The sequence below is a fragment of the Hipposideros armiger genome, unplaced genomic scaffold (assembly GCF_001890085.2).
Source record: "Hipposideros armiger isolate ML-2016 unplaced genomic scaffold, ASM189008v1 scaffold_477, whole genome shotgun sequence".
In the NCBI taxonomy this organism is placed as follows: Eukaryota; Metazoa; Chordata; class Mammalia; order Chiroptera; family Hipposideridae; genus Hipposideros; species Hipposideros armiger.
The window spans coordinates 454,921-567,897 of record NW_017731827.1 but is presented as its reverse complement, the minus strand read 5'-3'; the positions used below and the strand labels follow the sequence as shown (position 1 = coordinate 567,897).

Here is a 112,977-nt window from a genome sequence, read left to right as displayed (position 1 = left end):
AGAGGGCAGTGTCACTGGCCCTCATATGTGGGATCCGAACCGGGGCCCTCTGGCGTCCCAAGCCAGTTCTTAACCATCGCGCCACTCGGCCGGCCGAAACAGGATTTTTTGATGAGTGTGATTGTGTGCCAGGATCGTGGTCTCGCAGCACCAAAGAATAGAGACACGGACCAGAGAGGTCAAGTTTGCAGCAGAGAACAGTTTCTTAGAGCAGAAAATAACAGCTCTCAAAATGAGAGGGGGTCCCGACTGGAGTGCCTACTAGCTAGAGCAAAGGATTTGATTTTATACCTGGGGAGAAGAGCTGGTTGGCACTTTTGGGCGCTATTCTCAGATTTATTCAGCCTGGAGGGGGGCATTTCTCCAAACAGCCTAGTTGCTTCAGAGCGTAATTAACGTTTCTGTTCTGGCTGGGGCGTGTTGGCTTAAGGCAGGCCTGTGTTTTGAAGATATGCATTTCACCTGGGGATCCCTGAAAAAACGGTTTTCCTCTTCCCCCACCAGAGTTTGTCACTCTGGTGGATCCTGTGATTTAAACCTATCTGTCAGCTAATAAAATGATTTCCCCTGGCGCTGTTTTGGTTTCCGCCCTGATTCCCTCTACCAGGGCAATTTCCCTGACCGCCTATATTTTTCCTATCTCACTGAGACGAGTCTGCCGCTGGTCTTGGCTCTGCTGCCGGCTGTCCGTGGTAAGTGCCCTTCTCTGGCCCCAAACGCCACAGGTCTGGGAACCACAGAGCAGATGGAAGAGGAAATAATTCAGTCGGGGGGCTTCCTAAGAGGGAGTCGGGAAAATGCTGTTTTCTGGGCTTTTCCTGCGCTAACATTTTCTCATTTACACCTCACTGCTCATGGCCCTGCCTTATTTTACAGATAAGGAAACAGGCTCTGATAAGAAATGTCTCGCCTGAGGCAACTCACTCAGGGAGAAGTGGCCCAGGCCAGGCACAGGAAGTAAACCATGCTGAGCCTTGCATTCTGGTGCCACTGTCTCCAGCCCAGATGGGGCACTCCCTAAGGCAGTGGTTCTGAGACATCACAAGAACACCCTGGGGGAACTTGTTTAAAGTGCAGCTGGGGGGCCCCACACCCAGAGGGTCTGAGTCTGTAGGTCTGGGGTGGGGCCCAGGAACCTGCCTTTTTAACAAGCACTGCTAGAGATTCTGACGCATTTGGCCACGGATCACGCTCCAAAACCGCTCCAAAACCGTGCACAATGCCTGTCCTCTGTCACTGGGCCCCTGTCACCCCCACCCCCCATGCCTGACACCCAGAGCATGCAGAATCTGTCCCCATGGCCAACCCAGGGCTGACCGGCCTGTTATTCTGTGCTGGCACAGCTCACTGGGCTGGAAGATCAGAGACCCACATTCTAGATCAGACTCCATGTAAGGCCGGTGCTGTCTGTCATCCTCCACTGCTTCCTGTCAGACAGGAGATGGTGGGCACGATGCTTCCCAAACCCCAGCTTCTCACACATCAGCTCCCTGACGTTTGGTTTACTATTTCACTTCTACTTTACTTTCTTTTTTTTTTAACTTTCCTTATTCTAAATAAATTTATTTAAGAAGGAAATATATCACTCTGGTATAGAGAAAACCTGTATCACTTGACATAAACAGAAGGTGATCATAAAAATAAATGCAATGAAAATAAAACTTTCGTTAGACAGAAGAGGCACAAGGTCAAAAGTCAGGTGAACTAGCAAGCGCTTGAGAGGTGCTGAGGACAGCCAGGCTCCACCCTGAGACCACCTTCACCTTGATGTAGCCCACAGGGTTGAAAAGGGACTGGAAAGGGAATGGCTCAGGCGTCCTGTGAGTCAGCGCCATTTGGGCTCTTCTCCAGGATGCCCCACGCCAGGGGACACAAGGGTGAGGGCCATGGGTCTGCTCTTGGGGAGCACAAGCATGGCTGGGGAAAAGGGCAGTGAAGGAGTTACGGGCCGGGAGCCAGGACACTCCAACACTAGGCCTGCTTCTGTCACTGCTTTGCTCCATGGCCTCAAAAGGGATCAGAATGTGCCAAAAGATGCCATTTTGGCATAAGAATCATTTTGAATTGCCTTCAGCAATTGAGAATTGACAGCTGCAGGAGAGTTCTCTGCCCTCCCTTTATCTGCCCTAAAAGCAGGGCATAAGCTTCCCTTTGAGGAAGGTCTCCCCTCCCCAGTACCAGGGAGGAAGAGCAGCTCTTATCTTCAAAGATAGGGAGTCAACACCAAGATGAGTTTGCATAAACAGACCCTATGAAAATAGCCCTTATCTCTCATTAGTTCCTAGTCATTTCCCCACAATTTATTGTCCCTTGAAGTCCAAACCCTCTTTCCTTTGCCATAAAGGTAGATAAGCTCCTGAGTCTGACCACTTCCTTGAGTTTCACTTCTTTTCTGTGAACTCCTGCTTGTGTAAATGTTAATAAATATCGTGTGCCTTTTCTCCTGTTCATCTGTCTTTTGTTTGTTTAATTCGCAGGCCCCCATTCACTGAAGCTAAAAGGGTAGGGGGAAAGTTTTTCCTCACTAACACTGGCCTGCAATTCCCCCATGGATACCAAAGCAGTCAAGGCGAAGAAGCTCATGTGATATGGAAAAATAAGTAAAACAAGCTGTACAACAGTGTATCCATCTTGACTCTATGGAGAAAAAGGCTGGCAAGAGAAACGCTTTAACATAGTAGCCAACAGTGTGGGCTCACGGTCCCATACACAAGGGTTGCCAACCCTGTGGTCTCCTGACTCCTGGGTATGGGATCCTGGGGACAAGTGATCGAACCTCGCTAAGCCTCAGTTTCTTTACCTCTAGCATGGGGATTATAATAATGTCTTCACCAGGTACTGTGAGGGATGCATGACAGACCTCTGCAAAGCACTTACCACCCTGTCCAGCATGTAGAGACCAGCCTGTGGAACACAGAGCAGCTGTCGTTGGGATCGTTGTGGTTGTTGAATGAATGTTGGCAGCACTGGCTGTACCGTCATTATGTTAATATCCTCTTCCTTCTCCATAGGGCTGTCGTCACCGCACCAGCTGCTTAGCGCTCTATGATATGATCAAGCCGGCCAGCGCGGAGTGGTCCTCCTCAGCTACCTCACCTGTGGCTGTCCCTGTGGCTTGGAGGGCCAAGGGCAGCCTGTGGATGCCACCAACAGGTTACTCGCCCCTCCCAGGACAGCAGGCAGCCTAGCCAAGATCTGACCTGAAACCTTGCTGAGCATCATCTTAAGCAAGGGGACAGCCATGTTGATCCGGCACACTTTTCCAGGACAAAGAGGATGGGGTCTGGGACTCACAGCCTTTTGCCCTGCTTATGAGCTGTGGTTCCTGGGGCAAGTCCTTGACCTCTCTGGGCCTCAGTCTCTTCAAGCACAGGATGGGGAGTTCATAGTACTTCCCTCGTGGGTTTAATATGAGGATTCAGTGGTACCGTAGTGAAGCACACTCAGGACACCGTCCACGCTGGGATCTGCTCCATTGTGTCAGGCCCCAGGCCAGGCAGTGGGGGTCATAAAGAAATTCCAGTCCCAGCCTTCAACTCCAGTTTTCTTCGTGGGAGGTCCCCATTCCCATGAGGAACTCTACTGCAGCTCGGGCTGGGGAGACTGCCCCAAAATTTCAGGGTCTGAGAACCTGGTTCAAGTCCTGGCAACACACTTGGGTGTGACCTTCAACAAGACACTTTTGGGTCTCTCAGTTTCCCACTCCGTAAAATGGGATGTTTTCAGTCTCTGTTGGATTATGGATTTGAAAACACTTTGAAAAGCATAACATATTTAAAGGTCCGGGTGTTCTACATAGGAAGGAAGTCTGCAAGCTGAAATGCGTTAGAGCTTTGGGTGTTCAATATGATAGCACAACTGTCTCTAGATAAAGAGAAGCTTAGAGACGATAATAACAGGTTCAAGGTTTACAACCAACAACTTTATTTGAAACCTGAGTAATCTCAGCGTCCGGCAGCTGGCTCGCTGTGATTTTTAGAAAAGCAATCATGCGACATTCCAGATTTATTAAGTCAGCTGTTTAGAATTGATGACTCACAGTGTTAGACATGGCAACCAAACAATTTTAGATTCCCTGAATCAGGGGTTCTCAGACTTAATAAAGGACATATTTGCCAGAATCTATGATTCTGGAGTTGATGGATTGGTGAGTTTGAGATGTGACTCTTTCTATACTATTTCTCTCACTTTCTCCCCAGCTCCTTGCTGGAACAGGAATGGGACAGCTGAAGTATACTGGGAAGGTCAGTGCAGAGGCATCAACACAATGGCCAGGAATCTTCCAGAATCTTCCAGAAAAGGGTAAGGTCAAGGGTAAACTAGAGCCGGACAGTAGCTCAAGCAGTAAACGCAGATTCTAACCAGGAATGATTACGATAGAAGAAGAGAGACCTCATATAGAACGGGGCTCAATTCCAAATACAGGAGGGACAAGGAGAGGGCTGGGGGTCGGTAGATGGAAAATTACTGAGAGGGAACATCAGGGGTCAGAGGGGATTCTGGCTAAACCGACTCCACAGGATTCCTGCTGAAGGCAGGCCAGACACCACCTGGGGATGGTGGGGGATGAAGAATTTGATCAGATATCCAGGGTGGGGGTTCTGGCTCAACCTACTTGACAGGATTCTTGCTCTTGAAGACGAGGCCTAGTCAGAAAAATGCCCTCAAAGGAGCCTGACTAAAGTTTGGTCAAGGAGAGTCTTTGTCAGTCCTTCTTCTTGTTCAAGGAAAGAAGAGACATTCCTTCCTCTGAATAATACGAGTCCATTTCTCATCTGGTCGTCTTTTGTTCATTAAAAATCAGCTAACCCACCTCTTGAGACTTGGTTGTAGAGGATATTTGCTAGGTGTGAGCCAGCCGTCATTTTAGTGGGGAAATTTCTATGAAAATAAAAGAAAAACAGAGATGAGTCGTTGGGAACCCGGTTTCTGAGTCGACAAGATTTCTAGATGATGGGCTGCCAGCATCTTTAGAAGCTGGATGAGAAGGACAGCAGTGGCCATCTAACACATTTCCTGGTTTGCAGTTTGAATGTCTTTGGTGATGGCCTCAGGTGTTCCAGAGAACTTTCTGAGTGGCCCACACAACAGGCATGAAGGATGCCCATACATGATGCTTTGTGGTGATTTCCATGAAGTTCACATCAAGTCATCCAGCTTCTGTGTGCTGGGCTTCGGGAAGAGGGCAGTTTTCGTTCTCAGTGATGCCATATCAGGAAGTTGGGAGACTACCTGGGGACTTTAACTTGGAGAATGGTAGCCAAATAATGGAGGACCCACAAGGGTGTACTATAGTTTTCCATTGAAACACAAAATGCTCTTTATATTCACCCCCTTTTTTGATCCAAGATAACCAAAGGAAGGTTATTCCTGTTTACAAAATAAGTCTGATCTCATTGGATTATTTACATGAGGGCAGCAAGAATGGTAATAGAGGGGTGGCCGCATGGCTCAGTTGGTGAGAGCTCGTGCTCTGAACAACAAGGTTGCCGGTTCAACTCCCGCATGGGATGGTGGGCTGCGCCCTCCGCAACTAGATTGAAAATGGCTACTGGACTTGGAGCTGAGCTGCACCCTCCACAACTGGATTGAAACAACGGCTTGACTTGGAGCTGATAGGTCCTGGAAAAAAAACACACTGTTACCCAATATAAATTTTTTAAAAAAAGAAAGAAAATGATTATTTAAAAAAGAAGAAGAAGAATGGTAATTGACCAAATAGGCCCTATTGAGTTTGCGTTGCTGGGGCCTTTCATAAGGAATCTCAGACTAGACTTTTAAAGCCTCTCGAAGCTAAGAAGCCAAGCCAGGAACTCACTACCAGACTTTGCCTTCAGTACCTATAGATTTGGGCAAATTCCTCTCTTCTCAAGGTCCCCAGGATATCCTGTTTTCTGGGCCTGCTAGGAAGTAACCTTCCCTATCCACCTATTAGGCTGGGAGCCCGGTTAGCCAGGTGCCAGACTAATTTGTCTGTTAACTATTTTTACAGTCCATACATGTTAGGCAAGTATTACAAAAGCACACACACACACACACACACACACACACACACACACACACACACACCCCAAACCTAAAAACAGCTAAACACATGGCATTTTTGCTTTACCGCTGTGCTTAATATACATGAAATAATGGATATTAAGCTAGCTATTTTTATGGCATTTTGTACAATTGTTTTTAGTTTGAATTTATGATTTTATAATCTTGAATATCTAGTAAATATAATATTAGCTTTTTGGACTTATAACACAAAAAATTAAAATATAGGCTCATTTATATTTAATGCTGATGATTCGAAAGACATAGCTGTTTTTCTTAAACCAAAAATATTTAATGAATCGTATTTACCAAAGATTGACTCAACTCACATGAACTCAAAAACATTTGGGTTATTTTCCATCTTTCTGGGAGTTTTAGGAATATTTAATTTATGTAAGTGCTCATTTATATCTAAGCCAATCTGAATAGAAGTCCTTTAAGGGATTTTATAAATGAATTTGGTAATAATACCACCCAGAAGTAGAAAATTTCACACATACATAACCGTACAGATACATGCAAATAGATTTCTAAATTTGCAGCTTTCATTCTAAAATTTCTGCCTTGAGTCAGGCAAGCACAGCAATGCACTCCCCGCTTTGCTCCATGTTTATATTTTTTATCCGAATGTTTGTGGCAGGTGGGACGAGTTGAGGTTACTTATTCAACATGAGAGCTAAAGCTTTGTACAATATTTGTGGAGGCGATTTTTAAGATTTTCATTTGCCCCAATCTGTAACTTTAAGGAAGGTGGGTGAGAGATGAGAGGACATCAGGTAGCTGCCTGGATGTCTCCAAAGTCCATCTGAGTGGGCAAAATGTCTGTCTGTTTCCAATGAGCCTTTTTCCTTTTCATCCTCAGTTGCTTGGGTGAGGGGGGGTGTCCCTGAAGCCCTTGAGAGCCCCCAGCAGGGCATGGGGCTGGATATTCAAGTGACGGAAGGGCTGGAGTAGAAGGGAAAAGGCTTGGCAGGAATGGACAGAGGGATGGAGGAGGTAGGGACTTGAAGAGGGTCCTGTCAAAGTATTCAAGGGAACTGAAAGAAGGACAGAGGTGGTAAGAGGGGACGATGGGAACGGAGAGATCTTAGAGGAGCAAGTTTGGTGAGATCTCAAGTTTCCCAAAGAAGCCCCTGAAGTTCCATAGCACCCCTAGTAAAATTATGCCACCAGGAAAGGAAGCAGACAGGGTTGGCGGAGCATATAAACAGCAGAGATTCGAGAAGGGAATTTCCAGTCAACTGAGAAGCTCCTGTATTATATTTTTAAGTTCTTTAAATTTTTGTTTTTTAATTTTATTGGGGAACAGTGTGTTATTCCCAGGACCCATCAGCTCCAAGTCAAGTTGTTGGACTTCAGTCTTAGTAGTGGGGGGCGCAGCTCAGCTCCAAGTCCAGTTGCAGCCCACCATCCTATGTGGGAGTTGAACTGGCAACCTTGTTGTTCAGAGCACGCGCTCTAACCAACTGAGCCACCAGGCTGCCCACCAGCAGCTCAGCTCAAGTCATTGTCTTCAAACTAATTGTGGAGGGCGCAGCTCAGTGGCCCAGGTGGGGATCGAACTAGCAACTTTGGTGTTATGAGCGCTGCACTGTAACCAACTGAGCTAACCGGCCAGCCCAAAGACATGCTTAATTAAAAGAGAAAGCTACAAAGTGTACATATGTTAGGTAGATGAGGATGGTGACATATAATTTTGTATTTATTGGGAGGACATGCCTCTTACACACCTCCTCCTGGGGGCACCATCCCGAATTTAGAAATGTGTAACATGAGGACCAGGACCACAGGTTGTCCCAGTCTCCGTGGATGTCACTGGGCTGTACCGGTGGGTATATGTAAGTATATCCAGTAAGCTTTGCTCACCTTTGGGGACACAGCCTCCCAGTGTCCCCACATCTGACCTCTGCCTGCATTGCCCACGGAGCTTATTTACAAAGGCAGTTTTTTTGGTCCCGGCCCAGAAGCTCTGATTTGGATTGGGGATTTGTATGTTTAACAACAGGAAGTCCTGAAGCAGCCCATCTACCTGTCCGTCCCTAGGGCAGCCTTAGAATGCATCAGGCTCCACCTGTGCAGAGCTCTCCCTCCCCACTGGGACTAAATTCCTAACCCTCTCTGTCCCGAAGGGTAATGAGCACGACTGGGAAGCTGCCGTCTCTGAGCTACAGTCACAGGTCTCCTGTATTGGCAACAGGGCCGGGTCTGCTCTTCAAGGCCTGAGATGTGTGATCGGATCCTTTATGCCCAGTGCACAGGCCCTTTGCTGGCTCTGGTGGAGATGGAGTAGAACAGCCCACAACAGGCCCCACAAGAGTCTGTAAGGAGGGGGCCCGGCCCGCAGTGTCAGTCCAACACCTTCCTGTTTGGACAGTAGCCTCCTGGTTCAACTCAAAACTCCTTCATCAGACTTTTCATCCACATCACATTGTGGAGTGCTTATCTGGTATATGTCTGTCTCCTTCCCTAGGCGGAGCTTCTTCAGAGAGGAATTCACACTTTGTTCTTATTGTTGTTTGATCTCTGCGTCCCCAGTGCCTCGCCAGGCCTGGCACAAGCAAGTGCTTCATAAACATGTGTTGAAGGACAAATGGTGGGTGTTTGAGTGGACATATGGCTGGTACTCTCCGAGAGCCCAGAATAGCAATGATGACCTCTGCTGGGGAAAATGTCACCTGGGACACATGCCACCTGGAGGTAGCATTTGACTGGGGACTTGGCAGATGGGAGGGATTTAGCAGGTGGGGTAGATGGACCAGTGTTCCAGGCTCAGGGCACAGCACAGACAAAGGCCTCTGGACCGGTGACAGGGCCTACTTGCTTCAGCCCAGTTTAGGTCTCCTCACAGGTGCTGCTTCACCCACGACTGCTGATCCGCCCTCCTGAAAGCTCGCCAGTGCTCCCCAAATGGGACCGCTACAACCGCAGCGTCACTCACGGCCACATCCAGCATGGTAAGTGCTTCATGGGGTAGCCTAGGAAGACAAGTAGAGGAGGGGCCACCTTCTGCCCCGGACACTGACCTCGGCCCTCAGGGCTTGTGTTCAGGGCCAACCAGTTGGAATCAAAGCCCTTGGGCTTTTGTTATCGAGTATCTGCTGTATGCCACGCACGCAGTGGGTAATTTGTGTGCATCGTATCATCAAATATTCCCAGCAACCTAGCGAGGAAGGTGTTATTAGCCCATTTGACAGCTGAGAAAACTGAGGCTTAGAGAATTGAAATCACAGGCCTGACATTCCATGGCAAGGAAACACGCAGAGTCGCAGTATGAGCCCCCATCTGACCCCAAAGCCCTTAAATGCTAGCTCCCCATAATTAGACTCAGTGGCTTGGATCTCTGTTTCCCGCTGAGGAACCAGACATCTGTGTTGATGCTGAGCTCCTGTGCTTGGAAGTTACTGAACATTTAGGAACAGACGCCGTCCCAGGTGCAGAGAGTCGTGGCCTGAAGCCCAGTTATGATCTAATGCTTGAAAAGAAAGGTGAGGGGGTCAGGAGCAGCCAGCCCCAGGGCAGCCTTTGGAGGTTTGTGTAATGAAGGCTAAGACACAGACGCCACTGAGACGCCCGCAACTTCAGAGCCAAGCGGGCCCTGAAAGTTCCTGTGAACAAGGGTTTCTCAAGGTTTTTCTTTTTAAGAAATTTAATTGGGGAACAGTGTGTTTTTCCAGGACCCATCAGCTACCAGTCAAGTAGTTGTCTTCAATCTAGTTGTGGAGGGTGCAGCTCCTTGGCCCATGTGGGAATCGAACCGACAACCTTGGTTTTATGAACCTGCGCTGTAACCACCTGAGCTAACCGGCTGCCCTTTCTCAAGTTCTTTTGATGGCAACCCACAGAATGTCATAAGATTTACACCTGGACCCAGTCAACCCACACACACCCACTGTAAAAACAATTCGCTGAAGCAGCACTTTACTACTTGTGACATATCAAACACATGCATGCACATACACATATAACATACACACATATGCATAAGCACACACACACATGTGTGCACATATCAGATGCAACCCTCTCAACAGATGTCATGACCCATTAATGGACCAGGGCTACAGTTAAAATGATCTATCAAACTGGCTCTTGTAAAATGGGAAGGGTCGGGGTCTGCCCAAGGTCACCCAGGACATGTGCAAAGTCGGGACTAGAACCTGGTGTCTAGTTCCCAACACTTCTAGTTACCCCACATTTGGACAAATAGAATGTTAACCCAACTGAGCGTACAGGAGGTAGTTGGATGGTTTGGGTACAAAATCTCTACAGCCAGACAGGGTCTGGTTCCATGCTTCTTGCAGGGCTTAGGAGGCACCTGAAACATTGCAGGGTCTCGGAGTCACCACCATGGCTACTGGTTTCCACTGAGCCGGTGGGAGTCTCGGTGGCCAGGCTCCCTCCAAACCTGGTTTTCTGTATTGAGTTCCTAATTCTGACTCCCGGCTGTGGTTTCCGAGAGGACCCAGACGTGTTCTCTGGGTGTCTGTGATCTAAGGCAGCACTGATGGAAGCAGGTGAGGCTGCAGTGTGCAGGAGTGGGGGGGGGGGCGGAGTCTGACTCAGTGGGCATTTATGGAGTGCTCCCTCTGTGCCAGGCCCTGTGCCAAGCAAGGAAGGAGTGCTGGGAGCAGTGAGGCATAGGCCCTGGCCCCAGTGAGCCCAAGCCCTGGGGTAACACAGTCCTGGGTCTAAATCTCCACTCTGTCATTCTCTGGCTAAAGGTTACATGCTCAACCTCCATTTACTCACCTATTAAATGGGATAATTATGCTTACCTGATGGGTTGTTGAAGGGATTAAATGAGATCACCTGTTGGAAAGTCCCTGGCACATGGTAGGCAATCAGTAAGGGCTAGCTTTTATTATTATTACTAGACAAGAAAAAAAAAACGCAATTTACAGGTAAAGGTAGGGGATGAACATTCTAGAGGGAAGAAACAGCTCGAGCAGAAGCAGAGCAGAAAGCATGGGGCAAAAACTGGGAGATCAAACTGGAAAGGCTGTACAGCCGCCACAGGGGAGACCTTCAATGTCAGGCTGAAGAACTTGGCAATGGAGAGCCACTGAAGGCCTTTGAGGAAGGAAGTGATGCTATCAGAGAGCGTGAAAGAAAAGGCGGATAGAGGGCCCTTGACTGATGGTAGCAAACCCCTGCCAGGGGTTCACTTATTGCATAGTAGTGAGTTTTCTGAATTCATCAGGAAAGAGGATTCTGTCACCATCCTGGGAGGCTCCTCGGAGGTGGCAGGATGTTTGAGGTTCCCACCTGGGTGGCGTGTGGGTGGGGTGGGTTTCTATGGCCAACCAAAAGGTGAGTGCTCCAGTCTCCTCCCCATGCTGGTACAGGTCCCAGGAGCAAGTGTCGGAAGGAGATTACCAAGTGTGACCAGAGTTGTCCTTGTGTCTGCAGTAGCATCCGGACGCACACAGCAGCTGGACCCTCATTATCGGGAACAAGCCATGCAGGAAGCCCATACTCCCTTCTGGACATCAGAGCACTGCAATTTCTCCCCCGGGACCCTGAAGACACTGCCCAACATGGGAGAATAATGGAATGCCCATCCCCTCACCCAGTGCAAGTCCAGACTAGGGAGACTTCAGTGACTAGTAAGGCAAAGGGTGAGCCACCGGTTGTCCAGACTGCCCCACCAGAGAGGTCAAAAGCCCATGACCACTGTACTGTCTGCCCAGCTCCTCAGTTCCTATTCCCACACTGGTCTGTGAACTCCTTGAGGGCAGGGACTGTTCATTCATTCATTCATTCAATCCCTCATTCACTCAACAAACACTTGTGGAGCACCTGCTATGTGGCAAGCATGCTATTGGGCACTGGGAAGACTGCAGTACAAACCAGAGCTTGATCGGAGCAGCGGAACTACCATGGGATACCTACATATAAAATAAGGGATTTTTTAACAGAGATTTGACTTTCCATGATTGTGGGAGCCAGCCAGTAAAACAGTCTGTGAGAGGCCATTTATTTTTGTGCTGATGCTGCGGCTGCTGCCCGAGGTCTTAGGGCCCAAGTCGCAGGGCAAACAAACTGCAAGGATGCGTGGAACCCAAGAGGAGGGCCTGGAACGCCCTCCAGCATCTCACCACCTCCAGGTCTCCAACAAGAGAAGCTAAGGAAGCCACCTGGCAGGGTCAGTTTCAAGCGCCAGTGAAGGGCCTGTATTTATAAGGCCACCTGCCTGTTGATTGTCATTGTATCTGTGTTATCTGCCTACTTTTATATAAAGCCCTCCCCAGGGAGGCATTTATGGTCTGAACTGTACATTTCAGTATCTCTCTTGGAAGGGGGGCCATGCAATTTTGAGAGAGACGACCTTTCTGATGATTCTCTTGCCAGCCAAGAGATAGTCAAATAAAACAGGGAGACTGCCTCTTCCCAAGTTTCAGCTATCACTTGGCTTTCATCATTTCCCCAGAGCTGTTCACTGCAGTGAGCGGGGGTCCAGGGTAGCAGGCATGGAGGACCTGAGCGGGGTCCCCTCCACTGCGGAGGAAGCTCAGAGCCCCGGCCAGACTACGCACCCAAGGACCTACTGGAATCCTAGGACGCAGTTAGAGCAGAGAAGAAACGGAACTTGCTCTCGGGTGGAGTCCAGGGGGTTCTCCTGAGAACCCCCAATGTGGATGAGCCCCAGGTTCCATTTTCTCTCTCTAGGGACTGGAGTTGAAGACAGTGGGAAAGTGGCCAGAGCCCAGAGTTTAGAACCAGCCTCTGAGTTCCAATCCTACGTCTGCTGTCGACATGCTGTGTGACTTTGGGAAAGTCTCCTAACCTCTCTAGGCCTCAGTGTCATGGTAGGTAAATGAAGGTTCTCCATGGACCCTTCCAGCTCAAACCCATGTCAGCCTGTAGTGCTGCTTCCACAACCTCACAGCATCCCTCGTCCGCAAAGCCTGTCTGCACCTCTCTGAATACTGGGTCTCCCAGCTGGGATGACCCAGCAAGAAGGATCTGCCCACAGCCCCTTCTGCAGAACTTACCAGCAAGGTACCACCCTGCTTGCCACCTGACCCTGAAGGGAAGGGAGAACTCTGAGCCGGGTCTCTTCTCCATCATCCAGAATATTGAAATAAGAGAAATGGCATTACGAGTGAAGTGCTCCATTTCCTCCACAGACCTGTTTAAAAATGGATTTGGGAAGTGGCTTTGGTTCAAATTATTTCATGAGCAAATTGGACATTTGAGCCCCACTCTGTGTTATATTGTCAAATATAGACACAAGACCATAGCAAACTTTTCTAAAAAACACCAGTACATTCAAGGTCATCTCATAAAATTAAATTTTATTTTGAAAATGTTCAACTTTGGAGGTTTTTAAATATAGATTCCATTTATCATGTGGTTATTTTGGGGCCTGTCAGGGTAAGGAAGCCAAAAGTCCTTTCTCGGACAGGACGCCCCTTTCTTTTGGAGTATGTCCTTTCTTCCTGCCATCTTGGTGTTAGAATACCCTTTCTTTTATGAATTGCTAGGTGAGTTGGGGTTTTTAATATCCTTACTTGGTAAAAATAAACCCCGTACTTGAAACCTATTAAAAGAAATGTCCTGCTCTGTGAAATCCCAGCATCTCAGCATCCCTGTGTCAGCCCCAAGGTGGCTTCGGGTTTCCCGATTTACATTGCAAGAAACATTACATTTTATTTATTTTTTTTTAAAGATTTTTATTGGGGAATTGGGGGGAAGGGAACAGTGCTAGGGAATCGGGGGAAGGGGAACAGACAAGTTGCTGTCGTTTTGTTCTCCAGTCTAGTTGTGGAGGACGCCCAAGTTGGCACCATCATTGCGCTCTTCCCAGGTGAGGCAGATCAGTCGCCGGCTTCTGGACGGCCACTCACTGTGGCTGCTGGCCGCTCACGCTGGCTGCTGGCTACACACGGTAGCCCACGGCAACCCACTGCAGCAGGGGCTGCAGCCTACGCCATCGCTGGCGATTCACGGCAGCCCAGCTCCAGGTCGAGCTGTTGTTCAGCATCTTAGCTGTAGAGGGCAGTGTCACCAGCCCTCATATATGGGATCCGAACCGGGGCCCTCTGGCGTCCCAAGTCAGTTCTTAACCATTGCGCCATTCGGCCGGCCCTACATTTTATTTTTTAGAGAGACTGAAAGTCAGAGAGGTTCAGAAGTGGGCTGGGGCCACCCAGCTGGAATAGCCAAGCTGGGATTTGAACGTGACCTTCTCTGGCCTGGAAGCCCAAGCTGGCATAATTGTCAATCATCTTCTCTCCATTCCCTCAAGGAAGAATGAAACCCAGTGCTTGGCTTGAGAGGACCCCCAGGTTTAAGGAGATGAGCCCCCAAAAAGTCTTGATGCTCATATCAGAAAGCCATCTATTTACTAATCTGTATCTCTATCTCTGAGAGAACGTGGTTACGGTTGGGTTTAATGCCCCAGTGGCGGAGAAAGAAGCACAGGCAATCCCCTATAGCATGTGTTTTATTAGTCCTGAGAAGGAATTTTATTTAATATCTACAGGTGAGATTTATGGAGTCAATTTTGCTTCTCCTTGTGTAAAATGCTCTAGAGCAGCGGTTCTCAACCTTTCACAGGGGTCGCCTAAGACCATCGGAAAACACATATTTTCGATGGTCTTAGGAACCGAGACACCGCTCCTCTATCCATCTTCAGGGCCACATGCAGATGCACCCACATACGAGTACCCGGCAACCCCTGTGAAAGGGTCATTCGACCCCCAAAGGGGTCGCAACCCACAGGTTGAGAACCGCTGCTCTAGAGGGTGGTAGTGCTCATCACACTGCAGAAGCTGAAAAGTAAATACACCCCAGGAAAGTCTTCCTCCTGGAGAAAGGGCGCTGTCTTCAGAGGCGAGAACGGCCAGCCTGGAATTAAGAGTGAGCTCTGGGCACCAGAAGGACCGACCTCACAAGTAGAGGCCAGGGACCCTGATCTTGCCAAGTCCTAGGACCAGAGTCACTCTCTTGGGAATCTCTGGAGGGTCAAGTTGGTGAGCTTCATGTTGTAGGAGAAGGGAGCAAAAGGCATGGTCTGGGAGGAGCTCCGTGAGGGCAACTACATGCAGAACATGTTGGGAAAGTATTTATAACCAGGATTGTAGGTCCTTAGGTTTCTCTTCAAGCAGTAGGCAAGCTTCCGGTCACAGGTGCAGAGCTGCACCTGGCAGGAGGACCCGGGCTCTGCAAACAGGACGCCAAATGCAGAATGAGGAAGGGAAGATACATTCTACTGACACTGACCCCCAGGCTGCTTCCATCACGACCTGCTTCCAGGCTGAGCAGTCTCCCAGCCGGCTTCCTGCTCTGGGGAAGCTCTCAGTCTGATGAGGGAGGCGCAGCGTCTACACTGGGGGAGTGTATAATCTGATAGAAGAGGCACAGCTGCTGCCCAGGGTGAGGATTCAGCCCAGCAGACACAGCCGCTGCCCTCAGGGAGTGCCCAGTCTGATGGTGGAGACAGGCCCTGCTCTGGAGGAACTCCAGTTCCCATAGAGGAGACTCCACACCCAGACTCAGCTTTCAGTTCAGATGCACGTGACCTTGCATCCCAACTCCAGCTGTGTATACTGGCAAACCTCTGAGTTTCGGTTTCCTCATCTGTAAAATGGGGAAGACTAAACCTACCCAGAGGGTATTTTTTTGGAGGAAGCAAAAGGAAGTATGCACAGCATTTGTCACCTAGTGAACACTGATGCTGAGATGTTCCGGCCCTTCCTCTGGAGGTCGGATGCAGCTGCCATATTCCTGCCCCTCCGGCCCCTAGCTCTTTGCCCCAGGATATAGGCTGGCTGACCTCTAGGGGCAGCTGAACTCAGAGCCAGCTGAAACCCAGGCTCTCCCAGTGGCCTGAATGGGAAGCTGCAGTCTTACCACAGATGACCAGGCCCCGTGAGAATCTGTATATGTATGGCTGTGTCCGGATACGGCAGCCTTTCTCCTCCAGCCGCCCATAGCAGTGGTCATGCACAAAACAGCACCTGTCAATGCAAGACACTTAGATCCCGAGTGGAAGGGGCACGTCACCTAAGCAGAGGCCACATTGGTGGGTGTGGTCTGGCAGAGAAAGAATCTAATAAAATGGCTGAGTGCTTCCCTGCTCTCCCTCTAGGGCTGCCTGCCACTGGCTAGCAGTTCGCTGACCTTTCTCCTCTTGGGCTCAAGGTGAGACTACATTTCCCAGCCTCCCTTGCAGGGGTGTGTGGTCACACGACTAGATTCCAATCACCGGGGGAGTGGGCAGGAGGGATGTACACCACTTCCAGACCTACCCAGAAAAACCTCACACGTTATCCTCCACTTTCTTTCTCAATCTCCCAGCTGGATGAATAGAATCTAGCCAAGGACTCTGAGGCCATAGGGGATGGTAGAGCCACAAGATGGAAGGAACATGGGTCCCAGGATCAACATGTTTGATTGAACTGTTATATGAGCAAAAAAAAAGTAAACGTGCAGTATATTAGGGGTGGCAGATGGCATTTAATTTTTTTTTTCTGATAAACAGAAAACTTGTGAAGGTTGTACATAGTGTTCCCATTTACCCCACACCCACTTTCCCCATTATTAATGTCTTATATTATTAATATGATAACATGTTACAAGTAACAAACCAATATTGATTGATATATTGTTATCTAAATAATTTTTAACTAATTAACTAAATAATAATATATCATGATTGATTCATTCATTGTAGAAAGTGCATAGCTTATTCAGATTTCCTTAGTTTTTACCTAGTGTCCTCTTTCTAGTCCAGGGTTCCATCCAGGACACCCCATTACACTGAATCGTCATATCTTTTTAGGCTTTTCTTGGCTGTGGCAGCTTCTTGTTTTTGATGACCTTGACAATTTTGAGAAGTACTGGTCAAGTATTTTAAAGGGTGACCTACTATTGGGATTTCCCTGATGTTTTTTTCATGATAAGACTGGAGTTATGTGTTTATTTTTTTGGTCAAATTGTTCCAGCTTTGGCCAGTGGGCCTGCACTCTTTGACTTATCCCTATCAATGTGGGTTCTTTTTTGTTTCGTTTTGTATTGTTTTGTTTTGTTTGAGCACGTCCTTACTTTTCGGCATTTTAAGAAGCTCCAGGCTCATCTCGTATATTTCCTGCCCTAGTCCTAGCATCAGCCAATTTCCTCAAGAAGACTTGGTTTCTTTTACTGGGGAATGGTATTAGAAACCAGATCTGGGCACTAGCTGTTGTTCATTGCCACTGGGGTGTTGTTTCTTTGAGGTCCTCTCAGCTGACAGAGCAAAATATACATGTCTATATTAACCGGTGTACACACACATATATGTATACACATTTCTATATGTAACCATCTGCATCTATATTCAGCTAAACAGGAGTTCATGCTGAAGTTTCCAACTCTAATCCATCACCACATAGATCATTCTCTCTTCTTGCTTGTCTGTGAATTCCCACTCCAGCCGCGAGAAACTTGGCTCCCACCACCTGCCACCCATTCTCTCAATAGTCCCATTCCATCACGCGTGTCTAGCAGTATCAGAATTGTTAACCCAGCAGGTTGCATTTTTCCAAAGAACAATCTCTCCCCATCTCACATGTTCTGGAACTTGACACTTCCCAATCAAGGTGTGGAAACTAGGTCCCCTCCTTCTGAAAGCCATTGTGATTGCCTCAACCAACAGTGTGCTGGAAGGACCACCATGAAATTTCTGAGGCTAGATCGCAAAAATGCCATACTCTTTGGTCTTGCGGTCTCGTGACACTCACGCTTGGAACCCAAGAGTCATCGTGCTTAGAGGACATGCAAACAACCTTGGAGAGGGCTGAGTGAGAGGAACTGAGGCGCCCAGCCCTCAGCCTCACCTGAGCTCCCAGCCAGCAGACAGCGACAGCTTGCCAGCCACTGGAGTGAGCCTTCTGGGTAATGAACCCTCCAGCCTCAGTCAAGCTGCCCGTGCTGAAGCCGGTGGAGCAGAGACAAGCCATCCCACCAAGCCCTGCCCAAGTGGCAGATTCTTAGCAAAATAAACGGTCCTTGTTGCTTGAGGTCACTACATTTTGGGACGATACGTTATGTGACAGTGGATCATCTGATACATTATGCCGCTGAGATTTGGGGAGTTACTAGGTGTATCTTGGGCAAATCAATTAACCTCTCTGGGACTTTTCTTATGTGTAAAACGGTGTTTTAATTCTCATCTGCCAGAATTGACATGGAATTAAATGAGATAATGTGGGTGCAGAGCTTGGAGTGTAAAGGGCAGTTGTGATAATCAACTCACCAATCTGTACCATCCTTGGGGGTCCCTTGACCGCCCCAACCACAATAACAGCCGTAGAAGCTATAGTCCGTCAAGGCGTTCTTTCCCGTCACCTTCTCAATCATTGACTTCAGGTCGAGCAAGCTTCCTGGCACAGCAGGCACACCTGAAAGGCAGCCCACGTCCCCAGATGAGACCCAGGCTTAGCTTCTGCAGGCCCGATTTCCCAGCATGCTCCTGCCCTTTCTCCCACCCTGGGGCTTGGAGAGACCCAGGTGTCTCCTTTTCATCCTCCCCCTTCATGGGAAAGGGACAAGGAAGGTAAGGGCAAGCACAATAGCAACGTGGTTAAAAGTTTGGACTTGGAGCCTAAATTCAAATCCTGACTCTGCCACTAATTCATAGCATGATGTTCAAGAGGTCACTTATCTCTCAGAGCCTCGGTTTCCTCATCTGGAAGTGGGGGCCTAAAAGCAATGCCTGCCTCTTGGAGTTGTCATGAGGGAGGGTTAAACTAAGATAAAGGATGTAAATTATGAGCACAGTGGCAGACATATAGTAAGTGACCAAGAAACATTAGGTATAGTTAAGATGGTGTCTGTATGAAGCAGGCAGAACGGCTCTTCCTAGCTTTCCTTACAAAGCACCCTCTTCCCCCCTCCCCCCACCCTCCAACTAACACCACGGACCTTTAGACCTTTAGAGGTCACGGGAGCCAGCTCCCTCACCTTACAGATTGGGAAACTGAGGCTTGGAGGGGAAAGGCGCCTTGTCCAGGGCTTCACAGTGAGCGGGGCCTTCTCCCTGCACCGGGCTTCCCGCTCCTCCAGGGACCTCACAAGGCACCAAAGAGCAGGTTAGCCTGTCAGGAGCCTAAAGTTGGGGTCCCTAGACCCCCATGCTGTGCAGTTACCTCCAGCTGGAAGGTGGCAGCAGGTGGGATGTGCAGAAAACTTGGACAGGCCTGAGCAGAGAGTGACCCAGGAATCACGGAATGGGACATTTATATAAGGGGCTTGTTTTTCATTTTTTGCTTTGGCTTTATTCTATTTTGTTTTACATCAAACAAAAAAATCTGTCTCCTGTGTATAGCCCACACGTCCTTTCCATAGCACGACCTCTACACGTCACCTCCTAGAATCCTGCCACAGCCCTGCCAGATGGCTAAATATTCTCCTATGTCACCGATGAGGAAACAGAGGCTGGGAGAGGCGAAGGCTCTTGGTGATGTCAACACAGTAAGTGCAGAGCCCAGATTCAAACTTAAGCCTCCTTTCCACTACCCTACTGGTCCTAGGGGGTAGAAGGTCACAAGTTCAAAGGTTGTGGGGCCAGCACTTACTACAAGCCAGGAACCAAGCCAGTGTGAGGAGGCCCTTCATCTCTGGGGTTCTGGAAAAGAAAACACATCCCATCACATCCCTATCAGAAGATGCCCCCATGGCGCGCCCCTGGCTTCTCACAAGGCTCCATCCTCTCATGTTGGGCAATAAACGGGCAACCCCAGCAGGAAAAGATGAGGTCAAACAAAGAGTTGATTCCAGGGGTCCCTGGGGAAAGAGAGGCATTCGAAGGGCATTGTCCCTAATAGAGACGAGAGAGAGCTGTCCCGCCACAAACGCCCCTGACACAATTGCCCCTTCTGCAGAAAATGGCTCAAAGTAACCAGAGAAATAGGCAGGATTCTTAAATGGTACAACCGAGGGGCAGGAATTGACACAGACTGGATGTGGCCCTTGATAAAAGGACAAAAGGAGAGAGGGGTGCAGGGTTGGGAGGGCAGGAGGGAAACTGATGGTTTTAATTCTCGTATTCCTTTTATCTTAGGGTGCAGAAGGCCTGTTCAAGGATGTCTTCTCTGCTGCTGTTTTGAGGGCAAAAGCCGGTGGAGTCACGCCCCTCTCCCAGCACTCAGGGCAGCCTGGCCTTGAGTAGGTGCTCAGGAAGGAACCATGAGTATATACTTTGTGATGTGGCTTTCAGGGCCTCATTATGGCTTGTGTGGGTTCCAAGGGCTTTTGCTTTCAAAAGTCCCTTCCTCAAAAAAAAAAAATGATTTTCAAATTATATTTTACAACGGCATTGGTATAAAAACAAATACAACCCAGGCTGGATTCATTCTTATAGATTCATTATTATTACATTCATTTTTCTTCTCCAATTTTAAAAGAATTTAAAATGGAAACATTTCCTTGGGCCCAGGCACTATGCCTACAGTAAGGCAACCCTGGGCGTTCCTGACAGCTCTGAAGGGTAGATAGCATTGTTCCCATTTTGCCAGTGAAGAAATGGAGGCTCAGAGAGCTCAAGGCACTTGCCAGAAGTCACACAGCTATTAAGAAGTGGAGGCAGGGCTCAAACCCAGGCCTCGTGTGTCCCTCAGTGTACCACACAGCCTCCCTCTCCAGAGGGATAAGCCCTCCTTTGAGCCATGGAGTTCACGGGGAGGGATTAGCTTCCCTCCCCGTGAATTGCTGGCCTAGAGCTCAAAAAAATCACACGCAGAGGCACAGGGAATTCCATGTGTCTTGGGCCAGTGCCTGATTCTAACTTGGCCTCTCAGAAGGTCCTTTACTGGCAGCTGCCTGCTTCCCTACCCTCTCTGGATCCCCAAATCCTTGTTCACCCACGGCTGCTCAGATGGCCTCTAGTCTGCCAGGATGTCCCCTTCGGCGACCTGCTGTCTCCAATCCCTGAGTTCAGTGGACATTTCTGACCGTGCTGTGCCCTGAGTCCCTGGCCCCTCCCAAGATCTGGCTCCAAACACACCTCCTCAGACTTGCCGGGGCTCCTGGCTACTTGGGATGGGCTCTCCATGCCATCCCTTGTCCAGCAGCTCCTCTCAATGTTCCAAGAACATTCCTGAGGGTTCTGTTCACCCAGGCTCTCCACTCTGAGGGCTCTAAGTAGCCAAGGAAAATGGTCCGAGGCCCTAACCTTCCACACGAATCTTTCTCAGCTGCTTCCTGGCTGTGACAAGAGGGAGACACAGATACCAATACGGGGCGCCTGCGATGTGCCAGGCACTGCCCACGATCGCGTTAAACCTACCAATGACCCTGGCAGGTGGGCATTGTTAAACCTGCTGGCACCATGTCTGTGCCTCCAGCAGTCATTTATTGAAGGAGAGAATAGCAGCTGTTGACCTTACAGATGAGGAAACTGAGGCACAGGAAGTGGACGAGCGTTGCCCAAGGATTTAGCCCAGGACTGGGACTCCACTGTCTCTGAGCAGCCCCTGTGTCTGAGCCAAGTTGCTCCTTTTCTATATCTTATGATGCTTTGACATCCTGGGGGCCGCGCTGAGCTGGGAAAAAACAGCCCCTCCCAGGACCAGCTAGTTCCTAGAGACCGCAAAAGACTCCCCTGGGAGTGTGTCTTTCATATGCAAACCAACCAATCCTACCCGCCCACGCCCAATCGCCTTCCCTATCTAATTCTCCAGCTCCCAGCCGACATTTCCCCTGCAGACCACTAGCTGCTGCCCCCATAGCCCGGAGTCTGCTGAAATGATTCCAGTTAACCAGTCCTACACTATTTACCCTGACCTGCCTTGCCTTTCCCGGCGGGAAAACCCAGCAGAGGCTCTGAGCCACGGTTTCCACTCGTTTCTTCTGCCTCCTGGTCGGTGGGTGCTTCCCCGAAGCCCTGCCTGGTGCGGTGTACTCCCTTCTCTTGGAAACTGAAACTATTTTTTAAATGGCCCGTCTCCTGATCTGTTGGCTTCATCACACCTGAATAAGACCAACATTCCGGTGCATTTTAGAACACCTTGGGACATGGGCTGGGGAAGCCCCTGCAAAGGGGTCTGAAAGAGAACAAAAGAAGTTTCACAGAGGAGGTGGCAGAGGTATTGAAACAGCTGCCCGGGGGGCAGGGAAGACGGGCAGGCCCCCAGGAGAAGGATGTGGGATTGGCTATTTTTATCCAGCAACCACAGAGGGGGATGAATGCGGCTGGAGCAGTGGCTGCGGTAATGAGAGGTGGAGAGAGTGGCGACAGCCTGACAGAAGCATAAAAATGTGGGGTCTGGGGAGTGGTTGGGTCACTGGAGGGACAGGTCCTGCAAGTCCACATGCAGCAGCCCCCTGTGCCCCTAGGACCCCCACCCCCCACGCCTGCCCAGTTCATGTCTCCCAGCTGGAAAGTATCAACAGCACCAAGTCCCACTGTACAGAAGGCAGGATGGAGGCCTCCCCGCAACCTGTGGGAGAAGCAGTGGAGGGGCCAGGGGTCTCCTCTCACAGCCCCTCTCTGTGCCCTGCTCCCCCTTGGGTAAGGCTGCCCCCAGAATGGGATTCCTCACCAGCGAGACCTTGTCTCCGTCGTCGTCAGGTCTGGAGAAGTGGCAGGGGCTGGGCCCGCCTGGTTTTAAGGGCCTCCCTGCCTGCCTCCCACACCCCTGCCAGCTTTCTGGTAACTGTATTGGAAGCCCTATTCCTCCCTCCAAGACCCCAGGGTTTTTTTTCCCCTCTGTGTTCAGAAGCAGCTATTTCCTGAAGCACATCACGGGAGGTTGGGGAGCTTTTAGGAGGATTAATTGAGTGCCACCCACCACCCAGGGTTCTCCACCAGGGACTGAAAACCTGGAATCCCCCTCCTGGGCACAGCCTCCCTCCAGCCCACGCTCCTGCTCGAATTTCATTCTGTCTCAGCGAGGGACAGGCAGGGCACCCCCTCCAGACTCTGCCCCTGCTCCCTTCCTGTTGTTCCCAACCTGCCAATACCAGCTCTCTGTCCTGCTCCCAGCCTGAGACCATTTAGGAGCCTGTGAAAGCCCCACTCTGGAGTCACTTTAAAATGTTGTCGCCAAGCCCTGCTGTCACCTCCTTTTTTGCACGGACTTGCTACCGAATTCCTGTGTTTCTTCCCTCTGGGAAGGAGAAACCACGGGCCTTGCCGTTAGAGAGTTGCAAGTTGGAGTCCCCCCACTCTGTAGCTGTAATAGCTGTGTGACCCCAGGCAAGTCACCACACTTCTCTGTCCTTGTGACATGAGAATAGTGACTCCCCGCCTCCCCAGAAGCTCAGGGCAGAGCATTCACTTTATATAATTATAATAAGGCCAGGTCAGGAGGCGTGCGGCTCTAGAGGCTCTAGACCAGCGGTTCTCAACCTTCCTAACGCCGCGACCCCTTAATACAGTTCCTCATGTTGTGGTGACCCCCAACCATAAAATTCTTTTCGTTGCTACTCTATAACTGTCATTTTGCTACTGTTATGAATGATAATGTAAGTATCCTTTTGTTTTCCGATGGTCTTAGGCGACCCATGTGAAAGGGTCATTCGACCCCCAAAGGGGTCGCGACCCACAGGTTGAGAACCGCTGCTCTAGACCCTCCTCAAGTCCTGGGTTCACATCCTGGCTTCCCCACCACAAGCTATGTCACCTCCGAGTTAATTATAGTTCACCTATCTCAGAGAGTTGTTGTTTAGGATTAAATGATTTAATACATTTCTAACAGAGCAGTGGCAAAATAATGCTAACAAATAAAATAGTGATCTAGCGTGTTCTTACAAGGACACAGGTAGCTGTTCTTACTCTCCACTTTCCACTTCTGTTCATCCCCACCTCCCCACAGACCCCCCCCCCCCAACACACACATTTCTGAGAAGACACAGGTGCGCCCACCCGCCTCTCTCCCCTCTTGGCAGCACCTGAGAAAGCTGCTCCTTCAGCTCTTCATGAGCCCTTCTCTTCCTTGGGTCTCACCACTAGGCACCCCGTGGAGCCCTGTGAATTCAATTTAATACAAGAAGTACTGACTGAGTGTCTGCTACATGCCAGGCAGTGCTGGCGGCCCGCTGTGAAAAGGCCCCCACAAGCTTCCCGTCTGGTTGGGGGAAGCCAACAGGAAAGGCATCAAGTCAATAAATATACATGCCCGGGGCCCGTAACTGCTGAGGGAAACACTCCCCTGTGTTTCCAAGTTTCATTTCTCCTTCTCCACCAGCTCCTCCTCCTGTCTGCGGGCATGCACAAGGCTCGCCTTCCTAAACCAAAGGAAGCCAATAAAAGGGAAAACCTCTGCTGACCTCTCTCCAGCTTTCGTTTTCCTCTAAAAGCCAAATTTCTGGACAGAGAAGCCTCCACTTGCTCATGGTCCACTGCCTTCTAATCCTTGGCTGCCTGGCTTCTGCTGTGTCCCTGAGCCGGTTCTCAGGGGTCCCCCAAGCCTGGTGTTGCCCATGTTTAGGCTTTACCTCCTCAATCACCCTGTCACCATTTCTTCCTTCTTGAAACTCTCTCCCTCTGGCCTATGAGAAGTCTCACTGTCATCTGCCCTCCTGCTGCTCATCCCCCACCTCTTTCAGGCCCCCAAATGCAGATGTTTTCAAGGGACCTGCCCTCAGGAATCTGCCCCTTCCTTCCCCTCCCCCCATCCTTCACTTCTCCTAGGGCAAGCTTAACGGAATTCAAGGATTTGGGTCTTATTTCCATGCACATTCCCAGAGCTAGCCCCGTCGAGCTGTGTCTAGTACTAGCTCTGACTCCACAATAACACTGAGCAAACCAATGATTGAATATATGAATGAGGAGAAAGCACCGTGTCAGGTCAAAGCGCCTGAGCTTCACGTCAGACAGAACTGGATTCAAATCCGGATATCACCTCTGAACACCTGTGTCACCTGGCCTCTTCAGGTCTCAGTTTTATCATCTGTAAGTCAGGACAATAATAGAGCCTGCTTCATTTCATAATTGTGATAATTCAATGAGATGAGGTAGGCAGAAGAACTCAACACAATGCCTGGCCCTACCAGGTACTTGGTGAATCATAATGATTATAAATATTATAATATTGCTGTTATGTCTTTCCACTAAACCGAGAGCTCCATGAGGGGAGACACTGTGTCTGCTTCATTTCTGTACCCCCAGCATTTGGCACATAGTAGGTGCTCAGTTAGATTTGCTGAGTGAATGCATGACCCCTCCAGCTCTAGCTTCATACTCATCCCAATGCCCCAGCGCACACTTCAAATATAATTTGAATTATTATCAAATTTAAATATTAGGCAGGTATTTGAATATCAGGCAGGTCTTCAAATTTTAATGTAATAATATTATATTAATTTAATATTATAATTAAAATTCAAATACCTGCCTGAGATTCTAATTCAGAGTCTTGCAGAAACCCCAGAACTAAATTCCCTGTCTCCCCCATAATCCAGCCTCTCCCAGCTCCCCCCTCTCTGGTAATGGGTCCAGCTATTCACATATCATCAATTAAAACACCCCAACCACTCCCACCCCCAATAGAATGGAAGCTTCTTGAGGGCAGGATTCTTCTCTGATTCATTTTTGACCCTCAACATCTAGAACAACTTTGGACCCAGGAAAAGTCTTCCAGAAATGCCTGTGGAATGAATGAAACATCCCATAAACATGTCTGCTCTCTGGCACTTGCTGTGTCTATCTTGTGTAGGCTCATTCCAGGGCTGAAGCCCCACTGAGGGCAGCCAGAGACACCTGGACCCTCTGTGGCTCAGAGTCAAACTGCTGAAACACCTCAGGACTCATCAAATGGTTTGATATCCCTGCCCCACTCACCTTTTCCCCTCCCCATCACCCAGGAGGCTGGCACATGAACAGGAGGCTCACTGGCAGAAAGCCTGCATTGAGTTCTCCTCCAGGAAGTTTTCTTTGATTCCTCCCTCCTTCCACAGGAAGCTTTCCTGTCTCTGGAATGTTACAGAATTTATCACACATACTGTCTACTCTGGCATTTCCTGGTAGAGGGGATTACAAGGCTGATGGCTCAGGAAGGAGTGAGAAAGGGTCAGTGCTCAGCGAGCATACACTGCCACAGCACAAGGCAAGTTTGACATTCGTGATCTTTAATCCTCACAAACTCGTGTGAGCATTGTGATCCCATTCTGTAAGAAAGGAAACTGAGGGGCAGGTGTTAGGTAGCTTAGCCAAGGTGTTAGTCCACTTAGCCAAGTGGACCCAGAATCTTAAGCCTGAACTATCTATCACCCAAGTTCACGACCTTTCCATTACAGAAAAAGGTGGAGACCCAATAAAGACAAAAGAAGAGAGTGAGATTTTCACAGGACACCTGACCAAAGTGTCACATGATTTCTTTATACGAAATGGAGAAGCGAAAACTGAGTAGCAGTTATTGCTCATAATTCCCAATAATTAATTGGGAATTGCTTGATGAATCAAACTGAATCTTTGGTTATAAACTTTCAGCCCAGGGCTACATGCAGCCCTAGGAAATGTATTGCTTGTCCTCTTATCCTACACACGTCTCAAAAAAAAAAAAAGGAATCAGTTGCTAATATGTAGACATTAGGAGATGTCAGATAGAAATCCAAATTGTTGGCTTCATTTATTTTTTGTTCATTGACCCTTTTTCCCAGTTTTATGGAGATATAATTAACATACAGCACTGTATATGTTTAAGGTATACAGCGTAATGACTTGACTTACATATATTATGAGATGATTACCACAATAAATTTAGTTAACATCCATCATCTCATATACAAGAAAAGAAAAATGTGATTTTCCCTTTGATGAAAACATTTAGGCTCTACTCTCTTAGCAATTGCTTTCAAATAGAGCACGCAACTATATTTCTAACTATAAATCCGGCAGTCCTAGCTCTGGATTCCTACATGGCAACAACTGGCCAGAACTGAGAGCAGCCGCACACATAGACTGAACATGTGATTAACTTTGCCCTGGTCTTCACCATTGTCTTAAGCCCAAACTGCCTCACTGTTGCTCTCTTCCTGGAGGGCTTTCTAGTGGCCTGCCATAGAACCCGGTCTTGAGTCCTATCCTCTCAGTGTTCATCAGGAATGGGACAGTGAGTACCTGAGCACAGAGGTCATCTCTTATGCGAACCTGTGTGTCAAGTGCTGAGCTCAGGGTCTGGGATAGAGTGGTTGTTCAGTAAATACAGTGTAAGCACATCAGGGCACCCATCCCAGGAGAGAGGCCACTGAGGGCTTCCTGGAAGAGGCAGCACCTGTACTGAATCTTTAAGAGAATTGGAGAAATTGGAGCTTTTGTGCCCTGTTGGCGGGAATGTAAAAGGGTATGGCCGCCGGGAAAACAATATGGCGGCTCCTCAAAACCTTAAAAGTAGTATTAGCATATGACTCAGCATTTCCACATCTGGGTATGTGCCCAAAAGAATAGAAAGGAGAGTCTCAAAGAGATATTTGTACACCCATGTTGACAGCAGAATTATTCACAATAGCTAAAGCATGGAAGTAACCCAAGTGTCCATCAATAGGTGAATGGATAAGCAAAATATGCACACACATAAATGTAATATTACTTAGCCTTAAAAAGGAAGGAAATTCTGCAATATACTACAACATGGTTGAAACTTGAGAACACTGCTGTAAATGAAATAAGCTAGTCGCAAAGACAAATACTATATGACTCTACTTACATGAGATGTTTAGAGTTGTCAAAATCATAGAGACAGAAAGTAGAATGGTGGTTACCAGGGGTTGAAGGGAAGGGGAAATGGAAAGTTATTATTTAATAGGTATAGAGTTTCAGTTTTACAAGATGAAGAGTATTGGAGATGGGTGGCGGTGATGGTTGGACAACATTATAAGTATAGTTACAAACACTGAACAGTGCACTGAAAATGGTTAAGATGACACATTTTATTTTTTTAGCTGAGCCATCCTGCCACCTGTTGGCAGCTCAGCTCGGGCCGGGACTCAAACCGCTGTTGCTCAGAGCTCACATTCTTGAGCAAGCTCTTAACCAACTGAGCCACCCGGCCAGCCCAAGATGATACATTTCAGGTTATGTGTTTTTTATCACAATTTTTAAAATTGTATAAAAAAAAGGAAAATTGGAGTTCACAGGACAAGAATGTGAGGAAGGGTATTCCAGGTGGAAGAAGTTTATGCAAGACTCTTTATGCAAGACTCGTAGGCAGGCATTATAATGGCCTATTCAGGGAACTATAACGTGATGAGGTAACGAGGGGCGTTAGGCAGCAGTACTCTAGTAAATATTTGATAACTGGCTCTCCAGGGGGGAAAAAGCCCTGACTTTTAACACATGCTAATTTCTGTATAGTGTAAATATTTCCACCATGGGCAATTTCACTCCACTAACATAATGTCACTGAGTGCAGAGTAGTTGGGCAAGAATGTGCAGAGCACCCCCCACCCCCACCCTGACTGAGGCAGGATGCATGGGAATTAAGAGCCCAGGATCTGGGACCACCACCACTTATTAGCTGTGTGACCTTGGACAAGTTTTTTTTAACTGCTCTGTGCTTCAGTTTACCAACCTGAACAATGGGTTTAATCATTTTACCTGCCCCGTCCCTATGTTCTGAGTTGATACATGGCAGGCGTCTAGAATTGTGTTGGCACACAGTAAGGGCTCAATAAACATTTGCTATTTTTTACTAAGAAGGTGGGAAATGCCCATACTTCACTTCTTAGGAAAGGGAACTTTATGTGTTTAGTAGAAATTAGCAATGGTGAGAAGGACTAGCTGAAGAGATGCAACTGAATAAGTCACAAACAACCTTGGGTGTCAGGCCAAGGAGCTCAGACATGTCTCTGATTCATCCTGGTGGCCCAGAATGACCTCAACCAATAGCAAGATGATGTGAGTTCAGTAAGAAGAGACTGAATACCGTATTTTGCCGTGTATAATGCACACTTTTTGCCCAAATTTGTAAGGGAAAAATAAGGGTGAGCATTATATGCGAGTGGTACTAATTCCGTATTTGTGTAAATGTTTTTAATTCTTTTATTTATGACTTCAAAGTGTAACTCTAGAAATGCAAAATAATACCCTGGAATGGGATCATAGGTTTTGTTGAACTTAAGATGAACTTGCAACGACAAAGAGCTCTTGGCCTTCTAGGATGTGTAAACATTTTAAATTTGTTACCGGTACATAAAATTTCTTATACCTTGTATCTGTTCCTGTGCTCTGTAATTATTCGTTAGGTAAAATTTCTCGTACCATACTATGTCAAAAACTAAACACTAAAAATCCCTTTATTATAATACAGAAAACAAGTACCTAAATGTAAACAGATAGAAATTTGAATTAAAAAATTAAAACGAAACTTTTTTTTCCCCTGAAAGTTTGGGCCAAAGATGTGAGTGCGCATTACACACGGGAACGCATGATACGTGGCAAAATATGGGAGTTCCTACCCTAAGGTCACCCAAACTGAAATGCACAGGAAGACAGCCTGACAATCATATGTGTGATACCCAAGCCTGGAACCAGTCTGATCACAGCAGCAGTGGCCGTCTTGCCAGTGATGGCAGCAGTGAAGGGCCCAAAATTAGGGCTCCTAGAAGACCTTATCTGGAGGGATGTGCCTGGTTCTGAGCCCTCACTCTAAGAAGGTTTCAGGAAAATTGAGGGGTGTCTGGGTCATAGAATGCTTATCAGATGGAGGAAATGGGGTCTGACTGGTGTTTAGAAGGTGGATGGGGGCATCCAGCCTCTTTCTCCAAATTTCTGAAGGGCTGTCAGGGTAAAAGTCATCATAGTTGTCCATGGGACTCCAGAGCCAGCACCAGGCCCACGCCCTCTAAGCAGTCAGATTTTGGCTTGAGCCTAGGAAGCGTTTTCTAGCAACCCAAGTGTCCTGGGGAGAGTAAGCTGTCGTGGAGAGATGAGCTTCCTGTCCCTGGAGGCACTTTTTATTGACCACATTTTAGGACCAGAAATGGAGTGTGGGAGGTGGAGACTGAGGAAGTAGGTGGGTACACGGCCCTGCTTGACTTCTCAGGAAAAGGAGCTTTCCGCAAGTGTTGAGAAACCTGTGTCGAAAGCACATGGAGTCAGCTATGTCAGCAATGAAGCAGTGGGTCCAGTCTGTACGAGTGTTTAACAAATTACATTTAACCAAGATCACAAAAAGAAAAACCGAAACACCAGGAGCCCTTCAGTTGACAGTCTATGGCATGGAGAGAACTGTCAAATATTCTGTGCTCCCTGCCTTCTGGGGCCCCAGCCCCCCAGCCGTGATTCACAGGGGGCCATGTTCAAGGATGTTGTAATGAGCGACATCAATTGAGCAGGATGGGGACTGGATGAGTTCCAGGGCACCCACCAGGCATGACATTCAGCGACAGTGTGTACTGTCATACTCACCTATTCTTGAACACTCCAAGCTTTTCTACTGTGGGCTTTGGCACTTGCCGCTACCGTTGCCTAGAACACTAACACTTAGCATTAGTATCAGCTCCAGGTCACATCTTAAATGCCACCTCTTCCAGGAGGCCTCCCTGGACCCTGGGACAGCTCCTCCTCCTCCAGTTAATCTCACACCACTCTGGTTTTGTTTTCCTTCACAGCACTTACCATCACCGTTAACTCTCATTAATTTATTTCTATACCAGTTTATGACTTATGTCACCTATCCGGTCCACTAGAGGGCAGGAAACGTGTCAACCTTTGTCCATTATATTATCAGTAGCCAGCACAGAGCCCGATACATGTTTGGTAGTTGATACTTGTTTTGGGAGTAAAAGAATGATTGGATGGGTGGACCAATAAGTCGAGAGGGGGCGGCAGCCCTGCTGAGTGTAAGCCATTTTATATGACAGCTTGCTCTGAAGATACACACAGCTAGTCCTGTCTTGGTCTCCCCCAGTTTGCTACTGTTTAATAATAACAAGCTCAAATTCAACTTTCACCAAAACTTTTGCTCACAATGCAAACCCAAACACCTACTTGATCGCAAGTCCCTGTTTTGTTTTATCTTTGAAAAACCAAAGAAACTGTTCACACTCAAGAAACATACCCTGACTAGCCTTTCTTTCTGCCTTTGCTTCTTTCTGTTGTTCCCTCCACCTGGAATGTTCTTTGCTCTCTTTTTAACCTGATAAAAGCCTACTTGTTTTTCTACGCTGTAATGTCGCCTCTTATTTTTGGAGGAGAGAGGAACCATGGAACAGGCAATTGTTCTGAAGGGCAAGATCCAGGTTGGCGCCCAAGATTCTAGGCTCATGGTCCCAGCACTCACGATTCCAGGCCATTCCACTTGTCTCCAATCCCAGTCCAACCCGGCAAACATTTCCCAAGTCATTTCCATGAGCAGAGCTCCAGTGCGGCGCTCAGGAAACGAATGCAAAGCTACGTCCATTAGCTGCTGCACTCAAGAGTTTATAATCTTGTCTGTGAGAATGGGGGGGGGGGTGAAAATAAATAAAGGAAACCTCATTGAAAGTGGAGTCGGGAAGCGCTGAACAGGTCACACCTCATACAGGCACCACTCATTGCAGCCTGTGTAACCAACAGGAAGAAGAAAGACAAGAATTATTTTGACAAGGGAGGACATTAATCCCATGGGGCATTTCACCTTCTGCCTTAATAAAAGGAAGGAAGACCCCCTCCCCGGACCAGTAACAACATGCTAACCACAGCTTGCCCCCAATGAGAAGCCGCCACAACCTCCAACTCTTGTTCTTCTCCAGGGAACTTTCGTTCAAAACAGCCCTCCTTAATTTCCTCCTAAAATGGAATGAAAACAAACACCTCTCCTTTGCTCTCTGGACATGCCTTTGGTTTTGGCATAGCTTGCTTTTTCCGAATTGCAATTCTCAGCTATTCCCAAGTAAACACATTTTACTCGTAAAATAACTGGATATTTTATTTTTAAGGTCAACAGGGGAAATCACAATAGGCCTTTAGAGGGCCTGTGATACCAAAAATAATATTTGAACGCCTTCCTTGGGCCTAAGAGGAGGTGCGACTTCTTTCTCGATGCCTTCCCTGATGCCTGCCAGGCCAAGTTCATGGCATCTTCCTCCGTTTCTGGGTTCATCTTCCTCACCTCTATGACAGCACATACCATGTGCTGCCAAAGTCATGGGTAACCTGATTCCCACACAGTTACATGGCCCCTCATGATCTGGCCCCACTGCCACCCTCTCCAGCCTCGCCTTATATACCACCATGCGCCCTAGTGCATTCCTGGAACATGCCTGATGCAAGCCCTTGCAGTTTCCCAAACACACCAACCTCTCTCTCTCTCTCTCTCTCTCTCTCTCTCTCTCTCTCTCTCTCTCCTCTCCCTCTTTCAATCTCACTCCTTGTCTCCCCTCTGTCCCTTTTCAGGACTTTTTCCCTTGACTTTTTCCTCTTATTCAACTTCTACTCATCTGTCTAGACTTAACATGCTTATCATTCAATAATGACTTAGCAAGCACCTACTATGTGCCAGGCTCTGTTCTGGGGAAACAGCAATGAACAAAACAGATGAGAACTCCATCCTCATGGTCCCCATGGACCTTGTGTTCTGGTGGAAAGAGACAGAAATAGACCAGGAAACAAATAAAAGACACAGTGTGGCAGGTGGTGATAAATGCTATGGAGAAAAATAAAGCAGGACAGAGTGATGGGAGTGTGTGTGTGTGTGTGTGTGTGTGTGTGTTGACAGTGGGAGTGGTCAGTTTCAATTTTTTTGTTTTTAGCTGAGCCATCCTGCCACCTGTTGGCAGCTTAACGGCAGCTCAGCTCGGGCTGGACTCGAACTGCCGTTGCTCAGAGCTCAAACCTTTGAGCGAGCTCTTAACCAACTGAGCCACTCAGCCGGCCCTGGGAGTGGTCAATTTAAACTGAGTGACCAGGAAAGCTCTCACTGTGGGGGTGACGTTTGAGCGAAGCTATGAAGGAGGTGAGGGAGCAGGCTATGGGAACGTCCTGAAGAAGAGTGATCCGGGCCGATGGAAGGCAGAGGAGCACGTGCAAAGGCCTGAAGCAGGAACATGGCTGCGAGTTGGAGAATCATCAAGGAGACCAGGTCTGCCTTTGCCAGAAAGCCCTCTGAATCTACTACCCCCCCCCCCGAAACAGGAGGGGTTCCCCTTCTCTGTGATCTGCCTCATCGTAACATCAATCCTATGGTACTGCAGTATCTACCCCACCAGACTGAGCGACTTGGGGACAGGGACTGTGTCTTTTATTTTATCATCTCCAGTGCCCAGTGTGGGGCTTACTATACATTTACTGACTGCCTCACAGAATCAATGAATGAACAAATTAGGCGATGACTCCATCTCTACCCCTGGCAGCACCTGGTACACTGTATGGCACAGGTTGGGTTTTCGAAAAAACGTTTGTTGAATGACTAATGGAAATAGCTCATGCTTACTGAGCACAGATACCATGCTAAGTTGCTTACGTGCTTATCCCATTTTATGCTGAGGTAGGCCTTGCTCTCATATGCAGTTTGCAGATTAGGACACCGAGGCTCAAAGGAAAAGAAACGGCTCACCCATGTCACACAGCTGTCAAGTGCCCAAGCTCTGAGTTGAACCCAATCAGTTTGATTCCTGAGGCCACATATACTTAGCCAGAAGCCTTTCTGCCTTCCAGAGGGAAATCTAGGGGTGAATGGAGAGGAGGGCTAGGAAGGATGGACAGACAGAGGAAGGCAGGAGAGAGGTCTCCCTGAAAGGACTGGGGATGGCGTTTTCCTCATTCGTGTGTTTCTTTCCACGTGTAACAAAGTGTGTGCACTCAGTGGATGCTCAGAAAACGTTATAGAATGTTAAATAGATACTGACTATTCCTAGTCGCAAAGACGCATATTTTCCTGTGGTTTGAGTTAAAAAGCAATTCCGCCAAGGCCTCAGGTGAACATAAACATAAGTTCTAGCTCTAACCCTCCGCATAATCCTGCCCAGCTCTGCCCCTAATTTTATAGGAGATCTCCCGGGTGGCCTCCACCTTCCCTTCAGGTGTGGGCTTGCCTCCTTAAGAACAACGCAGCTCACAAGGTTTAACGCCTTATGGACAAAGGACCCCAGCAGCCTGAGGGATCTCCTCTGACAGGGTCTGTGCCTTGCCCACCCCTCCCGGGGACCCCTGTTTGCCCTCCAGGCCCCACCTTCTCCATTCTTTCCTGCTCCAGCTGGCTCGTCCTCCCTGGTATATGCAGCCCCCATGCCCGTGACTGACCTCTTTGGCCTGGCATCAGCTCCTGCTCCTGTGGCCTGCTCCCGGGAGTAGCCTCATCAGGCAGAGCCCGGAGCCCCTGGCCCTGCTGACTCCCAGCCTCCAATCCCCACATTGGGGTCCACAGGCTGCAGATCCCAACAGGCTCTTGGGCTGCAGAATATGAAAGCCGTGAATGGGAGCGAGCGGTGAAGACAGGCCTGGAGGTGATGAGACGAAACTTCCGCCTGGACCCAGCCAGGCGTTCCTCTGCCCAGTCCCCAGCTGCCTTCACAAACGCAGGAAGTCCAGCAAAACCGCAGAGACTGGGGCTGGCTCTCCTGCCAAAGGGGCCTGGGCAGTCACCCAGAAAATTCCCGTGGAGGGTGGATTTGAGTCCTGAATTATACAGGTCACAGCCTTATCCGGCCTCATGAAGCCCTTGCTAATCCCCACAGCCTGGAGTAATCACCGTCACCCTGGACTTGAGCGCAGACCTTTCTTAAGGATCTGACAGCCTGCTAAATAACTTGACTCTCTGAGTCCCTGGGGTCCTCAGTCTTGGCTGAGGCAAGAGCATGAACACAGACCCTGGGCATGGGATGCCCAGGAAAAGAGGTGGGGAGAAAGGTGGTCAGAGTGGGGGTTATTGGAGCCGCCGAGGAAACACATATACTCCTGGAAGTGAGTTCTGAGAGTGGGGACCAGTGGCCAGAACGTTGGTGGTATCATTCACGCAAAAATAATTTCCTGAGTATCTACTGTGTACCAGCCGCCAGGTATGGAGATGAATAAGGAGAGGGGCTACGGCGCTCCTTGCTTGCAGTTTAATGGTGGAGACAGCACATGAATGAGCGTGCCGCCAAAACCATTGCAAAAGTGCAGGAGTGGATAAGCCTGGAGCAGCCGCGTGGAGAGGGACCCCCGCCAGCCAGGGCAGGCTGGGGAATAATGATATCAGCAGCTGCAGCAATAATAGTGGTGGGATTATTATGGGTGCTTCCTGTGTACCAGGCACTCTGCTAAGCACAACACATGATTCATCCCATTTAATACAGACATTAACTCTACAGGAAAAAGTGCCCTTCAGACAATGGGGTCCAGGGAGCTGGCCAAGGTCACACAGCTACCTAGAGATTCCCACGAGCTTCAAAGGACTGTTTCTCCAGATGGACAGCTCCTAGTTTGACGGGTCTAATCCTTAATACACTACAGATAGCAGATCTTTCCTTTTTTCCTCATGACCAGAGGGAAGAAAAAAATCATTAAAAATAATCCAGGAATGTGTAAAGTTAAAAGTGAAACTTCCCCATATCCACCCAAGATAACCACTGTTCAGAATAATATTTTTTAATTTTCTTTTTGTTTTTGTCTATATTGGCTTTTGCTTTTATTTCAGTTTGTGGGGGTTTTTTTGTGTGTTTTTTTTTAAGAATTAAAGCCTTATGGAGTAAGTTGAAATTCTTCCTTGCCCCCTCTCCCACCTTATTTTCATCCTTTCTTCTCTGCTCCTTTCTTCTCTGCCCACAGGTAACCACTTCACTCCATCCATGTGGAGACCTATAGATCTGATTTATTCTAAGTTATATATTGAAAAGGGCAATGTTGAATAGTAGAGTATACACATTTTCCCCAAAAATTTTATTTTGAAAAATTAAAAATCTACAGAAAAGTTGCAAGATTCCTGCTATTAACACTCATAACCCCTTCAATTCACCAAGTGTTAACGTTTTGCTACAATTACTTCACTTCACTCTCTCACACACACAGTAGAGAGTAAGTTGCAGACACACCATCCTAAATCATTTAGCATCTGTCATCTAAGGACAGGGCTTTATCTTACATAAAACCCAACACAATCATGACACTCAAGAAATTCAACATTGATGCAATAATACTATTGTCTCGTAGCTATTTAAAATGTCCAATATCCCTGCCGTGAGTCACCGGCGACGGCGTAAGCTGTAGCCCCTGTGGCAGTGGGTTGCCATGGGCTACCGTGTGTAGCCAGCAGCTGGCGTGAGCGGCCAGCAGCCGCAGTGAGTGGACGTCCAGAAGCTGGCGACTGATCTGCCTCACCCGGGAAGAGCGCAATGATGGTGCCATCTTGGGCCAGTGAAGCAACGTCCTCCACAACTAGACTGAAGAACAAAACGACAGCAACTTGTCTGTTCCCCTTCCCCCAATTCCCCAGCACTGTTCCCTTCCCCCCCCAATACCCCAATAAAAAATAAATAAAAATAAAAAAAATAAAATCTTAAAAAAAAATGTCCAATATCCAATTTCCCTTTATTGCCCCAATTGTGTCCTTTATAACCAATTTGGTTGCTTTTTTTCCAATCCAGAATTCAAACATGAATCAGGTGTTGCATTCACTTGCAATCTGTGGACCTTTTGGATTGCCTCCTTAATGAATAGTCTGTAGTACCCGTGCTCACACTATGGCCCTTCGTGTCCTCAGCTCCATCCCTATCGTTTCCCTGCTCAGCTCTACTTGGGAGCAGGGGTGAGGTGAGGGTTGTGCATTCCTCCCCTTATGAGCTGCTTCTAGAAAGCAGGAGACTGACAAGAGAATCTTTTACTATATGTGTTGCACATATATTCTCAAAGCATGCTAATTGCCTTTCACCTTTATGGCATCTTTTACTGTACAAACACTTTTAACTTTTACGACATCTGCTTTCGTGCCTTGTCTGAAAAGTTCCTCGTGACTCTGAGGTCATAAAATGAGTTTTCTGTATTTTCTTTTATTGGCTCTAGGATTTTAGTTTTTACATTCAGAATTTAATCCTTGAATCCATTAGGGGTTTGCTTTTGTGTATTGTATGAAGCAGGAGGGTAATTTTGTGTATCCGTAAGGAATGTCAAGTATTTCAACACCTTTTGTTGAATGGTCCAACCTTTCCCTCTAATGTTAATGGTGCTTCTATCACATAAGTTTCTACCTATTCTTAGGTCTATTTCTGGGCTTTCTGTGTTTGGTTTTGATCTATTTGTCTACACCTGCCCTAATATCACTCCGCCTAATTACTGCGACTTTTAAGTCCTCACATATACTAAAAAAAGTCTCTCTTCTTCCTTCTTTAGAAATGTTTGGTTATTCTTACACTTTTACTCCTCCATATGAATTATAGAATCAATTTTTCTCATTCCATGACAACTCCCATTGGGTTTTTTATTGGAATTCAATTGAATTTTGTAGATTATGTGATGATACTTAGTCGTGCCAACCCTGAACATATCATGGTCTTACTCCCTATTTATTTAGATTTTCTAATAGGTTCTTCAATAACATTTTATGTTTTTTCTTCATAGAAGTTTTCACATATATTAGATTTTTTTCTAAAAATTCTAATTTTTTTTTCTCATTGTAAATGGCATCTTTTTTTCCCCCCATTACATTTTCTAATTGATGGATAATTGGTGAAATGTAGGGATGACTTTAGTTTTTATATAATGTTCTTGTATTTAGCAACTTTGTCAAATTCTATTAGTTTATAATGTTATTATCTCTTGGATTGTTTACAAAAACAATCATGGTGTCTGCAAATGGCAATTTTGTCTTTTTTTTTTCTAAATTTTACACCTATTCATTTTTGTTGTCTTATTCCATTGGCTAAGACTTACAGCAAAATATTAAATTCCAGGAGAGGTGACAGGTATTTCTGTCTTATTTTTTACTTTAACAGATTCATTATTTCCACATCTATTTACTGAGTGCCTATAATAAGACAGGTACTTTACTAAGCATGCAGTAAAACAAAATAGGAGGTTATTTTCATGTCAAATTGTATTTAATTCCTTAAATAAAATTCTGAAAAATTCACAAAATATAAGTATTACTTACAGTTTGAAAGACTTTAGATATTTTCAAAATATCAGTTTTCTGAAGTTATAAAAGCTCCTCTTCTCCTTTATTATGTTAGTTTAATTAAATTATTTGCAATTATTAATTTTATATATAAAATTGTTTTTTATTTCTCAAACAAATAATAATTTGTGATAAAATTGCATCAATAATCCGGTTTGTCTAATCATTAATATCAAAGTCATTTATAAACAAATAACAGTAATAATTGAGAAAAAAACGCTTATATTATTTAGGAATTCTTACCCAGGTAAAAACAAAATGACCATAGCCATATCTTCTTATTAGTAGGGAAATGTGGAAAAATAAGAGCAATTCAATCAAAAGAAAAATAAAGAACCAACATTTTACATATATACCCAAAATGAAAAACTTCTCTGATACATTAAAAAAATCATAATAGGCCAACTGGGATGATTCAATAGCATGTTAGCAGGAGGCTGTGGTGTGGTATGCTGGCAAATGTTTTACAACAACCGTATTTCCCCATGTATAAGACGCTCCCTTGTTTAAAAAATTTGGGGTCTAAAAACTGGGTGCGTCCTATACAGTGGTTGTAGATTTTTTACTTTCATTTCCCACTTTTTTCAAATTTCGCTTTTTCATGATGAATAAAACTTGAGTTCAATAACTTTATGTAATACATTTTTTTTCAAATTTCGGGCCCCAAAATTAAGGTGCGTCTTATACATGGGAGCGTCTTATACATGGGGAAGTACAGTAATTCTTGTGAGAAAAAAAAAAACCTTTGTAGAGTTTTCTCAATTTCCAAAGTGTAAGTACTCCCATTATGGCTGATTTCAAGCTACTAACATGACACTGCTGAACGTGGAAACGGGGAAAGCATTGTTAAGTTGGACTTCATTAAAATTTAAAACTGCTGCTCTGTGAAAGACACAAGCCACAGACTAGGAGCAAATGTCTGCCAAACCCTTATCTGTCAAGGGACTTGTGTTCAGGATATACAAAGAACTCCTAAAACTCAACAGTAAGAAAACAAACAGCCCTATTTTTTAAAAAAAAAAAAAGGCAAAAGATCTGAGCCGACACCTCACCAAAGAAGATATACAAATGGTAAATACACAGTTGAAAAGATGCTCCTCCACATCATATGTCATCAGGGAATTGAAAACAACCATGACACATCCATCAGGACTGCTAAAATCCAAAGAAACTGACAACACCACATGCTGGCAAAGTTGTGGAGCAACAGGAACTTTCATCCTTTGCTGGTGGGAATGCAAAATGGGACAGCCACTTTGGAAGACGATCTGGCAGTTTCTTACAACACTAAATACAGTCTTACCATCCCACCCAGCAATTGCACACCTAGGTGTTTACTCAGTTGAGTTGAAAAGTTACATGGACAGAAAAACCTGCATGTGAATGTTGATAGCAGCTTTATGCACCAAGCACTAGAAGCAACCAATATGTCCTTCAGTAGGTAAATGGATAAACAAACTGTGGTACATCCACACAGTGAGATATCATTCAGTCACAAAAAGACATGGAGGAACCTTAAATGCATACAATGAAGTGAAAGAAACCAATCTGAAAAGTCGGCATATTACATGATTCCAAAGGTATGACATTCTGGAAAAGGCAAAACTATGGAGACAGTAAAAAGATCAGTGGTTGCCAGGAGTTTGGGATAGGCAGAGCAGATGAGTAGATGAAGCTCGGGAAACTTTTAGGGCAGTGAAACTATTCTGTAAGATACAATGACATTATGCATTTGTCAAAAGCCATACACGGTGAGGGGGGGGCAGGGGGGCTAGACAGCTCAATTGGTTAGAGCGTGAGCTCTGAACAACAGGGTTGCCGGTTCAATTCCCACATGGGCCAGTAAGCTGCGCCCTCTGTGGCTAAGATTGTGAACAATGGCTCGACCTGGAGCTGGGCCACCGTGAGCGGCCGGCCGCTGGCCTGAGACCAGCTGCCTCAGCCAGGTAGAGCGCAATGCTCATAATACCAACATGGGCCAGTGAGCTGCCGTCCTCCACAACTAGACTGAGAACAAGGGCTTGACTCAGAGATGGGAGAGGGAGGAGAAAATAATCCATACACAAAGTGTCCATCTTAATATAAACTTCAGTTAATAATAATGTATCAATATTAATTCATTCATTGTAACAAGGGTACCACACTAATGAAAGATGCTAATGGTGGGGAAATTGTGTGGGTGTCCTGGTTGGGAGAACATATATGGGAATTCTGTACTACTCTTCTGTAAATCTCATACTGTTCGAAAAAAGCAAAGTGTATTCATTTAAAAAGAACCATTGTGGCAATAAATGCTTTTACATGATTCCATACCTTCTCGATTACAATGGTAACTTTCTTTGTTCAGAGCCTATTTTATGTTCGACTGGCTTCCATGCTCAAGAACAGTGCTTCTCAAATCTTAACCGTGACTACAAATCACCCTGGGATCTTGTTAAGCTGAAGATTTTAACCCACACATCTGGGGTGAGTCTTGAGATTTTTGCGTTTCTAACAAGTTCCCTGGTAATATTAATGCTGCTGGTATGTGGTCCACACTCAGAGAAGCAGAACTTGCAAACAGACAAACAAGTCTTCGCGGCCACCCTCTGTGATCTGTTTTCTAAGGAGGGAAGAAATATCTGATTTCATGACAATGCTAATCAATATTTTTGGGAGGTTGTTTTTTGTTTTGTTTTGTTTTCAATTCATGTTTTTTTAACCCATGTTTTCACTGCCCTTTCTTTCTGAATCAGATTCATTTTCTACTTCCAAAAAGCATTGGGACTCATTGTTTCAACAAAACAAGTCAGCGGAGACGAACTTCGCGTGTCTCAGTGAAACTCAACAAAAGGTCAGTAACACTTTATGGAAGCCAAAAGCATAACCAAATATTTGTACTTGTACAAGTCAAGTGCATATCATGTTCTAGAGGCGGTGAAGTTCACTGCTGGGGTTGCCCAGACAATGGCTTCTTTGGAGTTAGGAAGGACGTGCTGCTGAACTTGAAAGATACTTTAAGCCAGGTGGCAAACACAGTGAGAGGGAGGTGGTGGATTAAACAAACTTCATGTCCCCGGATAGCCATGGCACAGTGCAAGGACTGGGAGGGGATTGGCGTCCCAGTTCTGCCACGAAGTCTCCTTGCCTCAGCTTCCTCACCTGTCAATGAGATGATTGAGTTCCATCCTCATGAAGGGCCCGTCACATTCTGCGTTCTTTATTTGTAGTCTGGGAGGCACGTGCTTTCCAAATCAGCGCCTTGCTCTTCCTTTTCCAGGGTGGGGCTTTCAAGAGTCCAATTGCATCAGCCACCCCCTGCTCATCCCTCCGTTGGTCCGTTAAGCAATGTTCAGAGGCGGCTCCCTCCTTCCGCTGCCAGCCTTCACACCTCAAAGCTAACGGGAAACCCAGCTCCAGGCCTGTCATCTCCCCAGGGCTGGCTGGAAAACCCAGGATTCTCGGCACACTTAGACTACCTTCTTCCCCTTCACGTCTGACCACAGGTGGCCTTGGGGACATTTGGCTAGAGAAGTCCCTGGCTCGATCCTGGAGCCACACAGGATTTTGCTGCAGTTGAATAGATTCAGAAAGTCAGTAAGGAAATGATGGAATGGGCAGCAGCACGAACCAGGGCATCTTTTTGTTGTGAGGAAATCAAACTCTTGATTTAAACCAACACAAACTCTTCAATAGCCCATGAGTGAGCTTTCCCCTAGCACCTTCCCTGGGCCCTCTCAGCTGCAGGTCCTGAGGCTCTAGAACTTTGGGCCACAGTTCTGTCCAGTGATGAGCCAATCATGACCCAGACAAGCAGTGTACACATCAGTCAGCTCAGAGCCTCCCAAAGGTGGGGCCTAGAATTCATCTTGTTGTCCTTCTACCTGGTGTCTGGGATGGGCCCTCTGCACCCACATATTCACCATTCATTCATTCATTCATTCATTCACTTAGCACACACTTGTGGAGCCCTTCCCTTCCACAGGCCCTGTGCTATATGCTACGGGAAAGAGATACACAGCGGCAACCATCTCACCTTGTCGGTCCAGAGCAAGTCCCCTGTGAGTTTTCAGCTTAGGAGAGGAGGGGGGACTCGACTTGATCCCCCTAATGCTAACAGGTTTTTCTCTGCAGAGGACCACCCTGATCACCGCCTATGTCCTGGCACTCTCCATGTAGGTTGAATTGAAGGGACAAGTTTCTCACACCTTCTTGGAGCATGACACGGGGAGATGTAAGAGTATGAGATGCGGATCCGGAAGGACGTTGGTGTTAAGGGAGAATATAGCTACCATGTCTTCCAGTGCTTTGGCGAAACCTCAGATGCGTGGCCTTCTGGCCAAGCGTCTGCGAGTTCATATTGTTGGAGCAGTCATTGTTTCCCTGGGGGTTGCAGCTTTCTATAAGTTTGCTGTGGCAGAACCAAGGAAGAAGGCATATGCAGATTTCTACAGAACTTACGATTCCATGAAAGATTTTGAGGAGATGAGGAAGGCTGGTATTTTTCAGAGTGCAAAGTGATTTCGGAGTGTAAAGAATTTGAGTTGATTTCCACGGAAGTTTGTCACTGAGCTGTGTTCCTGAACTATGAAACATGGATATTTGGGCTAAGGGATAGTTTCTCTTGGTAAATAAACAATTAAATGTTAAAAAAAAAAAAGAGTATGAGATGCGGAGAGTTTCCTTTCTGATGGAAAGACCATTGCATGTTCTCAAGGGGTTCTCAGTCTGCAAGGAGAGGCAGAGCTCCATGCTTGGAGAGCCCCCTGACTTTGGAGAGCTCCTTGTTTGGTGGACAGATGAGATACACAAATACCAATATCCGAAGACATGCAGCCCTTATTAAAAAAAAAAAAAGCAGTGGGCTGGCTTATCCCCAAGGGAAGGAAGGGGGCGGGGGGCTTATCCTTAGGAGAGGTCCTTTGACGTAAGACGTGTAGAAAGAGGGATTCTTTGGGGTCCTACTTATTTCAAGCATGAAGGAGAAGCCCACATTCATAGCTGTGCTGAGAGATTTATGACATGAGGGCAGCAGACAGGTCAGGGTGGAGCAAATGGGAGAGGGCCATGCTTGGTGCCAGTTTTCTCAAGTGGAAAACAGAATGAAGTACATTCTCTGAAAAAGATGTGTTTATTTGTGTCCCTGGATCAAATCCCAAAGAGAGGTCTGAGCAATGGAGAGATGCAGCCAACCCGGAAGGGAGGTACAGAAGCAGTAAGCTGCATGAGCCATGGAAGGTCATTCAGTCCAGCCCCTGCTACCATGAGAGACTTGCTTTATCCAGCCCCCGAAGGAGCTCCTGGCCTCATCTATAAGGCCATTCCAACACTAGCCTCTGGTTGCCTCTGGGTCTTTAAAAAAAATCCCCAAAATAAGGTTCTCTTCATATCTACCCTAAACCTACCACTATTCTCTCTCTCTCTCTCTCTCTCTCTCTCTCTCTCTCTCTCTCTCTCTCTCTCTCTCCCTCTCTCCCTCTCTCTCATTCTGAATTGATTGACAATAAGGGCTAATCCATAAGATTTCATCTTACACAACATGGCTTCCCAGTGCCACAGGCTGAGCCAAGAAGAAGACCAGAAGACCTGCAGCAATCTGGTGCCTTCTGATCTCTTCACCTCCATTTCACTTTCTGTGCTCCATCCAGCTGGCCTTTTCCCACTTCCTCAAACAGCACACTTCCTCCTGTCCACAGCCATAGAATGCCCCCAACAAACTTCCCCTAGGGTACCACTCAAGGTTGGAAGTCTAGCTTATTTAGAAGAAAAATATTTACAGAAGGGCAATGAATCCTACAGAATCACTGGGAGTGCTGGAAAAGCAGGCTGAGTTTCCAAAAACGACTCCCAGGGCCACATCACAAAGCTGGTCTGCCAAGGGGGCTGCTGTTTCTGCCTCAACAGGAAGCAGCTCATCAAACCACGGAGATCTTATCACAGCTTCCATCACCAGGATCATGCCTCCGCTATGATGCTGTGCCAGCAAATTGATGCCCTACTTCTTGCCCCTTTTCCCATTCACTCAGTGAACTCACACAAGAAATAATAGATAATATGAAGAGGTCAATATTTATTACAGAAATTGAATCAATAATTAAAAACTTTCCAAAATGGAAACCACCAGGCCCAGATGGTTTCACTGGTGAATGCTACCAAATACTTAAGGAAAAAAATTATACCAACCTCTACAATCTCTTCCAGAAAATAAAAACAGAGGGAATACTCCCTAACTCCTTCTATAAGGCCAGCATTACTCTGATACTAAAACTAAAGACATTACAAGAAAGGAAAACTACAGACCAACATCTCTCATGAGCATAGATGCAGAAATCCTCAAAAATATTAGCAAATCACCTCCAATAAGGTGTAAAAAGAACTATACCTCCTAACCAAGTGGAATTTATTCCAGACATGCAAGGTTGATTCAACATTTGAAAGTCAATTAATGTATTCCATCCCATCAACAGGTTAAAGAAGAAAAACCATACAATCATATCAGAAGAAGCATTTGACGAAATTCAACACTCATTCATGATAAAAACTCTCAACAAAATAGGAAGAGAAGAGAATTTCTTCAACGTCTACGAAAAACCTATAGCTAAAAATCATACTTAATAATGAGAAACTAGATGCTTTCCTGCTAATGTCAGAAACAACACAAAAGATGTTCCCTGTCAACACTCTTACTTAGCATCATACCAGAAGTCCTAGCTAATGCAATAAGAAAAGAAAATGAAATACAAGTATACTTATTGGGAAGAAAGAAATAAAACTGTCTTTTTTTTCCCCCACAGATGACATGATTGTCTATATAGAAAATCAACTTAACAACAACATAAACCTGGAACTGATAAGCAATTATAACAATATCGCAGAATACAAGGTTCATATGCAAAAATAAGTTGCTCTCCTATATATTAACAATGAACAATTAGAACTTGTAATTTAAAACAGTATCATTTACATTAGCACCCCAAAATGAAATACTTAAATATAACTCTTACAAAACATACAAAATATGAGGAAAACGATGACACCGATAAAAGAAATCAAAGAGTTAAATGCAGAGATATTCCATGTTCATGGATAAAAAGACTCAATATTAACAAGATGTCAGTTCTTCTCAACATGATCAATAGATTCAATGCAATCTCAACCAAAAGCCCAGCAAGTTATTTTGTGGATATGGACAAACTGGTTCTAAAGTTTATGTGGAGAGGCAAAAAGGTCCAACACAATATTGAACAAGAACAAAGTTGGTGGACACTGCCTGACTTCAAGACTTCCTATAAAGCAACAGCAAGTAAGACAGGGTAGTATTGCCAAAAGAATAGACAAACAGATCAATGGAACAGAATCAAGAGCTCAGAAATGGACCCACACAAATGTAATCAACTCATCTTTTACAAAGGAGAAAGGCAACTCAGTGAAGAGATGATAGTCTTTTCAACAAATGGTGCTGGGACAACTGGCTATCCGCATGCAAAAAAAAGAATGTAGACAGAGACCTTACATGTTTCACAAAAATTAACTCAGGATGAATCATAGACCTAAATCAAAACATGAAAACTATACAACTCTTAAAAGATAACATAGGAAAAAGTCTAGATGACCTTGGGTTTGATGATGACTTTTTAGGTACGTTGGACTTCATTCAAATGAAAAGCTTCTGCTCTGCAAAAGGCACAGTCTAGAGAACGGGGAGGCAGAGCACAGGCTGGGAGGAAAATACAAAAGCTAATACATTTGTGTCTCACAGAGGCATGTGATTGGAATTTTTTGACTTAGAATTAAACACACAAGTAGATATTTGTCATGAATAAGGAAACTCCTGTTAGAGAAAAGAGTTCAACACAGGGAAAGTGGGGTGATTAGAATGAATCTTGTGGTGTTGGATTGGAATTGGAGGCATCAATGTGAGCTCATCGTGTAAGTGCATGTAAGTATGAGTGTGTATGTTTCCTAACTTTGACTGCTGAGAAGGCCCAGAAGTTGTGACATCCCTGTAAGCAGATCTTTGTTTTTAAAGCTGAAGGAGGAGGAGGAGGAGAAGGAGGAGGAGGAGAAGAGAGAAAGAAAGAAAAAAAAAACAGGGTTCCTAGGAGAAATGAATGATTGCAGGGCTTGAAATGGTAAAATACAATATTAGCTTGGAACATCCTGTGATGCCAGAAAATAAGCAAGTGCTAAGGAAAATAATAATAATAATAATAACAACAACAACAGCAATAATAATGGCATGCCAAAAGTACATAGGTGTCAACTTGAAGGTGCTCTCTAGGGCCAAGATGCGACAATTTCAAAAAAAAATGATGGCATTGACTTATATCCTATAGATGAAAATAAATGGGTGCATACTGATATAAATAAATAATTAAATGCATAAATAAATACTTACAAGGAAAAGCTCTTAGCTATAGGAGAATTTAAACTCTTCACATGGAGGGAATGAGGAAAATAATAAAACACCAGTAATAATCGTTGCAGGCAAGAACCATGGATTCATGCTAACAATTAGTGAGTAGACGTATGAGGAGGAATGCCATACTTGAATGGTCTCAAAGTGCCTCCCCGCAAGACACGTACTGATCACAAAAGGAAAAAGAGCAACTTTCCGGTGGAGAAACCTGGTGGGCACCACCTTCATTCCCTGATGGAGGTGAACATCAATAGTAATGAGACCTATCACTATCGTGGACCATTGATAAGTTTCCCTGAGAAGGGCACAGTATCACTTCTGTGATATTCTTGCCAAAAATGCGTAACCTCAATCTGATCATGAGAAAACATCAGACAAACCCCATGGAGGGACATCCTGCAAAACCCTGCACAATGCTCTTCAAAATTTTCAAGGTCACAAAAAGCAAAGACTAAGGAGCTATCACAGATCAGAGGAGGCTAAGGAGACAGGAATATTATCTGCGATGTGGAATCCTGGATGGGACCCTTGACAGGAAGAAAAGACTTCGGCAGGAAAACTGGTGACATCCCCATAAGGGTTGTAGATTGGTTAATAATGTTAATGGATTGCTTTCCATAATTGTACCATGGCAATATGCAGGATGTTAATATTCAGAGAAGCTGGAACTTTCCAGGGTATACAAGAACTCTACCATTGCAACATTTTTGGTAAATGTAAATGTATTTCAAAATAAGATGTTTCCCCAAAAAACAAAAGAGTAATGAGTAAGCTTTCCTCATCCACACAAAAATTTAGGGAACAGAAAGTAGTAGAAAAAATTTCAACAGAATTCCGATATTGAAAATAACCACTGCCAATAGGCTGACTCTTTTAATTATGAATAATTTACAAAAACGTTTCTGAACACTGGCTATGCTCAAAGCACCTTCCTTTCACGCACATCCATTCTATGTAAAGTTGTCACCCATGCTTCACCCCCTGGCACTCTTGTGACCCCTTTTCCATCTCTATTGCATCTTTTCCCATTGCCTTATCACCACTTAACTGTACTATATAATGTACATAGTGTGTCTTTTGTTTACTGTTTGTCTGTCTCCAGTAAAATGAGTAGAGATTTTTGTTTTGTTCACTGATGTACTCCGAATGCTTAAAGTAGTGCTTGGGTGAGGGAGTCTGGACAAGAGGTCAGATCACAAACTTTGAATTCTTGGGGGAAAAAAAAAATCCTGAAAAGATGGGGAAAGGAGAGGCAATGTGTGATACCACCAGAATCCTTGATGCCACCAGGATATGGCAAGGGTGGGGGTAGGGGGTGGGACAGTTTGCCTATTGTAGACAGGATGTGTTCCAAAAGCTGAGATGCTTAACAAAAGGTGAAGTTCTCGCCCATCGGCTCTGAACCTTAATTGAGGCTTAACACTAACGGCTATGAAAGCGAAAATCCCAGATTGCACAGTGAAGGAGACTGATAGGGATTCCTACGGATTGCGTTAGTTTGCTAGAGCTATGTTCCAGGAACAAAGTACCACAAACTGAGGAGCTGAGATAGCACAATGGGTCATCTCGCAGTTCTGGAGGCTGGAAGTCTGAGATCAAGGAGAAGGCAGGGTTGGTTCCTTCCAAGACTGCAAGGGAGGATCTGTTGCTTCTTCTCCAGGAGCTTCTGGTGGCTTCCTGGCAACCTTTAGCATTTCGTGGCTTCTAGAAGCATTGCCCCCAATCTCTGCCTACATCTCCACACAGTGTCCTCCCTGTGTAAACATCCCCTTTCTATCAGGACACCAGTCCTATTGGATTAAGCCCACTCTAATAACCTGACCTTAACTAATCGCATCTTCAAAGGCCCTATTTCCAAACACGGTTCCATTTTGAGGTGCTGGAAGTGAGGACCTCAACATAGGAATTGGATGGCGAAAACAATTCCACCTGTAACACAGGTAAATTGTATCTTCAAGATGAAAGCTGCCTAGAAGGCTCTTCGCATAGATGAGGTTATGCTGTAGTCACAACCGGCCTCGATGATCAGCGGCTTAAAATGACCAAAGTTCCCACTGAGGGTCTGAGGGCCACTCCAGGACAGGTTTCCTCCATGCTGTGACTCAAGGATCCAAGCTGCTTCCCTCTTCTGGTTCTACTAGGAGGGGTGGGAGGGGAAAGGCCAGGAAGCTGCCCCTCATCCTTTCCCTTGTTTCAGCCTAGAAGCGACCTTTAGCACCAATGCTGATGTTTTCTAGCCACCACCAGTTGGAGGGGGGAGCTGCAGACCTGGAGGGGAGCCTGGGGTACACAGAGAACAGATGGAATATGTGTGAGCACCACAGCCTCTGCCACTTGACTTTTTGGGAAACTGGTATCAGGGAGCACTTACGTAAGACCATGGAAGCTAAATTCACAGTATGCACTGGAGGGCAGGATAAAAGATATTTGCTTTAGAAATTAAAGCCGGAGCGTTACTTTGTTCCTGATGGTTGAAGAACAAAGAACAATAAACCCAGGAAGAGTTAATCAGTTACATCTCTGAACAGGTGAGGCCTGGGGATAAGGTGGAGACAGTACTTTAGGGGAAACTCGAGGGCAGTTTCTGGCTTTTTCCAGAACGGGAGGAGAAGGAGGAGAAGAAGAAGAAAAGAGGAGAAGAAGAAAAGGTAGAGGCTCTGGCCCAAGGCAGGGAGATGGGACCACCTGCTCATTGCACCCCTTTCCCTGCTGGGGTCCCTGGGCTTCGGGATACGATTCCTCATCACCCCCCAGAGGCTCATGTAGCACTTTGTAGAGGCTGAGTATGTACTTCCTGTGAATGGATGATTGATTGATTGAATGAATCAATAACAATAAGTGCCCCCCCTTTCCTATTTCCAAATTCCACATTTAGCCAAAGAAAGGAGCGATCCCCACTCAGTCACTGGTCCTGTCGGCAAGGCCGAGGAGTCCACAGCCTGCCCTCTCATGAACATGGTTCCAGGGAGATGACCGGTGCTCACACCCAGAGCTCTTTATGGGAATGTCAGGAGCTCAGTCGGGAATGAGGCCCATGGGAAAGATGAGAAAGTCATCAAAAAATGTTGGCATCAGCTAACGGCACATAAGGTTTTTCCACCCTCAGCTCTGTCCTGCCAGCTAATGAGGGGAGAAAAACGGGGATTGCCCACGGGTATGATCAGGCCAAACTTGGAGTCCACCAACTGGCCGAACTCCCACCCTGTTAGCGTACCTCACCAACTCCCAACCTCCCAGCGGTCGAACCTATTTAAGGGGAGCTGGAGTTCAGAATAAACAAGACAGACACTTGGAGGTATCAAGTCCGGGTTCCTCTAATAGGTAAGCCTCCAGAAATTCATGCCCTGTTAGGAGTATGAGTCCCTGCTCACTGGCGGTCTTTGAGAGTGGCTGTGTTGTGCATGTGTGCGCATGTGTGTTTATATGTGTGTGTATATAGGTATACAGGAACATAAACAGGCACACACATGATTTGGTATGTACAAGAGCATCCGTGTGCACAAGTGTGTTGTGTGGGTCTGTGGGTGTATTGTGTGAAGGGATGTTTGCCCTTGTGGGTGAGCTCAAGCGTGTGTATACGCATGCATGTGTGTGTGAGGATGTACACGTTTGTGCTTGCAAAAAGTGTAAGGGGTTGGAAAGTCTTGCAAAGAGATGCTTTAGTTTCAGAGGAAAATATTGGGGATTGGACTCCATGGATGGAATTCCCAAACTTTGAATCTGGTTGGGAACAAGGAAGGTATGTCTAATGGGGGACACACAACCTATGACCTTGGGAATCTCCCAGGTGGTTGGGGTGACCTGGTTGCAACCTCCAGGAACTCTCATGGAGGAGCATGGAGGTCTCCTTATTGTATCATGTGTGTATTGGGGGGGGGGTCTCAATGGGTCTGAGGCCTGCATGTATGTGAAAATATTCAACAGAGTTGGGAAGGCTCAGGGGGTCCTGGATCTGCACACTCCTTGTGTGTTCTGTGTGTGACGAAGGTAGTCACCTTGGGTCAAGGAGCATGTCGTGTGTTCCCTGGAAGACTCCTTTCTCCAGGGTTGCTGAGTTGCGAGCAGGAGAACAGGGGGCCAGGGCAGAATCTGGGACCACCTGAGAGAGGAGTCTAGGCCAATCCATCTGCATGTCCCCCACACAGAACTGTCGACATGAAGACCCTCCTGCTGTTGGCCATGATCATGGTCTTTGGTGAGAACGAACCCTGACCTCTGGACACAAGGGGGAAGCCCAGGAGGGAAGCACCCTCATTTCTAGTTGCCCTCCCCATTGTGTCAGCCCTGCTCACTGGGGGTGATGGGGAATAGCAGAGAGGGGCAGAGAAAGAGGACATGGCCCCAGGTTCCATCACTGGGTTTCCTTCCAGGTCTGCTGGAAACCCACGGGGATTTGCTGAATTTCGAGAAAATGATCTGGAAGACCACAGGAAAAGAAGCCATGTCTACTTATGCTTTCTACGGTTGCTACTGTGGCTTGGGCGGAAAAGGAACCCCCAAGGATGCGACGGATCGGTGAGGCCACCCCAACCCTCCCCTCCCTCTGCCCATTTGTGGCTTGGGCAGGGCTGGGAGCTGCAAAGGCAGTGCTGATGACTCATTGACACAAAACCCCATGGGGTCCCAGCCAGGAAAGCAGCCAGCATGTGGGAAACTCTGCTCTAGACCAGGGGTGGGCAAACTGCGGCTCACAAGCCACATGCAGCTCTTTGGGTACGTTCCGTCTCAAAAGTTTGCCAACCCCTGGAAGAGCCAATCCTGTCCCTCACAACAATTTAAAAACTATTTGAGAGCCATAAATATATTTTTACATAATCACCATTATGTGAATAATATCCTTTAAAATTTTTATACATGCAACTATGGTAGTTTTATTTTCATTTTCAATTTTACTTCAGAGCCACAGTTGGTGAGCCGCTATTTGCTGACCCCTGGCAGCTTTTCCGTCTCCAAAGTTTGCCGACCCCTGGGTTAGCCTATTCCAAAGTCACTGGGTCTCTGGCCAAGGTCAAGGGGGCGAGACCGTGGGCCACCAGGCTCCCTGGAGCAGCGGGGGGAGGCAGCCCCAATAGCAAGCTCTCGTCACAGGTGCTGCATGGCGCATGACTGTTGCTACAAACAGTTGCAGAACCGTGGGTGTGGCACCAAGTTGCTGGGCTACAAGTTTTCTTACAACAAGGGCCAAATCACCTGTGGTAAGGAAGAGTCCTACATCTCCACCCAGTCTTCTTTGTTTGTTTTACTGAGTGTCCCCTGTGCTGGGCCCTGTGCTGGGCACCAGAGCTAGAGAGAGATACAAAGGGACAGTGTCATAGGAGCTCATAGGTGAGTGACTCGTAAAGAAAATGAAAGTGCAGTACAGGAGATTCCAATAGGAAGTAAGCAACAGGGTGGAGCCCTGAATGCAGCCTGAGGTTCAGGACGGCTCCTGAACACAGGACATTCAAGCTGAATCCTCAAACCTGTGCCGGCATGGGGGGGTGGGGGGTGGGGTTCCAGGCATTCCAGCAAGAGGATTCAGCAGAGGCAAAGGGACCCCGGGAACTGCTATTCTGTGGGGCTGAAGAGAAACGTGAGGAGGAGAGGGAGATGGTGGTGGGAGGTGACAGCCGGAGGGATGGGAAGGGGCTAGAACAGGCCGAGGCCCTCTTGTATTTTGATTTTGGTCCTAAGGCTCTTAAGCAAAGGAGTGATGTGATCAGATTTGGATTTCAGAGGACTCACCCCGGCTGCAAGGCGGGTGGAGACAGATGGAAGGACAGAGCCATGAGATTGCCATAATGCGGACAAGAAGTAGCGAGGACTAGACATATGGCGATGGTGGTCAGGATGGAAGGGGTGGGGAGTAACATAAGATGGACTTGAGGGAGACTCAGATGAGCTCGGTGATTGGCTGGGTAGGGGGCTGGGAGCTGTTGAGTGGGAGTACAACGGTGTGGCTAGAACAACTGGAAGAAGACGTGGAGTTATATTTAGAGCATGTTGAGTTTAAAAGGCTTCCAGAACGCCACGGGAGATGTGCAGCAGGCCGCTGGATGTAGGAGCTCACAGCTGCAGGGAGCGGTCTGGACCGGGAGCACGGATTCAGGAGTCGGCAGCAGAGAGCTCACCCATTTGATGTTTCAAGTTCCAGAAAGAAGACAGAGGAGAATCTGAGAGGGAAGGGGGGAGCTCAGAGAAGGTTGAGGAGTTGTTGGCGAGGAGATGATGAACAGCAGCCAGTTTAACAGAGGAGCCTCCAGGATAAGGGCCAACAAGGCTTCTTGGGTTTAGCGGCAGGAAGGCCATGGAGGACCTCAGTGAGGGCTGTTTTCATGGAGGGTGAGGGCAAAGCCAGGTTAGAGCGGGTTGGGGACCGAGCAGGAAGTGAAGCTGAGACAGCTAAGTGTAGACAACATTCTGGAGAAAGTCTGGCACTGACGGGGAGAAGAGAGCTGGGTGGCCGCGGAAACCATGTGCCCCCAGACAGCAGATCCACAAGTGGCATTTTGAGAAAGCATAGACTCTCGCCCAACAGTCCGAGCCCCTGAAGATCAGAAATGATGTTCCCCTATCATGACCTCTCCGTAAGTCATGTCTCTTTAGCAGATTTTGGGGTGTAAGCAACAAGATACCCAACTGAAAGGGCTTGATAATGGGGAAGTCTGGCTCCCACGTTACAGAAGTTGGGAAGAGGGCAGTGCCAGGACTGAGGTAGCTTCTCAGCTGTGTCCTCAGGGACCCAGCCTTTTGGCTATCTGCTCTGCCATGCTGGCGATGTGATGCCGAGACACACACTGCAGCTCCAAGCATCATGGCCTTACCCTACAAAAGAGGCTTTCCCCATCTACATCTCTCTTTTTGAAGATGGAAATTAATCCTTCCCAAAGCCCCCAGAAGACCTCCCCTTGGGGCTCATTGGCCAGAGCAAGGTCATGTGCTACCCAGAGACCAATCACTGCAAAGGTCAAAGGGATGACCAGGACTGGGTTACACCTATCATGACCCATCCCCAGGCCCTAAGGGGATGGGCTTTGTACCTGGACACATCGGTTAGCAAGAAGAAAGGAACAATGGCTGTCAGGAAGGCCTTTAACAGAGTTGCCTAGTGCTTGGCTGTTCGTGTCCCCATCAGCCTAGGGCAGGGACTCTGTCTCCCCACCGTCAGAAATACTTGGAGCACAAGTGCTTGTCTCAGGCTAGAAGCTTCTGGGGGCCAGGGGCTGTGTCTTCTCCCCCAGGGTTCCCACAGGGAGCCATAAAATATTAACAAACCCCCATTTGGTATTTATTTTCTTGTGATTTCAGCAAAACAGGACTACTGTAGAAGTCAACTGTGTGAATGTGATAAAGTGGCTGCTACCTGTTTTGCGAGAAACCGGAACACCTATAATAAAAAATACCAATTCTACAAAAAATGGCAGTGCGGCAACAGGGCCCTCCAGTGCTGAGGGTCCCCTTACCCTGGATGCCTCACCAGGAGCCCTTTGATCCCCAGATAGAAACTTTCTGTCCAGACTGAGAGGCCCTGAGACATGTATACCTCGCCTCTTATCCCCCTCTTCCTTGGGCAGCAGGAGAATTCCCCCTTTTCACTGTCCTCTAAGCCCTGCTTCCTGCTTAGGTATGGCAGCTACACTCCCCAGGTCTCTTCCCAATAAAGCAATTCTTTGGCAAACTGTGTGTGTGTGACAATTAAGTTCGCGAATTCATCTCAGAAAAAGCGCCACATACCTCATTGCTGAATATCACTATGGTCACCTTCGAAGTACTCCCCTGTGGGAAGCTATGCACCAATGCCAGTGTCTAGACCACTCTTCAAAGACATTTTGGAACTCTTTTTCTGGAATGGCCATCAGAGCTGTCATCGTATTACCCTTGATGTCCTGAATGTCATCAAAATGTCTTTCTTTCAATATTTCCTTTACCTTCGGGTAAAGAAAGAAGTCATTGAGGGCCAGCTCAGGTGAGTAGGGAGAGTGTTCCAATACAGTTACTTGTTCACTGGCTAAAAACTCCCTCACAGACAGTGCCATGTGAGCTGGTGCATTGTTGTGATGCAAGAGCCATGAATTGTTGGTGAAAAGTTCAGGTCGTCTAATTTTTTCACGCAGCCTTTTCAGCACTTTCAAATAGTAAACGTGGTTAACTCTTTGTCCAGTTGGTACAAATTCATAATGAATACTCCCTTTGATATTTAAAAAAAGGTTAGCAACATGGTTGCAACAAGTTTGCCAACTTAATTGTCACGTGTGCACACACTGCCCCAGGCACTGTTAGTGTGAGAACAAACTGGTACAAGGCAATATGGTGTAAGGGGTTAAAAATCCAGATGCTGGAGTCAGACTGGCTGAGTCAGGTCCTCCAATACCACCTCCCTAAGCCTTCGTCCCCTCATCTAAATGGACTTCACTTTGGTACCAACTGCATGAGCTTGTTGGAGAATTAAAAGGGATACCGAATGTAAAGCGCTGGATCTGGCATGTCTGTATGTGTTATTAGTATTACAAGTGAAACCCAGCCACCCACCTCTCCTCTCCTGAGTGAGAGCAGCTCCTGCTAGCCTGTTGGGGGAAAACAGGACAATTGGTCTTGATTTGTTGGGGAGCTGTAGCTCACATAATCTATATAGTACGATGCTCTCCTGTGTTGCCAGCCTGGGGAAGGTGGGTCCATGTGACACTGGCCCCGGATCCTGGGTCCTTATTCCCTCATCCAGAGCCAGCTTCCTGGGCTGCGACCCACGCAGAGTCCCATGGGGTCCCATGTTCAGAAGAGCCTGAACCTAGTTGAGTGTTGTGCCCCAGCCATTTTGAAATTCTTAATAACATAGGGCCCTGCATTTTACTTTGCACTGGGATCCATAAATTATGTGCCTGGGACTGGCCAAGTGGCTCAGTTGGTTAAGAGTTGGCTTGGGAGCGTGAGCTCTGAGCAGCAGGGCCGCCGGTTTGGTTCCCACATGGGCCAGTGACGCTGCGCCCTCTACAGCTAAGATGGTGAACAACAGCTCGATCTGGAGCTGGGCTGCCATGTGTAGCTGGCGACGGGGTAGGTTGCAGTGGGGCTGCAGTGGGCTGCCATGAGCTGCCATGAGCAGCCACCCAATGGCCGGCGACCGACTGCCTCAGCCGGGAAGAGCGCAATGATCATAATACCAACATGGGCCAGTGAAGCGGCGTCCCCCACAACTAGACTGAAGAACGAAAAAGGACAGCAACTTGTCTGTTTCCTTTCCCCAAATCCCCAGTGCGGTTCTCCTCCCCCAATTCCCCAATAAAATCTTAAAAAAAAAAAAAAGTATGCGCCTGGATGCTACTTCCCCTCCTGTCATCCAGGGTTCTGCTGGGCTGTCCACCTGGACTGACTACAGCCTCACTGGTACTTTGATCATCACCATCAGAGCTGCTTGGTGTGGAACTCTGCACAAGGGCACCCTGAGCAGGAGGCCTGAGTGCAAGCCAAGCTTCAGCCCATGCACAGCTCAGCAAGATCTGCCCTGACCCATAGGCAGTGCCTCTCTGTAATTCCTCATCCCAGAAGGGGTGCCTTTTTCTAATTCTGCATAAAGATGCTTCGTTAGCCCTGGTCATGTTCACTGTCACTCATACTAAGAGAAATGCAAGTTAAAATTCCACTGCGATATCATCTTATTTATTAGAATGGATAAAAATCCAAAAGCGGGACAACCCGCCCTATCGGCAAGGCTGCATGGGGGAACTGGGACTCTTGTATGCAGCTAGTGGGAGTGCAAAATGCCCACAGACGGCTCACTGGGAAAATCTACAAAAATGATAAATGCATTTATCTTTTGGTTGAGCAACTCCTCTTCTAGAAATTTACTCTATGAAGGCACGCGCGCGCGCGCGCGCGCACACACACACACACACACACACACATACATACCACATGCACAGTGATGCATGAGACATTTTTTTTATTGCCACATTATTCTGGGTTGGGTTGGAAATAACCCAAGAGTCCAGGTAGAGAAGATGAGTTAAATAAACAATGATACAACCTCAAAGTGGAATGCATCTGTTTGCTGAGGGAAGCTTTCTCTGTTGCAATATAGAAAGTCACCACGATGGCAGCAAGTGAGAAGAAGGCAGTGGAGAGCAGCATAAACGGCATGCTACGTTTACGTAGAAAAGTGCGGAAATATGGATATGTACTTGTTAATTTGCCATAAACCATAAAGAACACACAAGACGTTAATGTAAATGGCTACCTATAGGGATCAGAGCTGGCAGGGAAATGGGGTGGGCACAGATGGGGTGAGAAGGGGACTTCTCAAATATATTATAGTTTTAGCCCTATGAATATATTTCTTATTCAAAAGAAAATTAGCACCATCAAACACACACACATTCCTCTCCCTGAGACAGACGCTAATTCTCAGAGACAATGTAGTCTAACCCAGGGATTGACAAGATGGGGTGAGTCAGATTTGTCCACTGCCTGGTTTTGTATACCTTACAAGGTCAGGATGGTTTTTACATTTTTTTAATGGTTAAAAAAAAATCAAAAGAAGAATAATCTGTGATGCATTAAAATGATATGAAATTTACATTTTAGTGGCAATAAAGTTTTATTGCGACCCAACCATAATCTTTGGTTTCCCTATGGTCTATGGCTGCTGCCATGCCAAGATAGCAGAACTGAATAGTTACAACAGGGAACGTATGACCTTTCACAGGGAAAGTTTGCCGGTCCTTGGTCTAACCCCGCACTTCTCACACGAACCCTGGTGAAGGGACCAGTGCTCTTTGCCCTTGACCTGTCTCGGATCACTACTTTTGTAAAATAAAAGACATACCGAATATGAACCCAAATGTCTTAATTGATTCAGAGAACATAAAAGCACTCCGTCAAATTGCTTGGAAATTTCTAAACACTTACTCTCCGTCTCAATATCAAATGGACTCACCAAATGGACCGGGATCACTGCTCTGGCCCATGGACCCCACTTTGCGAAGCCCTGGTCGAACCCATACTGAGGAAAGACAAATGCCCTTAACTGTTTTACAATTAGCAATATGCTTTTGTCCATCGACTTGGAGTAAGTGTTTCTTATTTACTTGTTTATTAGAATGTAGGTAGAATCTTGTTTCCTTTCCTGCAACCCTTCAGGACACACTGGAGTGAGTAAGGATGGGACTATCTTATTCCTCGACGATCGCTCTCAATTTCCAAGCAGAGGCTCTGAAATGCCCTTTGAAAACGCCATAATTAAAAGCTTGCTCTTTTCTTCTGCCTCAGTCAAGGGGAAGGGAAAAGCAATGGCTTGTTTGCTCTGCTACCTCTCACCCTTCAGTAAAGTCTTTGCACTTCCAAATTGAGGATTCTTCCAAGAATTTTTTTCCATGTAAGTTTTGTGTGCAAAATTTTGGAGGCCTCCTATTTCTGGGCACATTTCTTTTACAACCGCGCATCAAACAACCATTTGAAAGGTTATAATAGTCTAGGTTCCATTTTTTTTCTTCTATACCTTAGAAATAGGTCTCCATTTGCTTCTTTCATCCAGTATTGCTGGTGAGAAGACTGATATTAGTCTCACTCCTAATCTGTGGCTGGTTTTCTTTTTTTTTTATTTTTAAGATTTTTATTGGGGAATTGCGGAAGGGAACAGTGTTGGGGAATTGGGGAATTGGGGAAGGGGAACATTGTGTTTTTCCAGGACCCATAAGCTCCAAGTCCAGCTGTTGTCCTTCAATCTTAGTTGTGGAGGGCGCAAGCTCAGCTCTAAGTCCAGTTACTGCTTTCAATCTAGTTGTGGGGGGCACAGCCCACCATCCTATGCAGGGGTTGAACCGGCAACCTTGTTGCACACTGAGCCATCCAGCCTCCTGTCAGCAGCTCTCGGCTGCTCGGCTCAAGGTGCCATGCTCAATCTTAGTTGCGGGGTGTGCAGCCCACTATCCCATAAGGGGGTCGAACCAGCAACCTTGCTGCTAACAGCATGTGCTCTCACCATCTCAGCGGCAGTTCAGCTCAGGCACAGCTCGCTGGCCCAGGTGGGAATCGAACCGGTGACCCTGTTGCTCAGAGTTCGCACTCTTAACCAACTGAGCCACTCGGCCAGCCCTGTGGATGCTTTTCTGCTTTTCCCTCGGAAGCCTTTAGAATTCCCCTCTTTGTCCTTGAGGTCCTTAGCTTTCACTACAATGCGTCTAGGTTGTCAGTTTTTCTTTATCTGTCCTGTGTTCATCCTTAGGTCCTTTCACCTTTATTTAAACATAAGAATTTTATATTCATTATTTCTTTACTACTTCCCTCGATTTTTCCTCCCACCTCCTGGGACTTGCATTATCTGGATGTTGGCACATTTATCCTCCACACCTCTTAGATGTTCTTTTCTATTTTCCATTTCTATTTCTCAATCTAAGCTTCTAACTCCCTGTGTCAGTCTTCAGCCGGCTATTCCATTTCATTGATTATATTCTTCATCACCAACATTTACACATAAGGTGTTTTTTTTTCATGATTTCTTTTTCTTGGCTTATATTGCTAATATCTTTTCTTATTTACATATGTATGTTTAACGTGCTTATTTAAATTTCTTGTTCACCTATTCTGACAATTCTGTGTTAGATGGTACATGGTGTCAAATCTATTTCCTTTTCTTTAGCAAGTGTAGTTGTGTGACTCCAGGTGAATTCAGAGAGAAGGAAAGGCATACGTCCTAGATTTGATGATTGCCATTGGACGATTGCTGTGGTCAGGATTTCGTCATGAAACACCTGGGAAGTAGCAGATTGGCAGGACGCTGCGTCCTTTATTACATATTGAAAGCGGCCACCCCTGGGATTTTGGGGTGCGGTGGAGGAGGAAGTAGTGAAGGGTGAGATGAAAGAATTAATGGGGGGCTGAGCAGCCTGCATTGTCTTCAACAATTTCTCCTCCCTGCAGGGCTTTTGGACAGGCCTAATATGACCTCCAAAGCTTGAGTATATCCGCTCTGGCTTCTGGGATGAAGAGGTAAAGGGAGAGGAAGAAGAGAATATAAGACACTTCCTCCCAACCTCCAGTCCCTGTGCTTGCCCCAGGGCGCAGCCAGCCCCTTCTGTCCGACAACCACACACAGCAGCCGAGATCAGCTTCATACCTCCTGGCAGGACCCTGCACGGGTTCCTTTGTTAGTTCTTCAAACCCAAGCTTGTCTCCCAGATCTGCAGCTTTGCCAGATTGGTTTTGGCAGAGGGAGCCAGCAGCCCATGCCAGCTTGCAGTCTTGGCAGAAGAAAAAGGGAAATTATACAGTGCCATGTCTCATGTATAATTTAAAAGCACACAAGCAGAGATGCTAAATATTTTCCAACGAACCATATATCTAAATAAACAGATGAAGGATAAATCAATAGTGGAGATGGAGGGTAAAAGGCGGAAAAAAATGAATAAAATAAAACAAAACCAGTGAGTGTCCTGCACAAAGTAATGATAACTGTGTTAGGAGGAGAACCTATGAGGCAATCAGTTAAGCAATTGGTCAGTTATAAATAAATGCATTTATCCTTTGACTCAGCAACCCCACTTCTGGAAACTTACTCTATAAATGCGCACGCGAGCGCGCGCGCGCACACACACACACAGTGATGCATGCGCAGTATGTAGTTGACAGAGTGAGAATTCAAACCCAGGGCTGTCTTGACCCAAAGTCTGTTCTCTCTGTCGCTCATGATGTTAGAAAGCTTGACTGGGCATGAGGGTCGCTGCCAGCTGTCATAGCACCCAGCGAGCCTCTGGGTCCTAGTTCACACCATCTGGCCTGAATGAAATATCATTTCTCAGTGATTGCTACCTCGGGGCTATATTAACGGGGATCACACATGATCCAAACATCATTTTTATTTTGCTTTTGTCCTCAGTTTTAAGATGGAGTTAAACTGGTGCATCCGGCCTGATAGCAAGTAGAATAGGTCAGGTTCATGCTGAGTGGCAGAAAGGTGACTATGAAAAATTTTCTATACATGATGTAATGGGATATTAATTAAGTTTAGCAAAATGAAGGAATGGTAGCCAGGGAGCAACTCAAGACTAGAAACCACACCTGGTTCACCGTTAGCTCAGGGGTCTGACTGAAATGCAGCAAATGCTGAGGGTCCAGGCCACAGATAAGGCTGCAAAAACCTGGGGAGACACATACATGATGCCTAACACAATCTACTCCTGAGCCACATGGGTCCACTCATGCTCTCCCATGATGCCCAGCTTCTACATTACAACATGGGGCCTGTCATCTCGTGATAATAAGATGCCCGCCCTTCCATGCTGAGAGAAAGGTTCAAGGCTAATGGGTCACAGAGTCCTCTTCATGATCTAGTCCAGATCTCGTAAAAGACTTGAATCAAGATGGTTAATGAGGGCCAGCCAAGTGGCTCAGTTGGTTAAGAGTTAGCTTAAGAGCGTGAGCTCTGAGCGACAGGGCTGCCAGTTTGATTCCTACATGGGCCAGTGATGCTGCACCCAAGCTGAGCTGCCAACAGGTGGCAGGATGGCTCAGGTGGTGAGAGCATGTGCTCCTAACAACAAGACTGCCTATTCGATGGTGGGCTATGCCCGCCCGTAACTAAGACTGAACTCAGCACCTTGAACTGAGCTGCCACCTGGATGGCTCAGTGGATAGAGCGTGCACTCTTAGCAACAAGGCTGCCGGGTTCGACTCCCACATAAGATGGTGGCTACGCCCACCCGCAACTAAGATTGTAACATAGCACCTTGAGCTTAGAGGCCACGAGCTGATGACGGGAAGCCAGATGACGACTGGCACCCTCCACAACGAAGACTGAAGAACAACAACTTGGCTGGTCCCCTCCCCCAATTCCCCAATTTAAAAGAAAAAATGATTAATGAAAGAGCCACAGTCCCTGCTATTTCAGCTGCTTCCAAGTTCTTAACTGATATTCATCATCTCCATCCTCTCACACCCATTTCAGATTTCCTTCACTCCCAGCCAAAGCTTGGGCTGATTTCTTGTTTATGTGGCATATGCCACCTTCCCTCAAGGGCGTGAACCTGGGCAAACGACCCACACGTCCTGGAGGTGACTCAGAGCCATTTGGGCAAGGAAACTGCAGAGTTGCAGGCACCCAGATAATGGTCTAAAAGGGGGACCACAGGTTCCCAGCAGGCATGTCCCTTGGTCTTCAGGGTCCTCACCCCAGGGCAGGGCCCTGGAGACCCAGGTCTGAGGATGGTAGTGCTACTCACCTTGGTTCAAGAAACTCTGAGAATGGACTCTTGGAGGAAAGGATTTCTCCCAAGGAAAAGGAAGGCTAACTTTTTAGAACAAAACAGCCTTTTTTTTTTTAAGAAATTTTATTGGGGCACAGTGTGTTTTTTCAGGACCCATCAGCTCCAAGTCAAGTAGTTGTCTTCAATCTATTGGGTTGTCGGAAATGTCATAACATATTTTTTCTGTTTTTCATTGTAAAAATGCGTCTTGACTTTTCCGACAACCCAATAGTTGTGGAGGGCACAGCTCCTTAGCCCACGTGGGAATCGAACTGGCAACCTTGGTGTTATGAGCCTGCGCTCTAACCAACTGAGCTAACTGACCACCCCAAAACAGCCTTCTTGCTAGTCACCTTCCCAAAAGCACATCTTAGTTTAGAATGCCAGTGTTTTTATTTGGCCAGTGAAGTGATGAGGCTTCCACCGGTCTCTGAAGACCTTGAACATCAAATCCAGACCATCTGAGCTTCTTACATTTAGTTCAAACATCGCCCAGAAGACTTTTCAAGGGCAAAGCTACTGATGAATTCCATTCCCTAAAGGAAATAAATCACATCAACCCCTTTCCGCAGCATGAAGGCAATGAAGGCAACCCCTGGATGACCAAGGGGCTTCCCCACTTTGCAACTGGGTCATGGCCTGGGCATCACTTCCATCTGAATGACAGCATGATGGAGAAAGGTGCTCAAAAGCCAGGATAGTGACAAGAGCAAATGTGGTGCATCTCAACCCCTCCCATGTACCAGCACTTACTTCGTGGCAGGTCCCCGACCAAGCATTTCAAATGCATTTTCTCATTCAATTCTTTTAGCAATTCCCATGAGGTAGATAAAACTGATTTTCCCACTCTCCATTCATTCATTCAACAGGACATTTATTGAGCACTTTTAATATTCCAGGCACAGAACCAGGCACGAAGTACCCAGCATATGCCAGACAGACAAGGTCCCTGCCTCCTGGCACTAATAAGCCAATGAAAGGAGGCAGATGCAGCCAATAAACAAATTACCTGGGGAAAAAAGATAGTATTAAGTAATATAAAGAAAATAAAACAGGAGACTAGGAGAGGGTGGGGCCAAGGCAGGGTATGTATTTGAGATGGAGAGGCCAGGAAACTGCTACACAGAAGAATGCATTTGAAGTGATATGAAGGAGTCAGCCCAAAGATGATCAAGAGAAAATCAATTCAGGCAGAGGGAACAGCTAAGGCGAGGGCACAGAGGTGGGGCCAAGCTCGACATATTTGAGGAGAGAAAGAAAAAAAGTATGGTGCACAACAGAAACAGAAAGAACCAAAAGGCAGTGCATTTAGCAAGCAGGATAGTAGAGGACATAAAATGTGCCTAATGTTATCGATGTGTGAAACCTCTTCTCTGGCAGAAAAGCAAGAAAATGAAAAAGAAGAAGAAAAGTCCTAGGTACCTGGAATAAAATATGGAAAGAGATGCACAGCTATCTGGAGGCTTTGGGAAATAATAATAATAATAATAATAATAATAAGCTTGTACCCCTAGATCAAACCATACCTGAAAGCCCCTAGCCTTTTCCTTACACGAGTCAATAGATTTCTTTTATTGTTGAAACTAGTTTGAGTTGGGTTTTCTGCTACTTGCATCCTAATGATTTGCATACATTCTTATGTTTAATATTTTTCAAGTTCCTTAATGAAGTAGCTATATTAACTCCACTGTCTATAGGAGAAACAGAGAATGAAAAGGGTCCAATGATTAACACAAATGTTTACTCAGTTAATAGCAGTTGGGATTCCAACTCAGAGCTCTGAAGACTGGGCGCCTGATTCCTATGCTTTATCAGCTCTAGGAAACCATGGTGACAGGGTTTCCACTAAGCCTGAATCTCAGAATCTTTCCACACCCCAACCAGTCAGGTGGAAGGACAGATGAGAGAGCTAGGAAGTTTACCACCAGCCAGGAAGACAGAGAAGAGAGAATCACTCACGTGTGCTTAAGCTCTTTAGTTTAAACTCTTGGTATTTGATAATTTCTAACATATACCAAGTTAACAAAATCATATAAGGAATTCCTCTGTATTCATCCATCAGCTTGAACGTTTATCAACATTCTGCCTTCTTTTATCACCTATGTCTCCACCCACTCTGTCCCTGCACTCACCTATCATCATCATAACTGTTTACAGTTCTTCCTTGCAGGTAAAATACACCTATGTTGAAATGCACAAATCTTAGCTGGACAACCTTGACAAGTGGCTACACCCACATAACTCACATTCCATCACAACCGAGAACATCTCCTAGGACGTTGCATCACCATTCTGTGAAAACGGCACTCACCAAGGTCCCCACTGGCCTCCAGGTCTCTAACTTCGGTAGACCCTTTTCATCACTATTTTACTGGATCTCTCTGCTAACTTCACTCTTTGAACATCATTCATTATCTCCTGCTTCTTAAAACTTTCTACCTGTTGCTTTCCACAATGCAACTCTCTCTTGTTTTACTCCCACTTTCTGAACTGTTTTGTTTTTTCTTTCTCTGCTCCTTCCTGAGCTCTTATACATCAAACAGGACATTTCTCTCAACTCTCAGTGGATGCCTCTCCAATGTGGGGCCCCAGCTCAGGCCCTCCCCTGAGCTGCAGGTGCACGCCTCCAGCTGTCACCGGACATGTCCCCCTATGTGTCCCACGAGCCTCTTACATTCAACATGCCCCAACCCGAACTCCTTTTCTTCCTGCAGTCCATCTAAGCCAGAGGCACCACCATCTACCCCGTCTCCACCGAACCACCCAAGCTGAAAATGGGCCTATCACCTTAGCCACCCCTCTCACCCTCTTCCATAGCCAGTCAGCCCAGGTACCGCTAGTGCCACCTGCTAAGTCTCTGCCCGGCCCACCCCTTTCCATTCCCATCATCATTGCCCTCTCTCTGCTCACCTTCGTGCCTCCCCTAGATTTTTACATCAGCTTCTTAACCACATGTCCTCCTCCAAGCATCCTCTTACTTCCAGACCTACTTCCAGGTCATCCCTTGCTTAAAACCCTTCAGACACACCTCAGCACCCCCAGGATGAAAGCCAAAACTCTTCCTGGGCCGTGCATGGTCTATGACTGGGCGTCCTCTTCAGCCTCAGGTCTGTCCATGCACCCCCTGCCTCACACTCATCGCTCCAGACAAAAGAATTGTTTTTTCCAACCTCCTTGTCTTTGCTCATGCTGTCACCCCTACCTGGAAACCTCAACCGTCCCCTTCTTCCCCTAGGTTGCTACTATCCATCCTGCAGACTTCATTTTCAGGACCCACCTCCTCATCCTGGAAGCCGTCCTCGATGCTCCCAAACAAGGTGTGAAGATCCTTCTCTCGTCTCTCACAGCACCATGTTCTTTCCCATGTGCACGCAGCACGTTTTAATTTATCTCTGGGTGAGTCTAGAAACCAACACTAGATGGAGCTCCCTGAGGACATGGGCTGAGTCTAATTTACCTCTCCCCGCCCAGTTGTCCACAAAGGAGCAAACACAGTCGGAGCTCAGCCAGTGTGCACCAAATAAACGAAGGGGCTGACTGGACTCTCTTACCGCATATGACAGAGCTTGAATTGTAGCAAAAGTGGCACTTCAGGAGTTGGGGCTGGCACCCATTTGCTTCCAGATGTCCATAGAAACAGTCATGCTTGAAATAGCACCTCTATGAAGAGCTCTGGTTATCGCTGCCTCCGCCGGGGCCAACCCTGCCTCCCCCTGGCTCTCCCCACTTTCTCTCCCCACCCATCCAATCCCTGGCATAGAATCCGTCCTTTTGGAATGGCATAAACCAGCATAGCCCAATGGAACTTTCTGCAATGGTGGCCACATCCTATACCATCCGCTATGGTAGCCACCAGCCACATGTGGCTGTTGAGGTCATGAGAAATGCTACGCGTTCTGATGGGATAAATCTCTCAACAGAATGTTTCTATTCTGTTGCACATCACGTGACAACAGAAGAACGCAGTGGCCCTCACCAGAAAGAGAGGCTGTCACCCTCCTTCCTCAAACTCTCTCCTCCCTTTGGGTCCACACTCTCCTGGGTTTTCCCTCGCCTCTCTGGGCCACCGCTTCTCCATCTCCATTGCAGGCCCCTTGCTTCACTGTGCCAGATCTCCCCCTGGGATTGGCCCTGTGCCCTCTTTCTACGTGGAATGCGGACGCAATGGCTGGCACCGAAGCAATCATATTGAACCATAATTCATACACTTAGAAAGCCACAGCAGCCAGGTAGAGAACACTCAGTCCTTCAGGACTGTGGACTCACTTTTACACTCAAGACTGCCTACTTCCAGACCTCTCTTCTATGACAGAGAAATAAATGTCGGTCTCGGGTAAACCACCGTTATTTTGGGTTCCTATCATTCACAGCTGAACCTAATCCCGATACACTACCCCACACCCAAAGCTGAAAATCCGTTCCACATTTTTTTCCATTTCATGCTCAGCCACATTGCCCAGGCTGCTAGAGATTCAGCAATGAGTTCCAATGACATCAGAAAGATACTCCAATAAACAAACTCCAACAATATAGTGCCCTTCATTTGAATAAGAACCCTTTTCCATTTAAATTCCCAGAGAGAAAGTATTGCTGTCCCTAGGTATCTGTGGGGCTTTGGTTCCAGGACCCCTGAGGATGTCAAAATCCACAATATTCAAGTCCCTTATATAAAATGGAATAGTATTTGCATAGAACCTATGCACATCTTCCCGTGTACTTTAAATCATCTCTAGATTACTCATAATACCTAATACAATGTAAATGCTGTGTAAATAGTTTTTATACTGTATTGTTTTAGGGAACAATGATAAGAAAAAAAGTCTGTACATATTCAGTACAGAAGTAACCATTGTAGGCCTAACCACATAGTACACAGCAGCAACAATGTAATTTTTTTTTCAACTGTTTTTGATCATGGTTTGTTGGATACTCAGGGCTGACTGTAAAGTCTGAAAATTACCCTAATTCATTTGTTCTTAAATGCACTGTTTCCCCCACCCTCATTTTAATGCATCCAGATTTGATAGAATCCAGATGCATCTTAAAATCAATGTCATTTTACAATTGTCTGACAGGTGGCATTCTTGACCTAGTTGCATAAAAACACCTTCCTGACCACTTCAGATAAAACCACAGAAAAACCAGCATTGGGCGGCCGAGTGGCTCGTTGGTTAAGAGTTGGCTTGGGAGCACGAGCAGCAGGGCTACCAGTTCGGTTCCCACATGGGCCAGTGATGCTGCGCCCTCTACAGCTAAGATGTGATGCTGCGCCCTCTACAGCTCAACCTGGAGCTGGGCTGCTGTGAGTGGCCGGTACCAGCATAGGCTGCAGCGGGGCTGCAGTGGGCTGCCGTGGGCTACCGTGAGTGGCCAGCAGCCAGCGTAAGCAGCCGGCAGATGGTGAGAACTGCCGTGAGCCGCTGTGAGCCGCCGTGAGCTGCCGTCCAATGCCTGTGACTGACTGCCTCAGCCGGGAAGAGCACAATGATCATAATACCAACATGGGCCAGTGAAGTGGCATCCTCCACAACTAGACTGAAGAACAAAAAGACAGCAACTTGTCTGTTCCCCTTCCCTGATTCCTCAGTAAAAAAAATCTTTAAAAAAAAAGAAAAGAAAAACCAGCATCAAAGCATATTAGATGAGAGAGAATGTGATTTTACCATGCAGCTAAAATCCAAGGGAATGACGGTTCCAAATTTATCCTGCTCATTCCTCATTGGTTCAGTCTTGGCTAAAGGATTCAAGAGCTCATTTTTTTGTTTGTTTCTAAGCAGTCCTCTAATAGCTCTGCTTTTCTCCTAAGTCAATGGTTTTCCACCCGGAGTGAGCATCAGAATTACCTGGGAGGCTTGTAAAGCCGAGTTCCAGGGCCCCACCCCTAGAGTTTCTGGTTCAGACATTCTGGGGCGGGGCCTGAAAATTGGCCCCTGTTCTAAGGAAATCTCTCCCCTACATTAACCTGCCTGTCTACCTTTATTTTATTTTCCTTCTTCTATTGCTTCCGTTCAGATTAAAAACAAACAAAAAGCCCGAGGCATACTTCTCAAATAATTCTGGCTCCTTTTTTAATTTTCCGAGCAATCTTGATCCCTAGAGACACAGTACTTATTACAAATGAGGACATTTTAACGGCCTTCTTCACCCTCAAGTTGACAACACTTTTATTGCCTCATCTCTATACCTCACTGTAGGTAGATGACATATTACGATTATATTAAGAGTGCCCATTCCTTTTTTGGGTTATTTCTTTTTTCTGTGTTATAAAACCTGTCATCTTTCCATGGGTGAATCCAGTCTTTAGCCATGGTATGACTTGTGTAATTACTAAATTATAAATATAAAAGCTAACTTCGAGGGCAATCGATTGACTACATTGAGTAGGCCATCTAAATTCAAACCTGATCCCTTTACAGGAGGGTTTTGCAACCTCAGCACTCTTGACATTTTGGGGCCAAATCATCCTGTGTTGTGGGGGCTGTCCTGGGCAATGTAGGGTGTTCGGCAGCATCGCTGGCTTGCATCCACTGCGTCCCAGTAGCATCCTCCCAGGTAAGACAACCAAACGCATCTCCAGACATTGCCCTCGACCCTGAGGCCACAGAAACGGACCGTCCATCTGTGTCGACCACATAGGCCTTTAATGCTAACAGCTAAAACCCCTATGTTCTAGAGCAGCGCTTCTCAAAAGATAACATGCCCAAAAGCCAACCGGAAAAATCTTGTTAAAATGCAGATCCTGACTCAGGAAGTCCGTGGTGGGACCTACCTGGGTACTCAAGGTATGGTCCAACCCAGATGGAGTGAGTCAGAATCTGCATTTTAGCAAAATCCCCAGGGGATTCATCTGCATGTTAAAGTTTGAGAGAAGCACTGCCCTGTAAAAACACGCTCAAATTTATTAATAGCTGAAGCTAAAGTCCTGGCCTGCAGACCTGGCTGAAGAAACACAGGATATGCACCCAATCATTGCTCTGCCCCGGGGGACTCGGTTAGGGGAGGCTTTTCCCCCCATAACAGATCCTTCTCCCCTCAGCTGTGCAGGCTGCCTGAAGCTTGCACAGCCCTTGGGCACCTGTTCAAGAACCCTGCTGTCCCCTGCACTGTGGTAAGGTCAGCCCTTTCTAGTTCAAGGTCAAGTTTCACTAGCCTACACCAAGGCCTGCAGGGCCCCTGCTTATGCTAAGCCCCTCCCCCGGAACCTGCCCTGGCTGGCTAATATTGTCGCCTGAAGCTCCGCCCTATATGGAAACAACGGCTTGCCTCAAATGCCACTTGGATTTTGTTTCCCTAGTTAGACTCCTTATCTATTTCTTAAATTCCTAGCTGACATCAGATTTGGGGTTTTTTGGAGGCAGGTTCATTAAATAATATGTGTTCCCTTCCCATATATAAGTAGCTTTTGTAGTGAACTTAATCTCCATCTCTTGTTAGCCCAAGCCCAGAAGAATATCTTATCTCACCTGATTAATTTTGTTTTAACGTTTTGAAACATTTTAAAACAAACACTATAGAATTGTATCTCTACCTCTCCTATGCCACGTATCACTTTCTACTGAGAGTTAATGTTATTTCCACACCTGCTTATCTCCTCTCTTTGGGACCACAAGCTTGGAGGAGAGGCTACAAACCTGATTTGTTTTTACACCAGGACAAAACCCTGCACATAAGAGATGCTCAATAAACATACATTAATGAATGCTAACAGCTGTTTATGCTGTGCCCCTTGGTCCATTATATTATGAATTGAGTAATCCTTCCACTCTTAGGTATGAGCCTAGTTCTGGGGGTTAGCCCGCCCTGATCAGACCCCCTCCCCCATACTGGAACCCTGAAACTGTATCTTGTCGATCTTATGCCATGCTGTCTAATTTACTGGTTGATTTTTCCTTATGTAGTTCACTGCTAGCCTTTGGTTAATATTTGAAGTCACTTATCTTATTTGCTTTCATCTGGTTTTGGATCACCTTTGTTCCTGATCTCAGCAGCTAAGGACTTGATTGACAAATTAATTCAGATCTTGATCTGGAAATGTACTCTGTCTAACATCAAAGTATCACAAGGTGACCCTGGGTAGGAAAAGGCTCGAAGCTGTTTTAACCCCTGGTGAGAAAAAATGAGAGAGATGGATGGGTCTGAGCTCGGCTGTGATAGCTCAGACATGGCATGATCGAACACTGACTAGCCTAGACTTGGGAAATGAGATAACGAAGATGATGGTGACAAGGAGGGGTGGGGAGTCATCAGTATGATTTCTTCCATGACACTCAAGTACAAGAAATGTCACATAGTTTTAACTTTCCAAATTAGATCAGTTTGTCTCATTTAACCCAGGTTGGTGGGCAGTTTAAGTAAGACTGGGGTGAGTCTTTGTCCCCCTCTTGAAGTTGTACAGTAGTCCTGAGGATTTGCACAGCCAGAGCATTTGGGAAAGAGTCTTGGGACACCATGGCTACACTTCCTAGTGGCCACTTGGTGCATTTGAAAGGCTGGGGCTATACTCTCTCTAAGCCACGGTTCAGCCCACGGATCTTTGTTGAGGTTTCTAACCATAGCACCTGGTATTCAGCTTCACCTCCATATGCCACCCAAAGGACCCCATTCAGAGGTCTCCTGAGTACAATTAGGACCAGATTGCGGCCACCCATGGACACCTCCTGGATTAGTCTAATCCATCTCAGTTTCTAATGACAGAACCCAAGCGAAGCTAGCGTTGTCACAAAGAGAATGTGTTGGCTTACATAATTTGAAGGTTCAGAGTGGAAGTCAAACAATGTTGAAGCAAAGAATCTGTCTATCTATCTATCTATCTATCTATCTATCTATCTGTCTGACTATCTATCTATCTATCTATCTATCTATCTGTCTGTCTGTCTGTCTGTCTGTCTCTACCTCCCTCAACATAATGGTTCCATTCTATAGGCAGCTTCTTCCATATAATCAAGATAGATGGTCAATGGTCATAGCTCACATGGTCATTATAACTCAAGACCCCAGGGAAAGGGGAGACTCATAAATCAAATCTAATGAAAGATTCTGATTGGTCCAGTTTAGGTGCCTATTCCTGGAAATAGCCCCACGGCCAGGAGAAACAGGGGACTGTGCTTGGACATCTTGGGTCATGAGTCCACACTTGTGGTGGAAAGTGCAGGGCACCATGACAGATGACCCTACAGGATCACATGGAATAGGGGGAGGGGTGGTTTTTCAAAGTAAAAACTGGCTATCACCAACGAAATGAAGAGGAAAGGTTGATAAAACCCTTCCCACCACACCATAAACACACACTCATATTCACACTCACAGAAACACACATACACACATAGACTGCTTAGTGCCTGGGCTTCCAATCTCCCCACCCCCTGCCACTACATTCTTAGTAAAAAAGCAGAGGACGTTTTCTTATTTCAGCAAGATGTCTGGGAATAATTAGGGAAATTAGCATGGATGTTAATACCCAAGATAAAAGAGCTCTTCATACTGGCATAACAGCTGCCCATTCATCTGAAAAACAGAACCCACTGAAAAACAAGTCCCACACACATGTATGTAGAGGTTTACTGTCTTGTTTGGAAATACGAACAAATAATCAAGGACCACCGGAAATGTGAAGAAACACTGCAAAATAAAGGAGGTCACTATAATCAAATAAGTGGGGGAGAAGACCCAAAAAGTAGAGAGATAGCTTAGGAAATAGAAGATCATTTTTTAAAATCTCTAATTGTTACCCTCAGAAAGATTCAAGAAAATAATACATCCATAAAGCACAAGGACGTGATGTTAAAAGAGTAACCGAATAACGAGAAAGAGGTCTTAGACATTTTAAGAAAAAATATGACTGCTGAAAATTTTTAAATCAAGGAAGGACTGGAAGATAAAGTGAAGGTAATTCTCAGAAAGTAGAACAAAAAGACTATAAGAGAAAATATAACAGACAACATAAGAGACTTGGAGAATCAATTCAGGAAGTCCAACAGTCAACTTATAGGAAATTGAAAAAGAGAAAAGAGAGCAAAAAGAATTCTCAAAGAAACATGAGAATTCCCCAGAGCTGAAGAATAACAGTCCACAGACTGAATAACTTCATTAAGTGCCTAGAATATCAGGTGGAGAAGACTCCTCACTATAAAATTTTAGAACCCTAAAGATGAAGAAGGAATCCTAAAAGCTTCTGAGAAAGAGGAGGAAATAAACAGTTATCTACAAAGTGACAAGAATCAGGCTACAGTTGGTCCACGGGCCACAATTTGCCAACCCCTGGGCCAGAGTTCTACATCCAGAGGAAGTCTGAGGCAACCAAGGTATTTTGGGATGTGGAAGGATTTAGAAGTGTGTTTTTTTCTAGAAAATTACCCAAGGATGCATCCCAACAAAATAAGAAGGCAAGCTAAGTTGAAAACATTAAGTCCAAAACACAGTCACAAAAATAATGAAAGGAACCCCAGAATGAAAGACAGTTGTGCCTGGGGGAAATCTAATGCCAGTCTAGGTCTCCTGATTTAGAAAGGATAGCCTGATGCCTCCTGGACCCCAAGAAACTTCACTGAAATGAAAACGCTGTATATTCACCACCCTGGAGTTCAGGTGTGCCGAGTGCACAAATCAGAAAAGGCCTCTGGGGGGGACAGGCACATTTTATCTCTGGTGCTCTGAGATTTCATCACCTCACCCAGTGTCATGGTGACCCCACTCATTCGGCCCCTGGTGACGCCTGCTGCTTTCTGGCTGTGCCACCCTGGGCATCCCTCAATCCCACTGAAATAATTTCGGCCATAGCTTCTTTGGTGTTGGGGGACAATCAGTGTTTTTGGCCAAGAAAGAAAAGCCCAAACCATCTTTTTAAAAATTATGATGCTCCCATCACCAGTTGGGTTCTCTGAGTGAGAGTGACAGAAGAGAAATCTGGACCCTCTCAGGGGACAGTGACAGGGTGGGTGGGAGGCAGGGTGCAAGGGATAGATACAATCTGGAATTCGTGTCTCCTCAACGTGTTTCATTCCTACCACCATGTTAAGACAGTGAGTCTGGCTTTCCATGTCACGCAATGTGGACCAGCATTTAAATTCGCCAACGCAGGGAACATTAGACTCACAGGGCTGCCCAAATTAGTACACTGAATCACAGAACCCTGGGCCACGGCCCCATAGTAATACTCCGTCCAATTTGACACAACATTTTATTCTTGGTGAAACAACCTTAACGTCTCTTCTCACAATTCTCCCCAGATTTTTGATAATATGAATTAGCAAATTCCTTCAATTCTTTCTAGGCTAACTCTTCTGTTTCTTCCTCTAGAAATCCTAAGCTGGAGCTTGCCGTGTATTCACATTTGTCCATCAAATGACTAAGTGCCTACTGTGCGCCAGGTGTTGTTCTAGCCACTGGCGAGGGAGCAGTGTGCAAGACAGTGCCCGCCCTCCAGGAGCTCACATTCTATGAGGGGAAAATAGAAGTAATAAACAAGAAACATATAATACATTGGGCGGTGCTGGGTATGATAAATACCTCCCTCTTTAATTAACCTGATTCTGTCAAAGCAACCATCTCATTCCTCATTCCCTTTAAATTGTTGCTATCAGCAACTGGCAAGTCCCCCAAGCTTTGCCCTTGGTGAGCAGATGTCTATTTAGCGATTGTGGGTACCGTGGGAAGCTCGTGTGCCAGATCAGGTCCCATCTCTACCCAGTTACCTATCCCAGATTCCCTATTTCCCTCAGGGCCTGTTGCCTACAACCTTCTTCCTGGCATAATTTCCATATCAATTAAAGATCTTTGTTTGCAAGCTACAGAAATGTATGCTGGCTAACCAAAGACAAGAAGCAACTTGGTGAAAGAAAGCTGGGTGACTCATGAAATGGAAGACCTGACCCAGCAGGCTTTGGGAGGGACAGGATGTGAGGAGTCTCCACAGCAGGACCTTATGAATAGTCTCTTTAGGACAGTAAGGACAGAATACTCTGCTCCATCTGCCTTACGCTAGAGAATCCTTCTGCTAAAGGCATTGGGTCCCAGGACAGAGTCTGATTGGCTGGCTTGGGGCATGTGTCTGCCTTTGGGGTGGAGCCTCATTTTGATTGTCAGTTCCACCAGGACCAAATAGAATGAGAGAAGGAAAAATGGGATACCATCAAAGGAGGAGAGAAGGGATTCTGGGCAGTGAAAAGCAAAGACTTCAGAGCTTGTAGGGCTCTGTCCCCAAAACTCCTACTATATTTCCCTCTTTGGAAGTAGCTTCTACCTTTGCCAACCTTGCAACACCAAGACCCCCGTGTAAGAAAGCTGATCAAGCCAAGTGGAGGGTGAGTCATCACTTCTCTCATCCTGGTGGAGGAAGAGAATCAAGGTGTCCAGCTGATAGCCGGCATCACCATGAGACACGGGATTGAGGCTCCTGGGATTTCCAGCCCAGTGGACCCTCCAGCTGATGACGGCCCCACAAGGGAGCCCAGATGAAATCAGCAGAGGAAACACACAAACTACCTCCAGAATTGTGAGAAATAGCAAATTGCAGTTGCTTAAGCCACTGTGTTTTGGGGTGGCTTGTCAGCCGCGATAGATAACAGGAACTCAGGCTCTTTTGCATCTGGAATCCCTGGCTAAGAATCCTACCAAGTCCACGGCCACAGCCCGAGTGTGCTTTAGAACTGCAGGGGCTCTTGCAGATTACCTCCTACAACCCTCTCATGGTTCACAGAGGCCCAGAAGGCGCAGTGGGCTGGTTATTGGCAGAGCTTGAAGCCTGATCTCTCACCTCCCTGTCTGGGGTTCCTTCCTCCGGTCGGTGTCAGAGGCCCCTTAAGTTCCGAAGGAGCAGCAGAGCATTCCTGAGCCCTGGGGCCCTGATGATGTCAGGTGGTGGAGCCCAGGAGAAAGGAAGTTTGCAGAGTTTTAGGAAATCCAGGTCACACATCAAAGAAGCCCCAAGGATGGGGTTCTGGGCACCTGGGTACCTCCAGGGAGGGTGGAGCAGTAGGCTCTGGAAGAAGCACAAATGGTCAGAGGAAGCAGCTGAGGTCAGCTTTCGTGCATCCGTGGAACTAGACACCTTCCAGAACCCTGGGCCTCAGGGCATGAGTGAGGCAGCGGTATCAGGCCTGTGCCTAAACTCACCACTGGGCGGCAGCACGGAGCAGCAGCAGCAGAGTCGTCTGGCTTCTGACCCACCCTGTGAAGTGGGGCAGTCGTGTTGCCTGGGCTGTTTACTTCCTTGGCAAGACACTGAGCCTGTTTCATCATCTGTAAAACAGAATAATACCGACTTCACAGGGCTGTGGTGGAAGTTAATGTAAAGCCCCTAGAACAACCTAGAAGGTGCTGAACGAATGGTGGCGGTCACTACCACCAGCACAGACCAGAGATGCAGATCAAACGAGGCCGTGCCCTGGGCCCCATGTGCTAAAGGACCCCATGTATCTCTCTCTCTCTCTCTCTCTCTCTCTCTCTCTCTCTCTCTCTCTCTCTCTCTGTCTCTCTCTCACACACACACACACACACACTCTTCACTGAAAGGCCTATGAGTACCTCTGTCTCTTGACGGGCACTAGGCACTGGGGCAGCGCAATCCCACCGTAAATCCACTCTCATAACTAACACCCTTCAGGCCCCAGTAAACACTTCCTTGCATTTCTTGCCCCGTGTTCTGGGAACAAAAGGCAACTGCATCAAAGTCTCCCAAGCCGTGGGCGATGGACGCCGCTTCAAAGGGAGGACGTGAGCAGCAGTTCTCCTGGATAAATGAACTGACTCTCCGGTCCTTCCTGCCACAGCATGAATGCACCAGGTCTTGCACAACAAATATCACCTCCCAACGTCCATTTTCTTGCATCTGTTCATTTCCACTTCAGAGGGTCTGGCAGTGAATTAGTGCGATATTCGCCACAGAGTCACAGGGTGATAAAGAACACCCGGTGACATCAAACAATGCATATTACTCATAAATTTATCTAAATATAGGTCTACACATAACGTGTGTGTCATGATCACAATTCCTTACATTGGCAACAAAAGGACATTGAATACTATGATTGCAAGTAGTTTTACTTTTATTAAAATATTTGGCAAGATGTAACTGAATGGCAACCAAAAAAATAACTTTTGAAGAGTCGACTTTATTCAATTGCCATTAAAAAATTTTTATATTCATTAGCTACAATTTATATTTTGCCTTTTCATTTTAATACAGAATTTAGAGAATGTTACAAGAAAAATCCTTTTGAATACATATATTAAAATAATTTTAATTTTTTTTCTCTTCAGAGTCACTCTAATTTACATTTTTTTATGAAACCATTAGATTTTACACACTTCAAATACAATTACATTTTTTTAAATCGTCCAGGTCATTATTGTCAGAGGAACACAAATCACACCAAGAACGTGATTATAACATAATTGAAGACTTTGCTGAAACGAAAGCATGAAAAACAAATGTTATGGAATAAATGGATAATAATCTATGAAGCATGCATGTCTCTATTTTATGAGTTATTCAGACGTTGCCAGCCCATCAACAAAACACCCAGATACACGCAGTAATAATTCAACTCAACTCTACTTGGACACATTCCTGACTTACAGTCATAGGAAAACTGGCTTTCCATGTATTCTTTAATTTGTTGTTAGGGAAGTATATTTAGATAGAAGGGTTGAATGAGCCCTATTTCCCAGTGTGTCAGCTTGATCGATGACCTTTAAACATGGAAGCACATGGTCTGAGGACTCCTAGGCCACACAAATGCTAAAATATCAGGGGCGAGCCTGACCACCAACAACCTGAACAGGCTCCTGAGGCCTCCAGGAAAGGCCTGGGGGAGGATCCAGGCAGGAAGGGGCTTCGTACAGGAGCCCCCAAACCTGTGCTAGCCAGTAACGCTGCAGCTAACAGCAGCAGCAAGAGTTACAACTATCGGAGTAGCAGGTTCCTCTTCTAAGCGCTTCGCAGGTATCGTTTTATTACTTCTCCCAACAATGTGACGAGACAGATACTATTATTATCGGTCAGAGAGGGTGGGGCATGAGGTCATTGGCCCAGGGGTACCCAGTTAGCTGGTGGTAAAGCCAGGCAGCCTGACCCCAGAGCCCACAGCGTCGTCTCAGCCAGGACTATGGCACTCGGAAGCCAAGGGGCCCCTCCCAGTGGAGCATTTGTGGGTTGAGGGTCTGCTGTTTCCTCCCCCTGCCCATGACCGCTGCACCCATGAAGGGGGTGGTGGCCTGATGCACCCACACAACACCCCCCGCCCCGCCCCCAGGCTCTACACCCACCAAGTTCATCCCAGCACCGGGTACGCGGGGCCATGCCATCCAAGGAATCTGAGGTACTCACTCGCTGGCTTTCTCTTCTTTGCTGGCGTCCCTCCCATGCATTCTCTCCTCAGCAGCCATAAGCATCTTGCCCAAACACGGATATGGGCAGGCCACCTCCTTGTTTCAAACCCTTCAGTGGCATTCCATTGTTCCCTGGACAAAGACCAACAAGGCGCGGCTGTACCATTTTGTAAGGACATTGGCGAGCTTATGAAAGATGACAACAGGCCCACACCAAGGATTCTTGTTCTTTGCTCTCTATCATAAACAGGAGAACCCAGCTGTGTGACAACAGCTGGACAAAGCCTGTTCCCACTGGAGGGACAAGTCTCCCCATCATCCAGGTGCCCAAGGAGGCTCCCCACTGGGATGAAATGTTACCGGATAGTTCAGAGAGCTGCCTCCTTCCCGTGGGGGATCCCAGGCCCTCTCCAGCATCCTGTAAGCTCTAGGCCACCTGTCTATCAGGCTCAAGCAAAAGGCTCACTGTGGGCTGAATGGGAAGTCAAGGGCCCCCGGTCTGCTTCCTGGTGAATCAGACCCTTCAAGACCCATCCATCACCAGCCCAGCTACCCCAGCCTCCTTTCAGCCCCTGCTGGGTGCGATGTTCCTTGGACCACGGGGCCTTTGCACAGGCTGTCCCTCCATTTAGACTCTCTCCACTTCTCTCTTTACCCAGTTAACTTCTTGAGATCCCTGCTAAATCATTTCTTCCACAGAGAAGCCCTCAATGACTGTTTGCCCAGATCCCCCCCATTAAATGCTCTCATAGCCCCATGGACAAATCTGTCAAGCTACTTACTTCTATTTGTAAGTTTCCATTCCGTAGGTAATTACTAATGTCTCTCTCCCTACTGGCCTGTCAGCCCCATGAGGGCAGGCATCATACCTGGCGTTGCTCTCCCGTGCATCCTCTGCACATAGTAAGTCCTCAGTATAGTTACTGATGAACAGGCCAAGAATCCTTCAGGGATAAGGTTAGCCTACTTTGCCGGAAGAGTGTGTAGGATTCTTCAGGCTCTGGGGGAAGCAACAGAAGTGGTGAGATCAAGCAGTGTAGGAGCTTTCAGCCCAGTGCCTGACACACAGTAGGAGCTTAGTAAATGATCATCGTTATTGTTAGGATGATGATGATGACAATGACAATGACGTCTTCTAAACTACAAGGGGCAAGTTTACACCAAGAGAAGGAAGACAGGGCTCTCTACTCACCTCCATCCCCCCCATTGTGGAAGTGAAGACCTATCAAGTGGGGACAATAATCCCACTGAAATGTTGGGGGCCCTGGCCCAGCTGCATGCTATACCCCAGTGGGGTAAGTACTTTGAGCTCCTGGGACAGCGGCTGCCTCCTCTGTGGCCAGGTAAGGAAGGAGGGAGGGAGGTACCCAATATTTACGGGTTCCTCCTATGGGCATGGATTGCAAAGGGCTTTACACATTTCATTCCTTTTCCATCCAGTCCCAAACTCCAAAAGGTAGGTCTAATTATCCCCATATGATAGATGACAAGTCTGGGCTGGGAGGTGATAGGGTTGGCCAAGGTCACACAGCTCCTAAGTGGCAGAGCTAACACCCCAGTCCTGACCTTGCTAATGCAGAGACAGTTCAACCACATTGTGCCAGTGGTGAGAAAACCATAAGGCCAGCCACATTTCCTGAATGCCTTAAACTCTCCTCCCAGTCCAAGTCCTCGCAGCACCCCTACTGCAAACATCAGCGGGAGACACCTCCGCCTGGAAGCCCACCGGGATTGCCACCCCTACTGCAAACATCAGCGGGAGACACCTCCGCCTGGAAGCCCGCCGGGATTGCCTTGCCTGCCTCTGGCCATACAGGTCCTCGGTTTTCTGCCACAGGTACATACTGGCAGGGGCTGGCAGGGGCCCCATCCTGGCCAGGCCAGGATTCAAAATGGCTCACAAAGGGATCATCCCAGAAACCTGCCCTTCCCGGGGAACACCCTGATGCTGCTTCAGGAAGGGCTGTGGGCCAAGACTCCCCAGGAATCAAAGCTAATTTCCAGTTGTTTAGGAGGCAGCTCCTCAGTGACTCACCGTTTGGGCTCTTGTGACCCAGGCCAGGAGCCAGGGGCTGCCAGGAGATGCCCTCGTTAAAACCAAAAGGCGAGGTTGAGCGCAAGGGAGCCCCCTCTCGGGAGACTGTGACTCACAGTTGCTGGGTGCTCCTGGCCAGGTAGACTCACCTCTCGGGTTCCCCTCCCCCACCAAGTCTTCTCTAAGTGGGGTGAGCAGAGCCCAATGTGAAGCGTTCTTAGCAGGAAATGGGAGGGCCGGAGGCAGGGCCACTGCCGAATACATGTCAGTGTCCACCCTGTACTCTTGTGTCAAAAGCCTTTACTCTCACGTCACTGCCAGGCAACCCTGCCACCAGCTTCCCTATCCTTCTCCAAGGTGACATCTCCCCGGGGACTCTGTCCCGGACAGGGAGGGGTGAGGGAATGTGGGTGGGGACTCCTTCCTATCTGCTGTGTGAGATCCAGGCTCTCCTCAGGAAAGGAGGCCAACGCCAGGCCCCACGGGAGCCAGCTCCTGAGAGGAGGACGCCATGGGCCTGGTGGTTAAGCTCAGGGCTACAGCGTGACTTTTTGTGGTGGTCCCTGGGCGCTTCTGCTTTCATGGACCCTTTGCTCCATAAAAAAAAAAAGTCAAAAGCAAATGTTAGGACCTCACTGGTATAAAGACAAATATAATCCCAACTGGATTATAGTCTTTCTTCTCTTCCGATTTTAAAGAAATTAATATGTATGCGAAAGGTATCACAGGTGCTAGGCACCATGCCTACTGTTGGCAATTAGTTAAGCCTGGCCTTTGAACTGCCTGGCCTAGATTCCGGCTCACCAGGTACTTAGCTGTGTGCCGCAGTTTGCCTCTCTGTAAAGTGGGGGTGATCATAGCACTCACGTCTTGGGGCTGTTTGAGGGCTCCTGGCAATACTGCTGGAGAAGAGCTTGGTACAGTCCTGGCACAGTACTCAGTGCGGGCTGCCTGCGGGGTTGCATTTGAGCTTCCCATCCTTCCATGGAGGCAAGGGTGGGATGCTTTCGATGCCCATAATACAGACAGGAAAACCGAGGCTCTGAGCAAGGAAAAGGACCTGCCCAAGGCCACATAAAAAGCGGTGGAACCAGGGCTCCAAGGCTACGGATCAAGCAGCTCTCAGGCCCTGGACATTGATAGAAGTGGTTGGTCAAGTTATCCCAGTCACAGACCAGAAACAGGAAGGGTAAGGGCAGGAGGAAGTCACAGGCCAAAATGGGGTTGTCTTGCCTCCAGTGCTGCCTGAGTGGACTCAAGGGAGAAAGCAGCAGTCAGTAAATGAGTCACCGTGAGTCCGTGGTCAGTGGGACTTCAAGATTTCTGGCCACGACGGAGCCGGGCCCTCTCCTCCATCCCTGTGACTGTGGGGACAGCAGCTCTCCCTGGGGGACAAGCTGTGCCAGGGGCTACAGTCTCCCACACCCAGCCCCGAGGATGACAAGAGGATGGAAGTTTCCAGTCGATGCTGGAATGTGGGTTGTCACGCTGACTCAGAGCTTATTTCTCCGGCAGCCACACTACCCCACTGTTCAAGGATTTGGGGAGACAGAATTCACATCTGGGAGCATTTCTGCCGCTTGTCAAACAAGCAAGAGCCTGCCCAGCAAAGAACAATAGGGAAAAACCCTAAGTTCAGCTACCTGTGCTCCAAGGCTTCGGCATATGGCCCCCCAGGCCTCTGGTGACCTGCCGGTGGTCGGGCGGCTCTCAGGATTCTCCCTCTGAGTAACACGGAGGCTGGGGGTGAGGTGAGGGACAGGAGCAGAGGGCATGCTGGAGTAGCCAGCGGCAGGAAAACAGGACAGACTTGGCACCTGGCACTCCTGGGTCATGTGAACTTAAGTTTCTGAGCCCCTCTGGGCCTCAGTTGCTGCATCAGTAAAATGAGCGTGAGACGAAGATACCGTCGATGAAAAGCGCCCGTCACAGCTCGGGCTCAGAGCGCTGTCAGCAGGACCTAGCACAATGATCTTTGGAAAAGGGTAGGTGATGGGAAGGGCAGTGAGAATAAAGAGTGACAGAATGCACCCCCTCCCCAGACTGCCTGAAAGCAGAGCCCACAGGCGCCAGGCTGGCCCCTCCCCTGGGGTCTTGGCCAAAGTGTCAGACCTGGAAGTATGGTTGCATCACAGGGCATTTAGGGGTTAATGATGGGGAGTGGACAGGACCTGGGTATTTAACTAATTGAGGAGGTGCCCTGAGATCAGAGGTGCCCCTGCTGGCTTCCTTCTGCAGCCCAGCTCCGCTGCCCCCAGGATGAAGCCTCCCCCTCTTCTGACCTTCCTTTGCCTCCTGGGTAAGTGACCTTTGTGAGCTTCTCCCCTCCCCCACCCTAGCTGGGAACCCTCAGCTCCCTGGAGGCCCCTGAGTCTGACCCTGGGAGGGGGGGGTCATCCTGAGGCCAGTTCTGCTTGAGGCAACACTGGCCATTGGAGAGGGGAAACAGAGGGGAAGGGTGCAGCCTGGGTGTCCCGGGGGTGGGGGCATAAGAAAGGGGCTGGCAGGGACCCCAGACAGCAGGCACGGGGCTCCTGCCACTCACGCTCCATCCCCCGCCCCAGCTTCCATTTTTGGAAGGATCTAGAGGAATTCGGGGAAGTCCCAGCGCTTTGGAAGCCTAGCCAGTGGCATCTGATGAGACTTGGCGGGGACAAGGTGCTTCTAGGGGGACGGGGCTGACACCTGGGGAAGTGTCAGGACCCACTGGGAGACGCTTGAGGAATGGTGGGGCGTATTCTAGAAGATGGTACAGGAGAGTGGGTGGGGGACTGGGTGTGCTGACATGATGGGGCTGAGGATGAGCGGATCCAGCCGCCATGGATGTCATGGAGACATTATTACTGATGAGCGTTATTGGGACTGGGAGTGAGGTGCTTGGGGGACACTGACTGGATAATCGGAGAGGTGTCTGGACTCAGATGGCTAAGGACCTCAGGGGACGCTCAGGGCTCTGATGGCCGCCCTCCCCGCAGTGGCTCTGGCTGGCGGGAACCTGGTCCAGTTTGGGGTGATGATTGAGAAGATGACAGGGAAGTCAGCACTGCAGTACAATGACTATGGCTGCTACTGTGGCATCGGCGGCTCCCACTGGCCGGTGGACCCGACTGACTGGTGAACAGGCAGCCCAGTGGGGGGACCTCCCTGGGGGATGGAGGCGCTGGGCGGGGGGGGGCATCTGGGAGGAACGAGGAGCTGGGGGCATCTAGAAAGTGGGGGCTGACCTCTCTTTGAGCCTCTTTGAGCCCTGGGCCCCTGGGCCGTCCCTGGTGACCCTTCTAGGTGCTGCCATGCCCATGACTGCTGCTATGGGCGTCTGGAGAAGATGGGCTGTGACCCCAAACTAGAAAGGTATCTTTTCTCTGCCAGCAAGAACAACATCTTCTGTGGTAAGTGAACAACCCTAGAGTGCCCCAGACACTGGGGCAGGGGGATAGCATCCGACAGGAACCCACTACTGACGATGACCCCTGAGCCTCATCAGGGCCAGATCTGGGCTGGAGGGGTGGGGGGGTCTTCCATCATCATGAAATCAGGGAGAGGCCTGTCCATCACCCAGGTGCTCACCTGGCACCCAGTCTAGAGAGCCCCGTGACCCATCGGCCGCAGCCCTGACCCCAGGCACTTTCCCCCACCCAAAGGCCTCCCCCCACCCAGAGGCCTCCCAGCTCCAACCTCTGGGAAGAGGAGCAAAGGGGCAGAGCTGAGCCAGGTCCCCAAGGAGCTGTACTCACACTTGCCTGGGTGGCAGCTACAGGTGAAGTCTCCAGGAGACAGCCTCGAGGGTATGACCCCTGATAGAAACAGCTGAAGTTTGATTTGCGACAGCAGACCTCAATCCCAAAGGCTGACTCCCTGCTGTGGGGCTGTCAGGCTGCGCCTATTTGCTCAGCTTTGCCAGGTCCAATGCCCACTTGGATTAATTAACTTTCCTCTGGTCCCCGGCCGGCCCAGGGAAGCAGCCTGAACGAAGTGAGAGTGTGGAGGGCTTCACACAGTCAGTTCTGTGGGGAGCCCAGATCAGAGAGCCAAGCCTTCTTCCTGCTGCAAAGCCAGGAGCAGCCTGGAGGGAGGGCAGGCCCAGTGTGGGGCACAGCAGGAGGACCTGGAGGGTCAAAGAAGACTCAGCTCAGGTCTCTAAGGTCTGTCCTGGGGGAGGGCAGAGCCAGAACCAGACCGCTGGAGGCAGATTTGGCTCAGAGTTTCTTGCTCCTGCAGCCATCCACTCAGCAAGGCAGATGTGTCAGGTAGTGAGCTCCCCGTCACTGGGGGTTCATGCCAGGTGGGGATAGCCACTTGTCTGGGACAGCACTGAGAGGGTGAGTGAGGGGAAGTGTCAGGTGGGTATGGACACAGGCTCGAGGCTGCACCTCCTACCCATGGTGTGACTCTGGACAAGTGATATAACCCCTCGAAAGCCTCTGCTTCCTCATCTGTAAAATGGAGACAATCACGTTCTCTCCCCAAGCTTAGTCCAGCTCCTGGCAAGAACCACCCAAAAGAACTAAGCCCCTTCCAACGCTGAGTTTTGTTGAAACAGCAGCGTGGGTAGAACCCCAATGGGAAATGCAGGCTGGCCTTGCAGGGGGGACATGCAGAGCCCTGGACACGTCTGAGCTGTGAGACGTACTCATGGGGACAAAAAGGAGCGGGGGCCGTTCGAGCAGACAGAGGCAGTGAGGGAATAGGAGGCTTTGGAGCCCTGGTGCCTGGTACCAGGCTGGGTGTGGGCACCCACGTGGCGGTCGGGGTTAAGGTGAACGCCAGAAAAGTTGGCTCCGTCCACTCATGGAGACAGGCACAGAGGGTCCGAGCAAGCCCACAGCTTCAGTCCCAATGGCCTCCCGTCTGGGCGCAGGCTGCTCTGGGCACGCACAGGCCCCCTGGGATCGGGTGCCTCTCATTTCGTAGTTTTCCTCTCTGCTTGATGGCTACAATCTATCATCAGCAATGCTTCACAAGCGGGCAGGAGTTGCCTGGAAATCCCCTGGGGCTGGGGCAAATGAGAGTCAGTGAACCAGATGGCCTCCCTGGGAGGGGTGGGGGTGGGGGTGGAGAGGGCTAAGGGCAGACTGGGGAGAGAGGAAGATGGCCGGACAAACGCAGCCTTCCGCTGGGCCCCCGCAGGCCTTCCTGGGCCCTGCCCCTTCTCTCACCCATCCGTCAGACATCCCCTGTGAGAATGCGTTTCCAGCAGAACAGGGGTGAGAATGTGGACCCCAGGGCAGCCCCGCGCATGTCTGACAGCAAGAGGCCAGAGCCCCTGGTCCCTGACTCACCTTGTCCCATCAGCCGGCAAAACTGCCTGCCAGCGACAGACCTGCGAGTGTGACAAGACCGCTGCACTCTGCTTTCGCCAAAACCTGGCCACCTACAACCGCAAATATGCCCATTACCCCAACAAGCTGTGCACGGGACCCACCCCACCCGGCTAAGGCCGTGCTCCGCCTCCTCCCTGAGGCTTTCCGAGGCCACCAGCTCCACAGCAGTAACCCCAGGCCTGGGGAACCTTGGCACCAAAGGCCCTCCCTCTGGAAAGTTCCTTTCCTGCAAACCCATCCCTCCCTGAGAACACCCAGACCACGGCCTGGACCATGGCTGGCCTCCTAGGTCCTATCTTCCTCTTAGGAAGAACCATGTCCCCAGACCCTTCCCAAAAGACACTGTAACCCATCCCTGGAATCTCAGTTCCCTCTTCTGAATAAGTGAATAATGTTTGCCATAATTCTAATATTCTCTGATTCTCAAATTCTGTCATTGTAGGATTTGATTCATCTACAGTTTCATTCATTCATTCATTTATTCATTCATTCATTTGTGAGCACCTGCCATGTGCCAGCAACGAGCTCAGCACTGGGGTACACAGGAACAAATCTGACACGGGCGGCCCCTACGTGCAGTTCCAACGTCCCATCCTTTTAATTTCCCATTATAGTGCATTTCTGTGATTCTTTTCCTAACATTCTACAATCTTATCCAAGACAATACTGGCAATCACTGGGAGTATTTCTGGCCATAAGGCGGAATGTGAGAAGCATGAAAAATACCAGCCTAAAAATATTGTCCCCACTATGTCATCAGGCTTCAAATCCCTCCCATTAGCAGATAGGCTAAGAGTGAAAAGGCAGCTCTGGAATCATCTTATCCAAACCTCTCCTTTGACAGACAGGCCTTCCAGGGGTCAGAGAGCGGGAGGGAGTTCTACCTGAGGGGGTGTCCTCACTCCCAGGTCAGGATGCCTTCAATTCTTCAGGACTCGGTACCGACCACTGACACTCTCTCCTTCTGGTTGTCACCATAAACAGCCCAGAGTGCCCAGGGCAGGTCAGCTGTGAGGCGGCACAGACCGGGTCAGGCTCCTGATACAGGGAGGGGTGAAGGAAAGATTTCAACAGCGTGGGGCTGACTCCGGCACCATGAGGAATTGAAGGCACCAAAGAATTCCTAACAGCTAGAATGCAGCCTATCCTGGAAGTAATGTGCTTAAACAGTGTCTACTCCTAGATATAGATATAATATCTCCGGTACCTATAATATGGTGATAAAATCTTCCAATGTTAATGGCATTGCACAGAGCAAAGCTCATAGTGGACACAGAATAAAGCGAAGAAACCAAAGGGATGGTTTTCATAGACTTTAAAAGGAGAAGTTCTGTGCTGGTGAAAAGGGGGACAGGACAGGCGTGCGAGGTTTGAGGCTGCGACTGACTCAAATCCTTGGTCAAGAACCACCACCTCAGGACGGCTGGGAAATGCGGTCCTGAGGTGCCCTCTGGTGTTCATTTTATTCCGGCTACTAGGAGGGAGCCTAGATTTGCCTTAAACCTGGTTTCCCTTCAGTGGGGAGCGGGGTGGGGGTAATGTGTGCTTCTGGGGTAGTGAAATTGGTCCCCTCGTAGTTTCAATAATAAATATGCTAAGAAATAACCAAATAAGTCCTTACAACAATCTTAGAATGATGGTGCTGCTGCATAAATGAGAAACACAGGCAGAAGGGAGCGACATGGGAGAGACGGAGAGAAGTTATGTCCTGGGCGTGATGGATTTCACGTAGCAATGGGACAAGGACCTGGTGACCTAGCAGTTGTGTAACCATCCAACAACGTGAAAATGGAACTTGAGAACAAGATTCCAGTACACCTGCTGTGACCTTCAGGACACAGATCACGGCATATCCTTTGTTTTCCCAGAGATCAATAAATGCTTGGTGAATGAATCAATGGGTTTGTCTAAAGTCTCTCTCTGTCTCTCTCTGTCTCTCTCTGTCTCTCTCTGTCTCTCTCTCTCTCTCTCTCTCTCTCTCTCTCTGTGTGTGTGTGTGTGTGTGTGTGTGTGTGTGTGTGTGTGTGATACACACACAATTTCTCACTGCTGACTAGTGGGAAGGACTGAGAAAAGGAAATAGAACCCTGAATTAGGAGTCAGAGGTCCAGGACGGACCTGCTGTCGCTTAGCAGCAGTGCACCTGCTCCACAGCCTTGTTGCTCAGTGTAGCCCACGGCCAGTGGCAGCAGTGTCAGGACCTTGTTGGGAATGCAGGATCTTGAACCTGGCCCCAGACCCACTGAGTCAGAATCTATAGGTTAACAAGACCCCCAGGTGATTTGTGTGCACACTAGAACTTAAAAAAAATGCTGACACATGGCCACTCCCTCAGTTTCTGCATTTGTAAAATGGATGACACTTCCCTGGCAGGTGGATTGTGGCAAGGCTTAAATAAGTCGGCATGTGTGAAAGTACACAAAACAGTGCCTAGCACGTAATAAGCACCCGTGTTCTATGAATGAATGAATGTCATAACAACAATGTTAGCTAACATTTATTAAGCATTTGGCATTTGCCAGGCACTGTTCTAAGTACTTTATATTTATTAATTCATTGAGAGAGAGAGAGAGAGAGAGAGAGAGAGAGAGAGAGAGAGAGAGAGGGAGGGAGAGAGAAGGAAGGGAGGAAGTGTTCTTTGCAGTGTCACTGCTGGAGAACTGAATATTGTATTAAAGATCATTCTTTTGGGTCGGCCGAGTGGCTCAGTTGGTTAAGAGCGCAAGCGCTGAGCAACAGGGCCGCTGGTTCGATTCTCACATGGTCCAGTGAGCTGTGCCCGAGCTGAGCTGCCGCTGAGCTGCCAACAGGTGGCAGGATGGCTCAGCTGGTGAGAGCATGTGCTCCTAACAAGGTTTTCGGTTCGACTCCCGCATGGGATGGTGGGCTATGCCCACCCGCAACTAAGATTGAACACGGCACCTTGAGCTGGGCAGCCGCAAGCTGCCAACGGGCGGCCGGATGGCGACTGGACTTGGAGCTGAGCTAGCTGCACCCTCCACAACTAAGATTGAAGGACAACAACTTGGCTGTTCCCCTTCCCCAATTCCCCAATAAAATATATTTTTTAAGAATTATTCTTGATCATTCTTTCCTTCAGTGAGCTTTTCCACAAACTATGTTCCTGGCCCCTTGCTGAACACTGAGAGCAGGACCAATCCGATGTGGCCGACTAGCAGATGAACACCACACACTGGTAAGTGCTGTGACAGAGCCAAGATCGGAGTTTCAGGACCAAAGGCTCTTCCGCCCTCCATCCTCCATCCAGTCTCCATCCCGCCCACCGATGCCACCTTCATCTTCCCACAACTCGACTTCCATCTCATCACTGCTCCGCCTCCTGAACCATCAGTGGCTCCCCACTGGCCACCGACCCCTGGCATTGAAGTTCGGTGTCATCTGCTCTTCCAACTTCGTTTATCCAGCCAGATGTCTCTCTCTCTGCTCCTCACCATTCCTAGAACATGCCCGCTGCGTTCCTGCCTTCACACCTCTGTGCAAGAGCTTCCTTCAACCTAGGAGCTTCCCTGTCCACAGGCTTCTCCTCACCATGTTCAAATCCACTTTAAGGCACTTTAAGATGCACTTTAAGGCACATCTCAAACGCCTCCTTTGCCATAATACTTTCCCGACTGCCAAGCAATGTGTTTACAACTTTCCTGGTGCTGCTTACCCAGTTATCTGGGTTCCTGTTTTGGGTTCCTATATGGTGGAGGCAGATTGCCCTGGGTTCAAATCCATGACCTTGGACCAGTTCTTTGTTCCCGCGTGTGTAAAATGGGACTAGAACCATCAGCCTTACAAAATGGTTTTAAGGTTTAAATGAGACAACGTATTCGAAGTGCCTGGAGCATTATAGAAACTAGGTCACCTTACGTATTTTTTGCCTCCCCTATTGTACCCATCACACAGTAGATGCTAAGTAAACATCTGTTCAATTGAATCCATGGACACGATAATTGGATTTCTTTAGGGAATCAGCATCGTACATATATGATAAATATATTAATATAGTGGAATAGCCCCTCGGCTCATTACTTGGGAGTGCTCATCTATCTTAAGTGGAAACGTTCTGAAAATCATTCACCTTCAGTGCCCTGAGCTGACGTCCCACGGAGACAGACAGAGGCAAAGCTGGCTGGACAGACAGCGCCCAGCACTTTCCCTGGAGGGCTGCTGTGATGCATTCCAGGTCATGGGCATGAAAATGTGGTCAGGATAGACTCAGTATGCCTGAATGTTTGGAATTCATGCAGCAAGGAAAGCATTAGGCTTCCAGTAGCAACAGGCAGATGAGAAGCATCTGAAGACGTTTCTAGCCTCTCTCCAAACAAACTGCAAATCCTTCATCAATTCTGTCCCGCTCCAAGGTTTTGTCTATGCTGGTCCTTCTGTGCGAAATGCCTTTGCTCCCTATTTCCACATCCTATCTCCCCTTTCACACCTAGTCCCCATGTCCCCTTCTCCGCCAAGCCTTCTCTGAGTTCCTCTGACGTCACAGCCGTCCTATCAGTCAGTACCTTCTTTCATGGCATGTGCTGTCTTGGGTCACATTACGAGTCCACTTTCACTCATGGAACGGACACTTTTTTGAGGACAGGGTCCACCTCTGATTCAATACCCAGAAATAAGGACCCCCACACAGTATAAGGTCAGTAAATGTGGACGGATTCTCAGATGTTTGCGTGAATACATTGAATAAAACTGGAGTGTCTTGAGATATCTACCATAGGGAGGTTCAAACAAGTTTCTGCAGGGTTGGAAACATTTTCCTCCTGTCAAGTCAGAACCTAGAAAGTGGCAGGATTGGTCTTGATCCTTGACAACCAAAATGGTCTAAGTTTGCATCACTATGGTCCAGCAGTGCAGGCCGCTCTGTCCAGCAGTGCAGCCAAAAGCATATCGGAGCGCAACAGTCGATGACAAATTTTGATTGTCTATCAAGGCGCACCTACACCTCTGTGCATTAGGGATAAGGCTTATGGTATGTCTGATGAGCGAGGTAACTTTAAACCTGGGTTTCCAACCCTGCTCTCTCCTAGGCAACCATGAGCAATTACTAAGAGACATTTGCCCCCATATGGTATTTCAGTCTTTGGCTTCATAAACTGTCACTCACCCAGAGTCAGCAGTGCTGTGCCTAGAGAAAAATATAAATAATGAACCTTGCGTTCTTTAATGATTCCCTACCTGGCCTGAGAACACTCCTGTCTTACAGACATCCAGTCTCACAGACAGGACCTCACAGGTTGCCTAGACCCAGGTAGGAAGCCCCCCCCCCCAGCATCACTCGACCTGGCAGGGTGGACCCCTGGCCCCAGCTGAATTATTGCAAGGATAGAATTAAGGAGGCCAAGAAAGTTTCCCAGTTGGGGACAGGGGGGAACACCAACATCGGGACATCACTTTGGTCCTAGGCAGGATCCTTCAGAAAAAAATCTCAGTTGAGTTTACAGGGTCCAGAACCTGGGCCTCACGGGCTCAGGAACTGGGTAGCATTTGTGCACCCGGGGCTCTGTCAGTCACAGAATGAGGCGAAAATCACGCGAGGATGGTGACCGGGGAAGAACCTCCTTGCCAATAGCCAGAGAATCCTTTCTTTTGTGCTGCATGGTACTGCCGTTTCCCCGAAAATAAGATCTAGCCGGAAAATAAGCCCGCGCATGATTTTAGGTGCCAGAATATCACACCTTGGCATACTGAATATTTTAATCTGAAGGAGTCTAAGGAAAAGGCACCCTTTCTCCTTGAAACAAGTCATAAAACCGTCATGTGAGGGGTGCGTGCCCTCCATATCCTGGAGGAATCATGCTACGGCTTATTCTCTGGCTAGGTCTTATTTTCGGGGAAACACAGTCGATACCTTCTGTTATCAGAGTACTGCAGAGCCAACTCAAAAGCTGCTTGGTGACTATGAAATTAGAACAAGAGAGAGTGGGAGTCTCGAGGCCAAATCGCAAAGCCAAGGCAAGGGTTCATGAGACGGCAGCAGGCGTGCCCTTGAGACTGACCAGAGCCCTGGTGTAGGCTGGGCCCCCGCTGGTCTCGCTGAAGGATCCTCCGCCCTCTGGTTCTGTGGCCACCCTTCCCTCTTCCCCTCTGAGGCCTCTTCTAGGTGAGTCCATGCTGCAGTCACTGCTATCCACATGTGTCTGGCAGTATCTCCTCCTAGAATGGGCTCAAGCCAACACTCAGAGTTCCACAGAAACCCCAAGGTGGAGCCACAGACAGCTGCTCTGCATTAGACACTCCAAATTATGAGATGTTCTTAGCTATCAAGCAGAAACCCTAAGTGTTCCATCCTTAAGGATGGCTCCTCCAGTGTGTGAGTGGCCATACTCACCTGTACTAAAGCCACAAGCCACTGTTTAAGCTCAGTGAGGTCCCACATGACTATACATGGGAACAACACTCAATCAGACACACACACACCTTCCATGCAAAGGCCTCTCTGAAAAGGACATTTTGCAGGCTGCTCTCTCAGACTCATGGACTCAAATGGTGGCCAGACAGTGACAAAAACAACTTGCAACTTTGTCTTTAAACTAGAATTTATTGGTATACAAAAGTCCGTTTCATAGAGAAAGTGGCACGTCTTTGCAGCTTCTATTGCACCAAGTATTGAAAATTAAAAACACAAAAAAAGAAACATTTGGTTTTGAAAACACTGCAAATAGCCAAGTACAGTACTTTGGTAAATAAAAAATAAAATGGTTCCGATGAACACAATCTGTGGGAAGAAACAACCTAGAGGAAATGGACTACAGACGTCAGACAATGGTCATGTTTCTCCCCGTCGAGCTCCATAGATAAGGCAGGGCTTGCTGAGTCTATGGATCAGGACCCCATGGAGGTCTTAAATATCTCCAGACTGAAGCTAGAACTAGTATAGTGCAAGTAGAAAAAAGAGACGGTTCCTGAGCCTGGGAAGACCCCGTGTTCTCCAGACACACTTGCCCTCCTTCATAAAAGGGACGGACGCCCACCAGCACTTGTACATCAGCGAGAGGAACATGTAGGGTTCAAGTCCGACTCCTGGCTCTTTTCTTCCTACTGAGCTCAGTGCTGGTGGAAGATGCTGGAAGGGTAGCCGGGAGGCCGAGGGCCTTCCCACCAGGAAAAATGAACAGGAGAGTGGGAAGGTGTGAGGAGCCCCACACCAGCATTCATTCCTCAAGTCATGGTCGAGGGACCTGCCTGGGGATTGAGCTGCAGGCGGAGGGTCTGTGACTGCGCTCAAATGATTGTCATGGACGGCTGGCGATAGTGACATGCGAAAGATTAGGGGCAGACAGAGGTTCTGTCTGGTGACCATTACCCTCCATGATCACCAGGAAAGCGAGTGCAAGTTCTGTGTCCCGGGTATGCCCTGCTTAAAATAAAGTCACCATGCGGAAGTTCGTGCTTGTACAGAAATATTCTTTACTGGTACCATCTCACCCCCCATCAAGTAGCTTTGACAGAATGCTAAATATTTAATAGAGCTACAAAGTAGTCCTAACTAGGAGACAGAGAGACTCTAGAAAGTAATCCCTTAAAGGAAATAGTTAAGAGCCTGCGGTTTCCCAGGGAATTTACCTGGGGACAGGGCAGGGCCAGGCAGTCCACAGACGCAGCTCTTCCCTGGGGCCAGGCTCTGGGGCGCACGTTGTGGGTTCCACAGTGCAAGCACTTTGTGACTGGTACCCCCCCATCTCCGCTTCAAACCAATGATCCGTTTCCCCCGCTAAAACGAGATGGCAGACCATGTCCTATCATTGAACTATGCCATCTAGACCTTCAATTCAACATCAGTGGGAAAATACAATTTGCTTTAGAGTCGGGAAAAATACCTTGTAAAAAGTGCCATGATTAAATCACCTCAGAACTGTCAGAAGGCCCCAGAGTTTTAGCAACACCTGTTCTGAAAGCTGAGATGAGACTGTGAATAATGAGAACAGCAAAACAGGAAAACAGCATCAGGCTGAGGCTCAAGGTTCGCTCGAGTCTTGAGGTAAAGAGCTGTGCATCTCCCCACAATGGAGTCCGAGAGGGCCACAGGCTGGCACACTGAAACCAAGGGGCTCGGTGCTCAGCCCGCCCACAAAGACCCTTTCGGTCTGGGGGGCTTTTAGTCAACTCTCACTAGGGAGCCAAGCTTCCTTTAACCGGCCGACTATTCGAGTTGAACATTTCAGAGGTAAACTGATAGCATGCTATGTTGACCCAGTAAAACCCAGGCAGAGTCTAAGGAGTTTCTCAGAATGAGAGAAATTACACATTGACAACAGGGACCCACTACGAGTACAGTTCAATGCCAAAGTCCATCTGATATCTACCTACTTAATATGTGAGCAGCTCTACCCCCCTGAACGGGGCCCCCCTCCCATCCCAGCCATATCATTTCACATTGTAAAAGCACCCCAGGGAAGCAGCTTTTAAATCACCCACACAAAGGCGCCCTCGAAGCCCAGCACTAACTGCCCTACCAGAGAGAGCCCACTTCACAAGCCCTAGGAATGAAAACGGGTTGGGAAGTGTTTTCAGAGTTTATAAAAGAAACTACAGATGACCACAACTAACATTTCAGATTCTTCTTTCTGCCACAATTCCTTAGCCAGTGCTCCTGAAAGCACATGTTCATATTATTGACAAATTAAATACATGTACACACTCTACCGCTCTAGTAACTCTTAGTGGCCAGCTGTATTGCTTGGAAGTTGTGGTTCTATATTGTTTTAATACATCTACCTCTCTAGTACAAAGCGGTTGCCACTAACATTTCACTTATTTTGACCTTTAAAAAAATCTGTTAAAAAAATCCATTAAAACCTTTATATACAGTTTATAAGACTAAAAGCAGCTATGGTCCACTGACCCATCCCCTTCTCCCGGCCCTGTTAAAAGCTACTGAGACAATCCCAGGTAACGTAAATCTCCAACCGCCAAGATGCAGCTCAGAGGTTACGAAAGGTTCCCTTCCTAATAGGAAGCGCACAGGAGGAACTGCGCTAGGTAACAATTCCTGACTCAGCCATCCAGGATGGAACACACCGGGCCTCCACCGTGGCTGCCAACGAGGTCATTTTTAAGTGCTTACTAAGGCAGCTAAGCGTATGGGTTCCCTCCTCCTCACACTTCAGTGACACCGAGGCAGTGAAGTCAAAATTCAAACCCTTTGCTAGAAGATATCACTAAAGTTGCATACATGTACCCCCAACCCTACTAATTAACCTAAAAGACACAGACCAGTTATAACTGGAAAGCTATGAAGTAGTAATAAAAGAAAATTCCTGAAGCCACTTGATTATAGTTTTTAAAACCACTGTTATTTTACCCCAGAAATGCTGAAGCCTGTTATCAGAATTAGGTAATTTATAAGTTCATGTTCCCAATATTCTCTATTAACTTTTTAGCAGCTTCTAAAACTTCTAAAGCCCAGTAGGGGCCAAGGCCACCTTCATTAACCAAATAAATAAGGCAATTCGACTACTACTGACAATGGGTCTCCCTTACGTGACTTCTGACTCCTGATTCTGCTGGATTTCTGGTACATGATCGTGACCCTATGAGAGAATCTGGCCTCCTGCACTCTCATAGTACAAAACAGACAGGAAAGAACGTTCATTCAGAGAAGCTCGGCCACCATTAGAAATCTGCCCAGAGTTCAAAGCCAAGAAACAGGAGATCCGAACGCACTGACCCTCCCTCCCTCGGAGACAGCCAGGCAACAGAAACCCTTCATTTGTCTGAGTTCTAGAGCTTCAAACTCAGGACTCCACAAGGTGCGAGGAAAAAAAGCTGGGTTCTTTCTCAACCTGCCGAATAGCACAATGTGCTTACCAGGACGAAGCCCAAACCACCTTGTCCTGGGAGCAAGCCCTAGAGACAACCGATGTGCCCACCACAAAAAGTCACCAAAGGAAAAAAAGCAAAAAATTAACATACATCATTAAAACCGAAGAAAGCAAGTCATCCGCTGATAAAGATAAGTCAACGAATCCAGGGCCAGCCCAGACAGTGTGTCTACACACGTCGACATCGACACTTTTTTATAGCTTTCCCTTAGCCTTGGAACTTTTATAACTTTCAAATCTGAGGTGGGGGAGGTAATTAACAATTGACCTTTGATTTAGCATATCTTATCTGTCTAAATATTAGGTCCCCAAAAGGCAAAGACTGCCCAAGATGGACCACTGCAAACATGACTGCTTTGCAGTTCACACCACCCTACCTCAGTTATAGGAGTGACACATCTCCACTGCCCAAATCTGTCTATTTCAGAACTGCAGTCATTCGAAGTCCTCAGCCAAAGTACATTCTCTGCCCTGCTGGTCTGACCTAAGCCACGGACAATTTATGGTGGGCGCTAGAGAGTTTTTCCAACATCAGAATCCCAAACAGGTTTTAAATAAGAAGAAATAAATGCAGCATTTCTAAGGAATTTCATTTTCACGATACGAAGAGAATTTAGCCACAGGTCGAGTTACCTTTTATTTCTCTGAAGGCATCTAAGTCTAGAAAAGCAGGGAAGAAAATACAGTTACTTAAAATGGGAACGTGGACCACCTTAGGCAGGCTGCCCGGCCCTCTCCCTACACAATCACATCGCTGGTTAGCCTCTTCCTGGGCCAACACTCAAGAGCCCCTTGAGCTCTCTCCTTTTACTACTGTGGATTCTGCTCTCCTTCCTATCAGAGACCCGGGACTGCACCAGAAGCGGTCACATCCATCTTCCTTCCCATCGTCAAGGAACAAGAACCAGAGACTCCACAACACTCAGATTCTCCAGCAAAGCCCGGACCTAATTAACAGTCAGGCGCATGGATCACATGGCTTGAGCGTAAGCGAACTAACAGCACTGCATCGCATCTGCACCGCCATCAGACGCAGGGAGGAGAGAAGGGCAGTTGTTCACTTCCACCCTGACTACAGGCCTCAACCGCCGTATCTTATTACTTCGGGAGAGCACTTCCCAAATTCTTCTCCGATGAACCTGGATTAAACGCAAACTAAATCTAAACATGTTCCTGAGTCAGAGGTCGTTTATAAAGTACCCTGTGCGTGAATGTATCTGTTTGAAAAGGAAAGAGAAACGAAGGGAGCTTGTCATTCTGCGTTTCTGGCAATTACTCTAAACTACTTCATGAACAAGTACAGCAAGCCTCACCCCAAGCGTTAGGGAAAGATCCCAGGGTCAGCGAACTGTGATTTTTCAGGGCAAATAAAACCACACTCTAAAGGTTTTTCCTGGTGCATCTATCCACTCCTAAAACTCAGTATTTTAATTATGGAACATGAATGGCTTCACTGCACTTTCACAAAATAAAACACCAACAAAACTCGGAGCGCAAAGGAGGCAGCCTGAACGACACCGACTCAGTGTGTGAGCTCGCATGTGGACGCCGTGGGCCGGTTCCCTAAGGAGGCCTCCCGAGCAAGCCCGGGACGCAGCCCCCACTTCCCACTCACTTCTTCCCGCCCCCAGCCGGCCAGAGTCAGATGCTGAGCGCAGCGAAGGTCTTCACCAAGGTGACCTGCGCGTTCGCATCTGCTTCACTTCTGTTGTTGTCCCTGTGGCCACTCCTGCTCCCCAGGGCTTTATGACGGTGCCTCTCCTCCTGTCGCTTCTTCTTCTCCAGGCGCTGCTGCTCTCGCCTCTGTTTGTTTGTGACCTGAAAGGGAAGACGCCCGATGAGTCGCCAGCTTGGCTGACTCAGGCTGCCACCTGCTGAAGGGAGCTGCAGGGCTGACAGATGCTGAGGGCACAGACTGCCTTTCAACAAGAACAGAGGAAACCCGCCCAACAGACCAAAAGGGATCTATTTTCCATTACTGCTCAAATTCACATTGAAATTTACATTCCCTTGCTGAGCTAGCAAACAAAATCAATTCCCTTCTCCTCACAAACCAATCCCAAATGACCAAACGAAATGTTAACCCTAGTCCAGCAAGAGATAACCCTCACACATGCCACAGGACACCTTTCTCTACGTAATCCAATGCCCCAGGTTATCCTAACAAACTCCTCAGAAGCTCACTGCATTTCTGCCTCTGCCTGTGGCTTTTTACATTATGGTGCATTCTGAGCTTAGAACTTGGTGGAAGTCTTTGAAATGAATTCCAAATTTGGTAAAATGAACGGTGTCATATGCTACCTATGGGAGTAGGGAACAGGGATGGAGATGTACAACCTTTCTGGGAAGCACCTGACAATTTACCAAAAAGCCTTAAAAAGAGTCAACTATCCATGCCCTTTAACCTGTCAGGTCCTCTTCTGGGACTCTAGCCAAGAAAATAATGCAAAATACAAAGATTTCTACAAATACATTATGCAGGTGTTCAATGCAGATGACAGTATTTATTAAAACTGCGATTTTATCATGGAATTAACATGGAGAGCACCCATGCACACAGTAATGGTGGGAGGGCAAGGGGGTGACACGTGTATACACGGAGTACCATTTCAGAGTGCACTTCCTTCCGATCGTCACTGCACACCCCAAACAGGACCACGAGGTCTTCATTCTGCTTCCTGGTACACCTGCATGCATTCCCCAGATTTTCTACATTCACTACTTCTAAAAATCCAAAGGGAATTCCACATGGAAAACGAGCTCCCAGTCCCCACCACTGCCACCGCCTGACAGCAGCCCCCCATTTGCCCTTGCAACCCCCTCTTTCATACCTTCGGGAGCTGGTTTTTATTTGCCTTGTTTTCTTCACTAGGGCTGGCCCGCGCCTTATTGTTTTCAGTCCTGCCTTCATTTAAGCCCTGATTTCCAAAGATTCTGGTGCCACTGCCACCCTCCTCCCATAAAGGACCGCTCTGCTCCGGCATGCGGCCACTGGACTCAAGGTTCTCCTCTGCATCTTCCAAAGAAAGATAATTCATTAAACTTGAGGACCTAAGATGGTTACACAATTCGATTACTGTTAAATGACTCCAACATTACCCGGGTCCCTAGAGCACTGTCATTTGGGAAGCAAGTTTCCTGGAGGCAAATTCTAATATCAGTCAATGCAGTGGGGAATGCAGGGGAAACATATTGGTAAAATTTGGAAGATGAATTTTAAAATAACCTGTTGACCAGCCTTATCATCAGCCTCCCAGCAGAAGAGTGTTTTGCATCATTAGATAAACTACTTTTTAACATGAATTTTTAGGGGGAAATGTTTCATTTGCACCAAAACCAGAAATGCAACAGGCTCTAAAGTTGTGCTATTCAACACAGTAGGCACTAGCTACATGTGGCTACTTAAACTGAAGTTCAATAAAATTGAGAATTCAGTTTCTCAGTCTCACTTAGCCACATGACAAGTACACACCGTGCGGGACAGCACAGGTACTAGATGGACAGTGCTGTTTTAAAGTCACAAAGACCAAGTTCCTTACTGCTTTCTAAGAAGGCACAGAAAACATATAAAGTGGATAAGAAAATAGCCAATCACACAGAAAACTAATGCTAAGAACAGTATCTGGCACATCATATCTGGCAATAAGTATTGAAATCATTTTAAGTAAATGACTTGAAAAAACAGTGAAGATATCACATCTTTTTTCCTTCCTGTGTGTCATAAAATTAAACTCATTTCAAGTAAAAATAATTCTGAATTATCAACAGTTGATAGATGCTAGTAATTTAAATATTCCCATCAGAAAAAATAAGGTATTTTTCTCTCCACTCAATTTTAGTTAGCATTTTGGTTTTATAATGGAAAGTTATTTCTAAAAGGATAAATTAAGCAAAAAAAAAATGTTTAATAAAATAAAAAATAAAAGGATAAAGTCTTTCATGACATTCTCCATCCCTCCCAAACTGGGTTAGGTGGCGTTTTCATGCACGCCCCTATCGCCTTAGTCCCCAACTCCATTAGGTATTATTATGCCACTTTACCTATCTGTCTCTACCACCCTCTCCCCCACCCCCAGACTATATGCTCTCCGATGCAGGGCTAGGGCCTAGTAAAAAGTGCCTGCATACAGAAAGTGCTCGATAAACAACAGCTGAATGAATGAATAAATGACAGTATAACTACCACCTGTGACTTAATTAAAAATAAATATTTGGAAAATTATCAGTACAGTCATTTTGAAAGCTTATAAATATCAATCATGGACTTACTATTTCTTTTTCCCTGGTTCATCTGAAGCATGGCAATTATTGCAGATTCAATATTATAATTTTCAGCTTCCAGGTTCTGGACTATCAAATTAAAATCCTATCCAAGAAACAAAGGAACACTTCAAGACTCTGGGTATACTTTCCTCTCTCTATTTCAACAATCTGATACACAAACTGATGTAATAGTGAGAATTGGGACAAGGTTTCAAGACCTTTTCCACTTAGAAAATGTCAATTTTCAATAAGGCTGGTCACCGGAATAACCAGTTGATATAAAAAATAAATCCACATACTTCCTTAGGATTTTTGAGCAGTATTGGGTAAAGTCTAGCAAACAAGAGAGAAATGAACAAACAGCTCTCATTAAGTCATATCACACAACCTCATCAAACTACAGACACCATGGACCTAGGCTGGCCCATCAGGTGTTGGCATGCCCGAGTGGAGCTACAAAACCAGCAGGTAAACTAGGCACAGCAACGCTCACTTAGACTATCACTACACGCGACAGAAATACTAACTGAACAGCCGGTGGCGTTGCAAACTTTCTGGACGGCATCTTCCACTTCGTCTCTCAGGTCATCTTCTAGGTCCACGCCCTTAGTCTTGCTCTTTTCTCTTTTATTGGATTCATCTTGATGAAGCATCTGAAACTAAAGGAAATATAAGGAATGATCATCACGGACCTCTAGCCAACTACATTCAGATCAACATAGGAAGACACTCTAATCTTAAAAAACATTCAAATATACAAGGGAAAGATTCCACAAACAATCTTAAGAGGAGAGCAATGACTAGGCTACATTTCATCCAGATATTGAGATTCCAGCTCACAAAAGAAGTACATACTAAAAAGAAAGGCCCAACATACGGGATGAACATTCAGTGAACACGGCCTTAGAGCCTCTACGGTTTCTAAGTACCAGCATTTTGGCCATGACTGCTGACTCAGACAGTGCACATTCATCTCAGCTGATTTCCAGAGGTGTGAGCTTGATAACAGACGAAACCCTCTCTACTAGGACCCGACAAGCTTTGCAGCAGGACAACTCTTCCTGAAGAGACATCCGTACAACCCTCATCTAGTTCCCTAGGCCCTATTTGGTCATCAGCAGGCTTTGATGTGCGATGTTCCGGTCCCATCTGGACAATGACAGGTGAGCATGGCTCATTTAACCTCACCTGCACACCACCTCCCTAGGAAACCCGTCAATCCAAACTGTAAAACCACAAAGAGCAGTTCACTTACTATCCACGAGGCCTTTACAACTGAAGCCTAAATCAGAAAAGCTACAAGCGTCCCTCTGTGGCTGCTTAATCACCTTCTCCTGCTTCCCATTAATGCAGGGAGATGGGGAAATGGGCAAGGGCATTTCTATTTTTTGCCTGTAAAAGTGTAAGTGGGACCCAGCAGTGTGCAGTACATTGTTTATTTACTATTAATAAAACGCAGCCCCCTATCAAAGTATCTCCTAACCATTTGGCGATGTGTATCAAGAGTCTTCGAAATTGATCCCAAGGAAATAATGTCAAGTATAGAAAAGATCTGTGTGAAAGTGCTCATCACAGTGCTGCTACCTGGGGTGAGTAACTGGCAACAGCCTGCAGGTCTCAGAGTGTGGGTATGGTTAAGCAACCACAGTAAATCCACAGTACGTGCTTCATTTCCACTAAAGTAAGGACACAATAGGATTTTCACTACTACTGTTACCATTTAACAATGTTTTGGATGTAAGTCAATGCAACTGCAGAAAAGAAGGAAAGAAGGAAGGAAGGAAGGAAGGAAGGAAGGAAGGAAGGAAGGAAGGAAGGAAGGAAGGAAGGAAAGAGTGAGTATAAAATTAAAAAGAAGAAAAGTTATCCCTATTGGCAGATGATAATTCTATTCCTAAAATAAAATCAAAGAAAAACTACTATAAACAAAAAGAATTCTCACAAATCATGTATTTGATAAGAATCCAACATCCAAAATTTATAAAGAACTCTTACACAAATAACCCAACATGGGCAAAGGACTTGACTAGACATTTCGCCAAAGATACAAAAGGCCAAGAAGCACATGAAAAGTTGCTCAGCATCTTTAGTCCTTAGGGAAATGCAAATCAAAACCAAAGATGCCAATTCACACCTAGCAGGATGGCCATAATTTTAAAAAGAAAGAAAGAAAAATAACAAGTGAGGATGCAGAGAGTGGAACCCTCAATACATTGCTGGTGGGAATGTAGATTGGTATGCCTACTGTGGAAAACTGTGGCAGTTCCTCAAAAAGTTAAATGTAGGATCACCATATGACCCAGCAATTCCACTCCTAGGTATATGCCTAAAAGATTGAATACAGGTACTCAAATCTTAACACAAATATTCACAGCAGCACTACTCACAATAGCCCAAAGGTGGAAACCCAAATGCCCATCAACAGACAAATAAATGGATAAATGAAATGTGGTGTAGCTATACAACTGAAATACTATTCAGCCTTTTTTAAAAAAAGGAACAAAGTACTGATATGTTCTACAAAGAGTATGAACCTTGAAACAGTATGCTAAGTGAAAGACATACACAAAAGGCCACATATCGTGTGATCTCATTTAAATGAAATGTCCAGAATAGGTAAATCCATAGAGACAGAAAGAAGACTGGTGGTGGCTGGGGGGAGAAAGGATATGGGGAGTGGCTGCTTAATCCGCCGGGGTTTTCTTTTGGGGTGAAGAAAAATGGATGGAGGAAGTGGTGGCACAGCTCAGTGGCTATGCTGAGGTCCACTGGCTTGTATACTTTTAAATGGTCAATTTTACGTGCATTTTACGTCAATTAAAAAAAGAGACTCCTGTAGGATAGCTGTGTATGTATTTAATTAATATTTCATTATAAATTCACATTCACAAATGATAATCAGCTAGGAAATATTAAGGAGAAAAAATCCTTTCCTTCCAATAGAAAACACAAAACACCTAAAAATAAACTCAGCAAAAAATGGGCAAAATCTACATGAAGATGTTCCTACAGGTCACCAAAGAAGTCAATTAAATAAATGCAATTTACCAGGTTCATGCTAGGAAGATTCAACATCAAAAAGATGTCAATTTTTCCTTAAGTTAATCTATGAATTTAATGAGACCCCAATAAAAACAAATATGAACAGGACTTCTTTTTAATTAGACAAGAAAATTGATTCTAACAGTCCTATGTAAAACAAAGTAAGAATGTAGGAAATTACCAAAAAAAAAGGAATGATGAGTGAAAAATTCTGTCAGATTTTAAATTTTACTAATTAAAACAATGGATACATTAATACATGAGCACAGAAACCAGTGAAACTATCTAAATGTCTAGAAATAGACCCAGGTGTATATGGGAATTTAGTATATGAAAAAAGTGGCACTTTAAATAAGTGAAGAAAAGATATATACTAAACAAATGGTTTGGGTACAAGGTAACCACAAGAAAATATGTAAAGTTGGATCCATACATCACACCTTTATATGAATATAAATTCCAAATAGAGACAAGATTTAATTTTTTTTAAAAAATGAAACCATAATAAATACTAAAATAAACTATGGGAGAATTCTTTGTTAACCTCAGAGTGGGAAAGACATTCCTAATTATGACCCAAAACCCAGAAGACATGTAAGAAACCTTGGTAAGTTTCACCACATAAAAATCTAAAATTCCTTTATAGCAAAGACCATAAGAAAAATAAAAAAATAAATGACTAAGAAAAAAGTATTTGCAAATCATAACACAAAGTCTAATTTATCTAATATATAAGGAGCTCCTAAAAATCATTAGCAAAACTTAATGGAGGGCCGGCCGAGTGGCGCGATGGTTAAGAACTGGCTTGGGACGCCAGAGGGCCCCGGTTCGGATCCCACATGAGGGCCAGTGACACTGCCCTCCACAGCTAAGATGCTGAACAACAGCTTAACCTGGAGCTGGGCTGCCATGAGTCACCAGCAACAGCGTAGGCTGCAGCCCCTGTGGCAGTGGGTTGCTATGGGCTACCGTGTATAGCCAGCAGCCGCTGTGAGCGGCCGTCCAGAAGCTAGCGACTGATCTGCCTCACCCGGGAAGAGCGCAATGATGGTGCCAACTTGGGCCAGTGAAGCAACGTCCTCCACAACGAGATTGAAGAACAAAACTTGTCTGTTCCCCTTCCCCCAATTCCCCAGCGCTATTCCCATCCCCACAATTCCCCAATAAAAATCTTTAAAAAACAAAAACAAAACAAAACAAAAAACATAATTCACAAAAAAAGAACTACAAATAGGTCTTAAACACAGGAAAAGATGCATAAACTAACTATTAAGAGAAATACAAATTTAAACTGTTAAGAAAACAATTTTTTCCCTAGCATACTGACTAAGATTTAAAACCTTGATAACGTGTGCTGGCAAAGGTGCAAGAGACACACATTGCAAGTGGGAGTGAAAACTGGTAAAACCTCAACAGAGAGCAATTTGGCAACACCTATGAAAACTATAAATTCACATCCTTTGATGAGTATGGACCTTCTAGGCATTTATCCCACAGATAACACTCATACATGTGTGAAAAGAGGTACATTGTTTGTAAAAGCACAAGTTTGAAAGCCTCCTAAGAGTCCATCAATAGGGCAGTGATCAAACACATTATAATGCATCCACACAACAGAACACTATGCCATTTAAAAAGTGGAATACGTGCCCATACATGCATATTTGCTTGCTATACAGAGGGTGCCAAAAGACTGTATACATGTTTTAAGAAAGGAAAAAACTGTATTAAAGTTATGCTGATGGTAACCACTTCGAGCACCTCTTGTAATGGCAGAAGTCAAGCGTGACTTGTATTCATCTTTTGTTATCGGTATATATTGAGTATTACAATTTTAATACAGTTTTTTCCTTTCTTAAAATATGTATACAATTTTTTGGCACACTCTGTATAAAATATCTGTCAATTTTATGATATACTGGTAACACTGGGTGCATCCAGGGAGGGGAACAAGGGTGGGAGAGTGACTTGCACTATACATCCTGATACACATTTTTAATTCTAACCCATGGATAAATATATGTTACCTACCCAAGAAATCATTTATTAGTTAGTTTTTTAAATTACAAAGAAGAGGTGTAACACGAGAAAAGGTTTATGCAATAATGTTAATTTCTAAAAGGCAGGAAACAAAGCGATATAAATACCAAAACAACAATAAAATTGTGTCCACGGGGACCGGCCGAGTGGCGCATTGATTAAGAATTGGCTTGGGACACCAGCTCTAAGAAGCAGAGCCCCAGTTCGGATCCCACATGAGAGCCAGTGATGCTGCGCCCTCTACAGCTAAGATGGTGAACAACAGCTCGACCTGGAGCTGGGCTGCCGGGAGTCGCCGGTGACGGCATAGGCTGCAGCCCCTGCTGCAGTGGGCTGCCGTGAGCTACTGTGAGTGGCTGGCACCCAGCGTGAGCAGCCGGCAGCCGGTGTGAGCTGCCATGAGACACCGTGAGCGTCTGTCCAATGGCCGGCGAGCGAATGCCTCACCCGGGAAGAGCACAATGATAATACCAACATGGGCCGGTGAAGCGACATCCTCCACAACTAGACTGAAGAACAAAAGGACAGCAACTTGTCTGTTCCCCTTCCCCGATTCCCCAATATAATCTTTAAAAAAAAAAAAATTGTGTCCACGTTTTTGTGTACTTTCTATCTTCTTTACTTTTTCTATAGTTTCCAAACCTTAGGTACGAAGCATGAACTGATTTTAAACATATTAAACATAAAAGTAATCCAAAGTTTTTATACAAATTATATCCATGTCATCATAGCTATCAGCTATTAGGGAAAGCAAAAGAATGACACGCAATTTAATCTTTCGCTCTCACCTGAGCTAAAACATAAAAAATCATCAAGCCCACAGATTCTTAAAAGCAACTTTCCGTAAAACCATCGCTGGTTTTCAGCTCTGGGCACCCAGCTCTTGACCTGGCTCCCTAGAGGTGAGAATACAGAGGAAACAGAGGCCTCACTCACATCTGTCTGGAGGTGGGCGGGGGCTTCCGAGTTGTCATTGATCCTCCGAACGCTGTCGTAGTGCTCTCCATACCGATAGGCGATGTGTAACTCCCGCCCGATGCTTTTCCCCGTGCCACGAATCTGGAAGCAAAAGGAGGGAGATGCCAGCGAGGATTTGGACAGTGTCCCCTCTGGAGAGAAACGCCACCCAGACTGCCCAAGAAGCCCAGTCCACAGGCTCGATATGGAATGCATGGGAATATGACTAGGATATGTCCTGAGCAATTTCTGACTTATCTTTCATACACAGAGTATGGAACTCTATGGAAAGAAATCCATATAAAAACACATATTCAAAAACCAGGGGAAGAGTTACAGTGAAGTTAAATAGGCTTGAGTTTCTGGGCGTCAGCACCTCCTATCCCCTCAGACACACAGGCCCCTACTGGAGAGAAGGCCTAAGGACAGATGGAGATTTGCTCGGCTGGAAGCTCAAAAAACTTGGGGGCCTGATTTAAGGAAAAAAATACAAGATTCCAAATATTATAAAAATGCTAGAACCCCTCCCAGGACCTTGAAAGAGGGCCATAAAAATGGACCACTTATGTGTCATCAGCTTCACAGTAAATCCACCCCGTCGTTACAACAAAAAAATAACATTTTCCATCAACCACATACTGAGAATATGAACAAACTCAAATCTCCCACTTACATCAATTTCAAAACAAAATTATTCATAGTCCAGCAGCACCAGCGCACTGCACGACCCAGGCCACTCACACACAAGGTATTCTCTGTGAAGGGCACCCCTGCAGGACACCCCAGTAAGAGTCATGCAATCCAGAGGCCCTAAGGTCCACCCCTTGAAAAAACACCACCTAGACAGAAACTCTAAAGTAACTCTGAATCTGTCACTTAGAAAGCCTAGTTATCGTCTTTGTTAAAATTCTAAAACATTAGCACTTCCTGTTTTTCCTCAAAGTCTCAGGTAGTGAGACACTACTATTAATTTTAACAGTATTTATGGTCTAAAAGCATAGCCCAAACCATGGACCAAACAGGAACCACACGGGGCCAGAAGTCAGAACCAGGTTGAATCTGTAGGTCTCAAAGCGCAGAGAATCTGGTTTTGACAAACACAAAATAGAGGCAGCATCATTTATCTCCTAGGAAGAGGGCTGCGAAACTAGCTTACCAGAGCCTCTGAATGACATAATCCCTACAGCACTTACATATTTAGATAATATCTAATACTATATACACATTATGAATTGGAAAAAATAACTAGAAAAATAGTCACCAAATTGTTAACTAATTTTCATGGACAGAGTACAGAACATTTTCACTTTCTATGTTACACATGTCTATAGTGTTCACAGAAGCATATATTCTATTTACAACCAGGGAAAAAAATGTAGGTCTGAGTATCTCCATGTTGTATGAGCCTCCTCATTATTAATGTAAGAGCTCTTACCCAGGACAGTAGCAACCAATGCTGTTTCAATTCTTAAATTTCATTAAGATGTGTCTTTGGGGTGGGGGGAGATGGAGATCCATTGTATAACAAATACATTTATCTTAAAAACATACACTTTCAGTGTTTACCAATTCATGAAAGACAACACTACAGAAATCTATTTGAAAGAAAATTCTAACTATGCAGAATTATCTTCCACAACTACTTAGACAATTAAGAGACTGGAATAAAAAGTTACCGATGAAGGAAAAGGCAGGCTGCGTTTACTAAGTTGGCACTGAGTGTTTTCCTGCAAGAATGGGTCATTATGCTGTCTAGTCAAGGGATTTTGATGACTTCTGCTAAACAGTAAAAATTTAATGACAAGAAACTGGGACAACGAAGAAGGTAACCAGTATTCTTGGCTCAAAGACCATCCTTAGAAGGCGAGCGCCTCACTAGAAATATGACAGCTCTCCCTGGTGTCAGTCCATCTGACAACACTGCCCAAAGAACACACACAAATACTGCTCTCCTCCTGCTCGCTGCGTCCCTTGTCAAAGTCCTCACCAACTCAGGGAGCACCTGACTTATTTGGTTGTAATTCTGTTAAAAGGACATTACGCCAGACACAAGGGTAGGTACTACCATTTAGATGACATTCTGGACAGGCAAAACTGTAAGACAAATGAGATGAGTGGGGACAGGGGCTGCACATGTGGGGAGGGGGCCCGTGGCTGCAAAGGGGAATGAGGAAACTTTCAGTGGTAATGGGAATATTGTCTATGTTGATAACAGCAGTGGTTACATGACTGTATTTGTCAAAACACAGAAATGTACACCTGAGAAGGGTTAATTTTGCTACATGTAAATTATAGCTCTATAAACTTGACTTTAGTTTTAATGAGCAAAGGCTAAGAACAAACAATTTGCAAAGGAATATACAGGCTGGTGGTATATGAGAAAAAAAACACCACAGTTGCCTTTATAGTAAAAACACATAGGAATACATAATTGTTTGTGTATACATACGCATGGATGTGTCTATATGGGTGTAGGTGCGTTTAAAATGTGCATAAAAACATTAAGATACATGTCGTTCCAGTTATGTATGAATGTTTTTATAGCTAAGAGGACGTGTGAATGACAGGGACACACACTAAAATGTTAACAGGAATAGCCTCCGGGGAGTGTGACTCTGGGTGATTTTTATTTGCCTTTATGGGCTTTGTTGAATTTTCAAATTTTTCTACAATTAATATTTTCCCTTTCTAAAAAAAAGGAAAAGTTAGAAATAGAGTAGTGGAAGGGGCAGGAGGGAGACTGATAGATATCACATGCCCAGGCTTCAGGAGAGAGCTACGACGTACAGGAAGCTCTCTGAATGCACAGAGGAAGAGCACGCGGGTGGGAGCCTTAATACACATCCGCCTGATCTGACCTTCCACATGCAGAAGGTATGGTCTGATGGATTGGGAGAGTTGGTTCATTTAGGATACCAAAGGTAAGAAGTTGGAATGGACAGCTACTTCACAATGGGGGAGCGGGGGATGGATAAAGGAAAAACGAAATGGCTCAACAACATGCTCTGCCATCCTACAGCACACACTTAACATTGCTGTAAAATCTTATGTGCTGGTACCATATGTACAGCTGAGCAGAGCAGAGCAATGAAAGTTGACATCCTAGGCCATGAAATAAATTTTGTTGTTCAGGACATCCTTTTTAGCAATGGTTTATTACAGTGAATTTGGTCTGTTTCCCTCCACCTAAAAATCATAAACATACACATGGGACTAGACATACTTCAAAACCAGGATTTGTATGCACTAATTTTTTAGATTCTCATGTAGATATTTTACAGAATTATGTATAATATTTCCACATTAGGCTTTCAAATTACTCAATTAATTAACTGCCTGCTGAACAATATTTCCGGCATTGTACAGTTTTCTGAATTATGCTCCAGACTCCACTTGAATATGGTGAATCCCAAACTCCTGGTCTTTGGTTGGGCTTGCAGCACAAGTGACCTTGTATGGTTCCACAGCGCAGGTCATGCCCCATCATCTTAGGACATCCCCAAAGCTCATTTATAAAGAAAAGCTTACGATCAACTCTTGAATAGATGACCTACCTGCCACAAAGGGGCATTAAGTTGATGAATCACAACATTCAATTGATGATTTCTTGCAAAGGCTACAATTGCATCATTGCCAGCAAATGTACCAGGCTTTGCCAAATTGGCCACTGCATGGAAACAGGAGAGAAAAATAAAGTCTTTATAATGAAAAATCCCAAGGCAAACATGCTTTGGTATTTACTTAGTTCCAAGTAACGCGAAACAAAGGTCTACATCTAAAAAGTCCATTAGCTTTGTTGGGCTAGGCAGTCAGCTGCTTGAACAGTATATAGACTGCTGCTCAGAAGGCCACCAATCATTCATAAAGGATTCATTTACTCATTCCTTCAATAAATACTTACTGACTGCTCCCTATAAGCCAACCTCTATAAAAACACTGGAAATGTAACAATCCACGCAGTGATAACAGCTTGCATTAATGAATGCTTATTACGTGTCGAGCACTGCTGCACTCACTTCTCATAGAGGATCACTTTTCATCCTCAAACCAACTCTCTGAAAGGGCTTATCACACACACCATCTTCTAGATGAGGAAACTGAAGCAGAGTAGTGCCTACTGAAAAATAACACCAACGAGGCGTTTCATCACCAAAAAAGGGTTTCTTCAGGAAAAAGAAAGGGTTGCAACCTAGTGCACGCAGCAGACATGGTAAGCCACATGCACACTCTGGCCTGCAGGCCAAGATGGAAGGGTACTTACAGAAGGGAACAGGAAGGTAATAGAAGGGGAAGTTAGAGCCAGAAAGCTTTATCATAAACCTAGAGTTCTTCCTGCAGGGTTCTCATGGGTAGGTACTACGTAGAGTGCGAGCACTTCCATAAGCCCTAGCTCCTCCCACAGACCCTCCAACTGACCATGTTTGCTTCAAGTTCCAGTTCATCTTTATCAGTCTTAACTGTGCCCAAGGTCGGCAGAGCTGAGTTGGAACCCAGGCACTAGCCACTCCATTATACAGCCTGTCAGTTTGCCCACAAGGAGCTTACAACCAGTAAACAAGAGAACAGGCGCTAGGGATGCATAAGTGCTACAGGAAAGGGATGTATGGTAAAGAATTTGGCCTTGCCCTAAAAAGGGTCTCACCTTTGTCCATGGCTCCTGGGAGATAACCTCTAAACCCTTCAAATTTCCCAAGTGACAGAAATGCCTGTTAGTCATCGTGGACTTCTCAGCCACACCTGATAGTTTATGCTAACGAGGTGCTCAGGGTGCTCTCTGGCCACGTGACCTCAGCCAGACCTGAGAACGGGAGAGCTGGGGAGCTGGAGACTGAGTTCAACCACTCAGGCAATCAATCAACAATGCCTACAAAATAAAAGCCCAATAGAAACTCTGGACACCAAAGTTCAGGCGAGCTTCATGACTGACAATACTGTGACCACATAGGTGTCAAGAAGACAGTGCATCCTGAGGACAACAGAAGCTTCGTGTTTGGAGCCTTCCCAGACTCTGTTCTTTGGCTAATATGGCTCTGTATCCTCGCTGTGTAATAAACTATAACTGAGTGTAACAGCCTTCTGGGAGTTCTGAGTCCTTGCAGCAAATTATCGAACCTGAGAGTGGCTTTGGGAAACCCCAAGCTTCCAGTTGGTGTCAGAAGTGAGGGGAGTCTTGGGGAAGACTGTGCCCTAAAACCTTGCAGTTCGGCTAAGAGTAGGTCGGAAACATAAGCCAGTTTGGGAGGGGGGAGAAGGGCGGTGGGGGAGATACGACAAGAAGGAGACAGGTAGAAGAGGAATGTTCCAAGCAGAGGGGGGAACGTGAGGAAGAGAGAGGGGAAGGGAGAGAGACAGAAGAGGACTGATGTTCAAAGCAGAGGGGAGAGGGAGAGAGAGACAGGAGAAGCAGAGGTAGGCAGATGAGTCTGTGGACTGGTATGGCAGGAACTAACAATGCTGAGATGGAAGGGTGGGAGCTGAGGCAGAGAAAAGGAGATCACAGGTCACAGAGGCCTGAAGAGTTTGGACTTTATCCTGAGGTCAACGGGGAGCTGCCAAGGGGTTGCAGACAGGGGAAAGATGTGTTAGGTGTACATTCAGATCACTACTCTGGCTGCAATGTGAAAAACAAACTGAATGGATCAAGAGGCAATGAGACCAGTCGAAAGAGTATTGAAAAAATCTAGGCAAATGGGCACACAGGCCTGATTTTACAAGAGAAAAAAACACTGAGGTGGACGTGACATGACTTAATGAATGACTATGAGGAGGGAGGGAGAGGAGGCATGAAGAACATTCAGGATTCTGATCTGGATCTTTGTACAGTTGGAGAAAAGATGTTGCTGATTCTCCAAAGCCAGAGTCTAAAGGAAAACAATAATCCTAAATAAGCCAGATGCAAGGATAACCAAGTCCTGAAGAGTTAAGTGAGCCAATCATTCATTCATTCAACAAATACCTTATGAGTGCCTACCAAGCACCAGGCGTTGCCATGTTGGGGAACAGACATAGTCCCTGCCCTCAAGGATCTCAGTGTAACAAGGCAGACATTAAAAACGCATAACTGTGATATGAGTGATAATGTAAAAAGTCTAGTCTTCCACTGACACACAAATCGAACGCGCAGGCTTCTACGTTTCTTGTCATTTCTGCTCTGGCAGTCAGGGCCGACCCACTTCTTTGAAGTTCAAAATTCTTTATGTAGTGCCAAGGATCAGGCAGTCATAGTGACAGTTCAAGAAAACACTTTCCTGTTGTGCATCTAAAGTGGCCATCACACTGCAGACAAGTTCCTTGTCCTGTCATACCCCCAAATCTACCATCTGACCTTCACTAAAGTAGAATTTCAAGTAACAAACTAAGTATGCCCCTCATGCAAAATGGCAATATAATTGGATCAATGACACAATTCATTCCATATAGCTAAACTACACACTTGCCCCATACCCGCATTTGATTTGTAAACTGCTAAGCATCTGGTAAACCGTGTCTATCCGCTAGATAAATGTGATGCAGGGAGAGGCCGTCAGGATGCAGTGACTGGTATCAGCTACTCGCTGGGAGTTCTGCTGCTGGGTCTCTGGCTGCTCGTGCCTAGTGACTGGGTTCTGTCCTAGTGAGGAAGGAGAAGGGCTCTGGGATCACTGATCTAGTCCCTCCCGTGTCTTCCTTCTGCTGCCCTCTATCCTGCTAACGGCACATCCGCCTTCCTCTCTCCTCCTCCCCACCGCCAATGAGTCCTGTCATTATACAACTAGCTGTGTGTTAGGCTGGACCCCACTCATTATCCCCAGTAGCTGCCGTGGTGGAGACCCTCTTACTCTTTCATCTGGCTGATGTGGGGACCCCTTTAACCCATCTCCCTTCTCAATGTCTCTCCCTTTCTTTCTTGATATGGTTTCCTGAGCTAAGACTCTAAAACACAGGAACTATTCTGTCTTTCTTGATAAGTCTTACATGTCTGATAAGTCTCACAGTCTTACAGGTTTCCTGTGAGGAAAACGTTATTGTAAAACGTAAATATGTCAGCACCTAGCATAGTACGTCCTCAGTAAATAATTGTCAGATTGAAGTTTAAAAGCTCATATGTATTTTCTTACTAGATTTGTGCCTATTGAGGAACTAATTAAAATCACTAAATGATTTGCCTCAAAGAAAACAGGCTGGATTTGGGGTTTTGGTGAGAAATTAAAATGATTTTACTGATTATTTTTATTATAAAAGTAATACACGATCACTTAAAAGTCAGAAAAATCTACAGAAGATCATTTAAAGTACTCATAGACCCACCATCCCCAGGTGGCTAACACTTAAGAACTTATTTTAATTGTATTATTTAATTTAATCTTCACCAAAAAGCTCTATAAAATAGAGGCTATTATTATCTCCCCCTTACAGAAGTTTAAAGAGAGTAAATGGTTTCTGAACAATAAGTGGAGCCATCTTTCCACAATTTCCCATTGTGTTCTGTGTGTGTTTACCTTTAAAAATAGGATCACTCTATATACACTATTTTCTAGCCTGATCCCCGACCCCCCACTGAACAGAAAGTGATGAACAGCTTTGCAAGTCAATTAACATCATCATTTTTATTAGCGGCATACACGTCCAAACCTAGTGCTTCCCAGCGCCTAGCATGCCGCCTATTACAGAGCAGTCAAGTAAACATTTGTTGAAGAAATGACATAATTTATGTACCCAAACCCCTGGCTGGGAGGCTGGGGAAGCTGATGGATGTAATTACCTGGAAGAGCCAGTATCCCGCAGTGAACCTACCGTGTTTCTCAAATGGAATGTCATCTTCCACAAAGGGCTCAAAGTCTTCCCGCTGCTTTATCATGTAGTCCACTGTCTCCTGTCGGTGCTTGAGATGATTCCGGGAGTGTCCCTCCAACTGATCGCCAAGAGCTCGGAACAGACAATTGCTGTCAAACCAAAAATGTTGGGTCAAAACCTTTTAAAAGTGAACTTAGGTCATCTAAAACAATGATGCTTCATGCTAGGCGATCCACAGAAATCTTGCACACAGAGAAAAGAGAAAGCCTCAACTATGGCCGTCTGTGATTCTTCCCAGATACTGAGGGGAGAGCACTAGGGCACATGTGCAACCACATCACCTTCGTAAGAGGCAACAAACAAGGATTCTATTCCCCCCGGACCAGAAAATTCATTAAACTTCCCGGGGTCGCAGCTGCTTCCACAAGTGAGGCTGGAGATACACTAACCGCCCGAACACAGGGTCTTCATTACAGGCTCTGCCTCCCCTAAGGGCTCTGATTCCCAGATCTCTTCCAAAATGATAAATTTTATCTTCTCCCTTTTTTCTAAAGCAAGTTTCACTATAGCTGCCCAGCTAACTAATCATTCACCTAACAAAGAGTATCCAAAAGACAATAATTTGTCAGGCTCCCAGTACAAACAACTGAACTCGGCATCCTGCCTAAGTCCTGAGCACAGAGTGGAGAAGCCATGAGGACAACGCGCGGCTGTGTCCTGCAGTGACACCTCCC

The 112,977-nt window shown here is 46.6% G+C and overlaps 5 protein-coding genes and 1 long non-coding RNA gene across 19 annotated transcripts; 3 read left to right on the top strand and 3 right to left on the bottom strand.

Annotated features, from left to right (window-relative positions):
- Window positions 1-14,483: 14,483 nt before the first annotated feature.
- PLA2G5 (phospholipase A2 group V) lies at window positions 14,484-59,548 on the bottom strand. Of its 10 annotated transcripts, XM_019666730.1 has the most exons (7): window positions 34,193-34,576; window positions 23,923-23,998; window positions 22,993-23,138; window positions 19,608-19,657; window positions 18,287-18,431; window positions 15,904-16,010; window positions 14,484-15,213 (listed from the first exon to the last, which is right to left on the bottom strand). In XM_019666730.1, the coding sequence occupies exons 4-7, from the start codon at window positions 19,645-19,647 to the stop codon at window positions 15,089-15,091; spliced, it is 417 nt and encodes a 138-aa protein (XP_019522275.1). In that variant the 5' UTR covers window positions 19,648-19,657; window positions 22,993-23,138; window positions 23,923-23,998; window positions 34,193-34,576; the 3' UTR covers window positions 14,484-15,088. The 10 variants fall into 10 exon arrangements, with proteins under 10 accessions (XP_019522275.1, XP_019522276.1, XP_019522278.1 ...); XM_019666731.1 differs by lacking the exon at window positions 23,923-23,998; XM_019666733.1 differs by lacking the exons at window positions 23,923-23,998; window positions 34,193-34,576 and adding an exon at window positions 31,447-31,485.
- Window positions 42,278-42,680, top strand: LOC109395579 (cytochrome c oxidase subunit 6C). Its single transcript, XM_019666738.1, has one exon. It carries the CDS (start codon window positions 42,312-42,314, stop codon window positions 42,537-42,539), a length of 228 nt encoding a protein of 75 aa, XP_019522283.1. The 5' UTR covers window positions 42,278-42,311; the 3' UTR covers window positions 42,540-42,680.
- On the top strand, window positions 49,732-54,083 carry PLA2G2A (phospholipase A2 group IIA). 2 transcript variants are annotated; one of them, XM_019666724.1, is made up of 6 exons: window positions 49,734-49,758; window positions 50,101-50,176; window positions 50,583-50,632; window positions 50,808-50,952; window positions 51,526-51,632; window positions 53,725-54,083. In XM_019666724.1, the coding sequence occupies exons 2-6, from the start codon at window positions 50,136-50,138 to the stop codon at window positions 53,865-53,867; spliced, it is 486 nt and encodes a 161-aa protein (XP_019522269.1). In that variant the 5' UTR covers window positions 49,734-49,758; window positions 50,101-50,135; the 3' UTR covers window positions 53,868-54,083. The 2 variants fall into 2 exon arrangements, with proteins under 2 accessions (XP_019522270.1, XP_019522269.1); XM_019666725.1 differs by lacking the exon at window positions 50,101-50,176 and having other exon boundaries at window positions 49,732-49,758.
- A 16,368-nt stretch (window positions 59,549-75,916) lies between the features above and the next one.
- Window positions 75,917-79,283, bottom strand: LOC109395580 (uncharacterized). Its single transcript, XR_002126688.1, has 4 exons — window positions 79,012-79,283; window positions 77,846-77,976; window positions 76,975-77,108; window positions 75,917-76,052 (listed from the first exon to the last, which is right to left on the bottom strand). It is a non-coding gene; the product is annotated as an uncharacterized LOC109395580 (long non-coding RNA).
- Window positions 79,284-80,559: 1,276 nt separating this feature from the next.
- PLA2G2E (phospholipase A2 group IIE) lies at window positions 80,560-86,226 on the top strand. Its single transcript, XM_019666726.1, has 5 exons — window positions 80,560-80,996; window positions 81,250-81,310; window positions 81,987-82,125; window positions 82,294-82,400; window positions 84,304-86,226. Exons 2-5 carry the CDS (start codon window positions 81,271-81,273, stop codon window positions 84,444-84,446), a joined length of 429 nt encoding a protein of 142 aa, XP_019522271.1. The 5' UTR covers window positions 80,560-80,996; window positions 81,250-81,270; the 3' UTR covers window positions 84,447-86,226.
- A 4,645-nt stretch (window positions 86,227-90,871) lies between these two features.
- On the bottom strand, window positions 90,872-112,416 carry OTUD3 (OTU deubiquitinase 3). Of its 4 annotated transcripts, XR_002126687.1 has the most exons (8): window positions 112,244-112,416; window positions 108,025-108,137; window positions 104,450-104,572; window positions 98,959-99,090; window positions 98,438-98,534; window positions 97,000-97,184; window positions 96,774-96,855; window positions 95,896-95,986 (listed from the first exon to the last, which is right to left on the bottom strand). XR_002126687.1 is itself a non-coding variant. In XM_019666708.1 (7 exons), the coding sequence occupies exons 1-7, from the start codon at window positions 112,305-112,307 to the stop codon at window positions 95,810-95,812; spliced, it is 891 nt and encodes a 296-aa protein (XP_019522253.1). In that variant the 5' UTR covers window positions 112,308-112,416; the 3' UTR covers window positions 90,872-95,809. The 4 variants fall into 4 exon arrangements, 3 of the variants coding, with proteins under 3 accessions (XP_019522253.1, XP_019522255.1, XP_019522254.1); XM_019666708.1 differs by lacking the exon at window positions 96,774-96,855 and having other exon boundaries at window positions 90,872-95,986; XM_019666710.1 differs by having other exon boundaries at window positions 95,891-96,892.
- Between the last annotated feature and the right edge of the window lie 561 nt (window positions 112,417-112,977).

Bases quoted from the DNA above. Each gene is read 5' to 3' on its own strand.
- PLA2G5 (XM_019666737.1), bottom strand. From the start codon at position 19,647: ATGAAGGGCCTCCTCACACTGGCTTGGTTCCTGGCTTGTA. The intron at 18,432-19,607 runs GTAAGTGCTGGC...GCTGCCTTTCAG, and splicing joins GGCTTGGTTCCTGGCTTGTA to GTGTGCCTGCTGTGCCAGGA. The intron at 15,214-15,903 runs GTAAGACTGCAG...TCCTGTTTGCAG, and splicing joins ACGGGGCCTGGTCATCTGTG to AGCCCGGGTCCTCCTGCCAG.
- LOC109395579 (XM_019666738.1), top strand. From the start codon at position 42,312: ATGTCTTCCAGTGCTTTGGCGAAACCTCAGATGCGTGGCCTTCTGGCC.
- PLA2G2A (XM_019666724.1), top strand. From the start codon at position 50,136: ATGGAATTCCCAAACTTTGAATCTGGTTGGGAACAAGGAAG. The intron at 50,177-50,582 runs GTATGTCTAATG...TCCCCCACACAG, and splicing joins TCTGGTTGGGAACAAGGAAG to AACTGTCGACATGAAGACCC. The intron at 50,633-50,807 runs GTGAGAACGAAC...GTTTCCTTCCAG, and splicing joins GGCCATGATCATGGTCTTTG to GTCTGCTGGAAACCCACGGG.
- PLA2G2E (XM_019666726.1), top strand. From the start codon at position 81,271: ATGAAGCCTCCCCCTCTTCTGACCTTCCTTTGCCTCCTGG. The intron at 82,126-82,293 runs GTGAACAGGCAG...TGACCCTTCTAG, and splicing joins CCGGTGGACCCGACTGACTG to GTGCTGCCATGCCCATGACT. The intron at 82,401-84,303 runs GTAAGTGAACAA...TTGTCCCATCAG, and splicing joins CAAGAACAACATCTTCTGTG to CCGGCAAAACTGCCTGCCAG.
- OTUD3 (XM_019666708.1), bottom strand. From the start codon at position 112,307: ATGATAAAGCAGCGGGAAGACTTTGAGCCCTTTGTGGAAGATGACATT. The intron at 108,138-112,243 runs GTAGGTTCACTG...GTTTCCATGCAG, and splicing joins CATTCCATTTGAGAAACACG to TGGCCAATTTGGCAAAGCCT. The intron at 95,987-96,999 runs GTATGAAAGAGG...CTTCCCTTTCAG, and splicing joins ATAAAAACCAGCTCCCGAAG to GTCACAAACAAACAGAGGCG.